Source organism: Falco peregrinus, chromosome 5, assembly GCF_023634155.1.
Source record: "Falco peregrinus isolate bFalPer1 chromosome 5, bFalPer1.pri, whole genome shotgun sequence".
Lineage (NCBI taxonomy): Eukaryota > Metazoa > Chordata > Aves > Falconiformes > Falconidae > Falco > Falco peregrinus.
The window spans coordinates 48,768,802-48,912,980 of NC_073725.1; the positions used below are offsets into that span (position 1 = coordinate 48,768,802).

General features: G+C 40.0%; 2 protein-coding genes and 1 long non-coding RNA gene across 9 annotated transcripts in view; 1 reads left to right on the plus strand and 2 right to left on the minus strand.

The window, feature by feature from the left end:
- Positions 1–1,415, minus strand: part of EPC1 (enhancer of polycomb homolog 1) — a 68,025-nt gene extending 66,610 nt beyond the window's left edge. Inside the window, exons 1-2 of one of the 2 annotated variants that reach the window (XM_027781772.2) lie at positions 1,256–1,415; positions 377–480 (exon numbers count right to left, since the gene is read on the minus strand). The gene's annotated coding sequence lies outside the window, so the exon portion shown is untranslated. Of the gene's footprint in view, positions 1–376; positions 556–1,255 lie in introns of those variants that run through there. The other variant, XM_027781773.2, reaches the window with a different exon arrangement.
- Positions 1,416–30,957: 29,542 nt separating this feature from the next.
- Positions 30,958–56,942, plus strand: LOC129784483 (uncharacterized). Of its 4 annotated transcripts, XR_008747270.1 has the most exons (7): positions 32,071–32,460; positions 40,810–40,966; positions 44,069–44,185; positions 48,152–49,220; positions 51,234–51,383; positions 52,745–52,857; positions 56,822–56,942. It is a non-coding gene; the product is annotated as an uncharacterized LOC129784483 (long non-coding RNA). The 4 variants fall into 4 exon arrangements; XR_008747269.1 differs by having other exon boundaries at positions 32,060–32,460; positions 44,069–49,220; XR_008747271.1 differs by lacking the exon at positions 48,152–49,220 and having other exon boundaries at positions 32,075–32,460.
- On the minus strand, positions 54,660–99,922 carry ITGB1 (integrin subunit beta 1). Of its 3 annotated transcripts, none has more exons than XM_055804399.1 (16): positions 99,706–99,922; positions 80,592–80,661; positions 80,268–80,353; positions 78,514–78,736; positions 76,287–76,457; positions 75,736–75,974; positions 74,212–74,367; positions 73,163–73,258; positions 72,168–72,257; positions 71,297–71,437; positions 70,962–71,164; positions 68,722–68,960; positions 67,062–67,284; positions 65,645–65,877; positions 63,449–63,615; positions 54,660–56,331 (listed from the first exon to the last, which is right to left on the minus strand). In XM_055804399.1, exons 1-16 carry the CDS (start codon positions 99,712–99,714, stop codon positions 56,266–56,268), a joined length of 2,412 nt encoding a protein of 803 aa, XP_055660374.1. In that variant the 5' UTR covers positions 99,715–99,922; the 3' UTR covers positions 54,660–56,265. The 3 variants fall into 3 exon arrangements, with proteins under 3 accessions (XP_055660374.1, XP_055660375.1, XP_027637446.1); XM_055804400.1 differs by lacking the exon at positions 99,706–99,922 and adding an exon at positions 90,994–91,012; XM_027781645.2 differs by lacking the exon at positions 99,706–99,922 and adding an exon at positions 83,300–83,317.
- Positions 99,923–144,179: the final 44,257 nt, after the last annotated feature.

Consider the following 144,179-nt stretch of genomic DNA (forward strand, 5'->3'; position numbering starts at 1 on the left):
AAGCTGCGTTATATTTATAAAGACAGTCATATATTTGGTTCTGGATCCGCTTATTACTCGGTAAAGAAACCCTCCAAACAAAAAGCCAGAACCAAAAAAACAAGTCCATCTGGAAAATATCCGAGTTCTTACAGCCTTAAATTGAGCTGAAATTGCTGTTAAGCTTCGCGTGAATAAAATTTTAAAGAGGAAACAAAACTGACTTCAGTAATTGTCGATACTAAGGAGACACTGTTGGGTGGGATACATGAGATCAAAGCTAAGAAAAATACAAGGCTACGTTTTGTTCATCAACACAAGGAAAACCCTCCACCGCACCAATACACGCCAAAAAGACCGCAGCAACAAATATTTTTGGTTAAAACCACAAACTTACCTTCGGAGAAGGCAGTCCTTGCAAAACAGCTGTAACAATATGGACCGCATCCTCGCGCTGCTACAGCCAGCCACCTCCATGCTGCAAAGGGCTCCCCGAACATCCTTAAAATATTTCGCAAACGCAAAAAGTGGTGAGACTTTTTTCTTCCTTTTTTTTTTGTTTTGTTTCTTTTTTTCTTTTCTCCCCCCCTCTCTTTTTTTCCTCCCCCCGCTCCCCGTCACCCCCGTCAGGATGGCCGGGCGAGGAAGGAGGCGGCTTCCCCCGGAGCCTGCGGGCGATGCCGGCGGGCGGCGGGCGCCGGGGCGGGGGAGCCCCCGCTGCCGCCGGGGTCACAACTTTGCCAGGGCCGCCGGCGGCTCGATGGGCTCCGCGGGCAGCGGCCCCGCCGCCCCCCCTCCCCGCTCCCCCCCGCCGCCGACCGCCGCCACCGCCGCCTGGAAAAATGCAGTGTGCCATTTTACACCCGCCTTTGAAACACACAGGACCAAAGTCTAGCGCTGGTTTTCGGTGACACTGCAAAACTACGGCTCGCTCCGCGCAACCCCTCGGCCTCATCCCTCCCTTCAGTGACAGAAGCCGCCTCTTGAGAATTAATAAAGAAAGACAGCTGGAGAAAATAATTCCGAGACTTTGCCGCTCTCCCTCCCCCCGCCCAGCCCCCACTCCTAACCCCGCAGCAAGTTTCTGCAGCCGAGCGCATCCCTCGGCCTCTCCCCGCGGCCCCGGGCGGCCCCGCAGCCCGGCCCGCCGGGGTCCGGCAGCCTCCCAGCATCTAGAAAAGCCAGTCATGCCTGAAACAAAATCCATGATTCCTGGAAAGTGGAGACTCTTGAATCCAAACAAATACTCAATGTACTTACAAATAGAAATACCTACCTTATGAAAGAACTAAATTAACACTAAATTCAACAGATACATCCGTTACGGCAGGAATAGTTTTTCCATAAATACTGTTTTAAAAACCCCTCCTTATACTGACTGACAGAATTCTACCATGCTGCCCACAAACAAAATGGCTGTGGCACTGAGTTTTTCGGTTCCTCCCACTGTGCCTCCCCCTGGCCTCCAGGAAGTGGTAGAAATCCAAAATAAAATCCGCACGAAAAGTACAATGCATCGCCTAAACTCCGTACGGCACCCCCAGACATCACGGCTAGTAAAGCAGATTTACCAACGTTGTACTTTCTCGAGGATTTTTATTGTTTTTTAAAGGGCATCAATCACTGGGAATTTACATCACTGTGTAATTTGAACTTCCTGCTTTACATATTTATAAGGTCTTTCACCTATCTTGGCAGGCTTTCAAATTAAGTGGGTTGGGAAATCTGATGCTGTGGCTCTAGTTTGTGAGCTGAGTCAGGTAGTCCCTGCTGGAGCAGTGCTGTGGAAAGACGGGCAAATTCGAACGCTTTCAGTGTTCAGGGCAAGATAAAACCACCCCCTAACATATTACAGTCTCCTAAGTGAGCATGTCTGAAAGGTCTTTCCCAACCTAAATGACTCTGTGAGTCTAAGTAGGCACAGAGTGGACACTGCAATGAGGATTCTTGGCGATAACTGACATTTAGGCCTCTTGCATAGAAGTACGCATTTCACAATATGTATTCTTTTGCACCTGTGGTTCACAAGTCTGCCTGAATTATGATTCCTGTGGAAATAATCTTGCATTTTCTCTTATTATGACCTTGTATAGTATTGCAGCTCTTTAACTTTCTTGACATTCATCTTAAAATGAATAGGAAAATATGGCATGTTTAAATTAAAGACGATCATAAAACTGTTAATATGTGGTCCTCTAGCTGAGCCACCACTCTTGCCAGGCAGAGGGATAGCTCCTCTTGCACGCTGCTTCATGGGCTCTGGGGCCTGATTCATTTCCCATGAGAGTCCTTTTACTGCCTTTAGTAGGAGTTACAATGGAGATAGGCTGTCAGACCTGCTGAGCCTGATCCAGTGCTATATTAAAAGACCTGAATTAATATTCCTATCCACTGCTATTCTAAACCTTTTTCAGAGGCAATGGAAAAAACAGTGAAGTTGGTGATTTTTTTCCTGAACCACCTCTTATTTCTAGGTCAAACAAACAACAACAAAAAAAAAACCAACCCAAAAAACAAACCTGCAAAGAACTCGGAGCAAATTTTGCGATTATTTTTATTTGTTTGTATTACACTGCTATCTAGCAGCCTTAATCCTGGACTATGATCACAATGATATACTGTATAGAAATATAGGAATATAGGGCGAAAAGATAATTCCTGCCCTGAAGAGCTCAAAAGTATAAAACAAAAGACAGCAGATGGCTACAGGCAGATGAGGGGAAAAGGAAACAATGAGACTGTATCGATCAGCTGGGAAGGCAGTTTGCAACACACCATCAGCCTAACTCGTTTCTGTGTATACATCACGGTGAAGAAGACATAAGGTGGGATTTGATGAAGGAAATTAATTGGCTTTGTGGCTGTTGAAAGAAAACTTCTCCAGCAAGAAGGATAGGATGGAAGATAGCACAAAGACATTTGTGTGAAAAAGGAGCAGATGTCTACAGAAGTTAATCAAATTGGCATTAATATTTTTTTATAATGACAGAAAATAGATAAGGGAAGCAGGCTATGAGAGCATTGAAAATACAGCTGCAAAGCTTATGTCTGATGTAGAAGAGACAATGAAAGGATCCAAAAGGCATAGTGACAGGGAAAAATCATAAACCAGGCCTGATAGCAGTTAACAAGCCCTAGAAAAAAAGATATACAGTAGTTCAAATTATATGGGCCTGAAGAGATGTAGCATGCTTTTTATAGGAATAAAAGTGTTATTCTTAACCATTAGTTTGAGGACTATGTGTCGGTTATCTGAACCTCTTTCCTAACTTGTATTTAGTGAATTCGTAAGTACTGCTCCTGATGGTAGTGTTTATTATGTGAACACCTGCTTGTTAAATGGTCACCTCAAACTTGTTAATACAAGTAGATAAGCATGCAGGAGGGTTGGGACCAAAATGTCCATGCACAATGGGAAGGTTGTTCCTCCTGTCACCTGATTTTTGAGAAGCCTTAGTCTCCCTGCAGTGTCCCATAGATTAAATGTTCATCACTATCTGCCTCCAACTAGCGCAGGTCTGACAGAGCCCTCATCTAAATGGTGGAGGGGGCAGAAATGGCCGGGCAGCTCTGTTTTAGGGCACAACTACACCCAGGATAGCAAACCACGCTTTAGAGAAGGGGTATGGTTTGCAGGCTCACACCTGTCTCAGTACATTCTTTGTTGTCTTATGTGGCTGTAGGTTTTCAATTTTTTTCTTTCTTTCCCACATTTAGTAGTGGCATTGCAGTAGTAGCAGGTGCATACTTGCACATTTTTTTTAATTCTTTTGCATGAAATACCATCCATATGATTGTATTTACTACAGCAACAATATGACATACTCTTAAGTGTGTTGGCTAGCTAAGTTGGGCTACACACTGCAAAGGGAATAACCTCAAATGAGCCAGGCCTTGGTGAAAGCCTGTGGAAATCTTATGGTGTGGCAAATGTGAAACAATTGAACGGGATTCTTTTGTTACAGGCAAAACTAAACTGAACTATCCCAACTTTTCTTCTAATGTAAAGCTTACTAGTTCTGTAGATGAGCTGATGTATAGCAGCATTTCAAGCCAGGGTCATTTTCTCTCATGTTTGATCTCATTATTGGTTTTAACTGAAAATAGTGTATATCAAGTGCTAAATGTTGAGAATTGAGATAGGGATTGAAATTAACCCTGTGGCTTTTTTTATCTGAATAAGTGTTCCAAGAAAAGCTGAACAATATGTTCTCATGCTTTAAGAACAACCCTCACTTGACTTGATGTCAAATTTCCCCAAATTTCTTATTGTTCAGAGTAATTCCAAAAAGCACCACCATCCATTCTGTGGTTTTTTTGTTTTTTTTTTTTAAGCTTTGTCCAGTGCTTGGTGTGAATGTTCATCTTGAGATTTTACTTAAAAACTGGGAAATAGAATATCTGTATGGGAGCAAAGAAACAAACTAGCTATATTTTGGGATTCAGACTAACACAAAAAAGTGGCTAAAAACTGTTAGCATTCAAATAACACCTTCTTACTCAAATTAGTGAAAGTACTTTTTACATTCTGCTTGCAGTAGAATTGCTTTTATTATTTTTTATCTTTCACTTTCATTAATCTTTATCTTGCTCATAAACATTTAACTGTACTGCCATATTTTCCAAGTAGGTCTCCGTTTATACACTTGTAATAAACAAATTACACTGATCTTTTGACAATCTTTTCTTGATGTCTTTAGGAAGGGCAAGTCCTATCATTAGGTAGATAGCAATAGTTGAAGGGTATCAAAGTACTTTTGCAACTGGTATGTAAATGATCATTTGTTTTCTTTTCATAAAAGTGGCATTGAATGTTTTTCAGTTGAAAGATCAACAAATACATTTTGCATATTTATTCAATAGATAATGTTTACATAGCTGCATAATTGCTCCTGCAGAATCTAAAAAACTGACTTGCTGTAATTTGGAAAATTCATAAATTATAGCATAAGAATGGATCATTGGTGTCTGATTGTGTTATAAAGGAGGACCAAGACCTCCCTAGCTTTCTTGTTTGATCCAGGTCAGGTATTTTTAAAAAGCATCCAGTCTAGACTGGAAGTGTATAGTGATAAAAAAGTCCACCGTGATCTTCCCTAAATTGTTACAGTAACTACTTGACTCACTTGAAGTTTAACTTTAAATCACAGACTTTGTAACTTATTAAACCTCTTCTTTCCATCTCTCTGTCCAAGTTCTGGTTTCGTTTGAATATATACAACTCACAAAAGGGTACTCTTTGTTATGGATATTATGTGATCATAGGGCATCTCCAGTTTATCAGCAATCTTCATGCTTCACGAATCATGGACATCAGAAACAGGTGCAATGTGCCAACAATAGCCACACTACTTGCCACACACTAAAGGAAGATACTTTCTGGTATTTTTTCTATATATCTTAACATTTCATTTGCTTTCTTGCTGCATTACCGTTACAGGTGTCCCTGTAATCCCAAAGTCCTCTACAGTTCCAGATTCAGCAAGAGTATGAACTCAGTTGTAAAAGCTTTAATATATCCATACTTAATGTATCCATTAAGCAAACCATCCCATTAATTTGTGTGTCCTTTGCATTAACCCATTTTCTGTCATACCTTCTCACTTATTCTGTCAGTAGGGCTTAACGCTCTCGGAATTTTGCTTTCACCTGTACACAGATATACATACTGCTCTGCTTATGCCCACCCTAATAAGCTGGTGCAAGTTGCCTTTTACTAATAACCCATTCATCACTATTTTCCTCTCATTCAAACTCTACAGTGTTGTGAGCATGAGGAAGGATTTTTTTCTTATTAATCTTACTTCAAGCAGTGTTTTTGTTTCAGACACCAAGCTGCACTGCTGAATTTTTTTCCTTGTACTGGGACTTCATCTTCAAATACTTTATGATTATATCAGATACATTTCAATTACAGTATTGTCATAGGTTGGTATGTCATTCATCCTTTGCACATCAGAAGTTCTGCCAGTGACAGTTCAGATGGTTTTAGGATGACATTCAGTGGCAAAAATTGTAAACAAAGAGCCAGGTCAGTATAGGTGGAAAAGCAATTAGTTACAAAAATGCATGGGAGTCTTCTGAAAATAAAAAACAGAAACAAACCTCCAAAACATCTGTTGCTGTTGGTTGCCAAGGTATATGCCACAGATCTCTGAGCATAGCTTTTTTCCCCCTGTTTGTGTTGTATCCTTTTATGATTTGAAAGTATCTGCTCAGATCTACTGTACAGGTTGGTCAACTCATAACCTACATATTTTTATTAATTAACAATCTTAATGAGTTTTCGATATTATCTTCTGTTGAATTGTTGTAGGAACCAAAACATGCCATCCTTTCAGAATTAAATTTATGTCCATATGAAAAGTCCTATAAGGTAATATACTTATTAAAAGAATATTTTAGCTACACCACATTGGCACAGATGTATTTTTAAAAATTCTGGTCTTTTAGTTGTCTATATGTAGTTGGTTGAAGATGTGGGAAAATACTGGGTGTGATTTCAGAACAAAGTCAGAAAAAAATGCTGGAAAAAAAAGCAGCTCACTGTGAAACCTTTCTTTTAACTTTGGCAACTGCTTGGTTGGGATTGTTCTGCATACTTTTCCTGTTATGCGCTGATATTTGAAACAAAATCACATCAGATTTTTGTGATCATGTGATGATCACAAAATGATCACAAAATGATGAATCAGTGAAAAATTATGATTTCAGGTGGAAGGTTATTAAATGCTTTTGAATCCAAACACTGGATCCTTATCTTTGTATTAAAATTGATGCTGAATAATAATCACTGCGATGTTTGCAAGCAGAATTAACTGTTAAAGCACCTTTTTCACTTGCTTGCATTCCTCTTTTATGTCCACGATGGTTCTAGTGGGAGCATTGTTCCCAGAGGGTAAGGTACACCTGTTGCTACTGCTGTTAAACAGTTTAGTCTGTCGTGCCAAAACAAAGGAACATGCAATTGATGCTTCTGCTTTATTAAATACATTCTGTTGTTTTCTCAGATTTTCTTCTGACAGTTAAGGGTATCCCTTATGGATTTTATTAGATGAACTACCATTGGAGAGCATCTTGCCATAAGTTTTATTATACCTAGGAAATTTCAGCAGAAATGCCATGGATTCAGATAAGGTGAATAATGGCTGCAGTCCATCTGTGTTCCGCTGACTTGCCTGCTGACTGGTTTATGTGTTCAGCAGATTTTATCTGTTCTTTTCCGAATTCACATTTGTCATTCAGAATAAAGGGCCACTGTTGAAAACATCTCAGAACCTTTCAGTCACTCATGGTGTTCACTTTTACTGCTGCTGCAAACAAATGCACCATCTGTATGGCAAAGGCAATGCTGTCACAAGTCAGTTTTCTTTTTTGCAGTGTTCTAATGCTGATGACATACCGAATGGAAGCCAGTTTAGTCAGCAAAAGCTTGATGAGCATAGGAAGAGCATATCGAGGGGAATTTAAGAAAAGCCTACAGCTGCAAACAGCTCTGAGGATATGTAGGTCTGAGATGACTGAACCAAAGTCCTCTACAGTTCCAGATTCAGCAAGACTACGAACTCAGGTGTAAAAGCTTTAATTTCTTCTCCTTGTTTCTTATTAAGTTTAGCCTATTTATAGATAATACTATTTAAATTTGGGTACCTTTCGCTGAGTAACTAGAATCAGACAGCATAAACTCTGGTCAGCAAGCTCAATGCCTTAATTGGTCAGCTCATCTGAAATTCCAGGATACAAATGATAAGGCATTAATTATTTTAAGATATCAGAATACAGTGGCTGCTTTTTCATACCATTATTAATTGCTGTTGGAAACCAAAGGACATCATATATGTCCATTATTATGATGTCCATCGTATTCTCAAATATGAAATTGCCTATTTGACACACCTGCTCTTCTGCTTATTACAGAATTATTATCAGTGTAATATTTCAAACCACTCAGGGACAAATACAATATTTATGACCTATTTTTTGCCTAATTTTTCTTAAATTCCTTCTTGTATCCCTAATATTCCTGATGAAATAGTCTTTGCTTTTTCACATCCCTGTCGATTTGCTGGACATTCTGACTTATAGTATATATTTATTGGCAGTTTCCCTATTTTTAAGTTCAAACAACGTGTTTGCTATTAGTCTTTTCATTAATGTTAGAAGAAGCTCTGAAAACTAAGCTGACCAAACTTAACTAGTTTGTTGATTATAAATGTAACCAATCAGCAAGAAAAAGTCTATGATAGTAGACGTACCATGTTGCAGGGATGCAGCCTTTTTATGTAATGGCTTGTGTATCTTATGTTATGCTGGTCCCAGTTTTGCCCTCCCTAGGTGTACTGCACTAATACATTAACTCTTGTGCTGCTCATGTGCAGTACAAAATGTGCCCCTTGCCCAGCTGCTTCCACTCATAGGGACCTAATCATAAGAGCATCTCTTAGCTAGGGGCTTAGAAGAGTCTTTCTCTTCTATCCAAAAAAATACTCTGTAGTTTCTGCAAAGAAAAAATACCAGACCAAAAGGAAACACTCTATAAGCTAGATCTAGTACATGTATTGCCAGCTAGATCACAATATCTTATTTACACAGTAAATATCCAAGAAGCATTGCCAGAACCCTTTTGGTCTGAGCAAAGATGAAGCATATGTGCAGCATCCAAAATCTAAGTGTTCCTCAGTGGTTTGTAAATGGCACATCTGCAAGTGATGAGCTCTACTTGTAACATTGATCATTAAACCTTACAGAAACGTGCTTCACAATCTGGTATAAGGCAGAAAAAAGCCTTTAGTTTTGCCTTACCCACTCAAGCCAACTTAAAAGAGGCATGCTATCAGTCCACAAATGTGAGAAAGGAGAACTTAACAGTTTATTAATATAAGCTTTATTTTCATAGCTGTTTGGTGCATCTCAGGTTCCTCTTAATTTTTAAAACTAGTATGAATTTTTTTTGTGATGATAGAACTTTACCTTTTACCTTACAAATAGCCACTAACATTTCTTCTTATTCAACTTTCCCTAAAATTATTTAACTTATAATTGATAAATATTTGAGAATCAAAATATGTATTTTTTAAGAATACACGATCTCTGAAAATGGCCTAATTAGTTGCGATTGAATGCTATTGAAACCTGGATGAGCCAGGATGTTCAGTTTGAAAAATTATATATTAGTCTCAACCATTCATAGTTTAGAAGTTTTTTGCAGCTATATTTGCTGCTTTATGACTAGATTTTTAAAGGGGAACAAATGACAAGATATTGACTGCCAGCAAAGGTGTCTATTCTAGTACATATTCATTAGGAACTGAAGCTCCTTGTATTGAAAACATTCCTATTTTTGTCATTCAACTCTTAAACTAAAATATTGAAACATAAATGTAAGTAGGTCTTCACTGCAACTGAATCTTTTATAGACGAGACCTGAGCATACACTGGAATATGTACCACGAGAAGGTCATGCAGCTGACTACTGTTCTGGCCAGGCAAAATGTGTACTCTACCTGCAGTCTGTCTCTTCAGTGACGGAGGGCCTAGCAAGCCCTATCAATAAGGAACTGACCAGTGATTTAGCATTTCCCCCAAGTTAGCATTAGGCAATAGCTGTCCTTCACTGTTCAATGTATTTCTGGGCTATGATATACTCCTAAATTTTTATTTCTGCTCCTTGACAGGTCTGTTTATTCTGACCTGACATGAGTCAGCTGTGTGCCACTGCAGCAAGAAAGGCAAATTGGATCCTGGGCTGTATTCACAGGGACATTACTGGCAGAGTCAGAGAGGTGATCATCCCACTCAGCACTTGTCAGGCCGCACCTGGAGTACTGTGTCCAGTTCTGGTCACTCCAATTCAAGAAACTTGTGTACAGATTGGAGATGGTCGAAAGAACGGCCACAAAGATGATCAAAGGGCTGGAGAACACGTCCTGTGAGGAAAGAGGAGTTTGATACTTTCTCCTTAGAGAAGAGAAGGCTCAGGGGGACCGCATCACAGTATTCCAGTATTTAAAGGGTGGCTACAAAGAAGGTGGAAGCTCTCACTTCGAAAGGAGCCACATGGAGGAGACAAGGGGAAATGGGTACAGTTGTACCAGAAGAGGTTTCATTTACAGTGAGAACAATCATTCACTGGAACGACCTCTCCAGGGATGTGGAAGAGTCCCCCGACCTCTCCAGGAATGTGGTAGAGTCCCCATCACTGTAGATAATCTCATCTAGGCTCCTTTTCCCATGAGAGGTTGGACCAGATGATCTTCTGACACCCCTTCCAACCTGGGCTATTCTATGATTTTATGTCATGCTCCACTGCTGTATTCTGTACTAGGGACTCCTTTCCTTCCTGACCTTTTGTCTTGCCATAGAGCACATTTTTATCTTATTCTTTAAACTAGTTCATCCACTGGTTTTTAATCCTGGATTACCTTTACTGTGATCCTGTCTCTATTCCTGACTCTAGCCTGGAAAAGCTACTTTAAGCTGGCCTGCACCAGTGTGCTCAGTGCACATGCAGAGGACTGATTACACCTCTCCAGTCCTCAGCTGAGTTCCATATTTATTTATCCCAGGAATCTTCCAGACCTTTTCCCATGGCAAAGGTACCCAGGCTATTTGGTACTCATTCCTCCATTTGCTATCCATCAGATGATGCATATGTCCCTCATCTCTCAAACAGTGCCTAACAGCCTTCTGTTGCCAGCCAGATTCTCTTGATGTTCACAGTCCTTCTCAGGGCTGTTGTGTGCCCTGCATGCTCTTGTATAAAGCTTTGCCATTCTTTTGATCATTTGTATGACTCTACTTTCCCTGACATGAGCTTCATTGCTCTTTTTCTCCCCATTCCACAGGCACTGCATGTCTTCTGTGCTTCCCCCATAAGAGTTTTATGTTTCTTACCATTTGCAACACTATGCCTGTACCATTTTTTCATCTGTTGAGAAGATAAGACTTAGAGCCTACTAGAATTTTAAAGCCGTATTTGGCAGATCAGCAGACCTGAAGTGTAGGATAATGTTACATTCAGAGCTTCAACTTATGGAGGGGGAAATAAATGGTAATGGTCTATTTCGGTCTGACTCTGAAGGATTCTCATTAGTTCTTGAATACGGAGATTGCAGCTCCCAAACAGTAACTAATGACATTCCCTAAATTGACAACATATTTTTTGGCCAGTCTTGATCCCATCTCCTCATTTGTGTAATGCAAGGGTAGGAGGATGAAAAGCAGATGTGACTATTGCCTACAGTAATCCTTGAAATAAAAGTATTTGAGGCTCACACAAACTAAACCCATGATTTTCCAGGCCCTGAATTTGTTGGAGCATGCCCCTGGGTATTGCACTTTCGTGATCCCTAGATGGCACAACAGCATAATAGCAACCTTTGTCAAACAGCTAGAGCTGAAGCTACTCCAGCTTTGTCTGAATCGGGCCTTAGCGGTCATAACCTCCATCGAGCTTGAGTCGCTCTGAGATCAGCTCAGAAAGAACTGAATCTTAATGTCTTTAGTTTGAAACATCTATTTTTTCCGTATTGTAGGTTTCCTCCAAGTTCCTTGTTTAAAAGGCCAAGTCTTATAATTCTTTTAAGTCCTGTTTTTTCACAGCTGCACCAAAACTTGAAGGAAAATTAGTTTATCTAAGGGACAAAATTTTCTTTGTGACTACTAGGTTTAATGGAAATTCAAAATAAACACAAAAATCGACCTTATAAAGCTTTTTGTGTAACTCAGATAAAGAGGCAAGGAACAGTGCTGGCAATCTAAGGAAAGGCCCAAGAACAGCAGCTTCCAAAATACCAAGACAAAAATAAAAATAAAAGGTATTTTGCAGTACTAGTTTTTGCGGTTTACTTTGGTTTAAAAAGTCTTCAACTAAATCTTGGTCATCTGATCACAGGAAATTGAAAAATAGCCCTGAAAATGGATCCCACACTAAGTTCCTGTCCATTCTGCTATAGATTCTTTAAATCAATAGCTCTGGGAAAAATAAACTAAAAATTCTTCCATGTCTGTAGGCATGTGCAAACATACAAAACAATCTCAAGCATCTACCTGGAGAATTTTTGCCAAAGAGTATCTCAAGTAACCGTTCTATTTAACTCAATTCTTTTTAAATGATAAGCAAGGCATTACGTATGTTTTAGACTGTTTTGTTGCCTAATAGCTTTAAAGTCATTATTCAGTTCTTCACGTGGTTTCACGTTGTCAATGACTGTATCTAGATAGTTGAGTAGTATCTGTACAAATTATTTTTAATATCTTGTAAAAAATTACAAAAATAATATCTACTTTATTGTAATTATATCATGTCTTACTAACCCAAAATAGCAATGAAACTTGCGATTGCTGAGTATGTCTTCTAACCTGAAATATAGTATTTTCTGGCCCAAATGCATACTTGGTATAATTAATAGGTTTCACACCATAAAATTCCCTTGAGCAAATTATTAAACATACACTAATTTTCCAGTCTTTTTTGGCAGCTAGCCATAACAAAAGGACCCTGTGGCTGAAGAACAAGAACTCTGGCTTTGGATTATGTCCCACCTTTTGCCAATTTCTTTTTTCCTGTTTTAGGTTCTTGTCCATCCATGCAGTACTGGCTTGGCACCAATACTAACTAAGCTGCTGAGGAACAGTTCAGTGTCTAGGACAGGTAGTGAGTGAGAGAACAGCCGGAGCACGAGAGCGTGGTCAAGCCTTCAGTACCAAAAAAGACTCCTGACTCAGATTGTAATGAAATCATATACCAGATCTTTTAATTCCAACATTGACTGGTGAAATTACACTCTTCAGAGTTATTTCTGTACTCTTTTGACACACATCACAGTAATTGCACATTTACTGAAGATGCTAGCAGTGCTGCAGCCCATATCCTGTGCAAGTATAGCCTGGTGCAATATGTGTGGACCACATATAGTCATCGTGGGTAACAGCTTTGAAATGTCCATTCCCCATCCCTGTTTTCACAGTGGTTGCTTTAATCCCTGCACCAAAGTATTGACCACTGAGTTGTAACTGGGCTGGAGCTTTCTCATTCTCTCAGATTCTAATGCGAGCCCTGATGTCCACTCTTCTGTATTTAGCAGCACATAGAAGCATTATTTCAAATGTGAATGCCAAAGAAAACTTCAATGGTAGCCATGTAGCTGTGTGGAAGTGCACAGTGATACCCAGGTCCATACTATAGTTACTTGATTTGAAAACAAATTATTAAAAACTAGTGAAGTACCTTTTGTGTATTTACCACACGGGATATCTAGGACCAATGCCAGAACACTTAATGTAGAGTGATAACTTCTGTTTAGTTAGAAGTACCCTGAGAATCAGCACTGTCTTTAGCCTCTACTGTTAGCCAACAAGTTACATGAATTAATGCAAGTAGAGGATGCAGCAGTTTTTATTTAGACATAAAAAAATAATGATGAAGCTGTGCACAAAAATATGAGGCAGTTTCACCATCATTTGTGTATCTTCATATTTGTTGTAAAGTATTAAAGTGAACTATGAACCAAGATAGTTCATATTTCTTGCAAGTACTTTGTAAGACCAGTAATACTTTTATGCAAAGTATTTCACAAGCACTATGAACTTGCAACTCAGGTGAACTCAATTATTTTACACAAGATAAAGCTGGGCTCCCACATGCTCTTTGTGCCTGCTTTTTATAAAGTTTTTGCATAGACCTTTATTTCAGGTAGACAAGACATTTGTCAGAGGGGATAGTTACAAATTATTCTGTCAGAACGAAAAAAAAAAGCAGCTTAGCTGAGTTTACTTGGGTTTAGTCTCATTTACTTTTCTGAGCCAGAATCCTTCTTCCCACTGTTAACACATTTTTCTCATTACTTAGTGGATATAATTTGATCCATCACTAGTTAACCTACTCACACTCCATTGAATTTCCTCATTTATCAAACAACACACCGAATAGGCTTGGGAGACTATGGACCCAACATAAAATCAATTTGACTTTATTACTACAGTATTAATAGCTTAACATCTTGAAAAGAAAGGAATGAACATATTTAAGTTTTCTTGCAAGAATTCCCCTGGGATTAAACAAAAAATGGAAGAAGCATCAGATACTTCGGAGTTTGCTTTTTTCAGTGAAGTGTTACTATTCAAAGGGTTGAAAATCTTAGGAATATTCTTTTTTTATGGGCCTTACCACCAATACTAAACCTGTTAATACTTCTTTGGAGGCATTAGATGAGATTAAATATTCTAGAAAACTTGATTGGTTTGGGTATAGTTTTACTATTGGAGCTCTAGTGACTTGTGAATTTGCCTATAAACTGAATTGTTCCCCCTTCCTAACACTTCAGATTAATAATGCTTGATAGTTCATTAACACTTCTATTCTGTGTACTTGCCTTAGATTTTAGGTGGATCCCTTTGCGTAAGTATATAAGATCCTAGTAATACATAAATTATATACTTATGTAATTAATGAAAGATTAATTGTATTTAAACTAAAAGTACTTCATGAGTTTTATACAGCATGCTAATGGTTTACAATTTCCATACCTTAAGTCAACACTTTTTTTAGTTCACATTCTTTGCAGCAATCTGTTCAGTGAATAATTAGGAAAATCTAGGGTCCTGCAGATCAAATTGGCACAATCCTACATTTCAATACACTGTTGATGCCTATTTTCTCATTGATACACTGACTTTGTTGATACACTTGGATGTAAAATTGCTAAGAATATACTTTTTTTCTCTGATGATACAATTTAAAAGAAAAAATCTTTAATATTCAGAAAAAAATACTAGTTTGTCAGCTCCTTTGCTGTCATCCAGACCAGTACAGACATGAAGGACCTCACTATTTTCTGATACACTTATCAAGAAGATCAAAGTTAAACTTAATAGTTTCATTGCAGTACATAAATGTGTTGAAGTATCATTACTAAATGCAAGATTATTCTTTTCTAAGCTTTCTTATATGCCTGTGCTTACAAAGGCCTTCTGTCTTGAAGTTGACTGATATTTGGACAGCATCTGATACATACTTCAAATCATTGATTCATAGTTGTACATGTTGCTTGCTGAATGAGCAACAGTATTTGCTACTTCTGAATTTCAGAAATGTTTTATTTCAGCAAAAGTTCCTTCCCATTCAGAATAATGCCATTTTGAGATAGCACTTGGAGTGAATAGTTTCTTTAAATACTTCTGTGGCCTTTCTCTTTACTCAATTAATACTGTCTTTTCATTCCTGTTACTTCAGCTCATCTCCATTACAGTAGGGTCCAGAATTCCTTTCCTTCTCTACAGCTCTTCCCATTAAAATTCTCATGGGGAAATCAAGTTTTTACAGTCATGTATTGCAGTCTGTCTCTAAATAATTTTTTGAACCTGCTGGCCGGTTTCAATCATATTTGGCAGAGGGAAAAACTGTATATATGTCAGTCTGTTTTTGTATGCATAATTCAAATTCACAAAACAATCAGAGTTTTGTGAGCTCCTAGAGTGATATGCGTGTATGTAAATATATTCAAGCCTTACAAATTCCATTAAAACAGAGAGACATCATATTAATACTCCCACTGAAGAAAATCTTTTAAAAAAATTAATGCACGAGAAAGTTGTACAGTGGAGACTTGGCTTCTGCCATGACCCTACTTTCAGAATTTTAAGTTTTTATTACTTAAATTGTACTTTTTTAACAAAGTGCCATCAGTTTCGGGGGATATCTTTTTTCTGGCTCCATCACCACATTAACAGTTCATTTGCCTTGTTGAGATCATATCCTGAGCTACCAAAGGGTTTGCATAAAATGGATGTTTTCTCATATGCACTTCATCCCATTTGTGGAAATGGAGAAATCAGTGAGAAGCCTAGTTGCATTACTTTAAGAAATACAATGTATTTTCTGTCAAAGCTAATATTACGTTTTCAACTAATTATAATTTTAAATAACAGAATAATAAATTAGAATTTAAACACATGTTGGAAAATAAGGCACCTCCATAAATCAGTAGCTCTGGGTGATTGGGAAAAGGACAGTTTTCACGGTATCAGTGAAATATTTTCTTCAGGGTGAAAACATAACAATTATGGAGTTATTGGAAACTGAAAAAAGCATAGGAATCTGGGCCACATGCAGATCAGTGAATGCTTTTGCTTGTTTATCTGGCATAGGCTTGCTGTGTTACTATCTCTTAGTAACGTAAGAAAGTGAGAAGAGCCAGAGAGTGAAATGAAATGTCAGGCTGCTGCTGCTAAAGACAGCAGATACCTGGGAGGAATATAGGAAACAGGTCAAGCATAGAGTGGCCCTTGCATTGGTATACATGCTTATCTTCTGACAGGTTGTGAGTCTGGTATTTCTGGAGCTTGTTTTCGCATCTGGTTTCACAGTGCTCATTAGCTACCAATGGATATACACTCCACAAATTTATGTAATAGTTTCTAAAGCCATCGATATTTTTAGTTTCTGTAATAGAAATGATTTCCAGTTTGACTTAATTTGTAAATGACTGATTTTCTAGCTTAGTGCTCTGTTTCTGTCATTTTAGAAATGACAAATAATAATTTCCAACACACATTCCAACTCCAGCTCCTAATTCTATACCTTTATTGTATCTGTCAGGGAAGAAGGATTCTGTTGTATTTTGGGAGAAACTACAAGCAAGTTCTTGGCTTGAAGTGAAGCAGTTCAATTCCTCTTGTTATCTTTGTCACCTTTCTCTACACCTCTTCCACTAATTTATTCTTTCTTAGGTAGTCAAGATGTGGCCATACCATCTATGCATACAGCAGGACAATGTTGTTCTCTTCTGAATTTTAGTTTTCTTCGCTTATTATCATTGCTTATTTTTATTTTCATATTACAATAATTTTTAACATTAATACTAACTAAGAGTTTGTTCTCTTTGAAGAACTAACCACAATAGCATCAAAATTTTCAGGAGAGGGGGGAGGAATTAATAGCAACTTAGAATCCATTTTTATATATATGCAATTGCATTTTGTTTTCCCAATGTGCATTATTTTACACTTACAGAAGTGATGGTCACTCCTCCCTAAGTATACCATATTTACCCACCTGTCCTTCAGTATTGCATCTGTAATAGTTTCTACCAATAGTTTTTACCATTAATTTTCCCAATATGGAGGTCAGTCTTGGTCGCTTAGAGTTCCCAGGATCATCTTGGGAGCCCTTACGGAAGGGTCATGTTTCTCACATTTAGTTTCCCTGGTACTGAGATTTTAGAACTATCAGGTCTAGTATTGTCACATTTTGGAGCAGTGACTTGGAATTTGGCAGCAGAAGCTCTCTGACACTAGTGATGTGAATTTGCTATTTTTATGACTGCCATCAAATTTTGGCCAAATAAGCCCTGGAAAAACAATTCCCATCTGTTCAGTAAATACTAATACATCTATCTTACCTATAAACTAGTCAATTTCATTGTTTTTACTTCTACATGCAAATGGTATGGTTTATAATTTTCAGAAAGATTGTAGCTATATGTAGAGTCCTCCATTGCCACACAGCTCCTATATATTAATTAGACTTTTATTCTGCTGCATCTTGTAGGTAGTGTGGTCATCGAACCCTTACAGCTGTTGCTATAGCCCTGTCTCCCTGCTAGCTAACAAAGAGGTAGCTTAGTTTGAGGACTCCAGAGCTCAGCAGAACATCTAAAATTTCTGTTATGGTACTGAAAGTTATTGTGGTGCTAAAACTAAGACTGTGGATAACGTCTGAGGCTTTCCTTGTTCAACCACTAACGTGGAGAACTACAGATGCAGTCTGACTAGAATACAAGTCTCCTGGGCAGCAGCATATTAAAGAAGACAAAGAGAACTTGCTTAGGAGGAGAAAACAAAAGTAGAATGGCTGAGGAAGAAGGAGACACCTCTGAGAGCCTGGAGTTAATCCCTGGAGCCAATGTGTGCATCTGCCATCATCAAATAGCTTTGGAAACAATGGAAAGATCTGTGACCTCTCTTCTGAGTTCTCTGTGTAGAAGTTACTGGGCAGTTGTCTGTGCTGCCAGTCTGAATGGTCCAGTATTGTTCAGACCCTGTGTGGGGTAAATGTATTTCCACATGATGAACTTTCTGGAGAGGCAGGGCAGAAAAGGTATGTATGCATCTTCCTATATTTTTTTTAATGTTTAAGAAGTTATGCTCCTATTAAAGTAAAAAAAAAACCCCAAACCCAAAACCCACCCCCAGCCCAACCCAAACCAAAAAGCAGCACAGAAGGCCCAATTTTAAAGGCATAATAAAGTTGCAAGTTTTTTATTCTAGAAAGTGCTATGTGTGCAATCTTCATTTGGAGAACTTTTTTAAGCATGATGAAGTATGGGCCTTCAATAGTGGTCACTTAGTACTTTTTTATATGATCACTGCTTCCTTCAGTGTATGAAACATGATCCTCGGTGAATGAAGTTGTCTCTGATTTTCCCACATAATTTGTTTTCAGAATATGCAAACTGAATGTGCCGTGAATGAGGCAGAAAAATGCCTCACAAAAAGAAAGGATTCAGGCAGCTGCACAATCCCCAAATACGATTGAATTTCTGTCTTCCTGTATTATCCTGTCCCAGTTACTCCAATAAAATACAGAAAAGTGGTGGAAGGTACAATTTGGAAATGTTACAATGTGCAGTGGGATTTGCCACTCGTATGTGTAGGTGAAGTCAGTGGGATCCCTGATCAGAACACACGAAGTGCTAACACCAGAAAAATCAAAGCTCACCTTGGTCTTTCCAAATAGGTTGACACTACTGACTTTGCTCTCTTTGTACTCCTGTATAAAATTACACCATCACCTCATCCATTATACCAAGTGTCCCTGAAAATTCATGAATTGATGTTTATAAAGTACTCACAGTGGTGACCTGTGTTGTAAAGGAAGAGGAAAAAGCCATAAGGAAATAATAATCTATTTCCAAAACATGATTTGAAAGTTGTGTAATGTATATCAACAATTTGAATGAAATTATCGATAGCTACTTGTTTGGGGATTCCCATTGTGTAAAGTGAAGATGTTTCAGGTACATGATAAATTATCATTTTTTTCCATGAGATCTTAAGGCATGTAAAGCACAAAGATGCAGGAATTGGTATGTGCAAACTTAGTTATGGCAGTTCCTAACCTGCAAGTACCTGACCACGCAACAATCAATATTTAAATACAGTTTATCTACAAGTTCAATACTTGTATTATAGTCTAGTCTAGTAATCTGCTCAGGATTACGCTCTTTGTTGTATTAATTATGAAATATGAATACCTAGTCCATGGGTTTTTACAAGATGTCTGGCAACTACCATTTTTAAAGTGAGTCATCACATTAATTTTTTAGCCTGGTGTCTTAGCCAAGATACGGTATAAGGATGACAGAATAGATAAACACGCAGTTGCAAAGGTTACATATTTTTTTTATTTTAAAATCATTAGCTACTCTTATTTGCTCTTGCTTTACCCAATTTATTGTGTAAATGCTACTCTGTTTTATTATGGACATTATGACAGGAATGGGGTTTCTGTTTGTTTATTCAGGGACGATTTCTCTCTCGCTGGAACTGAGCAGTCTTAATGAAAATGACATGTGCATGTCAAGGAGTGCTATTTAAATTTTCAGTTAATAAATTCATTGCACTATATTGTTGCATCTTAAGCTTCACCTTGAATTTATATTTCATTTAAGCAGGTTGGTTTCAATCAGAGAATTTCCCATGACAAAAATTCCCTTGTGCGCTTAGCATCCTCCCTTTCCTCCACATCTTAAAACAGAATTCTCTCTGGGGCTTTATGTATTTATTCGGGTTCTAGATATTGAAAAAACCCCTCCTTTTTCTCACAGGATGAGAAGTATATTCCCCTTTCCCCCATCTGAGAAGACCACTTCTGGTTTGTATCCAGTATTAATACACTGCCTGTTGCCTGGCTGAAAAGTGGTAGTATTTACATTAGAAGCAACATACAGTCGTGCTTTGATCATCGATTATTGTAATTAAAGCCTGAAGCTGCAGTAACAATAAGAACTTTAAATTACTCGGTAACTTTTTGACACCCTACATTATTAATTTCTTAATTGCCAGAAGCCCCCATGGCCCCACTGCTGCCTGAGTGCACAAGGTACAGGCAGCGCTGGACGCCCAGCCAGAGCTCCGTGAGGCCTGGGCGACCTGCATTTCGTGACACCACACGAACTAAACAAAAGTGCAGCAGCCATCAAGTATAATTTATTTTAGCTTTGCTTCGTTAAAAGCTGGTTTGTTGTACTAAATGAATAGGTGTATCCTCCGGGAAGGAGACCCCTTTTTCAGGTTCACTCCCCATCCGATGTAGCCTTGTGGTGCTTTCTGTCAGTGACGCCCTTTCTAGCCGTTACAGACGACGCGGGAGGCCGGGCTGAGGTGCGGGCGTGGAGGGGAGGGGCGGGCGCTGAGAGAGCGGGAGGGCGCTGAGGAGAGCGGGCGGGCGCTGAGGAGAGCGGGCGGGCGCTGAGAGAGCGGGCGGGAGGGCGCTGAGAGAGCGGGCGGGAGGGCGCTGAGGAGAGCGGGAGGGCGCTGAGAGAGCGGGGGGGGCGCTGAGGAGAGCGGGCGGGCGCTGAGGAGAGCGGGCGGGAGGGCGCTGAGAGAGCGGGCGGGAGGGCGCTGAGGAGAGCGGGAGGGCGCTGAGGAGAGCGGGAGGGCGCTGAGAGAGCGGGGGGGGGCGCTGAGGAGAGCGGGCGGGAGGGCGCTGAGAGAGCGGGAGGGAGCTGAGAGAGCGGGCGGGCGCTGAGGAGAGCGGGGGGGCGCTGAGAGAGCGGGCAGCTGCGAGGGGCGGCCGTCTCTTCCTCCTCTCCCCCCGGTTTTACCACTTCAGAAAAGACGATCATCCCGCGGCACTTCGTCTCTGTTCTTGTGGAACTGTGTATTGGTTTCTAATTTTTGACTTGGCTATGAAGATTTGTATGTATCCTGACATGTACCAGACACTTTTATTGTTGTCATAGTATTTCTTTTTTACATAGTGCTGTGGAAGATTTTGCTTTTAAACATGCTAAAAGTTATTTTGAGCCTACATAAAAAGTATACAGTATTCTGAATTCTGTGCTTTTTAAATACATACAAAAATGTTTTATGTTTTATTTTGGTTTTGTATTCAAATATTGCAGATATATTGCTGCTACAAAAACAGTAATACATACTCTTAAAAGTAAACACTAAATTTTGTTGCTTATCTGTTTTCTTTGTATTTTTGTGTTGTTTAAAAATAATACCACAGTGTCACACTGCTCACAATAATTTGATTTCTTTAATACTGTATCAAAGAGCTGGGTTTAATTTCTCAGCATAAATCTGACCAGGCAGTGGTGAAAAAGATAAAAAAGAGGTCAGTTTGTATTGTGTACATAATGAAATGTCCTTTTGTTAGATTATTCCCATTTAATCTCTATCTAAAGTTCCTGTACAATTCAGACTAAAAATATGCCAACTAATTGTAAGGATATGTACCAAATAGATCTCTTTCCATTAATTTTATAGGGAACCTTGAAAGTTAATTCATGTGACTAAATGTAGGTGTGGTTTCTAGTGGAGGTGGACTTCTGTGCACTGACTGTACTGGCTGAGTTTCTGTTGATGGAAAAGGAAGACCAGTGTCACTAGCTCAGGTGTAACTTGCCACGTGGACACCCACACTTAGCCAGCCTCATTTAGTTTGCCTCACATGGAGCACCAGTAGCTAGGTGGGGTGGCATGTGTTGGAGGACAGGTCTATGCGTTGCCATTGAACACAGTGGTCTTGGTACAACTTTTGGTTTAGGTTTGCTAGGAGGTGGAGATATGAGTCAGAATAAATGCTATATGTATGAATTTTGTACTCTTCCTCAGCTGTTTGCTGCTAGCTGTTATTGAAAACCTAGCATAGCAGTGTTTACATACAGTATAGCAGTTACAATCTCACTTTGGCCAGCTCAGTTGATTTGAAATCTTCTATTTATCTTCCTACTCCACTCTAAATTCTGTTACTTCCATTCCACTCCTTCCTATTCCATTACTTCCTATTCCACTTACTATTCTGGTCTAAATTCCTACCCCACTCTCACTGATATGTATTGTATTTTTTGTCCATGCAAATTGCACTTCAGAAGCAGTTTTTAATGGTAATGGCCTATAGCTTTTCACAGGTTGTTTTATTCAGGTGAGAAACTACACAGTGGCGTTAATGTTATCCTCCATCTTAGCCAAACAGGAAAAGCTTTGGAAAAGTAAGTTACTTTGCCTGTCTTCCTCATACCAGAAGTGAACCGGGATATCAGATGGTTCTGCATCATTTAGGGAGCCCTAAGGCAAGAGAAGAACATGCTGAGTGTTGCTAAGAAAAACGAGCTTGAAAGAATTAGGGTTTTCTCATTTGTGGGCAGTACATGCATGTACCCTGAAACTAATCTTCAGTATCTGAGCACTGCTTTTGTATTGATCTGGTGTACTGATATTAACTGGGTCTATTAGTGCAGTACGAGGCTATTCTTACTTGCTTGTTACCAGAAATAGGCAATATCACATTGACATTTTTCAGGGAATAAGAGAATTCACATAATTACCTGTCTTTCCCAGCCTCAATAGCATATGCAGAGATAAAAGTGTCTTAGTTTTCCACAGCCCCCAGGCACATCTGGGACAGCTTTGAATGAAAGTAAAGTAAAAAGGAAGAGTTTTGTCCCCAAATTGACAAAAGCTGCAGTTTACACTAATGGCATAGATTAGAAATAGTTCTGTTGTATTTGCCTGTGGAACTTTCAAGCTGCATTAAGCATTTCAGCCAGTTGCAGCACTTACCCTTATATACCTGTGGTGCACCTTGGCAATGGCAGGAAACAGCTACTGTTACTGAAGTGTGATTGGAATCACATCTGTCCTTCACCTGTTCTCCTTCCCTTCTTACATAGCTTTCATTAACTGATGTGTGGATGTAAGGTTTTGTTTATTTGAAACATCTGCATTGGGCAATTCTTGCAGCACAGAATGAAAAATGTTACTGGCTGTGTGAGTCTGCTTTACCAAAGCACTTCTGGCTTCTGGTACTCCTCCAGGAACTGCTTACACACTGAAAATATTAAGAAAATTATTGACCTTTCCTCAGATTTTTCTGTCTTCTCTCAAACCAATACTACTAAGTTATAATTTCATTGTGATTTTTTTTTTTTACAGAAAAATGTATTTCTGTTTCCCTAAACATAACATACACAATAACAAGAGATAACTTCTTTGTTTGTTTAAACTAGTGAGCTTTGCCCTTTTCTTTGATATCTAGCTTTCTGCCTTCAACACAAACTCTAAAATGACTATCCGAACCCTCACATTTTCAGTGAAGAGTAAGAACATTCTCCAGGTAGGTTAACGCAACTGAATCCTGACTATTGCAGCACAAATGAACTAGTAGGCTGTAACAAAGTTTTCACCGTCAGATTTTACTGTCCATGCTGTTTCTTCTTCCTCCAGAATCAGACCACACTGCTCCTCCTCCAACCAACCTCTCCCACAATCCTCAGGGCTATTTAACTACTTAGCAGGAACAAGCTACAGCTGCACATCATGTCAACCAACCCACTGCCTTTGAGGCAAAGCTACAGCTGCATATTATCAATGCTAATCAACCCACTGCCTTCATACCTCTACAATTCCCCCTTTTTCTTTTTAACCGAACAGGCTGCATTTATCATCCGCTGTAGGGCCCTTGGCAGGATATATGGAAAGGTTGTTCAGGTTGAGTTAAGAAGGCACAAAGCTGCGTTTGATTTAGGCTCCGCATCAGGGTCACCCAGATGTTGTGACTCCCCTCTCAAGGGTTCTATGGAACAGCTGGTATCTGATGTCCTCTTGTCAATTCTAGGATCTAAAACAGGCTTAACACACCTAGCGGGAAGCCAGTGCGGCCCTGCATCTGTGGAGACACAGGCATACCCTTGTCCCCAGGTAATTAAATCCCACGGGCCTGTCCATTTCCCCCTTTGTAGGTCTTGCATTAAGACCTTTGCTCGGATAGGAGGATCTCCTCCCTGCAAAGACAAGAAATGTGAGATAGTCACAGGACACTTTCCCAGCCGACACAGTCAAATAATGCAATGTATACACAGCTTTCCATAGACGAGCATGCGGAGTCTCAGAACCCATTCCCCCTTTTTGTTTTTCAAGAAGTAGCTTTAAAGTATGATGAATACGTTCCACAATGGCTTGGCCAGCTGGGGAATGCGGGATGCCAGTAACATGTTCCACCCCCTAAGAGGCAAGGAACTTGGCCACGTGTGCAGATGAATATGCTGGTCCACTGTCTGTCTTAAGATGCTTTGGAACCCTCAGAGCAGCCCAAGCCTGTTGAAGATGCGAAATGGTGTCCAGAGCCTTCTCCCCAGTATGGGCTGATGCCCATACAACTTTTGAGAAGGTATCAACAGAGACATGAACATACTGTAAGTGACCGAAAGAAGGCACACGTGTGACAGGAGTTTGCCACAGAACCAAGGACTGATATCCACGTGGATTGACCCCTCATAGAAATGTCAGTCCGGGACCCAATCACTGACACTCTGGACAAGTGGCGATGATGGATTTTGCATCTGCAAAAGATATTTTAAATTGATGGACCAGCGCCCGAGCCCCCTGATGAAAAAACTGATGAGACATGAGGGCCTGTCGTAACAGATCCGGCACTGGAGGGGTCCAAGCAGGACCTGCAAGAGCATCAGCACCGGCATTTCCTTCACAGATGAATCCTGGCAATCCAGTGTGACTGCAGACGTGCAGGATGTAATATCTATGTGTATGTTGGCTCACTATTACCCATAATGCTTTTAATAAAAAAGTAGTTATTCTGAATTTACCTCCTTAAGCAGCACGCAACCATGCATCGCGCAATATCCGCAACATAAGCAGAGTCTGTAACAATGTTTACAGCACATCGAGAAAACATTTTAAAGGCAACAATGACAGCACCAAGTTCAACCAATTGGGGTGATCCCTGTGTCAAGTGTATCAATTCTTGCCATTGCTTTCCATCATACCAAGTGACCACTGCCTTTCCTGATTTCCCAGAACCATCTGTAAAGACCGTAGGGCCTTGCACTGGGCTATCTGCTGCCAGTGGCTTTTGAAGTATTTGTATGTCTGAATAAGTCTGTAACAATTTATGACTGGGAAGATGATAGGATATTTGTCCCTTAAATCCTTCCAGAGCCAACTGAAAATGGTAAACTGTTTGCCAAACACCAGGTTCCATTGCATTCAATGGCAGTTATCAGGTAATTGGGATCTTGGCCTGTGAGCTGAATGCACCATGTATGTCCTTTGGTGATGATTTTTGATACTAGGTCAATCCGAGTGCTTACTGTCTTCCTTGGTTGTACAGGAAAGAAATAACCATTCCTAAGACATGTAGTGGATCTCGCCAGCACTCATTCCATTGACCCAACAATCCCATGGGATGATAGTTAGCAATGACAATATATACACTTACCAGAGTTTCTAAGTCCACATGGTGTACCCTTTTTTGTTGCAGACCATTGGCCATCCTCTCTACAGCTAAGCTGGCTTCTTTAGTTAGTGATCGGGGAAGACATTAAACCAGTGTCACCTTCAACAGATCAAAGAGTGGTTTCAATTGTTCTGTTGTAAGGCCCAAGTATGGCCTTACCCAATTTATGGTCCCTAATAATTTTTGCAAATCATTTAGGGTTCTGACACTTGGAGCTGGGTAGACTGCGGCTCAAGTGTTTGATCTAGCACTTTAACTCCTAAGTATTTCCACAGGGCTTGTTGTTGAATCTTTTCTGGTGCTATACGCAGCCCAAAGGTGGCCAACAACTGCTGTAAAACCGGATACGCTTGTTGAAATTCAGCCTTATTTGCAGCTGATACAAGAATATCACCTGTTGCAGCACTCTCCAAACCAGCCAGCTGCAACAAGGCTTTTACCACTCCATAGCAGGTTAACTTCAATAAGTAGTTAGCACACCTTGCCCCGGCAGGACCACCAATCCCCTACAAGGTCTCAAAGATCCATCTACTGTTCATGCTGTTTCTTCACACTCTTCAGGCCAGTCCCTCTGCTTCTTGCCTCTGCTGCCTTCGCCTTATCTCTCCTCCTCTAGGGCACTCTCTCTTCCCTTCTCTTCTTCCTGATCTCTCTTCATTGGCTGCTCCTCTTCCATACCCCTTAGAGCTATTTAACTACTTAGCAGGAACCAGCTGCAGCTGCACCTTAACCACATCAGCCAACCCTGAAGCCAGCCCACAGCTGTATATTATCTAATATTAATTAACCCAGCTTCATTCCTTTACAGTCATCCATATAATGATAACAATACACTTGTGGAAATTGTTTTTGTACAGGTGACAATGCCTTTGCTACATACCATTGACATATAGTAGGACTGTTTTTCATACTCTGTGGCAACACTGTCCATTGGTATCGCTTACAAGGAGTCATATTGTTTCTGCTAGGTATTGAAAAGGAAATTTACATTTATCAGCCACATGTAAAGGAATACTGAAAAAACAATCTTTTAAATCAGTTACCAAAATGTTCCAGTTTAGCAGGATCATCATCGGGGAAGACATGCCCGATTGCAGGGCTCCCATTGCCTCCCTCCCATCCATCATTTACTTTCCTTAAATCTTGTAACAAATGCCATTTGCCTGATTTCTTTTTTATCACAAACACAGGAGTATTCCAAGGACTATGGGAAGGTTCTAGGCATCCTTGTGCTAATTGTTCTTTGACTAATTTTGACTAATTTTTCCTCAGGAAGGGGCCACTGTTCCACCCAAACAGGGGTATCTGTCTTCCAAGTCAAAGGCAGAGTAGGTCTTTGTACGCCATCCATCACAGTAGCCCCTATTAAAAATCCTTCTGGGTACCAATGATAACTCCCCATTGTCCCAAAACATCCCATCCCTGCAAATTCAAGGGACATAAGCACATAGGGACAGGTTGCTGCTGCCTGGCCCTCAGGGTTTCAAACTTGCACCATATACAGACTTTGGACACTCTGTCACACCAACCACTCCCACTGACAGAGAACCTGCTGAACAGACAGACCAAGAGTGAGGCCAAATGAAGGCAGATATATTAGTTACATCTGCTCCCATGTCAATCAACCTGGTCACCCATATTGCAGGAGTCCCTTTGGCAAAGGTGATTTTACAGGTTAGAGTTGGTCAAGCATTTTATACACTCCGAGTGCAGAAAACTTGTGGTGTTCCTGTTAAACCAAAGCCTTCTTTGCCCTGGACTTTGTCAGGGACATAATTAACTTGCACCCAGAAAGGAAATAATTGTGCAATCCGGCTACTTTCAGGAATTGTCACAGGGTAGGGGTTCACATCATTGCTTGAATCTGACCCATATAATCAGCATCAACGACTCCTCTCACAGTGGCTATTATGGGTCGCAGGCTCTCCCATTTGTCTCTGCTACGTTGGGCACCAGCTGTCATAGCCAGAGTCCAACCCAGCTAGCCTCACATGGGGCACCAAGTGTTGCAGCGCAATCAAACTAGTAGGCTGCAACAAAGCTTTCACCTTCACTCAGATTTTACTGTCCATGCTGTTTCACCTTCCTCCAGAGATCAGACCACACTACTTTTCCTCCAGCCAACCTCTCCTGTAATCCTCAGGCCTATTTAACTATTTAGCAGGACCGAGCTACAGCTGCACATCATCCATGTCTATCAACCCGCTGCCTTCCAGGCAAGGCCCCAGCTGCATATTATCAATGCTAACCAACCCACTGCCTTCATTCCTCTACACCTGAGCATGTATTTTTTATTGCCCCCGTGGTAGCTGAGAACTGTCTTTTATATAGATGGATATAGAGGCCTAATTATTTCATGACTTGACCGTGAAAGAGTATAGTTGGCATATTTGTAACTTACACTGCATCTATTGTAATTGTCTTTTGAATCAAAGGCAGCCGACAATGGACATTGGCTACTTTCAGGTTAATATTTCACTTGCCAATAGCAAAAAATGCCACCTTTACAATTCACAGGCAATTTTTTGCAGTGTTTTTTTTTTTCTTCCATTGAAAAACTTCCTATCCTTTTATTGCTAGATCAACAGAAATTACTTTCACGTTTATATTTTTGAGTTTGAGCTAAAGAGCTCCTTTCATTTTGGTTACGCAGATGCAAAGATTTAGGAAAGGCATTTTTGTTAACAGCAGAACACTGGATGATCAAACCATAATAATGCCAGTTAAAGGAAATATGTGCCTTTAAATTATATTGGAAAAAAAAAAGATTAATTTGATTTGAACAATAATAATTTTATACTTGGGAAAATTCCCTGAAGTTCAGCAGAATTTCAGGAGTCTCTTTGTTGACCCAGTTAAAATGTGATGACCCAGATTACACAAGCCTTTGATTGATAATCAGTTTTGATCAGTGTTTTGTCAGAACATTTTATCATAACTGCTCTAAAAGCAATTATTGTGTGTTGCTTAATGTATCATTTTTAGCATTCTTCAGCAACAGCCTTGGATTCTTGTCCGCTAGCTTTTTACTAGAACAGCAAATTATATAGTAAATGTAATTATATGCTTATTCCTAGATCAACAATCAGATATGTTGAATGTCATGTGCAATTTTTATTTGCTGTAAATAAACTATTTGCCTGTAAACTAAATTATATTTTTTTAGAAATAACTATTTATCAATTGAGTCCTAATTAATAATTATATATATTTTCTGTATATGATTCTGTTCTTTAGCTTAGAGGGTCACATCAGGCTTCTGTCATCTTGTTTTCAGAGGTGCCACAAACTCCTCTGATTTGGCTCAGCTTTGGCCTGCAGTGATCCTGTTGTGGAGCCAGCTGGAATGAGCTGTGTCCAGCACAGAGCATATGCCTCTAGCAACACCTTGCAATTTATGCACAGTGCAAAGAGATTTTTCTCTTAATATAGTTACTAATTAATATTAACTTTCTTATAGATTATAAACAAAATGGAAAATATATATATAAAAAGTTTAAGTGGAACAAAAAGGGGCATTTGAAGACTCAGGTGTATATATAGTAACCTTTTGATAAACTAAAGATTTTAAAATTCATATTACTTAGAAGCTCTTGTGGAGCTTCTCCTGCAGCTATGAGACCTGAAAATGGTAGTGATTGCTATCTAAATTGTTTGGCTGTCAGTCTTCCTGCCAAATCAAGCTGATGGGCAACAGAAGAAAGAATGTTCTGTTTGTTCTGAATTATCATCAGCTTGTAAGTGATTGTTGTGATTCTGTTCTCAGCACACTTCTGCCGCTCCTGAAAAACTCTTGTAACTTCCCCCAGTAAGTAAAGGGTAACCTCAGCACAAATTTCCTGGCAGTTTCTTGCCTTGATATTGTCCTTTCACTGATAATGCTTTCACATTTGAAACGTGACCTTCTGCGCTTAGTTTTTACTTGTCGGCTAGTCCCTGTGGCCTTTTTTTTTAAAAAAAAAAAAAAAAAAAGATTAAAAATGGACCTGTTTTTTCCCCATTTCCAACCTCACATACAGCTATCTCTTTCCAGCCTAGTTCTCTCTCCACATACCCTGCCTGGCTGGTGGCAGGTAAGTATAGAAGCATTATAGAGGACTGTATGAAAAGTTTATTTGTAAAAAGGTTGTGAGGATTGTTAAAAACATAAGGTATGAAATGTTAAGAAGGAAAAACAAAAAAAGGGAGGAATTGTAGAAGAATGAAGCCGGGTTAATTAACATTGATAGTATATAGCTGTGAGCTTGTTTCAGGGGCAGTGGGTTGGCTGATGTGGATAAGGTGCAGCTGTGGCTGGTTCCTGCTAACTTGTTAAATAGTTGTAAGGGGTATGGAAAAGAAGCAGCTGATGAAGAAAGATCAGGAAGAAGCAGGAGAGTGCCCTGGAGGAGCAGAAGCAAAGAGAAGATGTAGTAAAGGCAAGAAGCAGGGTGGACTGGCTGAAGAGTGTGAAGAAACAGCATGAACAGTAGATGAACTGTTGAAACCTTGTAAGGAATTGGTGGCCATGCCAGGGCAAGGTGCAGGAGTTACTGAAGTTAACCTGCTGTGGCGTGGTAAAAGCCTTATTGCAGCTGGCTAGTTTGCTAGTGCTGTGATAGTTGGTGCCCTGTGTGAGGCTCGACCTCAGGACTTTCAGATTATGAGACTGAATTTAATGAGTGGTGACAGTAATAATGGCTGTGCTAAGGGACATTTGAAGTTTTGAACAGCGATGGCAGTTCAAACAGGTGGGGATAGCCTGCAATCCAGATCACATTGAGATATAGGTAGGAAGAGCCTGGGGATCTGGATCAGACACTGGTAAAGGTGAGCTGTTGAGATCAAAGAGAAGGAAGCCTAACTGCCATGGAGCTAGTAGACTGAGGGTAATGAGCAGTAGCGATGGAGTACACGGCCAGATATGGCAGCAGCCCGTGGTGGCGGTGGGTCCAGAGTGGGTCTGGCTAGACAGTGGTGATGGCTGTAGCAGGGGAAGGCATAGGAGCAGTGCGATGCCGTGGGCGGCTCCCGCCATTGCTGCTGCTGCTCGGCCTGGCAGTGTTCTTGCTGGTGTTTATATGCTTGTTGAAGGTGTCTCCAGTCATAGAAGAAATGAGCGACCACAAGGATGCAGAGAAGCTTGTTGGGACACAGAATAATGTATTAGTGCTGTATTCTAGGTCTGCTGCAGTTGAAAGCTCCTTCAGGTTACTGTCCAGTGTGACCCAGGAGGTGAAAGGAGAACATACTTTAAGCTCATTAGAACTTCTCTCTGAAGAAAACAAAATCCCAATTTCAAGAAAGCAGATGAGAAGAAAGGTGATCAGCCCCCAGAAGCTGAAAAGCCCAAGATAAAATTGAAGAAGGGGTATGTGTATGAGTTCAGAGACAAGTTATTTGGACTGTATGAAAACTTCATTTGTAAAAAGGTTGTGATGACTGTTAAAAACAGAAGACATGAAATGTTAAGAAGAAGAAAAAAAAAGGAAGGAATTGTAGAGGAATGAAGGCAGGTTAATTAACATTGATAATACACAGCTGTGGGCTGGCTTCAGGGCGGTGGGTTGGCTGATGTGGATAAGGTGCAGCTGTGGCTGGTCCCTGCTAAGTAGCTAAATAGCTCTAAGGGGTATGAAGGGTAGCCAACGAAGAGAGTCCTGGAAGAAGCAGAGGGAGGAGAAGGATGCAGCAGAGGGACTGGCCTGAAGAGTATGAAGGAACAGCACAAACAGTAGATGGACCTTTGAGACCTTGTGGGGGATTGGTGGCCCTGCTGGGGCAAGGCATGCTAACTACTTATTGAAGTTAACTTGGTATGTGATGGTAACAACCTTGTTGCAGCCAGCTGGTTTGCTAGTGTTGCGACAGGTAAGTAGGCAATCTCTCTTGTTTAGTCCTGCACACACATGCAGTGGAACGTCAGTACTGGTCAACTTACCAAAGCCATGCACTTAGCAAAGATCTGGAAATACTTTTTTGAGGTATGGTGAGTTATTCTTCCCTTTTCTACATTTTCTGTTTGACAGCTGTTACATGTGATGCTGCCGCCTCACATGTAGCGTTGAGTGAGCATGGTGAACAGATGGATCTGTAGTAGGCTGCTCTCCTTGGTGTTTGCTGTTCAACTACCCAGTATAACAGAGGTGTGCCTACATTCCCCAAGGCCAAGTGTGTGTGTCGATCTGCTTGTGATCAGTCTTCAGTAGACAGCAGACAATGTGGGCAACCCGAGTGGTGGTTAGTAGTACCGTTGCTGATAGCTACCTGTTCATGTTGCCCTATTCTGATTTTGCTCTGTGCATGCAGTACCTCTATGCGATCACTCGGATCATGCCCAGAATACTTCCATCTCCTGCCAGATGCTCAGAATGCTTCTTTTGCTCATCAAGTGTGCCCTCCAGGCAAACAACTGCCAAAGCCTCAGTGATTCCTCTGTCCTTGACTCTAAGGAAACGAGAAATTTGGGTCAGTCAAAGCTCTACTCATTGAGATTTTTGAAAGCCATAACTGAAGTTAGCAAGTAGAATATTGTTGTAAAGGCTTGCTGCTTATATTTTTCCTAGGAATTTGAGCCCTTCTTTCTGGTAACATGCATGTATTGTGAAGGTGGTACTTGAAATAATCTGCATTGTTAATAAGCATATGGACAGTCATTTGGAGAAAACCGATGTCTAGATATGTTGTCCACGTATATGCAGACAACCTTCATAATTTGCTTTCATGTAGCACTTTTTGACAATAAATAGTAATATTTTGCTCAAAGAAGGGAATCCTAAGGTAGGAATAAATGAAAAATGTGATGTGCTCCCCAATATACTATATATATCACACAGAGAATGAGGAAAAATGGATAATAGTATCTGATTCCTGCTGTGGTTAGGACATGTATAACTTTTTTCGCTTAGACATTCACTGTTTCATTGTAGACAGAAGCAGAACAGCTTGAATATGCTTCAGGTCCTGGTAAGTTCTTTCCAGGATCACTTCTCTTCCATGAGAAAAGTGTTTTCACACAGGTAGTGTGTCATCTCTTGTTCTAATTGGTGATTTTTTTAATGTAATTCTATATATATATCCTAAATATGCTTTTAATTAGCGTCATTTATGTTTATCATTGTGATTTATGTGCACAGCAGTATGCTTGTGTTACTTCTCTATAATAGCATAAATGGTTTTGCATAGGGAGCTTGTAAAGACACCATTCACTGTTGCTTGTTCTTTTTCTGTGGATGCGTTTTTCATTAGCATCCTCAATGTACGAACATAACAATGTTAAACTAGAAAATAGTCTATCTATGGCTTGTGTAGTATTTGAGTATCCTAAGAATACTAATTGAATGTTGCCACATTTCTGTGAAGTTGAAGACTATTATATTCACTTCACAGATGGGGAAACTGAGGCATAGAGAGCTTATGTGAATTACCTAAAGTCACTTAGCAGATCTAAGACAGTACAGGTCATTAATATAGGATTACTTCTAATCTCTGCAACAGCATAGCTGTTACTGTTACATGAAAATGGTTGTAGATTAGTGTCAGTGTATGTTCAGATATTAATCTCTACAGATCCATTTACCTACAAAACTGTTTCAAGCCAAATTTAAAATGCGTCTCTACTTCAGGCAAAGCTGTTGCTTTCTTTGCAGTAAAACCTAATCTAGATGTTTCAAAGTAAACTTGTTTGCCAAGGCATTGCTGTAATTAGTACATCTACACTATGATTTTCACTTACCAAAGGAGCATCGTATTGGATTTAAATACTTTTTTTAACTTATGTTTGCTCACTCTGAAACAATTACAAGGTGGGCTTAGATTCCAAAGGTACACATGAAAAAATCACAGTATCTGATAGATTGTTTTTACCTATCAAATCAATATTTGCAAGCAAGAGAGAAAAAATATCCTTGAGGAAGAGTTGGAAGAGCATTACAAGTACTGATTTAGGAAATATATTTTTGTGGATATATGTATTTTTTACTTTCCTATTATGTTGGGAAAAGGTTTGTAATGTCAGTTTTAGAAGAAAAATTAGTTATTCATGTCTATCTAAAAAGGTCTTTTCTCTGCACTTCATTATTCTCAGTAGTATGAAACACATCTTACTTAATTTTAAGAGCATTTGTTAACAGATTCTAAAAGAAACTTAACTGCCATTTCAGTTTATATCATTCCTGTGGTAATCTGGTATCCTTGAAAAATTATAACAATACCAGATGTTTCCAGGAAAGAAAAAAGGATTTTCCCCAAAATATCCTGCAGTCAGGTGTGAGTATGTCTGGGATAAGGCAATGAAAGAAATATCTGAGTTTTGGAAAGATGTAATTGAAGAAGGGAAATTAACCTTTATTTTCCTCTTAATTTGTCTTATTTTTGGCTTGTATTTCTTTTTTAATACATTTCTTACAAGGATCAACACTTTTTAAATTTGGGGAATGAAAAGGAGAAGTTCCTAGAGGGTGGTAATATCACTGTAGTAGACTTTTTTTTAGTCCCCTTTCAAAGAAAAGGGAAACCTAATATGAGATAAATCTCACTTAACGTTAGAGGTCAGTCACACAGACATTTGTATTTGAGCTGCTCTACTAAACTTTTTATAGTTAACAGATAAATCATTTATTAGAAAAGCCTGATTATCTGAACTGTTTCAAGTATTTGTTTTGGGGTAGAGATGAATGGTGTTCTAGAAATACTAATTTCTTTCCACTCACTAAAAGAACAAACAAATTTAATTGGAGACTAAGTCAAATGTAGACATGGAAGCTGGATGAGATTAATCTTACAGATTCTCTATAATCTTATACAAGATTGCAACTTGCCAATTAAAAATATAGGAACATTGAAAAATACGTCCTGTATACTGAAAACATTAACAAACTGCTAAAATATAGCAGCTTAAAAAAAAGGCAGGAAATGGAAGTTTGATCAGTCTGTCCCCTCTGTACTAAGTGCTATAAATATTACAATATAAATATTTTAAAAGAATTGCAAAATTATCTGCTGGAACATTAATTTGTCTTTCCTAGCTTTTATTTTGTAACTTGTAGAATTCTTTTTAGGGAAGGGGCTATATTTTAATGTATTAAGCGAGCTTTAACTTAAAAGTTGGGGATCTTTAAACTCTTGGGGAAATTTTTCAGTAACTTCTTATAAAAGCTTAATTCAACTCTTCTATATTCAGTTCATTGCTATTTGAAAAGCTTTGAATAATGGTTTAACTGCTTGTTATATATTACTTTTATGTTTAAAGATGCTTTGCTGTAGCTGCGCTACAGATATTAAAGTGCATATTTGACTTGAAGCTTAAGCAATCTTTAGATTTAAAGTACTTGAGAACATACTTCAATTGAAAAGGGCATAAGGAAGTATTTAAATACATTGAAGTAAACCCAAACAACAACATAATTTTAATGCCAATATCTTACAACAAGTACTTTAATAGGAAGCTACAAATGCTAACAAGCAACTTAAACTTAGCAAAATCTATTTGTATTCAATACACAAGTTGTTCAGGATACAAACATTAGTTACAAAAATGCAGAAGAGGATCGTATTGATGTTTTTAACACTGCTGTGAAAAAGATGCTGAAAATTCAGCTAAGAAAGGCCAAAAAAATAACTTAAAGTGAAGGCAATGGAGAAGGCTGTACAGTATTACTATCGAGTCTATTAATGAAGCTGATGAATTAGTAAAGAAATTGGCAGTAGTCAATCGAGGGAAACCAGCAATAAACAAAAGAAGTCCTGCAGAAATGGAAGAAACTGAAGAAGCTGCAGCACCATCTCAAAAGATCTTAAACTATGAAGAAAAGGATTAGCAGAGAGAAAGAAGTGTAATGGTTATGGGGTTTCAGCAAGCAAGTTAAAAGAAAAAGATCTCATTCAGGAGCAAGGGGAGTTGGATAAACCTAAGGAATTAGTTCTTACAATTGAAAAGACTCCAAGACTTGCAACTTGTCCATCTGAACACACAAATATGCAGTATTCTAAACATACTAGTGAGGCGCCAACATCACTGTTATTTGGTAAAATGCTGCAAAGGTCAACAGCAGCAAGAACAAACAGAAAATAAGTTTTTGTGTGTTCCTTTTTTTTTTTACATTTGTTTGTGGTATTTTAAGGCACGAGGAATTGATGGAAAATCCAACTATTTCCAGTTAAGATTTATTTTTCAGGAATAATCATTATAAATTGCAATATCACTATTAAGCATATTCATTATCCTTGGAGACCTGTCTGTTGGTTGATGGGCAGAAATAGCCCCGAACTGGAGGGGGAACACAGACATTATGCTCTTATCTGCTTGTGCAGAAGCCTGGGGTGCTTGTAATAACAGCAATACCCCACTGTGCAGAGATCCCATTCTGAAATTGTTGGCTCACATGAACCAGTCAGGCAGACTGAAGTGTTCCACACTTATAATATCATGTTTACCTTTGTTTATCCTTGGTGACTTTTCTACTTGCCTGTCAGTTAATTAAATTCCAGCTCAGTCTTGACCCTGAGGAAATTCAGGATTGAAATGAACTGTGAGCATGTTTCTCAGTGGGACGCAGGAACCAGACTTTAGGAAGGTCTGAATGTGACTGTTTTTCTGCATTTGACCCAAGTCTCACAGAGAAGTGGCCCATACAATGTAACTGGTGTTGGTAATGAATGCAGATTTGGACATTCTGAGGGTTTGGGAAATCACCAGATAGCCCACAGTGGTCTTGCCCCAGTTGGCACCACTGCCTGCTGGTGAAAGTCAAGGACTGTGGAAGCTTCATGGGATTTTCCTTCCCAGTGTGCAAGTATTCTCCCTATCCAAATTACACTTGCTGCTGAGTCATTTGAGATATAGCAAGCTATAATGAGTCTTCTGGGACTCAAAACCTCAGAACAGAAGGAAGCTTACTGTAGTGTTCATGACTCAGCCCAATGCCAGAAACTTAGGGTTAGGCCACTGGTAAGTATCTCTTCCTATTACTGCAGTTTTAGTAGCGCTGGTTCTTCCAGGATGTCCCTAACTGTCCTCATAGTAATGGCTTAGATGGCCCTTTCTGGAGGTTTAGTCTGGCCCAGAGGTAGGAGGTGATGAACTAGGACATGTACTCGTAAGTGAGCAACAGTCACCGAGGACACGTCAAGCAAAACCCCCTGGCATGAAGACTACTGGCATGTTCATGTGTTGTGCATGAGGCAAATGAGTGGTGAACGTGGTGCATATTTATGTGTATGGGGACAGGGTGTATTCCCTTTCCTAGGAAGTATGAACACAGCCAGCGTACTGTGAAGGATTCTAGTCTTAAATGTAGTCTCCTCAGTTGGCCCAGGGACCACAGTTTGTTCTTCACTGTGAATGACAAAGATAGTACCAATATAATTTAAATTACCATGGCCATGCTCTTACCGACTCTTTCATTACCAGTATGGCTTCATTTTAGGTAATACTCCAGTTAAAAAATATAATTTCTTTCAAAATTGTTCAGTGTTGCTAAGAAAAGTTATACTGGAAGCAGACTATTTTTTCTCAACTTTATCACATTTCTCCTTAAAACATCAAGAGAAGTTACTACCCAAGTTTTTAAATATACAAGAATTTCACCCAAACTAATCTCAGAAAGACAAGAGAAAACTGCTGCATCTGCATGCTAGTTCTTTGGCTTTTACGGGACTGATTCATACAATAATTTCAATCTCATGTATAAAGATGGATAAATGTTATTATCCACTTGCTGCAGATGAAATGTGATAAAAAGAGGTGATGATTTTGCCAGGATCTCATAGGTAGCACTTTAGGTTCTGCCAGGAAAGTACATTATGTCAGTATAATTTACAGCATCGCTAATGATTGTTCTGAGTTATGTCAGCATTCAGCAGCTCTTTTCTTTCTTCCATCTCTGAATAGAAAGCCTTGTATTTCAGTCATGTAAATTCTAAATCCATCCAGCTTTCTAGCAGGTTTCCCTCATAGTCTTGAAAAAAATAGTGCTTTTAAAGGAGAATGGGAGGACATACTTGTGCTTGTCGTTTTCTGAAGAGCAATCATACATTTCTAAGACTCCCTTTTTTTTTTTTTTTTGGCTAATACAGTTTCAAGAATCAACCATGATAACTCCCTTTGTTTTACAGTAAATAGAAACTCAGTACAGGAAAAACTGATCAAATTAGTCCAGCTACAGCAAGGAGGATGTATTTTTCTGGTGTTTTTTTAGTCGGAAGGAGCTAGATGGTAAGGTTTTTCAGTGTGCCTTGGAGACTAGTCAGAGTTCAGTGCAGTAGTAAAAAGCAGAACCAGCAAAGTTTTCTTTTTTTAAAATATAGGTCACTTCAGACCATAGCCTTACAAATCATTTGAGTAGTACAACTGAGAAGGCAGGGAACTGTGATGCGCCGGAGGGAATACTGGCTGGAAGTGTATGATATGCTAGAACTTTTGCAATCAGTTTTGATGCTAAATGAAATATATAAGTGAACCTCAGTCCAAATAACAATAAATAATTTTTAGAAGAAATAACTTTAAACTCTGAAGTACTTATTTTCCAAGATGTTGGTGGCCATAGTACCTGATAATTTATACTGCATTTCTTCCCTTCCGATCTTAAAGTCTGTTTTGTGAACTTAATATAGTAATAAAATATTTTGGAAGAAGACATGGAGGCAAATGAGGACAGAGTTTTTTTCAATTCCTTTATACACTGGACAGATTAATTTAGTATTTTTTTATTACTGGACTATGGCTGTGTCAGTGTTCTCTATCTGTTAACAATTAACACTGAGCAGAGCTTCATTCATTGTGAAAACTGTCTTGTTTGTAACCTGAACTGTAGCTGTTTAAACTTGGAGAAATTGATTGCAGTAGAAGGGATTCTTTTGTGCTCTTATCTGTCCTATTCTTATTTCAGTTTTGTCAAATTGCCGAAATTGTAAAATGTTTCACTTCAACATTTCTCATTGTTTAGGGGAATGAAAATACAAACATAAAGGAACTGAATCAAGATAAAAAGATGAACCAAAGTGTTTCTTATATTTCTAAAATAATCTATATGGCTCTTGGGTACTTCTATTTCCCACGTTGGAATATATTAATGAGTTTTGCTTCCCTAAACTATAGTGAAGCAGATAACCCTTTCATAAATTAAAGTTCAGCAGTTGAACACAACATGTTTGACTTTTGGGGACTTGTGCATCAAAAGACTTTCTGTCTTGGACATCAGTTCTTCTGCATGACAGTAGCACAAAGTAGCACAAGGAGTAGTGGAATGTATTTGAGTGTTATATTATTACATTACAGTATTTTGACTTGAGAGCAGTCTACAAGAATCTCGTGAGGCAAGCAAATAAAAACCTAACACAGAACTTGGAATATATAAGATTATCTTGTAAAAGTGTTAAAATATAATCAATAACATATTTTTGGAGTAAAATGCTTTCATGGATGCTAGCTATATGGAAATGATGAATATGATTCTAGAGGGTTTTATGGCAGCAGCCGTATGCTACAGCAAACCTCTAGCATCTCTGGTTTTCTTTGTACAGTGGGATACGACATACTCTCTCCAGCACTGCTGTATGAGAGGTCTCTTTTTTTGTCCAGCACTGCTCCCGTAGTTCAAAACACGCACCTTCTAAGTCCCCACACAAAGATTATATATATTCTGTAATTTTCAAGATATTAAAGATCTTTTTTTTAAATTATCAACTGTCAGCATTTCACTGGTTTGATATTTTTCAGTCTTGAAAAATTTGATGGAAAAAAGTGAAGATGGAACTTAATTTCTGTATTAGGTTCTGTGAATTTGGGGAGTAAATCAAAATGAGAAAAAAGGGGACTATTATTCCATCATGTGTTTAGAAATTAGTTTTAGTAAATTAAATAATTACTTCTGAGCTCTTTAAAAATAGCTCATTAATTTATAGTTTGAATGAGTTTATTCAGGACTTAGGTATGTTAAAATAAGAATATTTAACAATCGATTAATATTGTAATAGTACCAAAAAATATAAGGTAATGCTACTATTTTTCATTTTAGAATGTAACTTTGAAAACCATCTTACTTGAAGAAGAAAGTCTTCCATGGACTTTAAAAAGAAGTAGTGGATGTCAAAGGAAAACCTTAACATTTCTTTTGAGAGAAGGGTGTCTGATTGTAACTAGTACCATTGCACCAAGATTGCCAGAGACCTTGGAATACACTTCCCAAATCCAGTATTTTAATGGTACTGAGCAACATTTCTCTGGGAATTTGTTATACCAATGAACATATTTCTGATGGAGCTGATTATATGAAAATACATTCAGTCACGCTGACACGCAGAAAATGTGAATTTAAAATAACTGTTAAATATAATAGAAGATTAATATTTATGTGTATTAATGTGTTCTGCTATTTAAAAATTTTTGCTGCGTGGGGAATATTTACACAAGTAAAGCTTATATTTTTGCAACAGTTAACAGGTGAGGAGCCTATGCCACAAGTAGAGAATACCCATAATTTACCTAGATCTAGAAAAACAATAATGTAGGATCCCTGTAATAGAAATTACTATTTTCAAAGTGACTTCACAAAACATTATGGGCTATTTTCTGTAGCAGTCAGTTTCCCTTGAATAACTAGATCACGTTGTCTTATATCATCAATACTGGAACTTTCAGGGTTATTAGAAATAAGACACACCTGACCCGGGTGAGGTTTGTGATGCAATTGGTGAAATGACTGTCAGCCTTATGTGCTTATTGTTTATGCACTAAACCATATGGCAACATAAACAAATTTTTTAAATTCTACAAGTTAATGAAATCATCTTCTTTGATATTTAGCCAGGAGAACTGGAGTTCATCCATGTGTTTACAGTCTTTTTAGACAGAAAAGGACATTGTTCACTGCTGCACTGATATTTCCATATTGGCAACTAATTTACTTCTTAACCTTTTGCAAACTTGTTCATCCCTGTCCCCTCAGACTTCAGGTTTTGCTTCTGTAAAAAGAGATAATGATTCTGCTGTCTTCAGATACCTTTCCTTGGTTGTGTACCTATTCTCATCTTGCAAATAAGTTTGCTGCAAAGTAATAAAACTTAGTCTTGGTTTTAGGTAAATAAACAACAACAGAAATATGATATGTATTAATCCTTTTTTGATCTTCAGATTAGCAATAAACATAAACTTGAATGTGTTTTATACTAGTGTTGCTTCAGCTATTTTAAAGCTCCATTACATTAACAGGAGAGAGTGCAGGGGCTTTAATATAAATGATAATAAAAGTTGTAATATGTATTTATATATAAGATACTATCATCCAAAAATAATACTATTAAATATAAAAATAAATTAAATATAGAACATAGTTCAAAGTAAAATATGTTACTCTTTTTCTGTATCCTAGATTAAGGCCTATGTGTTTTCCTGAAGTAACTTTTTGCTTTTGTCACATTCCCAATGAGATAAAACTTCTCTTAAATGGTGAAAGACTTCCTTTAATAAGTCAAGTAAAATGCAACAGGCACCAACACTTTCACCAGCAAAACCTGACCTGAAAACTGGTAAGTGGAAAGCTAATTGTGTAGGGGCCTGGTAAGAGAACATTAAACATTTCCTGAGGATGTTGAGAGTTTGCCCTCAGTGAAGGTGGGTTTTTTTGGTTCCCCCCCGCGCCCCCCCCCCCCCCCCCCCCCCCCCCCCCCCCCCCCAGTCTTTACTGGAACTTGGCCAACTCCATAAAACCATAAGTTTGTGCCAGTTCCTCATCTATCTGTATAAAATGGCTAATAAAGATGATATAATAAAGGATGAGGTAAGGATATTCTACAGCAAAATCTAAAATCTTAATGTGGGGACAAAACTACTACATCCGTGCTATGCATGCGCTTTCCAAAATGGGCCAAAATGCTGGTACATATTCGTTGCTGAATGAAACTATGGAATGCACGTGCCTGCAGCAAGAAATGCAATAAAGTCTAATTCTGAAGAGTTACAGAAAGTTCACTTCACTCTTTTTAGAAAATACCACGTGCCAGTTTCTAGAGGAAAAGCATTGGGCATTATTTAGATGTTGTCTCTATTGAACGCCCTTTCTGAGTAGCTTTTATCGTTACGAAGACAACAGTTGAGCTTTTGCACAGCATGGCTGCTAAGCTGTCATTAGGTATAGAAGATGTGAAAGACAAAGAAGCTTTTGAAGATAATGAAATGGGTAGAAGTACTGGTAAATGCAGCATAAATGTAGAGATCTGTATTCTGTTATTTAGATCCCTGTTTATTTTACTCTAACACCTCATATTGAACTTATTCAAGAAGTGTTACTGCTTTAGCAACTCCCAGTCTCAAGATGAAGAAACAGATGTAAGTGAAAGTTACTGGAGACGCCATGAAACACAGAATTATTTTAAGAGGAACTTAAACGCACATAGGCTAAAAGACTTTACATTATTTGATATATAGATGACAGACTGTCAAACAAATAAACAAGACTGGGAATACTGGCAGAATGTACAAAATATAAATAAGCATAAAGCTTAACGAAAGAATATGTTATGACGGAACTGTAGAGCTGTACAGAAGAACAGGAAGAATATTTATCCACAAACCCATGAAGTTGTGCATGAGCTGGCAAGAAGCTCAGTACCGCTGTTGCTGGTGGTATTTCACTGCTGCTAATTGACTACTGTACATATCTGGCTAATTTAAAACTAGCACAGTTATTTCTTCAACTTGTTAATTAATTATAGTTTATCTAATATAAGATTTTTTTTTTTCAAGGTGTAGATTTACTACATCACATGGATGTCAAATGTGATGTCAAAGAGAACTGGAAGCTGGCGGAAGAATTCAGATGGGATGGTGTTGAGGCAAGGTTGTTATATGAGCAAACTGAAAGTGTATTTATAAGGAGGTTTATAACATTTTATAAGGATTGGAAGGAGGCCGCTTCTGTTTGGACAAATGGGAAGAAGATTTTGAGTAGAGCAGGATCCCAAAATGGCATGTGTGGCTTTTTTTATTAGGAGCAATGTGAAGGAAAACTTTGAAAGTGTCCTGAGATTATGCACCTGAGGATCCAGAAAGTTAGTTTTTGGAAAGAAAGATATTAGCTCTTTTCACAAGTTTAGTTGAAGCTGTTAAAACCTTGAAATGACATAACTAAAGAGAAGGACAGATGGAGAATATTACTAGAAGAACAATTAATGATGCTGAGCTTGTCTTGTTAGTCATCAGCAGAGAGACAGCTGAAGATGTGTCAGCTGATGAAATTGCTTGGAGAGAGAACATTAAGATGAGCAAAAGGCTATAAACACTGCTCTGGGGATGAGAGAGTGGGGAAAGAGTAAAAGGCTCACAAAGAGATGAACTGAAAGAACAGTCTTGAAAATAACTGGAGCAAAACAACCAATCTTCAAAGCCTAGCGAGTGTAAAATTCCAGGAAGGCAAAGAATGATCAATGGTATCAAAAACAGGAAGAAGGTAAAAAAGAAAGAAAAGATGGGAGAAGGAGAGTGAGATGATGTATGTCAGGGAGCGGCATGACTAGGCTGCTCCACGAGGGAAGGCCATCTAGGAGGTGATGATGACAACAACATGATTGGGGGTGGTATCTTCACTAAGGGCACAATCCCCCCGTAGCTGGGCCAGGCAAGCAGAGGGTTATTTTAATTAGGATCATATAACAGTATAGGTCACAAGAGAAGTCCAAAATGATGAGACATGATCTGAAGTCAAGTCAGCATGTCAGGGTCAGAAACAGGGGTGGTAAATGCAACCAGGTTCAGTCAACAGTCCAGTGACTGTCACTCAAATCTATAATGACAAGACAAGTCCAAAGTCAAGCCAGCAGGTCAAGATCAGCGAGGTTATGGCCAGGCAAAGTCATGCCTATAACATAGCTCTGGCAAGGGCCTGAAAGCTCCCACAGCTCCCAAGGCAAGGAGAAGAGACCCTCCTCTCACAACTTACTCACACAGCTCTTCTCACGGCAGTCTGCTCCCCAGGTTACCAAGCTGCATCAAACCAGAGCTGCCCTTGACCACAGGCAGCTGAGCCCCTGAGGGGGGCAACAAGTTGCACTCGGGAGCCAGGTGATTCATACTATTGTATGATTTACGGTGGACTCTGCTGCAGTTAATGAGAATTTTGTGACTGGTTCAATTAGGGTCAGGAAGCCACCCCCAGTCCTATGTCTGACCATAATTCCTTCCATTGTAACGTGCAAGATGGGAAAATAGGATATTATGACCTAGAGGCTGGAATGAGAATCACAGTTACACTGTGATACAAACAAGAAGATAATCTTTGTTTTGAAGAGCTTAGATCTAAGATATAACACGTTCAGGAGAGCAGGGTTAAGATAATAAAAATGCCACTGTTTTTCATTACCTATGCACTTTTTAATTTTTGTATTATTTAATGTGAGCAAAGGACAGCATTTTCTTTTCAAGGCTTAGCAATTTCTTTTAAAGATTACTCACATATAGGCTAATAATTTATTATATTGTGGATGTTGTTTCCAATATAAAGTAAATTTTAAGCTCAACATCAATCTAGTAAGATGCGGTTTTTAAAAGAAATATATGAATGTAGTTTTCCAACTAATATTTCAGTTGGAAAAAACTGATAGTTGGATAAATCTGATATTTTGTATCTGCTGCAGATACTAGACTAAATGAGCTACCAAATCAGAGAAGACTTCTTGCAATTTTGGAATCAAATCCGAAAGACCCGCAGGAAACGCTGGCTTTGGCAGCTAGCCAAGCAGGCAGCACTAATGGTAAGTACACAGCTGAAGTCTGATACTGTATTATTTATTCACTAACAGTTTTGTGTGTCTGTAGAGTAGAATCACTGAGACATGCATATCTTTCAGGTTTAACAGTACAGGACTAGCTTTTTATAATCATGGAAATTATTTTAGCAAATTTAAATGTTTAGAATTCCTTTGCTTGGGACTTAGGTAAAAAAAAGTAAGAAGGTGAAGGGAATATCTATTATTTGCATAGGTGAAAATGGTCATTGACTGAAGTTCTGACACTGGGGAGCTGTACTTTAGTTTGACTGAGTGCTACTTAGGCATTTTTAAAGACAAGATATTTGAAATAACTCATAAGTTAGGGGTATAATAGTTGAATGTGCATAAAAATATATTTCTAAGCTATGTCTGCAACACTAGATCATCACGATAATCGGAAAATTCTATCAAAGTTGTAAGTCTCAGCAGGCAGGAATTACTTGCTTTTATTCCTTCAGCTGTACAGAGAGCATGTGTTACATAACTGCATTATATCTTATGTGATAATACATAACAGTTTACAGAATGGTTTTGTCCTTCAGTTTACATACTTTTAAAACAACTGTGAGTAATTACCGTGTCTAATATTTAGTATAATGTATTTACTGTGAATATGCAAAAGCAGTTTTTCAACAATCAACACCGTAGCTTAAAATCTTCTATTATAAGAGCTTGTAAAACTTTACATTGAATACTCTATTATTTTCTATAGAGAGGAAGGGATATGAGCTAAAAATGGTTTTAGCTGCAAGTCTGGAAGTGAAATTGAAAGACCTGCAGCAAGTGGAGACTTCTGTGGCAAATCAGCTAAGCATATGTGGCTCAGAGGGTGAGGCCCTGTATGTACATTCATTTATATGTATAAAAATTCTGGCTTTGGTAGATAGTCCTAGGATGGATGCCTAAATATCTACTTTTAAAATGAAAATATTATTATAATTTGTGTCTGATTTGAAATGTGTTAGATGATTATGTTTCTTAGTCATAGAAGAAGCATGAGCTAATATTCTGAACTGATCTACACACTATAGAAGATAATTAGACTCAAGAGTCTTCTGCCCTATCAAGATAGGAAAACAAATCAGGAGACTGTAAATTCTTTTTTGATAGATCCCTCAATCTTTTTCTTCCCAATTCAGTACTTAATTAATAAACCTGAAATACAATAGTTAATGATCCAAATATGTATTTAAGTAATTTTAACATTAATCAAATTTACCATAAAGTTCATAATTAGGTTTTAAAATTTGATTTTGGGATGTTGCAGCCAAGTTCCTTGAAGATCTGTGTTCTAAAGCACAGAAGGCAGAGCTAATTTAGGTAGCCTTTTCTTCTGTGTTCCTTTTGCTGTAGCCATTGCTGTGTTATGCTCTTGTGGTTCTACTGAAGCTGCAGAATATTGCTTGTGGGCTGTATTCGTCTTCTCTATTCAGCTGCAGCTATCTTGTTTTTACAAGCCTCCAAAAAAACCAGTGTTATGGTTCAAGGTGTCAGCTGCAATGTGTTTTATATTTAAGTACAATTCTTAATAACTACCTGCATTGCTACGTGACTAGTGAAATTGTAATATATAAACTTACTACGGAAATTTGATGATAAAATATTGTAGTTGTAAGAAACCATTTTGGTATAAAATTGTGATAGACTTAAATTCTGAGAATATCTTTGGAAATGATTTAAACTTTGAAAGATTTTCTGAGAGCAGGAAAAACTTGGTTCAGAAAGTTTTTTGTACTAATTTCTATCAGATTTCCAGGTTTTATTAAACTCTAATGGAACTAATGGAATATTTCAGAAAATGGGAAAGAAATATTAAACTTGCAGATTGAAAATTTTGTACTACAAACGGCATAGTTAGTGTCCTAGTCTGCATATGCATTAGCTGATTGAAGGGTGTCTCATAAAGATACTGAATAAATGAGCTTGATCAAGGAGCTGTTTGGACAGTTAATATTAATTTATAGTAATCCTTGAAACAGTGAGAAATGTCCAGAAAGCTGTAATGGAGCTATTGTTGTGCTAGTGCTTTAAAAGGATATATGGGATACATCAGCTTAACATTGGATAGAATAATTTAGCAGGGCAATATTAATAGAAAACTAAGGGAAGGAAACATCACTGATGTCATTCATTATTGGTTTATGGAAGATAACATGCAAACTGACATTCTTTTTTGAGTGGTGTTGAAGTTACTCTATTTATTAATAGCAGTTATGGGGTTGGCATAGCTGAGATCTACAAGTCACTAGAGTTTTGCAGAAAGATGTTTTTGTCACAAAATCAGATAAATATGGAATTAACTGTTCTGTCAAATGTATTCCAGCTGAATACTTGTCAGCTTTGTGATGTGTTCTTTACCAATGTAAAATGAAAACAGGTTGTTACCTTAATTTTAATTTTCTACCTCAAAAGGAATTAATTGAGGAAATTCTGATGGCCAGCGTTATATAGAAGATTGAATTCTGTGCAAAAGTCAGACCTTACCTACTTTGGCACTTAAGATGTTTCATGAAGAACTGAGGTGCCTAAGCCAAAGACAGCAGCTCAGCAGAAGCTGAATGTGTTAAATTACCTTGTTATAGAGTATCATGCCTTCCTCGGTTTTCAACTGTCCAAAAGATTTCTAGGTTTCTGACTGCACAGTGATCCAGTTTCAAACAAGGAATGGGGTCCAATAAAACCCTGTTATTTGTTGGTATCCTTCAACTGCTGAACTGTGTTATACTTGCCCACACACAGGGAGGGCTCTGTGCTCTGGATCCTGTATGGATGAAGATGCTACTGAAAGGCAATAATCGACATAAAACTTTATTTTTACTATTTCTTATTTGCTGACTGCATATAATGCTTCAGACAGGAGCATAATCACATTTTAGTTTGGGGATTAAACTGATTGGCACTTGGTTCATTTCACTAAAACACCAGTTCTTATAGAAAGTTACATGTATTTGGATGCTTCCAAATTATAGGTGGTTTACAAAATCCCAGGGTCTATAAACTACATCTAAATGGCGAGATTTTCTGTTCTGGCAATCAAATTCACATGAAAGAACAGAATATGAAGGAGTGGACTGGCAGTGTTTTCCTAGTCATGTACTAGTACTGCTAAGTGCGAGCATATTTTTTTCTGATGTATTAGACTAAAGTGAAGTGTCTCGTTCTGCCAGGTCTCTCCTGCAACAGCTCCCAGAACTCTTGACATACACGGATTTCCTATTGCTGTTTGAGAGATTTATGGAAAAGCGGTCTAGGTTCTACATCAGTGGAGAGTCCTGAAATAAAAAGAATTTGTTACTCCCTGTTCTGGGTGGAATGATGTTTTGCTGTGCCTGTTAGAGCAACACAAAGTAGCAGGCCAGACAATCTTACTGAAATAAGTCTTTTTTTTTGAATCAGATTTTGAAATAGTAATGTAATTTACTTCTAATTATTGCTACAAAGTATTTCTCTTGTGATAGAAGAGAAAATGCAGGAGGTAACAGAAGAAAGCTTTTGCTTACCAACTTGGAATCAAACTGGAAAGGTCTGCAACAAGCTCAGGCACTTGCAGCTAGCCAATTTTGTGGCATGAATAGTAAATACAAAAAAATTATAAAGGTTTCTAACCTTTCTGGATCCGATTGAAGGTTTACATAATTCAGTGCCCTCTCTCCATCTGTGTTCAAAAGCAGATGTGTAGAGAAGAGTTTATCATTCTTCCCAGAATAATCTCCAATTTCAAGCTAAGCCATAGTTGCTATGTTCTGTAGCTAATATCCCATGATGAATTCTTTTTTGAATTTATCTATTAGTTTTAAATCCGTGGTATCCACAGCATGTCAAAGTATTCCACAACTTAATTGTGGGTTATGGGAAGAAGTACCTTATGTTTGTTTTGAGCATGAAACTACCTTTGTCCGATCACTCTGGTCTTCCCCTATTCACTTTCTCCATTGTCTCTCATGACAGGTCACTATGGTATCCTCACTAAGTTGTCTTTTCCAGGCTGAAAACCCCTTTGTATTTAATCATTCCCTGTACAGAAACTGGTATGCAACTTTTGTTATCTTTGTCATCCTCCTCAGTGTCTTTTCCAGTTTTATTGTATCTTTGCTGAGAAGGCTGAGACTGAAGTGATATTCAAGATTTAGTCACACCACTCTCTTTTTTTTTTTTTTTTTTTTTTGACAGTGTATTCTGTTTTGCTTTTTACTCTTTTTCTAGTAATCCCTAGTTATTCTGTATGTTTTGCTGAACTGTTCCTGAGCATTAAGGTGATGGTCTGTACGTTATTTCCTGAGTATACAACAGGTAGTTTGTCACAAACAGAACTTGTCACTGAATATATACAGGTATGGTTGATTTTTACCGTTTCCCTTGGTTTAAATGCATGAATGTGATTTTCTGAGGGGAGAGCAGTGGATGTTATCTTGACTTTAGTAAGGCTTTTGACACTGTTTCCCGTATCTTCATTGCAGACAAGGTGATGAAGTGTATGTTTGATAATTGGACAGTGAGGTGGATTGAAAACTGGCTGAAGGGCCAGGCTGAGAAGGTTGTGATCAGCAGCACAACGTCTAGTTGGAGGCCAATCACTGATGGCGTATCCCACGTTTGATATTGGGCCCTTTACAGTTTAACATCTTCTATAATGACCTGGATGATGGGTCAGAGTGCATCCTCAGCAAGTTTGCAGATGATACAAAACTGGCAGGAGCAGCTGGCACACCATGTGGTCGTGCTGCAATTCAGAGGGACCCAGGCAGACTGGCAACTGGGCAGAGAGGAGCCTCGTGACATTCGGTGAAGTGCCAAGACCTGCACCTGGGGAGGGATAACCCCAGGCAGCAGCACACACTGGGGTGCAACCATCTGGAAAGCAGCTCTGCAGAGGAGGACCTTGTTGGTCCTGGTGGACAGCAAGCCAGCTATGAGCCCCCATGGCAAAGGCGGCTAATGGTATCCTGTACTGCGTTGCGAGGAGTGTGGCCAGCAGGTCAAAGACTCTGTCAATGACATCTCTCAAATTAGAAAACTGGTAATTAATTCCTAAGCTGTGTTTTCTATCTTCTGTCTTTAATAGTTACGTGTTCTTTTGAAGATTTTCTTCACATGCCCTGGAAATTTCTTTAAGGGTCTTTGATGAAAAGCATTGCTGAAAGGCTTTGGAAATCCAGCTGTATGAAACGATCTCTCCTTGTCTGCATGTTACTGACTTCCTCAAAGAAGTCTAGATTTGTGAGAGATGACCTCCCTCTGTCTGTGTTGACTCTTCCACAATATGTCATGTGTCCACATATTAGAAACATCTGGATAACTCTTCTGTATTTATTTTTTTTTAACTCCCAGAGGGCCTCTTAAAAATTGAGACAGTATGTTAGCCATTTTCCATTCATATGGCAGTAAGATCCGGCACTCGACTTTGAGTTCCTTAAGCCTTCTTAAATGATTAACATTGACTCTTGGCAGTTTGCTGCTACTCCTTTTGTTGATTTATCTCTAAAATATTTTGTTGGCACTTCAGTTTGAATAATTTCACTGGTATTTGTCCCACGATGGGGAATTTCAGGTTGGATATCTCATGGAATATAGAAACAAAGAATGAGTTATATATTCTGTTATTTCTCTATTCCAATTGTCCTTATTATATCTCAGTGTCAGGTTTCTTGTTCCGATGTATTTATTAGTTTTTATGCCTTCTGTGAGGCACTAAATCCCCTTTAGCATACTTCTAATGTTTCTATTCTTTTTTATTTTCTTCATTTAAATGCAATTCAGCTTTTCCAAGGACATCTTTCTTTGATCAGCTTCTTTCACTGGCTGTTTACAGTCCTTCTGTTTGTGTGATCTTTCAAAAGTCTTTCTTGAACAGGTTCTGTGCTGCCCAAATAATTTGGTGCCTCCCTCCAAATATGTTTATAGCTACTCCTTTGAGTTTATTTTCTATAGTTTCCCTCTTTGAAATTAGGCACTAATGTAGCAGATGGTTTGGTTTTTATCAGTCTTGCAATTATAATCTCTTATCAGCTATCATCCGTTCAGAGTTCCTGATACATCTACTGTGGTATGTCAGCACCCTCATTAAAAACCCAGGAATTCTATCCCTCACCCCATCTTACTTCTTAGACTACCACTTGTTTAGAAGAATGGATGCATTTGATCTGCCTTGCCGTTTGCTGACGCCTTTTTTTTAATAAAGGACTCTGAAGTAGGCCTTGATTCTAGTCTGTGCTACTTACACAGAAAAAAACATGACTGGGTGACTGATTGTCCTTAGGGCTGTGCTTTGGTTAGGAAATACTTCTCGAACAAAATCTATGGCACTTCAGACACACACTTTTTGTTGTTGGTTTTTTTTTAACTTGTCTTTGCCCTGTGCTAACAGTAAAGGTAAATAAGAAAAAATACATAGTTCATTCATCTTCAGTTTTTTTAACAACATAGTCACTTTTTCTAATGAAATGCAATGATTTGATTAATCTATATTGAGTGTTCTGTATTGTCATGATAGTGTCGTCGAGGAAGTACAAACATTTCCATGTTCTGTATCCCAGTTTTCATTTTATAGAGCTTGTCTGTAATTATTTTTTTTTTTTTAAGATATACACAAATATCATCCACTTTCTATAAGAAAGCTCATATTGAGGTCATCGGGAAGGGATAAATTTTGATTGCTGAAAAGAAGAACATCTGAAGAGCTTGTGAAAGTTGAGAATAGGACAACAAACCAGTTAGTCACGGACAGATTCACTGGTAATTACAAAGTAACATAGTAAAAGGATATGAAAGCAAATGTGTAGATGGAAGAGCATGGGTGACTTAAGGAAAACAGACGGATTTCCCTTTCTTTCGTATGTGCTCCAGCTCCTCCTTGGCCTGTCTACCCTTCCTCTGTGCATGTCTTCCATACCTCAGGTGTTCCCCTGATCACTCGCATTCATTCCTTGCTCTGAAACTTTGCTTCTCCACAGTCACCCTGTTACACACTGGCCAGCACACCTTGCTGCCAGCAGCGCCGTGTACTAGTTCTGTTCTCTCCTTTGGTTCACAGTGTCCTCAGGAAGCAGAGAGCAAAAGAAAAAAACAGGCTGTGCTCAACAGATGTATTCTAAGCTGATTCATGATCCCTTTTATAGAGAAGAATCATCTATGCTTTCATCTGCATGTTGACTCATTCTTTGCAGTGAGACATCTTTAACTGGTAAGGAATATCTTGGTAAGAAGATGCAGCTTGGAACATTCAAATAGCAAAAAAAGATATGCATGTAAAAGAATATTCAAGTTTGCTGTGCAAGATGTTGATAATGGAAGTCTTACTCTTTAAATGACTTAAAAGTGAGATTAAATTTTAAGTGTGTATCAGTGTCTGCTTTGGAAATCCTAATTGAGTATGTAAAATTAGGCAAGGAACCAAGAGTGAGATTTCACATAGCAAAGAATCTACAATATCTTAATATTAATTAATTACTACAAAATCTTAAATCTCTTGTGGATAAAAATACTTGTTTTATGTTTTGTGTAATGGAGTGTTAACGCAAGGTGAGAAAGTTGGTACAGCTATCCTATGAAGAATAAACAAATACAATATTTATGATAATTTTCCATTGACAAGAGTATTTGACTTTTAGTTCTCTGTATTTTAGAAGCTATTTCTTACATTTATCTGTATGAATTTCATAGTTGACTGTTATGTTCTTTTAAAAAATTCTGCTTTCAAAATTAATTTAAAATTAATGATCAGCCCAAATGTCCTCAAGTTATTTAAAATTATACCCTACAGTGTTTTTTCTAGCCGCAATTTACCCCTTTTAATGAGATCGAGGCTAATGTATTTATTATCGTTAATGAGCATTCACTTTAGTTACTTTGCAGCGCTCTGTCTTCTGGTACTTGTGTTCAGTTGCTTATAAATATTTTCCTTCTGCTAGATAACTGCTTTGGCAGCAATTCTGATTTTTCAGAAAGAAGAACAGAAGTGCTTGGAAAACACCCTCTAAATAGTAGAGCTTCATAGCTAGAGCATACTCCTTCACTGCTTCTACTTGATCAATGCCAAAACTTCAGTAAATGAGTGTTTTACTTAAAAAAAGTTGGGGTCCCCCCCCTTCATGTTCTGTGCTTCTCTTAGAATAAAGTTGTATTTGTTATGGAAAAGAAAAAAATGGTCATATTGTGCAATTGTGCTGAAAAGGAAAGAAAAACATCAGAATCCCAAGGGAAGTATATATTTATCAGCCTAGCTTCCCTTCTGTGTAGGTGCTCAAGACTGCTAAGAGGCTGTTTCAGTTTGTGCTCTGGACTAGGCTTCAAGCAGCCTCACGGTAGTTTAAGGCAAGAGGCTGAACACACCGCAGTGAAGCTATTCATGGATGTTAAACTACGTGATTACAGAGAATTATTTTCTTTAGCTGACTTGTACTTTTGCTGTTATAGTTTCAATTCAGGAAAGAAACTTTGTTTTATTAACAACTGCCATAAAGAAATAATCAGGGAAATTGATGGATTAAGGATAACTAGACTATGGTTATATTCTGTATATTAACTGTAATTCTTTTAAAACAGATATACTATTGGGATCTTATACCTGGCTTGTGTGGGATCGGAGTCTTTTGAGTCTGTGCATCTGTTGGTATTTGTGTAAGAGTTCACTGCTTCACCAACTTGCAGAACTCAGGGTAAGTAGCTGAGGTCAGTATTTATAAGCCAGGAAGGATTCATAACTAATTCTGTTTTCCAGCACTTAAATTTTACCATCTTTGAACTACACCATCTCTCTTAGCTAGAGCATCCAATCCTGCTTTGAAGCAAATCATACATTCTGTGACACTTGTAGTATCTTGAATCTGATACTGTAGGATGCCAGCTGTTCTCTCTCATTTAAGCAACTGCTCGCTTAGAGATATTAAGCAGCTTCCATCTGGCTGGAAGTGGCTACTGGAAACCCAGTTTAAACAAGGGTTTGGAAAAAAAAAAAAAAAAAAAGCTCTCCTTAACAGGCCAGTTGAATTCAAAACCTTCAGGAACATCTCTGTGAAAAGCCACAAAAGCATTTTGAAACCAGACTCACTAAGGAAACTATAGAACATGTAACATAGATGAGTGGACAGAACCAGGTTAATGCACATGTAATTAAAAATATGCTGGATTCAGGACTGGTTATGCTGTATCGGGATCAGGGCTCCCAAAGGTCAGCATCCTGCCATGTGTGACATGAATTCCAGTTAGTTCAGGATTCCAGTGTTCTGTGCAGTCTGGGAAAGACTGATCTGAAAGGGACCGATACAATCTGAAACAGAAATTTGGGATTAATCTTTCTAGAATATTGAAAAACTAACAGCCATAAAATTCAGAAATTATCCTGTTTAAGCTGCCTTTTCTCTGATGAAGACAGTTTGCATGGACAAGCAATACAGAATGTGTTTAGGGAAATTTCTGAATCTTTTCTTATGGAGCAATTGAAAATCCTCAGCAGCGCTGGGGAATTGACCAAAGCAGTAGGAAGGGAGGCAAGTACTCAAGAGTCCAAAACAGAGTTGCCTCCTTCACGGCCACAGTCACGTTGCAGTTCTGTTAAGTCGGTATCAGAAGGAACAATGAACTGTACATACAGGTGCGGCTCTTACGGTTTCTTATGTTGTGATCGGGTTTGGCAGCATTCTCAGGCTGTTGTGGTTCCTCCAGTTGGAAAGGCAGTACAAGAAAGAGCATTCGTGATGCAAGGACTAATCCAGAGCAGTACTGCGGACTTTGTTATGAAGGACAGCAGGCTAAATTATTGCACAGCTTCTTCCCCTCTGTAAGCTTGCTCTCATTTGCACCAACTGCTGCTAGATCCCATAGCCCAAGAGCAGCAAGGCTGCAGCAGCTCAGTGTCCCCAGGCCCAGCCCGCAGTTACCTTCCTCCCAGCAAGCATGCGCAGACAGCCCCTGTCTCCCCGAACATGTACACAGTACCTACACGCACACAGAGATATGAACAGGAGCAAAGGCCTCCTCCCCTTTACCTTTCCAGCTGATCTGAATGAAGGTCCATCAGTGGGAAACAGACACCTCTACAGTGCCCACCAAGCCCGCAGCTGGGCTGACGCTCAGGGTATCCAGCAGCTGCCCCTGGATCTCCACGCTCCCGTGCTGCCCCCTGCATCTACCCAGCGGCTGCTGCACCACCCCCTTGCACACACACAGACCCCCACCCCACCCGACGGTGGGCCCTCCAGCAAGTGGCCTTAGACAAGCAAGTTCACCTCATAGCTGCCCCTTGGATCCCTTTGTCTCCGGTTGCTTCCCTCAGAGAGATGGAGAGCCCAGGCTCTCTGTCAATGCCCCCACCCCACCCCACCCCGGAAACCAGGCTCCTTCTGCCCTCAGATGAAGGTTAAAAGGGACTTTTGGAACAGATCCCCGTAGCTTCTCAGTATAACCTGATACACCAACAGTTAGAGAGAAAAAAAGAAAAGACTCATACAGATTCCATGAATATACTTCAGGAATGTATTTAATTACAAGGTGGGTTTGATAATCTATCCAGAACATTATACACTTAAAAAAATTTGGAAGACTTTATTTTGCTACAAAATGCAGTAATATTTCCAATTTGTTTTGTGTTGTGAAACAACATTAACCGAAGAGCCCTTTTGCTGGAACAGTTGTTGAACTATGTACTACTTTAGCACACGTGCCAACAAAAGCCTGGGGGCTTTACACCAGCGGGCAACGTACGTAACACGGAGCGCTGTGCTGCACCCTGGCCTTTGTGAATTTTATACAACAGCCAACATTTGTTACCCAAGCTCACTTCTGCTTAACTTTTCTCAGACTTGACCTAAAGGACATACTTGGCATTATTAAAATGTCTATTACCTCTTGCCCAAACAGACACAGTTCTCAGATTTTTGGATAGTATCAACTTCTATAAGATAAAGAGACGAGATTTAAGTATTTTAAGGTACTTTTATTTAATAAATAACTTCAGTAATAGCACTGTAAAAAGTGAACATCTGTTAAAATAAAAAGGCACTTAAAACAAGAATATGACTATGATGCAGTTTGAATGGTCAGAGGCAAATATACATGGCACATGTCAAGAATGATGTGCGACTCATGTCACATGACAAACTATGCAATCTTAGCTACAGGGTAAAGGCAAATTTACAGCTAAGACTGCTCAAAAAGAGAGAGAGAAAAAAGCTCATGTTGATACAAAAATATTACAAAAAGAATTGCAACCAAATATGTTAAAAAGATTAGAAGGGTGACAAAGCACCAGGCTTTAAACCAAGGAAACATTACAGAATAAAGACACAGTATCACGTAAGGCCCTTATGTGTTCTGAGGACGTCCTGGTAAGGTACTTATGCATGATACCGCCACCCAGGGCTTGAATTTACAAAGAAAAACCAAGCAAAGTTACCAGTCAGCAACTTCTTCAGTAATGGCACATGTTTTAAAGCTATTTTTCCCTTCTTAACATTCTTCTCAAACCCTTTCATTTTAACCATAACCTGGCAATAAGCAACTTACAAATTAAAAATAAGTATGCGCACACATTTCAGTCTTTTACACTGCTCGCTTCCAACTTACTCAACTTACCATATACTTAATCATAGGTCTAGCAAATAGAAGACTGATTAACCACCAGCTCCATGCTACATGAGTTTAATTATATCTGCAAACTCAAGCCCTGATTTCCCTGTAAAGCTAAAAAGTTTAATACTAAATGGCTAGGCAGAGCCCTCATGCTGATTGTTTTAACCATTTCCCTCCCAGTCATGCCACAGCAGTATCGCACCTTGCAGAAGACCTAGATTCACAGCATGGGAGTGGAAAAGGTCAAAAAGGCACCAAGTGACCTTAGCTGACTAGGCTACACAGTCTCAAGGTTTTTTTTTTTTTGTCAGACCTCTGGCACCGATTACTTTTATTTGAAAAAAAAAAAAAATATTACATATGGTATATTTTCACACAGGAAAACAAACCTATATGTAATGAATTAGTAAAATCACTGCAGTTTGCCCTAAATCTATTTTACTGTGACTACAAAATCGCTATGCTGCATACAGTGTGTGAAGTTATACAAGCAGTGTTCATTTTCCCTCATATTTAGGATTGACCACAGTTGTCACTGCACTCTTGTAAATAGGATTTTCACCCTAGAAAGAGAAAAATAATTGTATTAATATTTAAAGAGATGAAAAAAGCACTGTGTTTGTGAGAAGTGTAAAAGTAGCTTAAGAAATTACCCATTAATGTTTTGTTTGTACACACAAACAGCTTAAGTCAAACTAGTTTTCCCTCTAGCAACTTGAGCATGCTCACAGCTAATAAAGCAAAGGGTTAGGGCACGATCCTGTTCAGTTTACACCACAGATTTCCTTCACGGGAACTGAACCTTGTGTGGTCTGAACCATCAAATCAGGGGTCTGCAGCCCATGATACTTTTTTTTAAAGAACAGAATTGTAAACATTGTTTGAAACTGACCACGGAGCACATTCTGCTATAATAAACATTTAAACAGCTCATCTTGTATTATAATTTACTTATAAATTAACAAAGTGGAAAGGCTTGTACTATTCTGATAATACACATTGAATGTTTATACTGAACATTCAGTACTCATCATTCTCATTTTATTCCTGCAGGTTCACCCCCAAACCCCGTATATATAAAATACACATATAAAATGAAGAACCTTCTTCTGTACTGGTGCAAATGCTGTAATAAAAACATTTTTTCTACTGATACGAGAAATGACTACAGAACAACTGCTTACATCTCTCCTGTTGAGATTTGAAAAACTTTAAAGCTTATTTTAAGCTTCCTTTGTTCCCAGATTTTCTTTTATCTCAGTAAATCTTACTCCATTTATGGCATCTGTGCACATCTAAGATAAACAGCTTGAACTCAAAAATAGTATTTTATGCTATTATAATTAATATTGATACTATTAACATTAATTCAGAATTAATAGATACATCTTAGTAGGAAAAAAAGACTACCCACTAGGACTCTACCAATACAGCCTGGATCTGCAGTACCGTGCTCTTATCATGTGATGAACTTGAACATAAGTAAACCTAAATAAAATGTTGTTTACCAATATAAAGCTTTCCTGCGCACACACAAATAATTCCTGAGGAAATTCAGTACAGTGCAGATGTCAGCCTGAATGCAGTTCTGGCTAGAACTCTATCTGGCCTTCAATAGCAGTAAGTGAATCTCTCTCCCTTTGAAGTTCCCCCCAGTCTGAGATGGCCTATATAAACATCCTATATAACCATATTAATTTAATTCTACTTATTAAATTTCACAGCATTTAAAATTTTTCAGGTTAAACCGATTTTTTTTCTACAGTCAATTAAAGGAAAACTTCCCCCTAAACACACGAACACCAGGTGTGTCTGTTTTTAGCATCATAAACCTGGAAAATCAACCGCAAGTACCACAGAGCATGCCAAAAGGTGCCAAGGCAAGCAAGAAACCAACTTGGTGTGAGACTTCAGTCACAGTTCCTGGGAAATTTGGTTCCTTCTGTTTGCAAGACCTGGTACAGGGCAGGTAACTGGTCTACCCCAACAACAAGAGCTGCTGCTAAGGGAGACCATATTTAGCTGTCGTACTGCCTTTCTGTCACAGTCCCTTTCACAGAAAAAGGGTGTTTGTCCTTAAAGCCAGCTTCTCTACACGCAAAGAGCAGTGAGGCATGTCAATCCTGCCTAGACCCGGGAGGCTCCAGCTGAGTCTCCCAAGTCCAGCCAGAACCTGGATTGCTGGACAACGGAAGTCAAGGTTCTCTGTTCACTCTTCTCAAGATCTCAGTCAACGTCATCTGACTTGAGGTGAAGGAGGAACCAGGTGTCCATTGCTGGCTGCACTTCACAATTACATTTTTAACAGCAAAAGACTCTTTACCAGTTCCCAGGCAAACTTTGTCTTGATAAAAAGGTGTATCAGCTACTAGTTTGGAAAGGGATGGGGAGTTAAGGTTTTGTTGTTTTTTTTAAAATCATGGAAATACAGTGCGGTGGTTAGTTCTCAGCCAAATTAATCACTGCACAATTACTCCCTCTCCCAATCTTTTTAATAAAAAGCTTTGCAACAGAAAGACGTAAATGAAACTGGAAAAAGATCCAGGGATGAGGGGTTTAATCTGTAACTGAAGTATCTCGTTATGCCTCAGAGTTCTTAGCAACGTATGTTGTTTCCTTGACAAGCTTTAATGAAATAGAAATATAAATCAGTAAAGTTCATGATGCAAAGAGTCTGTAAACTTAACAGGCTGTATCACATTCAGACTAGAAGATACTGCATAGCTCTTCAATGGCGAGGCATTATGTAATATTTGCTATACTGTGCTTTTAACCTTCAATGTTTTACAAACCATACTGCCCCCAGCACATGCAGGGAGGTATATATTTACTTTTTTCTAGTTTGTAAAAGAGAGATAACTTCTGTCAGATAGTGTAGGAATTGGTCTAAAGGTTAGGACTATAACTTGGAAATTTACAGTGTGCTGCTCATACAATTAATTTGAACTTGGAATCATGATCAAAATGCAATTTTCATAAGTGTCAATTTTTCATGATAATGCTTTTTCTAGAGGAAATCAGAACTTTATATTTACATGCTCTTTATCTCACATAAGCCCTATTTACAAAGAAATTGAAATGCTGTACTGTCGCTCTTCGTACTTGTACTTTATGTTCCTAAGAGCTCTCAGAAGCACACAGTGGGTTTTATGTCTCTGAATAAGGTGCTTAACTAGGTGTCTCCCTGTGTCAGTGGAGCGTCTCATTTCCCATTACAAACAATGGAGATTTACTCCACGCACACATAACTATTCAGCTTAACCCAACCTTACGTTTCATCAGCTCAACAGCTCTTGAGGCTCTACTGCCTACAACTGCAACACAGGTGCCCAATGGATTTGCAATTCCTTCCCTGCTATCTCCTGTTAGGCAGGCAGCGACGGCCTGGCCTTCCCAGCCATGCTTGATCCCTGTGTCTCAGTCCTGGCTTGGCGAGGTCTTCTACAGATAGCTTATAGTTAAAACTAACGTGGAAGTAGTAAATAAATGTCCACTAGTCCAGTGACTCCCACCTCACTTAGGGCCCCTCAGAGCTGGCACATGGTATAAACTTTCAGAGATAAGCAGCATTCCAGATTTTTAACTGGCCACTAAAACATGGTATTCCAAACCTGCTGTCTTAGACATTACTACTGTTTTTAAATAAACCCATTTTCTTTACACCACTGCAGAGAATACACTGGTTTAAGCATGCAAAGTTAGGAAAAACATTTGCCACATGCCCCATAAATGGTAACACCATGCACACTTAAACCAAAATAAAAAGCAAAACCCAGTAACTATACACAAGACCTTGTGAAACACATTAAAATAAAGATGGAGGTATTTTTTAAAAGTACCTTCAAGCAGAGAATATGCTCTTGCAACAGTATTAATTTTCAACTAGACCGGGCTGTTCAGAAGGTAACAGTTCAGTCTAGTGTTGCATAAAGATGAACCATTATACAGGATGTTTGATTAACCTTCTTATTCCTTTTTTCTCCATGGACTTACTGTTTCAACAGTCACATAAACCCACTCTAAAGGTAGCTTAAGTCCTAAGTCACTGCAAGGAACTGCACTCTAGAATATTTAAACTCATCCACATACATTGCTCAAGAGCCGGTTCTTACTATTTTCAGCTTTCTTGAATATCCATCATCATTTTACAGTAATACAAAACGAGTCATCTGTCCACCTGTAATGCAGCAGTTGCATCAGAGGATGAAGCAGAGGCCAAGGTTAAGGGCAATGCAGAAGACTGAGGGCGTCACCTCCCAGACTGGACACTAGAGGAAAGCAGCCAGCCTGTTGTGAAGGAAATACTCTGACGGCACAAATCTAAACCAGACAGGCAGCGAAGACAGTAAGGCTCAACAGCGGCAAAAGGACACTACGATAGCAGCAACGCTGCAGGCCAAGGACGAACTGAGCTCAGCTCAACCCAGCTGGCTTGAGCACCAGCTGCGGGGAGGCTGTGGTGACAAGTCATTCACAACATCACAGACCAGGACTAGTGACGTATTTGGACACCGGGTCCATGACAAGCCTCGTGGTGCTGCAGTTTACTCACTGCAGTAACAAAGCCCACGAGCGTGTGAAGCTGCTGTGGGAGAGGGGGAAGGGTCAGACAAACTGCACACAGTTGATTTTATTGTATATGTATACACCTGGAGGGGACCTACTGCAGTGTAGTTTTCTTGTAATGGGATTTTAGATTCCTTTCTTGCCTTGGCAATACAAGACAACTCTTTCTTCACCTAAATGAAAGGTTATTTCAACAATCTAAAAACCCTAGAAAATCTTAAGTTATAGGAGAAAGGAGGATTTTCTTCTTTTACTTCCTGTGGGTCACCTATTCTGCCAGTACTGATCTCCTCCTTTTTGGAGGCCAATAAAGCTAAACACACCTCTCTCTCTTCCCAAAGTTCTGTTATTTCTATTAATATCAAAAACGATAAAGTAATGTTTAAAAAAAAAAATCACACTGTTTCATACTTTCAGTCTTTGCAGTGAGTGAAGCAAAAAGGCAGAAGTCAATCCTTCCATTTACACGAGAGGAATGCTTTCTGCAAGGAGTACGTTTTGAGGAGAAATGGCAGCACTAAGGACGTGAGATCCTGAAAAAGTCAGGGGGTAGAGAACACGAGCAAAGAATGGAAGTTACACGCTGTATGGTTTGTTAGATGCTTGCCCTGCATGCAACAGAAAGTACACAATTACGTGAATAGCAGAAGAGAAGGTAACGGGCTTAACCAGATGGATTATGTGGGATGTTAGAAAGGAACAAGAACCTCATTTCCTTCCCAATAATTGGCTCTGAGAGAAAAAAAAGGGAAAGGAGGTGAACATGGTGGGTGTGGCAAGCAGAATTAACATTTTTACAACCAGTTTTGGATATGCTGAGAAGTGGAACAGTTGCAGAGAAAAGGAAAGTATATTTCATCATATAGCTCAGAATGCTAGACAAAGTATTTGGATTTGTTGTCACAGCAAGGACAGATAAGAGCTTAAATACTCGTAACTCTTGCTTCCTCCTCTCATTTTGCCTTTACAAAATCTTTTGAGTACAACACAGAAAGGGAGACAGCAGGCAATAAAATTAGAGATACAGATCCTTCCCTTCCACTGGGTCCTGAAAAGTGCCCTTGGATAAAGTGATGTGCTGCCTTCCCTACTTCTTCATTCCCTTCCCTCTAATCTGATCTCTGTAGCTTTTATCTCTCAGCACTCTTCTGACATCCATTCCCCATATCATCCTCCCCTTCTCATCCTTCCCCAGCAGCTGGGGATCCCAGGGAAGGAGGGGAACACCTAAAACATTTAAGAAAGTGCAGCCTTAAAGTCGACAGAAGACACCTGTCCATCACTCCTGGTTTACTGACTCGCTCTTCTGGATACTGCTGTTTTCTCCTTGCGTGTTGGGTGTGAAGAGAACTGAAGTCAGCATTTCCAAATGGACATGAGGTGTGCCGGCAGAATTTAGGAGGGACTAAGAAACTGGGAAAAACTGCATCTAGACAGGACAAGAACATCTCCTCCTCTCACATGAACATTTTTTTCCATGGCGACACCCAAGCTAGCTGGGCTATAAGGACTGTGGATACTACCAGTTTCAATAGAAATAAGGATGGAAAAAATAAGAAGCGTATTCAATTATAAAACCAGTGGAATATATGCATTTCACACTTTAAGTACAGGCTAGTTATACACTAGGTTAATAAGCCAAAGCAGTTACAATGAAAAATCCATAAGGCTACTCTGAATGTTCCCAGTTATTCTAATAAAAACAGTGATATTTATAGGCTGGGATATCTTAGGAGTACCTAAACTAGCTTTGCAAACATATCAACTTTAAGCCGAGTGACTGCTGATTTGAGGAAACAGAAGGCAATCCCTTCCCTGAACATTGTCTCTCTCTACAATCCAAAGAGCTTCTTCAATCCTAACAGCTGTTCTATTCTATATCCACACATTTAGCTGCAAAACCAACCCAACTCCACCCCCCCCCCCCCCCCCCCCCAAATCACTTGCAGAATAGTTTAAGCCAGTATTGGTAGTATTAGTAAGTAGGCAATCTTGCTGTCAAAACAAGTTAAAATTTTTCAAGCTTCATTCTTTAAAACCCCAGAATCAAAGCAACAGTAAATAAAACTGAGCAAGACTCAAACTGTGATTAACTGACTGTGACACACAGTGAGTTTGAAGTGACATGCAAAGGGAAAAACAAAAGGAAGAAAATGAAAGAAGATACAAACTGAGACTTAGAGACCAGCTTTACGTCCATAGTTTGGATTCTTGAAATTGTTAATAGGGCTCTTGTATATTGGATTTTCTTGCTGAAGTAAAAGAAATGGTCAATGTCGAATAATTCAACAGGAAAAAAAAAAAAAAAAGAGAGAAGAACATTCTCAGCTATCACTGAAAAAAAAAAATTATACTATATATAAAGAAAAGTGTTAGTAGGGGTTTTTTCCCAGCATAGAATTAATTAGCTTTCTTAAATAAAACCAAAAAGCTTCCTAGGAGATTTATTTTAAAGTATTCTCTTACCAAGCATACGTGGGTATTAACTTCTACAGAACTGTAGTAAAGGGTTTTTGATGAGCAGATTCCTAAAATTTCCCAGAGGCAGCAACCCTATAGCCTATGTAAGCCTGTGGACCATAGGCTTGTTTTTCTTGCACACTCTTCTGTTGACAACGGGCTGGGAAGATTTCAACAAACCAGTACCAGCCATGATCCTGTGACCAGTAATTGAAATCTCCCAACTAAACCTGTAGGAGTATTTACAAGATCTCTTTCGCAAGCATAAATTCTTCTTCATTTTATACAAAAGTGACTCATCTTCTGATAAACATTTTTACAATATGTTGTAAAAAGTGCGGTAGAACTGCAAAGCTGAACTGTTCTGTCACCATCACATTTTCTCTCTGAAATTTTCTTTCAAGCTGGAGCTACTACTCACTTTTCTAACCCAGGAGGTACTTCCCAAAGAGGGCTGGGTTTGAGGTGGGTTGTTTTTTGGTTTTTTTTTTTGTAATGGTGGTAACATAGAACTTGTTTTAAAGTCAGCTTAAAATAAGGATATTTCTGCTCCTCCGTAAGCCACAAGGCAGAAATACAATCTGAAACATTTAAGATACATGAATAAAATTCTTCTTTCATAGCTTTTATACAGATAAAAGTCTCTTGACTTACCGTATCCCACTTGGCATTCATCTTCTCCTTTTCAAATTTAGCAAATTCTCTTCTGTCATGAATGATCATTAGTAGTTTCCAAATCAATAATAATGCAAGTCCAATAAGAACAATTCCAGCAACCACACCAGCTACGATGGGAATGATGTCAGGGCCACTGGGACATTCTAGGGAACAAAGCAAGGGAAGCATGACTTTACAAAATGGTAAAGGTGGTGCACATCCAGATGCTTTTAAAATTTTATTTTGTATTGAAGCCAGTATTTTGAGTATCAGAGAAATACCAATATTGTTGTCCTTTCAAATAAAGGAATTTCTGGCATGTACATCATGTAACATCCCAGCTTAATTTTATCCTTAGTACTGGAGTTAAATAACTAGCAGTTGCATTTTAAACACACTAGAGCTCCAAGTCAAAGATGGTGCTGGAGTGATTAAACCAGCTAGAGTACAGATGCAGATGAGCATAACAGTTCCCACATACTCTGTCAACAGCATTACAGAAAAAGGGTGTTCCTCATTTTACCTCAGATGACTTATTGTTAGTAGCCAATATACAGAGATAAGTAACAACTTTGCTTCTGAGACAGATTTTTCAGATATATATGTTTTTTTTAGGTTATTTCCTCATCTTTGGAATTGATCTCTGCTGAAATAGAACATTTTCTTTGGATAAAATTATCATGTACTTTCAAAATAAGCAAATTATGTATTTGAAAAGAGTAATATAGATGCAAAATGATTTACGGTGACTGACATAGAAATAATAATCCTCCAAAATAAACCCCAACTCTTCTATTAATATAAGATTCTCAATGATCACAAATTTAACAAAGGCTTTTGCAGAGCTCAATGCACAGACTGAAAAAGGTAGAAGCAAATCAATGCAATTCCTGTGCTGTCAATAGGAACACTGCTTCCCCCCAGTCTTGGCAGCGGCCTCTGCAGGAGTGAGGGAAGCGGGAAGGGACGCAACAGGAATTCCTCGGGGACCAGTAAGGAACAAGTGTCTGCTTCACCGAATACAACTCTACTGAACAGAGCTTGCTCCTTCAGCACCTGTATGGCACCAAATTAAGGTGCCTCCTGGCGTCTGAAGGCTTGATTGTGCTCTTAACGAAAACAACAGAAGCTCATCCACGAAGAAAAGGTCAGATGCCAAATGTGTATGGCATGTGTTACCGCATCTTAAAAGACGACAGGGCTCAAGGCCCTCCACTATACTTTGAACTACATTTTTACAGAATTTAAAACATTCTGACTTAAAGTGATATTTATTTCTAAGAGCCGCTAGCCACTGATCTGTACTATGTGATGATCACCCAAATGATCAGTTCTGAAAATTCCTTGAGTAGAATACAAGGCTAAACCTTTCAACACACACGTAAGGTGTGTATTTTGTGTCAGGCTTATAAAAAAAAATCACGAGACCACACACTGCTAATGTACAAGACCAGAATTTTTGCAGCGTTAGATGCAACATCCTGTGATTCCAACTAAAATACTTTTGGTAAATAAACAGTAAATTACTGATTGAGCTATAGAATTGTTCTCTCTTTTCTATCAGAAGACTGAACAAAATCAAGAACTGTTGACTATGAAGGACTAACTAAGCAAAAGCCTTTTTGGATCTATTCTCGAAGTTACCTCAGTTAAGTAAAAGTAAAATTTTATGCTGCCAGCATGAAATAATTTAAAGTTTGCAGCACAATACACAGTTTTGCGGTGGTGTTTTTTTTGCCTAAGTCTGGCCTCACATTATTCGGAAAAGGAAAAGAGAAAAGCAACAACCCCCTCCAGACATCATTGTTTCTAACCTGTAGCACAAGCCTGGTCAAAAAGAGTTATCAAAACTGAAGTATCTAGGACTTGCTATAGGACATGTAAAACAAGCCTGCGAAGTATGTCAAGTGGAAATACTTTAACAAATTTAAGTATCTGATTGACTTTTTGTTTTTAAAACACAAAACCTGCTTCTGTCAGCCTGAAGGTTAGAAAAAAATCTAGATCTAGAGAGACTTCGGGTTTTTAAAAGCCACTCAAGTTCCAGAGATCCACAGCTCTCACTCGGAACAGGTACCCATTTCCAAATGTATCTAATTCACACAAAACAACCAGTGCTACTTTGTGGTACACAACTGCATGAATTAACAATGAAGATGAAAGGAGAGCGAGTAGGCAACACCATGTTCATACCTGGGGTCTCTACCACGTGGACGTTGGCTTCACCATTGGAGTTGACAGAATATGTGAAGTAGAACCAGCAGTCGTCAACATCCTTCTCTTTACAATGTGACAATGGATCAGGCTGTCCAGGCTGCGGTAACTTGTCTCGACTTTCTACCCGTGTCATGTTGAAATGCATACATTCCTGAGAACATGTTTCCTTCTTTTCTCCCTTATCGAAAGCTCTGCATTGAACGCAGTCCCTGTGGAAGTATAAATCAGAAGCAATAATGTTTAATACGTTCAGAAAGGATTTCTAGCATTTAATCTGAAGAAACATAAAGGAGAGAGAAGCTAATCTTTTTGTCATAAAGGCCAGGAAAAAAATAAAGCAAGATATGGCTTTTTACTGGCTAGAACATTAATGCACCTTGTCATTAACAAAAGCCCCCTTTAATAAATTCCTCTTTCCCTGGATGACCCACAAGTTTCAAACACAGAAAGAAAAAAAAAAAAAAAAAGAAAAAAATGTACCTAAATCTCTAAAAGGAAATAAGGCTAAAACTTCTTTAACACCTCCACCTGAAAAAAGAATACTCTCAGGGAATGCAGTGTAGGAACAGAATATTTACAGTGAAACAGGATCTGAGATACAAGACAGATTAGAAAAAACAGATAGGTTTTACAGTAGGGTATCACTCCGAGTAGCTCATCAAAGCAGACTGAGCAGGATTTTTATACTGAAAAGACTGCACTGAGACCTGCATAAAAAAAACCCAGGAATCAGCCCAGCCACTAATCATAAATTTCAAAGTTTCTGTGCAGAAAACGCTTGTTTCTAAAAACTTGGATCTCCAAAGACAGGGATGCAAATTTCACTGGTCCACACAGTTCTAGTTTAGTTTTTGACTGTCAGGATAATCTGACTTTTTCAATAGTATCTTGGAATAAAAGTTTTAAGCAAAAAGCTTAGCTGAAGTTTTAAAGTATTCTAGAAATTGCACAGTATACATATATTTTTGTTACATTAATTTCAAAAGGTCAAGATGATGGGACTGTTCCCTCCAGCTCTGCAGAAGATTGGCTGTCAATAATTACACACAAAACGGGGGAAAGCTGTAACCTGCCCAAGTGAGTCTGAATGGTTAAAACTGATTCAGCATAACATACACGTTTGTATGCCTAATAAAAAATGGCAAAGAAAAAAACTTAAGAAATAATTAGCCTACCTGGAAGCAATCAAAATACTGTATTAATGTTTTTCTTGTTAATTTTTGATTCTCACCCAACAACTCTTACTGTCTAAAGGAATGATACAATATGCTTTCCCTATATTTCAGGGTAGAATAAAGCACAGTATCAAAGCCCTTGTTTTAAAAATTCTGCACACGTAAGTATCACAAACTCAAATCCACAGAAGCTAGGGCTCTGTTTTTTAGGTACTTACTTATGCTCTGCACAGACGCCAAGGCAAGTCTGACACATTTCACATGTAGGGCCTTGGAATTTGGGATCTGTACAGTTACAGGTGCCACACTCGCAGGTTCCTCTTCCATTGCAAATCTGCCCATTAGACGCCATACACGGAGAAGTATCCAAAGAACAATCACAGGCGCTGCCAGTGAAGTTGGGGAAACATTCGCATACTCTGCATTTGCAGATACCATTTCCTGTGCATTGAAAAGGTATTTCAGTGAAATGAAGTCTAAACATAAAACTAAACCTCTGACAGTAAGAAATAAATGTTCACCATCTCAGGATAAGATACAGGGAAGAGAAAACCCTACTGGAGAGATAAAGAATACACTAATGAATTAAAAGCTACAAAATAAATTTTACCTTCTTGAAAAACTTACAGGTGTTTCTCCCCTTTATAAACAGAACAACAGGACTAGGGAAAGCTGATCAAGAACAGCATAAATGTGATGGCCATATCTCCTGGGTGGAGAGCATCACAGCACTGCTTCAGGTCAGAATTTTATATGTATATAGATGCATTGATCACTCCTGTCTTCGTATCTATCTCTATGCAAATTTATAAAGTGAAACCTAAAAAGATGAGCAATGCACTTAGACTTCACAACACAGAAAAATGAAACACCTTTGGCTCCCCAGAACGTGACCATTCAGCTGCTGTACTTCTGACCTCACCCACCCAAACTTTATGCTCCTTATGCTCCTCACTCAGGAAACAACAGACCTGTATCTCCCGAAGGGAGATCTTTGGCTACACTATATTGAGAATAAAGCATTTAAGTCAATACTTATCGTCACCAGATATTCTGGAACGCTACCACCACTGCTCTTGTCCTTTGTGGAACTGGCGAGCAATAGTATATTCTGAGAAAATCAGATGAGGTGTTCTCATAATTCAGTTAAAAGTTTAGTGGTTTCTCTATTTTATTTTTGTATCACAATCAAAATTGAGGTGGTAGTTACACTCCTACCAGGTTACTTCCATGTGCAAAGCAGCCTAGGGAAGTTATAGGACAAAAATACATACAACAAAGTAATTTAAACACTGTCTGCTAAAGATTTTTCTAAATTGCTTTGGATTTTGGGAATTAAGTTCCATCAGTCTTGCTTCCTGCATTTAAACTGTTTTCCTGCATCTTGCCCATTCTAGTCTTCGCTTACCTTTTAGAATAGTCTCAAGACAGCACCTCCCTGGTATCCTGTCAAGTACCAGGTCAAGCCCTTACTATTACAAGTAAGCTGAGGTCATTATCTCTTTTGATTAACACGGTGGTTAAACTGAGCCAGCATAACATTATAATTTCAAGCCAGTTGTCTCAGCTTTCTTCACTATAACACCTGAGAGTAATTCCGTAATAAAAAGAAGTAGTCAACTTCACTTTACATCTTTCTTGGAGCTGTGATTCAAGGAAGGTAAAATGTGTATTAATACACTCTACGTTCATGATCACAGAGAGCTGTTTTATTAATAGGCAAGTGTTTTCAATCACTAAACCCACGGTTATTCTCATATCTGCTATCACGTGGCTATGACCTTTAAGCTAAGTATCACTACTCTACAGGGTTGAGTTGACAGACTTGTAAACTGCTGGGCAGTTTTGCCTGCAGAAAACTCTGAAGTAGTTTCTCACCTCCACAAATCAAACCATTTGATCGATCACAGTTGAAGTTATCACATTCACAATATTTGCCAGAATACACTTCATTGGTGTTTTCTCTTTTCTTGCATACACATTGTCCACAAATGCATTCTCCATTGTTACTGCATATTTCTGTACTGTTCTCTCTCCTGCAGTAAGCATCCATATCCTCACTATTTACTTCATCTGTACTACATTCACATAGTCTTCCAATACGTCCTTCATTACATCTGCAAGGTAAAGACACAACTAAAAATGTAAGCTTAATTAAGTCATACAATAAAGAGACTGCAAAAATAGCACAAAGAACAGGAGTAAAAGTGACTACTCTTCTCAAGGGATATTCCAAGTTAAACTTCAAATGAGATTTCTAGCTGACATCTATGTACCCGTTCTTGAAGCCGCTGGAGCAAATTAGACGAAGTTGCTCATATGCAGACTACTCGTTCCAGGTGGGAATCTGTGTCACCACCTCTAACTACATTGCCACATAACCACTATTAATCCCTCTCTCATGCGACAGACCAGTAATTATTGAGTGACTGTTCACTGTAGATGCTGTCATCTTTCATTGACAAGACTGCCCAAGAATAGCAATTAGGCAGGACAGTAGATGATCCTCAGAGCTGCTGATCTGAGATCTTTGGAAATCAGCACTTCTCATTATCAAAGTTAAAACATTGATGACCAAATGGGAGGTTGTTCTTGTTCCCAGCAGTGATTGACAACCTGTTGTAAGGTGACGATCAGAGACAATGGTTCTGTCAGGAAACTGCTACTGTCGCAAATGCAGAAGGCTGTTCTTACCCACAGGTCTGTTCAACCTCATCAGAAACTACAAGGACACCAGCAACAGTGATACCAAGTTTAAGTCTTTCTACACAAAGATGGGAAAAATCTATTCTCCTTATTTAAAGGGACCATCAAAAACTGACTGCAAAATGGCACAATGGACCACTAAACACTGGATACAAAGTGACTTACTCCTCAACTTACAGAATACTAGGCAGTTAGGGGACCACACCTCAGTATTTTAAACAACCTATTAACTACCAACAACAACTTCACCAGGCAGATGTTAGTCCATTCTACACCAGAAATCCTCTGAGTAAATCAGTATTTTTTGCTTCATTTTAAAAAAGTCACATATTAAACCATGAGGAATGAGAATTCTGCATTTCATTTCAGTCACAGTTCACTGGGCAGAAATCAATACTGCTTTCAAAAGTCCTGGATTTTATTTTCCTAGAGAAGATCTTAATTCCATTCTGCTCTTACCATTTTCCTCTCAAGGTTTCCAAGAAGAAACAGTTTTCATTTTTGCTGTAGAGTTGGGGTTTTTTTGGATTTTATTTTTTTTTTTTTGGGGGGGGGGGGGGGGGGGGGGGCGAGGGGCTTGAACCTTGACCTATTAGGTTGATCTTCAACCAGTCTCCACTGAAACCCCGAGATTTTGCTCTACTCTCATTGTGTGTCATGCCAGAAAATCCAATATAATTTAACTTAATTTTCAAATGTGTAATAAGGAATGCATGTGTAATATAATCGCTGTGACTGGCAATGATGGACATTTCAAAAGCAAAACTATACAAAAAAAATCACATATATTCTGAAAGATTTATAGATATAGGCAATTAGAAGAAACACTGTAATAAGACCCCAAAAGGTTAGAAATAAAGTAGGGAGAACAGACTGGGATGTCATCCAAAATAAAAAGGTGGTTCTTTCATGACTTTTTACTGTTTCCTGCTGTGAAACAATTGGTGCCCATATGGGTAGAAGCTCCTACCAAAAACCTAGAAAGCCTTTGAATTTCTTGAAATCAACAGATCTCACATTAGAAGGATATAATTAGATCAGTATGAATACTTGCAAAACCATCACGTTTTGTCCCATAAATCCATAATTTTGCCAAATTACATGGTCTTCAAAATTAAATGAAGAGAAAACGCAGAAAGACCTATACCCTTTAAAGTACTGGCTCAAGGCCAAACATGAATTCTGACTTATACAAAACTGCCAAACCAATGAGCAATACTATGAATTCCAGTCTAGGGATTATTTGCAGAGATAAGGCAGTATGTCAAAATATCCTAAAAGAAATAGGTCTGTAGCAGTAATTCTTGTCCTTTCACTAGAAAAAATTAGTAAGGCCAAGTAAACCCTAACTGAGGAAACAAAGGTCTTGCTCATATTTCTCTTCTGCAAAAATAAAATGCCTACTTATTTACCTGCAGGCACCACATTCGAATGTGCCATTTCCTTCGTGGCAGGCTGGACTGTTAGGCTCTCCTTCACTTTGACACTGACATTCACAGATGAACTGGAGATTAATTTCCACTTCTTCGGTGAATCCCAGTGGTTTAATTTTAATTGTTTCATTTTGTCCTTTCTTTGGGCATTCATTAGCTGTCACATTAATCTCAAAAATAACCTGCAAAGAAAAACAAATGGAGTGCCACATTACTAAAAGGAGTTTTGCCTTAACTGTTAAAAAAAAATACTGAGTGTTGGACACTTTAAATAAACCTTATATTTGAGTAGCAGCACATATAGTGTAAGTTACCTCATCTCCGATTGAAATGTTAGAACATTTCCTTCCATCTTCTTGTGTGCCATTCACTCCATTCTTGCAGAAAGACTTGTAACTGATTGTCACTCCTTTTGGTAGTTTACTGTTTTCCAGGATAACCTCTGATGAAAGGGACTAAAACAAGTTGTTAGCTAACTTTGAATTGAGTTGTACAAGCATTTTGCTGAAGAAAAGACTTTATACAACTGTGCACAGTCTAAGCACCAATCTTATGAGCACACTGAAATCGTGCAAGTTCCCACATGCCAAGGAACACCAGCCCAGGGCTGCCCATAGTCACGCTATGGTGACCCCTTCCTCAAGGCTGAACCCTGGTCAGGGCAGGTCTCCGCAGATGCTGGAGGCATTTGTTTGTCCAATGTACCCCAAAGGAGGAATCAGGCTCATTTACACAAACACAGCTATGACGAAAATATTTTGGGGCCAAACCCAGGGGTCCCTGAGGTTGATGTTGACATTGTCTTTGGGGTCAAGAGGCTGTAAAATGGCCCTTTTTGTTTCCACATGGGAGAAAGGCAAGAACTGAAGACACTGAAGAAACTTGTGGTTTTTTTGTTGTGGATTTTATTTTTTAAAAGGGAAAACACTGATGATAACTTCTTCTTTGTAATGTTGTTTTAAGTGGCTTTAAGAGTGTATCTTTCTCGTCATCTAACCTTCTATTGCCATAGTGTCTCAACGTCTAACGTGGTTTTACTGCAACGGCAGTGTATTTATAGTTTACTATATTAACTTCCTATTTCGTAGGAAAAACTAAAATCCATCTTGGAGTACCTGCCTGAAAAACTCATAGTAACTCAGAAGCAAGAAAACCTGATACAATCCAAATAAAATCTGAACTTACGTTGTATGCATCAATGATCAGCTGAATCACATTGCTGGAGTTTGAAGACAATGTTCCCACTGCTGATTTTGGTATTAGATTTTTCAATTCCTTTCAGTATTGACAAAAGTAGAAGGAAAATTACAGTTTTACTAACAAACAAAGTATAATTTGTACTATAAATATCTGTATGGTGATATAATGCTTTAGTGGATTAACCAGTTAAGATAAAGTACTTCAAAAAAGAAGGCTACAGCATTGACCCTCACGATTTTTGAGGTTATATGCAGCACAACACAAATATACAGCCTCTTCTTCTCCTTTGCACTTTCATGTTAAATTTAGTTTCTCTTGTACAAGTTAACCACATACAACATATCTTCAAGATCTTTAAGAACCAGGCTTCTAGCAGGTTCAAGATAGACAGATAAAATATGATTTCCAATGAAAAAGGAAAAACTTACAATTTCAATATTGTTTCAAATTTTTTAAAAAGTTTAAAAAAACCCCTATAACTCCACCTTGTTATGTTAAAAGAAGGAAAAATATCCATGCCTTTTACACAGTTATTTCCTATTTCACAATCACATCCAGTAGTTTAGTTGATTTTAAACATCAGGAATATAAATAGACCACGAAGGACAAAATATGTTCTTTCGTATGTGTGTCTCTTGATTCAGTGTCCACACCCAGCCTCATCTACTTTACTGTTAAAATGTTCAAGAAAATCAGCACTGCAAGTATGTTCTCTACTCCCTGCCTATGAAGTATAAAGAGAGGCAAGGAGGAGGGGCACCTTCTCCTTGGGAATTACACACAAACTCTGTATCAATCTGAACAAGCAAAAAAAGAATAATAATAAAAACACGAGTAGCAAAATATTACTTCTGTGATCACTTCCATAGCTATTTTAATTTCAAATCAAGCAATTTTAATGATTCCAGAGCAAACCTGAGTCAGTCTTAGTGCTTGATGGAAAAAAGTACAGAGACCAGAAACACGTCATCTATCTTTACCTTATAAACTGCCTGAAACTCTTCAGTAACTGCAAAGATTGTCTGAATATTGTTCTCACTAAGCTTCTGTACCAGATGAGCAATAGAGGGATAATCCTGTAAAAATTAAGCAAAAAATGCAATCCAAATTTGTAACACATTGCTAGAAAACGATCAGAAAGACTTTGACATCATAAATACAAACCACCTTTAGAAACGTATGTAAGACTTCTAACTAGCCAGCTTATGTCACAGTTCTAAAGCAAAACAACCTCTGAAGACAAACATGCCTTGAAAAGATTCCATATATGCCCCATGAAGGCAGGTGGTTTTTTCACATTAACATTACCATATTCCTTGCCATTTAAAGTCTCCAGGTTAAATCCTTAATCTCAATGTTCTCAGAAAATTACCTTTGGTAGTTTTCCATATTATTTGTTTCAGTGCAAACCACTAGCTTTTGCACTGTTTCATAAAGAAAAGGTGAAATAAAACTGAATTAATTTTAGGTTGTTATTGAACAATATTCATTTAACTTTAGGAATAGATGAATATGCAAACTTTGCAAAGTTTGAGTCTACCCCATCCAGTTAATGCTTTTCTTCTCACCTTTTCTCTGATCTACCTATCAATAAACCATGAAGGCAGTGTTTTTAAGCATACTTTTACCATAAACTTTGAACCGTATGATTTCAAGCAGTCTTAAAAAAACCTGGCCAAGCAGCTCTTTATTTTACAGTAGTAAACTACTTCTGAACACAAAGACTAGTGAAATGAACCACCAGTCTGCCAATGGACATGCAGTATTATTAATTATTACAAAGGTTAAAATCACAAACCAGAAATCATAGTGCGAAAGTTGCCATTTCTTGAAATTTTTCAGTTAAGACTGGATTAATTCTTGCACGTTTGCTTTAGTGAAGCTAAAATCACTTGATGTAATACAAAGGTAAGTGGGGGAAGTTCACAAAATGCAGAGGTCTGAAACTATACCAGATGACCTAATGAGCTTTTTTGAGCTTAAGCATCACAAAACATTAGTTTCTCTAGAAGATGATGTGAAGACTTACATAATAGTGGCTCATTGTGTACATATTATTTTCCAGATGACATTTCCCATCATTTGGTAAAACAATTCCACCAAGTTTACCATCTCCTGCAAAGTGAAATCCAGCATCCGTGGAAAACACTAGTAGTCTTGTAACATTTCTCCAGCCAATTTGTTCCTTGGGAAACAAACAAAGGCATTTTGGTATTTTTTACTGATTTCATTTATAGCATTGGGGACCAACACTTGAGAGCGAGAAACACAAGAAAAAGTAGACAGACTTAGGAGAAGCCATACTGCAAAAGTGTAACCTGAAATCACTGAAATCATGTGATTTACTCAAACCTTAAAAGCACTTGCATTTAATTAACTGTCTGCTCCAACACATCTGCTGCAGGTTTTTCAATAAAGGCAAGAAGAATTCTTTTTGACACATACTTTGGTCTCTCCAGTTCTCACTGGAGTATATGAAGAGCAACAGGATTTTAGCAATTGGGCACATCAATCCAGCTCTTTAATGCCAAATCCATTTCTATGTGACTACCACACAGCCAGAGCACGGAGGACAACGTTAGTATGTAGAGCGCTGCTGCACTCTTGAATTGGATAATTACAGCTTGCCCGGCATTAGGCTCCGAAGAATCATCAGGCTTTGCCAATCTACCCCAGATTTGCACCCAACATACTGCTTGCTAGAGGACTGCCTTTTTTCACTGTCATGTGACCATCCTGCCCCACAACTGCAGAGCCTAATTCTGTAACCTGCCCCTTCCTACTTTTATTATTTTTAAAAAAATTCTTCCGTCAAGCTAAAGCCCTAGTTAATTCAAGGAGAGAAGGCCATATAAAAATGACACATAAATAGCACCAAAAATAAACAACAAATAAATGCCAGAAAGCTTGTGATTAACACTGCAATTTTGCAATACGACTCCAGATTGTTTCAGAAAGTCCTGACTCCATTGATCAACAGCAAAAATAATACAGTAATAAAGCAATAAACTTGGATATCACTTTTTTGGGAGTCCATGTTTTACAGGTGCATAGAATGGTCTGCCAGACTATGGAAACACCAAAGAAGAATGCAGTGATCTAGATCAGATCTTCAAAAATAAACAAAAATCAGGTTTCGAACTACTGTGTGAGAAGCTAGTAGAAGTTACAATTCACCACACTATTCCGGAAAAATAACCACAAGGAGCACAAAAAGCTTTAAAATAAGTTGAGAGTACTTGCTTACTCAGGATTTCATACACTTTTGAGCAGAAATTGACTCTTCTAAAGCAGGCTTTACACACTTTGCCTTTGGAGGCACCTCTCTGCTGTGAACATGACCTCCCATTGCCACTAACACTTCCTGGTTTCATTCACTCACTAGAGGTCTCTATAAAAGTAGACAAACGCATGTATCCATGCAGTCTGCATAGCCTATCTTGTCTTGTTATCATGAGACAACATGTTCAAATGTCAGCCAACATAAAACACTAAGGCTGTATTCAAACAATTTAATCTAATAGAGCAATAAAGAAAACTAGTATACACTTACCCCACAAACTGCAACCTGCATTATTGCATCAAATCCACCTTCAGGAGAATCTAAATTTCCAGAAATGTGCTGTTTACCTACAAGTTCATTAAATTTATTGCCTTCACTGGTAAGGCTGAGCACATTTTTATAGCTAAATGGACTTGTACAGTTCTGGTCACCTGTACAAGGATTTCTGAGTTTGGCTGGTGTTGTACTTATATATGGCATCACAGTTTTCTCCACAAAAGAGCCAAAGCCTAAAAAAGAACAATAAAAACTCTGTAAGCTGGAGAATGGAAGTCTCATTTGTATTATGACACAACAGAATGCAAATACATTATAGCTGAACTGATGTCAGAAATAGCTCCCATACTTATTAATGTTCCAGTTTCTCCATCAACACCAGGTACTACTCTTATGTTCCTCAACAGGTTCCATGTATTAGAGTACCGGCCATAATAGTGCTAATTTACAAAAAAATTACTCTTCATACATAGTTATGTGGAAAACATCAGGAAGGAAAGTTTATTTTGTTTTAGCTTTTTTAAGAATAGGCAAATCTTTCTTACCAATTCGAAAGTCTGAAGTTATTTTTTCCATTTCTACCATCAGAGCTGTTCCAAGATTTTTCACATTCTCTAAATCATCTTTCATAGAATAGGAGAGGTCCATAAGATAATAAAGGTCAATGGGGTAGTCTTCAGCTCTCTTAAATTTTAATGAAAAGTTTTGGGGTTCCCCTGTTTCAGATATTAAACAACAAATACAAAATGTTAAAAATGTACAACTGCGCTGACAAGAAAAATGCCTTTTTAAAGAAAAGCTCTGAAATACTGATGGAGGTTTTGAACTAGAGGAGTGTGATGTTTTTTCTCCTGTTACTTGAAATGCTTAACATCAAATCACGATGAAAAAAATTTCAAGTATTTCTTTCAAATATCCAACCTCGTATTTCAAGGTATTTTTCTCCCCAAATACTCGCCTGCCTAAAATCAAGCCTCTCATAGTTGCTCCAATTTCTCATCTTCACACGTGCAATAATTTTAACAAGGTTCCTGTAAGATCTAATAGCACAAATTTTCAATATCTATTTGCATCCCAGCAGACTCCAAAATTCTCAGGTTTCAGTTCTAGCAAAAAAAAAAAAATCAACCAAAAAAACCCCCCAAAACCCAACCAAAAAAACCTCCAACCAACAAACCAAAACCCTACCACATTGTTTAAATAGGCTTATAAAAGAAAAAGTTGGTTCTGGATGGAACGTTTCAAGTTACTTTGCATGAAATACAGGCCGAGAGCACAGAAATGGCAGTAAGATAATGGCACGTTATTATTTGCTGCAAGTGTAAGACCAGATCCTTAGTTTTGCCAGCAGAAGCATTTATAGTCTTACTTTGATATTGAGAGTGCAAAACAAATACACCACTGCCACGACTTCCTGAAAATGGGAAAGTATTCTTTTCCGTATTATATATGAAAGGAGGAATAGAATTAGAAGTTCCTTCCCCCATCCTCCTCAGTCACTGAAGTTACAGGGTGATACTGCTGCTGCTTAAGTCTGCTTAATAATCAGCAAACACCTGCTTATATGTGAGCAAAATCAGAAAACTGGGGAAACCTTTAGCTAGGCAAAGTGAATAGTGTATGACACACAGCTGTGCAGCAGTCTTCATTAAAAAAAAGGGCCCAAAAAACCCTCAAAGACAAAAAAACCCCAACCACCAAATCCTAAAAGCTTTAGATTTTCCTTAGCTACTGTTTAAAAATGCCTGCACAGAAAGCAAGCACCCCTCTCTGCAAGCACACATTCCCTCAGAGAACTTATGACCAAGGTAAGTGCTTATAAACAGAGTAATAATCTTTTGGGTGATTAGGTTCTGATTGCCTAGGTCCCTCATATATCCTGATGGAGAAACTTCTGTGTCAACAAAGCAACAATAATTTGGTTTGAAGCTAAGAGGGTAACATTAGAAATAAATAGATGTAATACCAAAACTGCAAAATTCCTTTCCTTTCCTCCCATCGTGCTAAGTTTCTGCAGATCATCTTGCATTTATTACAGCAATCACCAAGCAGCTGATGCCACATACAGGCTCTTACTCCAGGTAAATACAAGGAAGCTGTTGAATGTGTCTGCAGTGCTTAGGAACTCGAAGGACAGTCTTCGTTATGCTCAAGTACTGTGTGAGCTACTAGCCCTGTTTCCCCAGCCCCCCGGCCCCATTTGAAAGAAACAAAGTTCTCTTTAAGGGCTGGAAATGGTGCACAACTACTTTGTTCTCATTCGTGCAGCCTTGTATCCACACCTTTAACCTCTGTAAGTATTTTACGTAGCAATCCAAAAATCTTGCTGCATAACAACAAAACCATTTAGTTCACTTCAGGCATGCAGACTTGAGGCAACAGCAGTACTTCCAGGAAAAGGAAATGCTCTCATAACTTCTCCTTTTTGCTCACTCCTCTATTTCCATTCTAAGAAGCCGCACTGTACAAAATCAACTACAAAATACTGAAAACAATAATTTTACCTTTCTGATATATGTATCAATCCATGCTGTATCTATTTTCTCCTAAGTTCTATTGGAAACAAGTGGTAATATCTAACCTTTTTATAAAATGACACAGTACTTGGAGTGTCTAAACACTTGGGGCTGACCTGAATAGCTCTCTTATGATTACCTAGTTACTTGAACAACAGTAGTTTCTGTAACAAAATGGTTACACATTGAAAACAAAAAATGCAGGTGACGCGGTGACAGAAAAATTGTCGCAAGACTAGAACGAAACTGTCCTTACCAACTCTCAGTTTCAGTAGTAATTTTTGTGGCTGGATCTGTGTAATGGCCTCTGGTTTCAGCTTCTCTGCAGCACCTATTTTACGGTTCGTTACTTCTCTATCTTCAAGCAACAGTTTGTCACCTCTGGGATTTTCTATATCTTCTGCAGGACAGCCTTTACTCTTTAGTGCTGCCAAGTCATCACATCGGGCAGATGTTGGTTCTCCTTCTTGCAAAAAGTCCTAGAACACACAGGCAAAAGAGTATCAAGTTTACACCTATATGCAATTTGTTATACTCTACCCATGATAACACTTATTACGATGACTCCATATTATTATTTTTTTTTAAGTCCAGTAACAAAACACACAGTCCTGAAATGCATTACATTATACTAAATACGTCAGTGACTACTATTTAGTCCAGGAGTCTGCATCTACTTATACTTATCCGTGTATAAGATGGACGCAAGATGAAACTACAACAAAAAAAAAACACCAATGTCACTTCTGACAGAAGGAGGACATCCTTTTAAAACCAGCTACTCTGAAAGTGACAGCAGGTGGAAAAAGCTCTCATCTCAATGTAGTCTTAATAATATGAACCTATTTGTACCGCCTACTTGGCAACTTACCTTCTCTTTCAACTTTAAAAGGCTTTAATTAAAGATTATGTAAGTGTACCTTGGTACTCCACAACAAAATAATAGCAATATGCTGACAGAGCAGGGGAAAGACAGATGACAACCCTTTCCTTCTGAGGAAATTAAATCCAAAAGTAAGATCCATAAGAAAAAACATGTAGCTTTGTTCTGAACAATAAGTTACCATTACCTCAAACCTCAAATATAAACAAAAAGGCTTCTAATTGAGAAATTTGGCAATTCTGTTTTACCCCCCCCCCAAAAATATGCATATACATAAAAATATCTTAAAGTTTGTCAGTTCTTGATGACTAGGACCTACAATGAATCTGACAGCTCAAGGCCAAATTTTAAAGTTAATCAGTTTAATTAAATGTTTAAAGTTTATAAGCTGGTTTGGGGGACATCAAATAGGTACTATATGGAAATAAATATACATTATCATCTTCTAGTGAGAAACAGGAAAATTTCCCAGTTTTCAATAACAAACCAAAGAAGAGCTGTAGAACACATTTTCTTCTGTTTCTAACCTGAAGACGAGACTTTGGCATGTAGTGATTAAGTCATACAATTTAAGATTATCTTACATTTTGTATTTACTTAATTCAATTTTTAATTACATAAGAAAGCACTCTCTTTCATCCTGTAACAAACCACCCACCCACCCACACCAATCTCCTAACCCCCAAGTCTACCAATAACAGAAAACTAAAATCTGAACATCTTTCTTTTATAAAAGAAAACCTTCAATCTCTTCCCCTACTCCACCTATGTCTGCCTAAAACTACCTCCTACTCTGATGTCACTGGAAGAATGTAATTAAGCATACACAGATTCCATGCTGGAATGATTTTTAATTAACTATGAGATAGCTTGTAGGGTCTGTATACACTTAAGATTTAGGAAAGGAGAAGTAAACACATTGTAAACAGCAATTATACTCAAATCGGGACATGAGAAAAAGTTGTAGTATCTAAATTTTTAAGTACAAGTAAGTATATCAAATTGAAGAGCGACATGAAACTATTATTAATGAAAACAAAAATGTCTATACATTTAAAGTATTTTTACTAGAATTTGAAGCCAAGGGGAAAAAAAACAAACCATAAAAGGAATTCTGCAATACTTACGTTTTTTTTACACCAACCACAGTTTGGTCCTGCTTGTATACATTCACCACATGATTTTGCGTTAGCTTTTATGCAGTCACTTCCACCTAGCAAAGAACACTATCAGTCAATTTATAAAAAGGTGCTAACCACAAAAGAGTTTTAATTTATTTCATTCTGGCTTTGTAAACTGAGTTGTAACTACAAACAGGTTATTAACATGAGATAGGATTGACACATTGCACTCCTCTAACAATGATATATTTATCAACATAAAAAACTGCTAAACGTATATAGTTGTTCTAAAGCAACATTAAACTACTGCAATGAAATCAAGTGACTTACCTTGCTGAGCAAATCCATTCCATATCAAGCAACAGAGGATACCAGCCCACGTGAGCAATTTTAAATTAGTCTGAAAAACAAAACCAGAAGCCCAAATTGTATGATTTATCACAAGTAAGTGAACAACAAAAAAAAGGTTACATGAAACTGCAGACATGTAACTGTGCTTCAAAGGAGACAAGTAACTAGAGGAGAAGCAAACAAATGATCTTATTTGTATCAGCTGGACAGTTTTGCTCTAGGACAACCGTGTTTGCGGGCTATACTGTATTTAGAAGACATCAGAGTAGCTTTAAATTGTTTTGAAATACTTTTATGCTAGGTAAACCAGGCAAACATTGCTCAGTCTGAGGGGGAAGAACCCAAACCAATCTTTTAACACCTTATTTATTTTTTTTTAAAAAAAGTTACACTCTGAAGCTTAGAGGGAGACTTCTAAATAACAATACCACAGAAATACAAGTCTGAAATGGAGCTTCTCTGTTCAAGTCTCTGTTTTAAGATAAACATCAAGGCCTTTTCCAAAATATTTTCCTTGCTATCTCCAAAGGGCATTTTACAGCCCAACTTGTCAGCTTATACTCCTAACTAGAAATTTCCTCTCACAATATACAATATAAAGCATCCTTGATATAAACTCAGCTCCTTTTCTTCTTTAGATAACAGAGAATTAATGGGTACCATCCTTAAGAAAGAAAAGACACTCTACCCTTTGATCAGTTCTATAAAGCTTAATGAAGGCCTGGCAAAAAAAAATACATACATACAAAGTATATAATATATATATATAAAGTATATATATATATATATAAAGTATATATATAATATATAAATGCTTTGATTTGAGACAAGATTTGAATGGTGATGAACCACAATTTAGGGTTACTGTCTTGTCATTTTCCTTAAATAGTGGCAAGACTTCATTTAGTACTCCAGAGCTAGGATTACATTCTAAAAATGTTTCAAATAGACCATTTTTAAATAAATTTTCTTCTATTTAATAGCAGGTAGTCACGTCAGGGTCAGTTGTCACATCCTTGAAATTTTGGTACTATTTTAAATTCCATTTCTCTTTTATTCATTATAAGAATTCTGAGGGCTTGGACCATGGCTGCCAATTTCCTTGGTCATCCTAAAATGTTATTGCTAATTAAAGCCTTTCCAGTCATCCTGGAAACATCAATATTCTTAATACTTTTTTGTTCTAAAAAATATCTTGAATGTAGCCAAAGAAAAGCAAATTTGGCAGAGTCTTTTAAAATGAGCATGTCATTTTCCAAAAGAAGTACTATTCTAGAAGACATAACATAAATTAGCAGCAAAGTGAGCTACACTTAAACTAGCACCACAGCTGAGCTTTGGTTTTCTCACGCTGATTTAGGGTCATTCATAACTGTTACTTTGCACATCCAGGCAGACCTAACGGAGGAGGGATAGCTGCTCTAAAATCTGGTGGAGAACATTTCAAACAGAAGCCAACCACTTGCTAACAAACTGTATTCAACAACATTAGATGGTATTAGATGGTTCATATTTTTCTAATAAATTATTTTGGCCCACTCTTCACCAGATGCTGTAGCCAGAGGACCAGGAAGAGTTTAGACATAGGAGAATTAAGATAATTTGCTGTGGAATTATTTTGCTAGATGTTACACATAAGAAATCACTGATAAAAAAGCCGAAGAAAAATTGGACTGTAAATTATACCTTAACTTCTTTTATTTTGATATTTTATTGTAATATATATTACAATGAGCATTACTTATTGCACACATCTAACTCCAGTTTTCCCCTCTTGCCCACTGCTGCAGAGGTGATCAGTCCTTCATTTGCAAAAAACCTCTCTCTCATGAACACTCTTTTATTAAGTCCCCTCTCTAAACAATCATCTAAATCAAACCTGTGCAGCCATGAACCCTGATCAGAGGGGAACCACAACCCAACAGATGTGAGTAGGTGGAAGACAAATGAATGAACTGAATCAAGGTTAGCGAGAGCGAGCTGTTACACTGTGTAGCATAGCTGTGTAGGAGCACACCTATCGGACAAGGAGTCTGGAAGGGAAAGCCTTACTACGTTCTCAGCTTCTAGGTTCTTTCTTCTCTGTTTTATGGTATGTATGTTCTATCTTTAGCAAACCTTACTTCCCTCAAGTGAAAGGATATTTTGTTACTTGAAAAGCAGTTTTGCTTTGGGTACAGCCCAGAACGGGGTGGGCTTTTCAGTAAGAAAAAACTTAAGCTGCTGGCATCGGTTTAGTACTGTCTTTTCTGTTAGCCAAAACGAGAAAATTATAAACAGTTCACCTTTTTAGGGCAGACTAGCAGCGGATGCAGAGCAAGCCCATGCAGACCATATAAATAAGTCAGCAAAGATGTGACACAGTGCTAAAACTATGATTAAGATCACTTGGAAGAGAAATGTTCCTGTGGAAACGCATCCGCATGATGGATGTCGTTCTGGGCACAGACTCCCCGTAAAGTTAACAAGGAAAACGTCCTCTTCCATATATGGCTGCGGCAATGGCTCTCCCGGAGCAAGCTGCCTGCCTTCCGACACACACTAGCTCGCTTCCTTTACCTCCACTGCTTCATAGCGTTTCCATCTGCTGAGTTTTGGAAAATCTCCAGTACAGATTTGCTAATTTCCATTAAATTCTGGTTATTCTTTAATGCAAGCAAAGCAATGTACATCCTCAGCCTCCATACCTCCTCCTAGCCACTGCAACAGCCTGGTCACAACAGTGTCAAACACGTTCTCCTGCAGTCACTGGGCAGTACTGTGGATTGCCCTGTTAGAGATTTTTCTGTTAAGGGAATACACCAAAACAAATAATGCTTAACTACACTGAACAGTCAAAGGAAGCTTTAGGAAATCATTGGTAGAGCTGGAACTAAACCCTGTGTCAGTGTTCAACCACAGATGACGGGAACAGAAAAGAAGCCATTGTTACAAGAAATAAATGACATTTTTGGTGCAGCATTTACGTACTTCCTATTATACTTGTTCTCCCCATTTTAATTAAAACCTTGAAAAATATCCCCGAAATAATCCTCCTAAAAGTGATCCTTCTGCCCTCCAAAAAAACCCCAAACTAAACCGGTTCAAAGCTTACAAAAGGTAAGCTTGCCAAGAACTGAAATCTCTTTAACTGTATCATCAGTTGGATCCTTCTTAAAAGGCTGAAAATGGTATGCTGTTGAAAAACTTATTTTGAAATTATTTCTGCACATTTGTGAGCTGTGCTCTATTTTTGTTACATATTTTAGGAAGACAAACAGACATAAGCTTGAACGTTTGGACTCGTCATTTTCCAAGTTTTTTTGCTGTCTCTACAAACTGTAATGCTTGAAGAGAATTTTTTCTTCATAAAACCAGCTTTGATGGAAACCTCTGGAGCTTCTAATTTGAAATGAGACACTCATTAAGTGACAATAGGAAAAAGGAAGGATTATTTCTCCATAATGAGACTAACTTTGAATTTGCATATCAAGTATTTGGCACCTTTGTAGTCTGCTAATCATCAAGATATTTAGAAATTAAGCTTACAATTCCACAGCACTAAAGCTTTTTAAAACTTTTTAAATTTATTTATTCCAACAGCAACAGCACCTCTGCAGAAAATTAACTGGGCAAATGGGATCAAGAAAAAAGCGTAAATTACAGAAAAATTAATTCCTTTGAAATGACATATTGAAGGCTGTGCTGATCTCCTCTCATCACCTAGCTCAGTGTTTCACCCCACCTGATGCAGGCTGCCATTTATACTGACAGTAAGAACGTTAACAACAAGCCGTTAGGCCACTGCAGTATTATTCCACTCAGACAAGCAGCTCCTCATCTGACCCTGTACTCCAGCATCCACCAAGGCAATGCCAAGCAAAGGAAAACACTACAACGACATCTGCCCCTACTGCGTACTGAAGCATGCCTTGCTGCAAAGCTTTCTACTGAAATACTTAACAGTGCTTCAGACCACAGGGGAAATGAATATACAGTAAGAGTCAAGTTATCGTGCAGAAGTCACCTTTCTGAAGCAATAACCAGACAGCCTACTTATTCACATCTCGATACACCACTCTAATTACCCTTACAAACCCAGAAATGACTAAGCAACTCGTACTTTTGGACTAATGTTTGTGCTTCCTGCAGACTGACACCTTTTCATCAGCTGTGTTTCCATGGGTTTAAAGCTTGATTCAGAAACGCTGTATGGAATTGATCCCTCCTAGACCAGAGATCATGTTTACAGCCACTTTCATCTAGCGTAAGGATGGTAAAGTCACTCGAGAGAGCTGTCCCCCCTCCTCGTTGATTATTCACCCTTGTTAATCAGCCTCCTGGCCGATTATTCATACTACTTTCCTTTCTGACCAGTGCTAGCATTAGTGCAGCCACTGAGGAGTGCTGGAGCAAGGAAAAGATCTGGTGGCTGAAACACTAATCCAACAAAGAAAGTGGCTAGTTTAGGCCATCTTGGGTACAAACGTGCTTGTCCTGGCATGGCAGAGGTAGTGAGATGGGGATGGAGAAAATAAGAGAACTGGGTGAAAAAAAGCAAAGGATACAGTCTGTGGCTGGACCACACTGGTCACAAGTCAGCCTCCACCTCCAGCCATCAAAGTTCTGGTTAAAAAAAGAGCACGAATAGACATGTTTCTAAAATAAGCAGAATTAAATAGCCTCTGGAGACACCCATTACAGGACTTGATGGCTACCCTGCTAAAAAAGTTCCTTCTTCTCTCACTCCAGATGGTTTACTGGCTTTAGCTGGGGGCCACACTTTCCAGTGTGTCTTTTACAGACTGGTAAAATTAATCCCATTCACATTTCTGGTCTTCTGACTTTGCAGCACCCCAATCCAAATGGAAATGTTTGAAGTAAGCCTGCCTTCAACAGCCCATCTACCTGCAAGCCTACCAACAGCATGATTCATCAAGACCACGATGTTCTTTCTCTCCCAGCAACTTTGCAGACATTAATGGAGTGGATTTTGAACTGCTTGCAGCAATATGGAAAGAATGGGACATTAACCCAGATTAATGTGCAAAATAAGAAATTCTTTAGCACTGAAACAGCTTTTACACAAAAAATTAATCACATCAAGACTCTTAGTCAAATTGCGTCCTGAAAAAGCTTTAAGGCATAACCACTTCAGCTTACTGGGACACTACAGAATGAAAGAATCAGCAGTATTTCACATTGGACTTCATTTCTCTCTGTCAGTTATTACCTGTAAGTTAGTGGAATAAAACAAGCATAGTCACCAAAAACTCACGATAAGCACTTCCATAACAGCTCTGTTTTAGTGGGGCATCGTATGTTAAAATAATATATAATAAACCCGTTAGGACATAAATTTTAATTATAATTAGAGTTAAAATCTACAGGAAACCAGCTTTCTGCTCAAGTTAGGGATACCAGCTCCTGCAGGATCGTTATCTGACACCATCTATCACAATTAGTGTATGTCACTAGTTATTTCAGAAGATCCCCCTGCAGGGCTGAAAGTCCAAAAAAGATGAGAATACACATTTCTGCATGCTAGAACCACGGGGAAATATATCACAATTCTGCAGATTCTGCATGGAAACTACCTGCTCCCCTCCTACGCTTAGTAAGGCAGACAAACATACACAGTGACTCAACTGGTTTGTTAAGACTCTCAGTTATACTGTGTTACTACCCATAGTTTATTCATACTTACAGCTCTAAAAGATTCCTCAAGAGATCAAGTCATGTAAAATTCACCAAAAAGGACTGGATTCAATAGGAAAAAAAATCAGTAAGCATTAGGTTCTAAAATCAACTTGTGGGTATGAAACCACTACCGGAAATCCAGCATGGGCACCTGAATCATATCGCCTCTTCAGCTGAATACATGAAAATGTTCATGTCCAAGTACCAGCAGGCTGAGGCCACAGCTCACAAGAACATATTTGGGAAGCTGCTCATGGTATTGGCTTGTTTTCCCAGAGTATGGGGTGTTTGTTAGTTTATATAGGACACAGCTGCTTCCAGACAGAACACCTAAACGCACAAGCACTCGCAGTTTGACCATATTATTCCTTTGTACCTGGATGTCACAGGAGCCCTCAACTTACTGACAGTTCTAAACAATGGAACAAAAAGCAATTAGGTATTTTTCTGAAATGTATTTTTTGCTCTTCATTTGAATTACTGAGTAGAAACAAATCTGCCCAAGTTAGATGCCTGGCTGCAGGGAAGGAGATTTTTCTTGATAGAACTCATAGACTTCCTCTACAATCAGAAAAATAGAGGTACCAATTTCAGAACAACTGCAGATGATCAAGTTTTCTGATATTTGACATCTCTCCACCTTGAGAAAGGTAAAATGTGGTAGATCCAGCTGTGATACAGTTTGCATGACAGAAGGTGGTAATGGTTCCCAGATACTTTACAGCACTGAGGCATACCCAGGAAGTCAGGTAACTGGGCTCCAGTCCCTCCTCAGCCCCAAAGGGTTTGAATTCACGTTTCCTGGGAACATTCTATCATCCTATATGATATACTGGTAAGAGCCTCTCTACCACTCTAATTAAACCAAGATGTGCTATGCAACGAAGAATGCAAGGCACAGAGACAGAGAATGAGCTGGTAAGAGTTTTAATCCTTGTTTATCTACTGAAACACTCAGATGGTGGGAGGTAGAAGAAAGATCTAAGTGGGGTTCAACAACCTGTTCCCTGTAACATATATATAGTTTTTACAGCATATTGCTAATTGATAGAAGTAAAAAGTCTTGAGACCATGATTCAGAGTATGAGCTTTATTTCTTTCTCCCAAATGCCCTAACCTGTAGGAATGTGAAGGGAAACAGATGTATGTTCACACTCAGACAAGAAGAGAGCCTCGACTGCAAACCTCCTGTATCATGCATGAGTACTGTGACTAGTACACACTGAGCTGAAATCTCTAATTGCAGGCCTACTAATCTGAACTACATGGCCTTCTCTATAGACTTAAAGAAGTTGAAGTGAATACGTATCCTCCAACAAGCAACTGAAGGCAGCCAGGGAGCTGCTGGTAAAGCAAGGAGAGACCTACTGAATTTAGACCTCTATGGAACATAGCAAACCTATTTAGGCAGGATAGAATACATGCCATATTTTATTTAATGTATTACTACACATTTTTTCATTAGCAAAATCCATTGATATTTTCACTTAATGACAAACAAACTTCTGCAACTGGCTGCAAGCCTAAATTACACCCATCACAAGCAAAACCAAGTTGCATAGTAAATTGTAAAGAACACTAGCGCTGCTAAAGCCTACTCAATTTGTCCTTTTATAACATCTTTCTTTTTCAGAAGTCACACAAGTCCAGATTTCATGCCGACAATAGTGACAAAGTAAAATGAGAGAAGATGCTCAGCGACAATGAGAAGATGCTGCAACTGACAAAGAGCCTTCACCTGTCAAGTCAGCAAACCCCAAGCCCACCCCTGATCTCTTCCCTTTGTTCTAATGTCTTTCAGAGAGCAATGTGGTGCAGGCAGGACTAACATTGGTTAGTCAGCACCAGTTTTGAAGGAAGGATCTTTTTCCAGTAGTCTACATACATACCACCATGCACAGAAGGTTTGTATTTCATGACTAGACCTCCTTAGTACTACCATACCATCAGTAATTTTTAATTTAAGAATACCTTGCTGTATTAACCATCCTTGTCCCTAGCTTGGTCCTAATGTGGACAAAGAGACTTTTTGTACAATGTTTTCTCGACCTGTTGGATTATAATTTGAAGCTAAGATTCCACAGTTTAGGAGTTACTTTGGAAATACTCATGAGAATATTATTTTTTCCACACAGGTTTATTTAGATATTTTTACCAGGCAATTATCCACAGACTGCAATTTATAGAGTAAACTCTGACAACTGTATTTTGGAAAACTAACAACCAGGTGTATTGTGCTTAATGTTCAACATTAAATTAGGAGAAAAATACAACCCTGCATATTCTCAAGCAGAGCTTGCAGAGGCCTGCAGCTACATCTAATTAAAACACCAGCAATATGCTTTTACTGTTTATTACCTACGGCTTATACTTAGTTTCAACTAAACATTTGCATCTTTTCCTCAAAAGCCAGTTTGTAACTACTTCTTGCTACTCTACACCTCTCAAACTATTGTGCTTACTAAAGAACAGAACAAAAAAAGCAGAATACCTCACCACCACACACCTGTGCTCCTCTCTCACCAAGAAATCCCATGTCAGTGCGTCCTGCCCACAGAAAGCTGGGATTCCTACAAGGACATTATGAAGCTCCTTGAATTTTAAGCAGGGACAAAATAATGAGATCTATTCATGAGCTGCTTATGCTAGCATGAAAGCACACCACAAATACAACACCTCTCTAAGGCTAAACAGCTACCATCCCAAGCCCACAGCCGATACTGTGGTTAAAACTATTTTCTCTACCTACAGCAGCTTCAATACATGTGCAACTTGAAAGCCTCCTCTCTAAGGATAAATATATAATGAAGACATGTAAGTATTAAGAACCAACACCCCTAATTTTTTCCCCTTAAAACTGTCACTGACAAAAAAACCATTTTCCATACTTTTGCAAACAGAAGTTGCCAGTAGTTCAAGTCCATCACAGCCTTACTCAAAGCACGTTGTCTCCAAGAATTTGTAAAAATTCTCACTGTACACAATCTCACTGTTATCAGCAGACATTTTTCCACAACAAATATTTCAGGGGTTTCATTATTACAAGCACCTCTTTACACAATTGTGATAAAAACAGAGAAAAAAAAATCTCTGTTGTTCCATCACTTTTCAAATGCTTTTAGATCCATCAGTCATTTTTTCCAAAATAATTTAATTTCTCCTCTTGCTTAAGTATGACACTTCTTTTTGGTGGTGGAGAGCGTGAATTGAGTATTTCACTTGTTTACATAGGTCTTGCTAGTCTACAAGACTTTTTGGCTAAGTTTAGCATTTCCATCTCAGACAGATTACAATTAGGAATGCCACGTAATGATTTAAGCCATTCTAGTAGAAAACATGGGTGTCTGTTCCTTGTGGTAGTATTAAATTCCCACACACTCTGCACTACTTACTACTCACATAAAGAGACTATTTAATTTTGTGCAACTTAAACCTCACATTCATCCACACAGGGGGAAATGAAAAGTTTAGTTAAACATATAAATATAGCTCTTACACAGCTGACTGTAACTGATGCTTCTGAGGCCGTACTGCCTTAGTAATATCCACAACTGTCACATCATCTGGCTAAATTTATGTTAATCCAAGCTTTTATTTTAAAGGAAAAGCAGAACAGAGACATTCTTAGTAAAAAGCTAGAGAACTTCAGCTAATACAATGTCTTGCTTATCTCTTTCTTTAAGAGAAAAGTTGCAAATGTCTCGCTGGCTGTTGCTGCAGGTACTGCAGGAAGCCAGAAGCTGGCACACCGCAAAGGGCAAACTCAGCGGAAACTGTCATTACATGGCAGTGTTCACCCACCAGTAGCTATCATTAACACTCAGGGTAGTTTCAGCAACCAAAACCAAGATGAAAGCTAACTGCTGCTAAAAGGAACAGCAGTGCTACAACATATTCTGCCCCCCTCCCCCCCCCCCCCCCCCCAAAAAAAAAAAAGTAACCTCTGCCCCTGCACTCGTACTTGTAGACCTCCCCTGCCACCATCCTGAGCCAGTTTCCCTGGCTGGGCTGACAGAGGGGTACCTTGAGTAATCCCTCTCCCCTCGACACTGAAACCTGCTTTCTGAGCCTCAGCGAACTGAACCAGAGCTCCACGTGGACAGAGGAGTGCTCAAGAAACAACCTCTATAGAGTGGCAGGTGGCTGTCAGAGTGACTGACCTCCGAAATTACACCAGGCTCTTTGAGTACTGCTAAACCAACCTAATGCAAGTTTTTTAAAAGATTCAGGATTCTAACACAATTTAAAATGAGACTTGTACTGAAACAACTCTCATCCTCAACATACTTTCAACACTGGGTAAGCGGTCAGGAAAACGATCACGCAGAGCTAATAAAAACCTGGTCATCCCACAGAACTACGTACAGCCTTAAGAATCTGTATCTCTCTACGATTTATTTAATAAATATTTAATTTTACATATGCCCATTATATGCATTTTAAGATATATATAAAACTAGTACAATTATTAATTCAATGGCAATGATAACTGGCTAGGTATAAGCACACAGTGAAACAAACAGTGGACTTGATGCAGATTGTAATCCTGAAGTCTCAGCACTTACAAAAAGCTCACCAACCTCAGGAAAAAAATTATTTCAACCTTAAAAAAATGTCTTTTTTTATTATTGTTTTTTAAAAAACAGACCCATCTAGAGAAAACAGTCCTTATTTGAACAACCTGCCTACTTTTGCTACGTACGTTTGCTGCTTTCCACAGGAGGATTTGAAGCCTGGAGTCCACAGGCTGCTTCTAAAAGGACTGCAAGAGATAATAAAAATATGATGTTTCTTAAAGTAGCTAAGGAGATCTACCAGTTTGCCACTACTGAACAGAGACAGCTCAGCTTCTCCAGGCCCTAGAATTCCCCGCTTTGCACACCTTTCATCTATTTGATGCCAACTGCAGACAATACTTTCATCTCTCAACGCGACAGCAGAACAAGTGAAGCACTCCTTGCTGAGTTATTTCTCACCTGGTCTAGCAACCTAAGATAAGATTACTCAAATCAGAAAAGCACTGAAGCATGCATGAGCAGATGCTGTGAGGTTCTGCAGCAGTTTACGCCAACTTATCTCTGGACAACCACAGTCCCACACTCATCTGTCTAGGAGCTGCACATTTTCCTTTCTTCCCCTTGATCTGAAGCATGTTGTTAGTAACATGTGGTCACCCGGTTGAAACAGCTGATCTAGCTGAAAATTAATTTTTTGCCAAGGTATTTTTCAACCAGATCAGCTACCTCAATGACTTACTGTACAGCCTCATGACTTCCACTGCTGACACAAGGAGGATGGCAAGACTGCACAAGTACAGGCAGGAGGGACAGCTAAGACCTACGTTGGTATAAATTGCTGCAGTCGTGTTCCTATGTAAATAAAACACATTTTTAGTTAAATTCATGGTTCAAGGGCCACTGGAAAATTTTCAAAGTAAGAAATTCAGGTTAATTTGAAAATCAATTGTCTACAACAGAGTTTTAAATTAATGCTGAGTGAGGTTTGGTTGTTTTTGGTTTGTTTTTTTTTAAAAAAACAACTCTGCAGAGATGCAGTATTAAAATTGCTTCCAGCTACAAGCCAATGTTAATCACATTAAATACAGGCATCATTCATTTAGAAAGTGAAAGTGCATTTTGAATTATACACCAAAAAGAACCAGTAACTGGAAGCTTTTTTATCACGACCTAAACACTCTCCAGATTGGTCAGCTAGCAGTGATAAAAATGCTGGCAGCAATCTTACACACTACAGTTACTCTTTAATGCTAAAATTGAATTTTTCACTGAAACTGCTAGTATCGGCAACATGGCTATGTAGCATTTTAGTCTACCCTTTGAAAAGTTATGTAAACAACATCTGCAGTAGAAGGAGATAACATACATAGAAAAAAATGTTTACCATTGTTTATCAATTTTATGATGCTATTTAAACAACCTATAGCTGGTACATATAGTATGTTCTTCCAAAAAAGGAAATTTGCTGTTTCCTTTTTTACATACAAGCCCACACCCAGGAAAAATTACACTGAAATTCTTGGTCACTTATTTCTCACACAGACTGGTATTTGCATAGAAGTGACAAAAACAGCACAAAAAAAGTTATTCCTTATTTTTCAATTGTACAGTAAAAGCAAAGAACAAATGTTATCCCCTAAAATGTTACACTTACAGATGTTTTGGAAACGCATGTAGGTTACATTCACACACACCTGAAACACAGATTTTTCACCTATTCTGACAAAAAACGAGCACACTGACATTTTGAAAACCATCAAGCCTTATATTTTATGCAGATGGGCTTCAGTATGCCTTTCCACATCAGGCCAAACTAGCTAGCCCCAGAAACCGAGCACGTTAACATACACAAAATACAACCTTGCAAAACCTTCTCTGAGGTTCCTTTTGTGGTAATTCCTGACTTTATCCTATGCCTGCTAATTTCCTAATACACCAGAAAATATAACATCAGTGTAATAAGAAAAAACAACAGCCAGAACACACCAGCAGCACATAATCAACCTTGCTTACTCTAGCCAATATTGTGGATGATGCTAGCAAAAATTTCCTCATTTCTCCTTTTTACTATCAGAAGGGGGAGCATTTCACTTGCTGACTGGACAAGCACAAAGTCTTCAGCCACTCCACTATCAAAGATAAGGTAATAATAATGAGAGGTCAAATGCAAAATTTAATCCCAATTTAATGATAAACTACTACTAAAATGTGTAATTTTTTGATCCCGGGGAGAATGTTTTTTATTTAACATCAAGAAGGTTACATTCTTTTGTACTTATCTCCACTTCAGAAACAGGCCTTCCTTTTAGCTGTACTCATCTTCACACAAAACCTTTTTACCTAAGATCTGGAAAACCAGACAGCTGAGGGTCTAGGCCGAGCTTGGATGTTGTCCAATTTAATACTTGAGCAACTGAATCTGCAGAGGGTGCTGGCCAAGCTACTAGAATGCCAGGTCCTTCAAATGACCTATGGTCCCCGATACGCTCCTGACACTCCAGTTACCCCACAATTCAATGGGAGAGTTCTGTTTTATGGCAGTGCAAGGCCACAGATCGTTCCCCGTGCGTCCTGCCAGCCTACAAAGACACGGAACAGATGAGGACAGGTCAAACTGCTTCGTAGCCAGCTGCACAAGAGGCAGACACGACTCTCTGTGCCAATGTGCAAGGCTAGCACCATGTTAAGACACACTAAACTGCAATTCCACCAAAGAAAATTAACAAACCTTAGAACGACAGCTTGTCTTCCTTTTTCCTTTGAAAAGGGAACAGCTCCTGCATCTTTACGTCAATAATTACTTCAAGGTTATGCCAAACCAGACATCCCAGTGTAAGGTCTGTTTTTTCAAAACCACAACCTCAGGGACGAAGTACACGTTAACATCTAAGATACTACCTTTGATTCACAGCATCACCATTTCCTAAGTGAAATACCGACTCTTTCTAAATTAATCTAACACAATTATTTTTCTTGTCTTTTAAATAACCACAAATCAGTCATCTTTACATGAAGTTCAGTGTTTCAGTTTAGCCCAATATATAATTATTCTTTTTCATTCTACCACAAAGGCCAAGAAAAGAAGAAAGCTTTCACTTTTTGCGTTCACCTTCCACATCAAAAGTGCCTTTACTTGCACAGCTCTAAAGGTTAAAATTTTGTTAATAGCCATAACAGAAAATTAACTACATGTGAGTTACTTGTATGTGGCATATATACTACACATAAATTTATAGTTTGATACAATAAGAATCCATATAAACAATGGCTCTCCTTCCTGCTTATACACTAGAATGTTCCAAGAGCAGAACTTAAAAAAAAGCTAAGTCAAAACTAGGACTAAACTGAGCATAGGTGATCTTGCAGAAAACACAAATTCAAAATAAATGAACTGTAAATATTATGTTGATCTTTTGGGGTGAGAAAATACTGGCACTAGATATTGTGTATGTTACAGTTTATGAGCATTTTAAGAAGAATCTACACTTAAACGGTCTTACAAATTAGAAGTGTAAAGATGTCTATAAACAGAAAACTAATGATTTGTTGGCAGAACGTGAGAACTGCATTAATTTATCAAAGATATGCAAGGCGTTCTTCTGTGGGAGAAAGGAAAAAGGATGGTGAAAAAACACTAGTATCTTCTTAGATCTTACTAGCCGTAACAACAAAGTTAAGATTCCAGCCTCGCAAAGCTTCCCCCTCTAATAAAAACCACAAGAATACTGATGATATTTTGCTGCTGCTGTTGGAAAAGAAAGAAAGCGCATGAAACTGCTTTTAAGACAGAAAGCATTATTTCATAACCCTTTTTGCAGATGACTGTAAAGAGAAATTGAGAAAGATAAGAGACAAAAATGTCGCTCTTAAAGAGCCTTTTACTTAGTGACACTCCAAAGAGGTTTACAGGTCAGGTACGAATCTTTTATTAACTTTCCCAAAAGAAAACATTTTTTATTATAGTCTCATGAGGCTACTTTTCCTACCACGTGCTTGGTTATATGCAGATTTTATACTTAATTAGTGACTTTACCATCTATGTGAGCATCTTCAATCTATTAATGGGAGAATACAATAGCCTAGGCAGTCTACTAACCACTCTGAATAGTCTAAGAATACAAAAGTAAAAGAACGAGCTTATTACAAAAGTACAGGATGCTTAATAACAACATTCTGCTAAGAAGAGCACCCTTAGTACTGAAAACGACAACTGTACTATTTAGTGATGCATATGAGGTGCCCAGTGTCTCATTTTCCATTCACAGGAATCAGAATTTTCATTGTCTCTGGATGACATTCCCAATGGAAGCTATTTGGCAAGCCTACACATGCCTTAAGCTGGGCTAGAAACTCATACAGTCTGTTATGAACACAGCTAAAGCACATGACAATTTCTTACAATGAAACTACGCACTTTTTTACTGGTACTTACACTACTAATCCACATGGTGGGAGAGAAGAAAGTTTAGAGAAAGGTGTCATCATAAATTTATCCTGACTTACAGTTTTAACAGTTTAGGTTACTGGGCCACACCTATGCAGGACAAATTAAAAGAAAAGAAAAAAAAAAAACCCACGTAGAATTTGTCTTCCCATTTGTGGGTTAACACCAAAATTATGTACTCAGCTACCCAAGAAACTCCATAACCACGACAACTGACAGATACCGGTCAATATTGTGGTCCACTGTGGTTACTGCAAGGCAAGTAACATCATCCTTTTCAGAAAGTTGGCAACAGAATACACAACAGAACAGAGCAACACAGAACAAGGAGGAACTACACACGAAAAAAGGAGATGGTATTGGCCACCATAGATGACAACATTATTCAGCATTTAAACTAACCAACAGATTCTGATTTTTTGACACAAAAGGAGCCTTAAATCAGACCGAGATATTGCCAGTGTGTCCAGGAGACAGAGCCACAGAATTTGTTCATCTGTTCACAATTCTGTGACACTCTTGAAAAACAAAAAAACATCCTTTTCAGAAACAACAGCTAACCCCCCCTACACCAAAAACTCATTTTTCTGTAAGGCTCAGAGATGCACGTGTTTGTATAAAAAAAACCAACAACCCATGCACGCACACACAAAAGCAGAAACCTAAAAAATCTCAAGTCATCTAACCAGCAATGTCAAAACTGCTGATGGGAACGCTAACACTAGTTAAGTACCTTCAAAGCAAAGCAAGCAGAGCAAGTGGAAACAATCTGTAGAATCAGCAATATAAAGAGAGATGGGGCATGAGAGGTAGGAAAACATAGGCTTAACTCAGAGTTTGCTACTGCTGGGAGATGGGAAATTTTCTACAGGGCACAGAACGCAGCAGATGACTTAAAAATCTAGTCATAGGGGAATAGTACAAATACTGGCAAGTACTTTTTAATGACACTTCCAAAATAAATGTAACTACATATTGCCTTAATTACATTTTTAAGGATTATTTAATTTATGTAATTGCTTTATGAACTCTACCAATAGATCCCCAGAAGCTTAAAAAAGAAAGAAAAAAAAAAAGGTACTTCCAACAAGGATTCCCTTTCAGAGGGGCTAACTGCAGCTCCTAAGAATCAAAAAGCTGCCAAGGGGATTGGTCACCCCCCAAAAAAAAAGTTGGAATAAATAAATCACTTGAAGTTCCAGAAAAGCAATTGAGGGCAGAATAGGCTCCACTGCTGCCAAGCCTGGATTCCCTCTTTTCTGGATCTGTCTAATGTCTCTTCCAAGTGCCATGCAAGGAGGCATGAGCAATCTTAAAGCTAGCTAGCTTGTCACTGTTAATTCTGATTAGGAAAATCCCTGACTGCTTTAACTTCAGTTTTGCAATGTCTCACTGATTATAATAGTCTCTCTCACATGAAATGGGTACAAAATGTATTTGGAAAGGAATGGGGAGGAAGAGGAGGTTGAGTACACCAGTTACCAGCAATGCTCCATCCAGACTCTACTCTTCCCCCAAAAAACCCACTCCCCATGCCATGTGGTGGGTCCAACTAACAGAGAACAGAAGGTAGTGCAGCTCACGCATCCACCTCCCTACGTGCAACAGTGACATGAGCAAAGGCCACAGCAGGCATCACAAGCAGGTCTGCACTGAAGCAGCCCAGGTCCCCTGGCCCCCAGGCAGGAGAGGAACAGCAGGAACTCTGCATGTCTGTCCACTAGAAGGAAAGGGAGCGGGGATGGAGCCTGTTTCAGAACTACACCTTCTGACGACAGCTTACAAGACAGTCCCATCAAGAGGAGATACTTCAACAGCCTGTTTAACAACAGTCTTGCCACAATCAGAACCATTTCTGAAGGCCAGTAACCAAGAGCCACGGACAGCCAGGAAGCCTGCAGTAGGCTGATCAGAGGGCTGGAAGAACCACAAGCTAAGTATGCATCACATCACTTGGCTAAATCAAGACTGGGTGGAAAGGTAGGCATGACAACTATTTGCAAACAACTGAAGAGCATTCATACCAGTGGCAGCAAGGGAATTATATTCAGGGTAACAGAGAACACAGCACATGCCCACCCCATGTTTGCATCACTCTTCCTGAGCTAGCCTTTCTGCTACCCAAGTGATCTACCTCCCAAGCTGCTTGCTATATCATATGAGCTCTTTTCAAAACTGCATCATAGTGGAGCTACCCTGAGAGGTATAGGGAGGATGGTTAAGAGCAGAGGAATGAAATCATGAATCAGGAAGAGAGAACAGCAGGAAAAGTTTCCGGACAGTTTGTTTTCAGCTGTGGGAATCACATCCCAAAGGAAGTGGTAGAAGATTAACCACTTGAGTCACTTAAGACATAACACTAAAATTCTGCACTCACATCAGAAACTCACATCCCTCCAAATCAGTCCTTCACAAGGGTGGGCATAACTAGGAACATGATGCAGACTGGATGACTGAATGTACAGAGCAGAATGAGCTCCCTGGCCGCACACAAAAAGAACACCAGATTTTTAAGTGCTGACACTTCATTTTGAAGTAAGTCTGGTTCATTCATCAACGTGGCTGGCAAACAGATACCTTAATCAAAGTTGGAGCTCATAAGTGCTGTTAAGATTTCATTCTGCATGCCTGTCAGGTTTGTACCTTTCAGCTGAAACATCTTTGAAAAGGACTAAAGTTGAAGGTGTTAACATCCAAAACTTGTCTTGTCTTGCCTACCCATTGCCAATGGCGCACTGTTTCTGCAGCCCTTACAAATATAGCCTTAGGCAGGCTTGCAAAATGCTACTTAACCATTTGCCAGAGGCAAGTGATATTTTGTGACAGAGAATGAATCATCAGTTTCATCACTGGGATGGATGTGGACAATGAATGTCTTCACTGCTTTTAAAGTCTTGTTTAATATAGTCCAATTTACATCTTTCTAGTAGTAAATTATTTCTTAAAAAAAAAAGAAAGCTTCTACCAAGTCATTTCATAATAGAAAACAGATTTTTCTCACCCTACCATCACTTACCAAATGATTAATGTGCCAGGAGTATGGATTATCTAAATCTGTTTTCACATACATAAAGCCCTGCTCCATTTCAACAGCTAAGCGCACATGCAGCATTAGTCACAAGCGGTTCCACTAATCTGAATGGAGACAAGCCTTATTTCTAAGGTTTGTGTGTCTTGGCATGAACCGGACTGTAGCACCTATGGCAAACCTACCAGAAAAATCAACATTTTCACCTAACAGGTATGTGCACATGTGTTGGCATGAATGGACTGTTGTATTATACCAAGGACAAATGCAGAAGGAACCAAGAACACTGTTCACCTTTCTTTTCTTGAAGAAAAAAATAGTCACAAAGGCTACCTGATGAGTCTAACAGGCAGGCAGACACTTATTCCATAAGATAAAGACATTTGACATGGGCTAAACAGTGAGTCAGAAAATTTCCTACCACTTCATGTTTCCTTCCAACCATCGGTATAGGAAGTTAGTAACAGGAGACAAAACACTGTGCTCCCACTGCTGTAAGTTATTTCAAAAATATCCACGTGAAAACAGATTGCATACAGAGGCCTCACATTCCTGCTTGCACCCCGACACAAGCTTATAACAAGTTATAACGGCTCAGAGGCACAAATACGAATGCATCGAGCAGTCAGAACGCGGCACTACGGTCATTCAAACAGTGCACACATCCCGCTCTTAATGGTTACTTTTCGCAGAGATGTGCGGGTCGAAAGACTGGATACTCACGGTCCTACACCGCCTCGCTCCGCAGCGTTTCACCCCGGTAACTCTCCCCTCCCCGCGCCCGCCCCCGCGGAGGACAAGCCTGCCCCGAGGCCCCGGCCCCGACGCCGGCCCGGGCGCTGAGGGGGACCGCCCGCCCTCTCACGCACTCCCCGGGAAGCCGCCCGAAACTTTACCCCGTCTAGTGCTGCCGCTTCCCGGGCACCTCCGGGCGGGAGGCCGCGGGCGGCTCCGAGCGGGGCAGCGGTACGGGCTCCCACCCTGGCTGCGAGGGCAGGGTCGGGGCGGCCCGGCCGCGGGCGGACAAAGGCCCGGCCGGCCCCCGCGGGGACGGGAGGCCCCAGGCCGCCGTCCCGCCGCCACGGGAAGCCGCAGGCTGGGCCCGACACCTTCCAGCCCGCAGCGCCGGCCCGGGACGCGCACACCGCCCCGGGGCGGGCACGGGGAGGCGAGGCACCCCCCCTCCCCCCGTGACGGGCGCGGAGGGACCCGCGCCCCGGGGCGGCGGTGGCTGGCGGGTGCTGCCGGCGGTTCCCCTTGCGGGCGGGCGGCGGGAAGCCGCGCTCGGCGCCCTCTGCGCCGCACCGGCCGCCGGAGCCCGCCCGGATACCGGCGGGCGCGCCCGAGACGAGGCGCCCCGGGCCGGGCGGGCACCGCTCAGCCCGCTCCCGGCCGGCTCCCACCCCCGCCCCGTCCGCCCGCTACCTCGGCCATGGCCGCGGCGCGCCTGGCTCCTGGCAGGGGGCGCGCTCCGGCCCGCCTGACTGACTGAGGCTCCCCCTGTGCCCCGGCGTCCTGGGCGCGGGCTGGGCTGGGCGCGGCGGGACGGGACGGCCGGCCTCGCTGCTCGCTCCCCGTCCGGCTGCCCGCCGCCTCAGCCTCCGAGCTGCTGAGGGGAGCCCGGTGCGGCGGGGGAGGGGAGGGGGAGGGGAGGGGAAGGTCCGCGCTTGGCCGCGCTTTCCCCGCCCCGGAAACACATTCCTCCCCGCTGCCGTCAAGCCCGGGCGGGGGAGGCGCTCTCCGGCGCGGCGGGACCGGCGGGGAGGGCACAGCTCTCCATGCCTGAGGCGGGGCTCGTCCCCTGCCTGTCCTGCACCCGCTGCGTGGCGGCTGCCAGCGCCTTATTTGGTGGGTTTCGTTGGCGCCCCGGCTGCCTGACCCCGCTCCGCAGCCCCCGGCGCGCCCGCGGTTCGGGCAGCGGGGACCGGGCTGCCCGCGCCGCCCTCGGCGCTGCCCGACAGGCTGCTCGTCCCCGGCGCTTCCTGCCGGGGCTGCGCCGTGCCCGGCCCCTGCGCTGCGTGGGGGCAGCGGGGCGGCTGGGGGGCGGTGGGCCGCCCGGCCCTCCCGGTGGCAACGGTGTCCAAAAGCGGTGGAAGCCGGTCAGTGATGGACGAGCTTGGCACGGCGCTGACACCGGCCGAGCTAGAAAGTGGAACTCCTTAAGTCCCTTGGCAAGAGCCTGCTGCTCTTCGGCGACGGCCCTTAGCGTTTTTCAGGGCTTCTAAGAGTAGGTTTTTGGACGACCTATTGTTAAAAAAAAACCCAACTGAAACAAAACCACATAAAATGTGGCATTGGACACTGTTTTGGAGGTAAGAAGTGATGGAAATGCAAGCTACGGGCTCACAGCCGTAGAAGCTGTGCCGTTCTGCGTGACCACTGCCGCCGCTGTCAGTTCTCATTCTGGTACGATTAAGCTGCAAACTGATAATAAGTTTTATCGCTTTTCCCCTGCTTTGTTTCTAGCTGCGCTTTAAAATGAAAAATCAACAACGTTTCTGCCTTCCTGGCGCACAGGCTGTGATTCAGCCCTGTGCTCCATTTGGGCAGTGTGGTTGTTTGGGATCTAGTTTATTAACAGAGCTGCCTTAGCAGAAGCTTTTAATTCTGGTACAACTCTCAACTGTAAAACTTCTAGTGGTGTTAGAAAATAAGATGGAAATGATAGACGGCTGCTCCAAGCAGCTTCATCAGAAGCAAGCACTGGGGAAATGAAGTGGAAGAGAAATAACTTTGATGATTAGAGGTAAGGAAGCCAGAGACCATGTGTTTCAACAGGTAGATTAGTATAGAATACTAATACTGCCAGGAACAGGGAAGGAAGCTGCCATAACCCCAGAGTTTTAAAACTGTGGAAATGTATGCCATGCAAAATAAAAGCAAATGCTGGAGGGATAGTGATCTGCCAAAAATGTAAGAAATCGAAGTACTGGGGGAGAAAAATTACTTTTAGCCAAGGTGTTCTTCTCTGCTTCCTTATTGCTGGGGAAAAAAAGCACGTTTTGCCAGAATATGCAAACAGTGAGCAGAAATCCGTTATGGTGTACTGCAAACAAGTGGTGGCAAAAATGTGCCTCAGACTGCTGGGACTATGAGGAGTACTACCCAATGCTCAGCTCAGACATCTGTGTGTCAAGTTGCCAGTTGCTGGCTGTGCCTTGTGATAGGAAATTGGCAGGAAAAAAGTCTCCCAAATGGCTGAAAAAAAATCTCGGAATTATTTGGCTGCTTTCTGGACTCCTTTGGAGAACACAGATGTGTATGAATGCCATTTGTTATTTTCCAACACTTCTGAAGTACTAAAGATGTCAGCAAAAAGTGCTAGAGGTGTCTGAGCCAGCAGACACAATTGCAGATGATGTAAAAATATTTAATGTAGCATCTCCATATTGCAGTATGCATGACATCTGGGAGAGTGAGTGAACATTTTGTATGGAAGGGCTAAAGAAAAGACTTTCATGGCTTGAGCGGGCAGCTATGAAGCATGTGGGTCACTGAGTTCGAGTACCATTTCTGGGAGTCCACATTCTTGCATCTTACAGAAAATAGGTGAGAAAGTGTGACACTGGAGGCAGGAGTGTGGCTTGATACTGCGGCTTGATACTGCTGGATTTGCTTTTGTGTTTTGTATTGCTTTTTTTTTTTTTTTTTCCCCTGTGATTTTGAGAGATTGTGGTCTTTGTTATAGGATTTGGATATAAGTTCTCAACTCTGTCTTCTCCAAGTACTTGCATGTGTCAAGCCCATATAGGAACTGGAAAATATCAAATTATAATACTTCAGTTAGTTTAACTTAATTGTATTTAATTGACCTAATTACATTAAATGATCACATTTTTCCTGATTTTTTATGTGTATGTAATACTTCGGTTATATTTAGAAGACAATACAGACTGTCATTTGGTAGTGATGTCTTTTGTTTTATATGTAACATATGCTCATTTTCTGTGAACAATGTAAGAAATAAGTTTCTGTGCTGTAGAATATACCATCACAGGGCAGCTGGCTAAGTGATGCCTGCAGATATTAGCAGAAATAGTAAAATACTTTGTTTTATGATTATTTGTGTGTTGTATTATTGAAAAATTTAACACAAGTCATCAGAAACATAAATATTTAGTATTTCAGTTATTGCTTTAAAAGTGTTTACAGTATATTTGGCAAATTACTTAGTAGGTACAGCTGATTTCATTACATGACATTATCTTTTATACCTACCAGAGTTTTGCTTTAAAAGCCCCTTGAGATTGTGTTTTCATTCTCTCTAGCTATCTTTTATAAGCCATTGGCAAAAGAGGGGCCAGGTATCAAAGAGAATTGGTTGGTGGAACACCAGTGGTGTGTAGGTCACAGTCTGAGAATCTTTGGCTCATTGTCAGTGAGTCATTTTATATATATAATATAAATATATAATTAGCAGCATGACCCGGTTGTGTTGTGGAGGAATCAATCTGCAGCTACAGCTTGCCTTGCAGATACAGTTTTTATTACAACTTTTACAGAAACACCCAGGAATCCCAAACCAGGTTTTGGTGTATCCGGTATTGCATGTGTCAAGAGGCCAGCTTTGTAAGTCAGGGGTGTTCAGCTGCAGCTCGAGGGCTGGGGGTGAGCATCCCTGCAGAAGGCAACTGTGCTGCGGTCCCTCCCGGTGCCTGGCTGGTGACCTCAGGGGTGAGCGGTCATCAGTGTCCCTCAGAGATCACTGCCTCCTACGAAACAGGAGCTGATTGCAGGAGAAGCTGCAGCAGCTCCTACCAGGTTATCAGGGTGTTTCTTTGGCTGCAGTCTCCCAGTCGCCACGTGTTGCTGCCAAGCCACTGAGCTCTTGGTTACCAAAGTCCACACAGCCGGGGGGGCTGTCACCCTGTTACCCACCATCTCCGACTCCACTCTTGAAACTGGCAAAGGGTTTAAGGGAGATACTTTCTCCTTAATACTGGGGCCAGAGTGAGGAGTGCCATGGTTTGCACATTAGCCCCCCATCAGAGCATCCTGCTGGGCAGCTTCATCATCTCACCACTCACAAACACAATCTTTCCCCTTTACTTCTTCATATTGTACTAGATATCTCATCCGCCTCTGTCTCAGGAAGTGTTAATGTGTCTGTACTGCTATTTCCCAACACACTTTGTTGCTAAGAGTGGACTGCTTTCCCCCCCTCTTCTTTCTTCCCCTGCCTTTTCAAAATGCTCCTGCCCTACCTAAGATTTTTCTTTCCAAACTAAAGAAAACCAAATCATAAACCTGAGGTGAAAAATCATAGTCTAAATACAAAAGACAAATAAAAGGTGGGAGAGAAAATAGAAAGCCAAAATAATTTTCCTAAGGATAGCAATGGAGCCAGACACAGAAGGCAGGTCTCCTGGGACTGCAGCAGCCTGCGGCCGCCTGGGCTGCACTGGCTGCCCGAGCGCGGGGTTTGCCTGGCCTGGCCCCAGAGCAGAGCAGCAGCTGCCACCGCCGTGTGGCTCCAGCAGTGGCTGTGCAGCTGCTGAGGGGCACAGCGGGCACCAAGGCCTCGCTGGCAGCTTGCTGGGCTCTGCCTTTGAGCATAGAGGATGAAGCAGATGTTACACATGGATGCAAGATTAATACAGAAAGTATTATTAGGACATAGGGTCACTTAGCACAGGAAGTGATGGTGCTAAACCGTTGTGGTAATTGCTTTTGATAACAGCCTCTGTTTGTCTCCTCTTCTCACAAACAGTGAGGAACACTTCTCATGGAAGCAGGCGGTGAGCAGACCTGGCAGCTTGTCAGCCACGTACAATGTGCCCATTATATGGAGTGGTACATGTACATCGCAGCAAGGTTCTCCTGCCCCACACAAGGACTGGAGTGAGTCACAGATACGTCCAGCCAGAATATGGCAATAGATTGTAGTCTGTGGGCAAAGGTTTGCTCTGCAAGATTGTCCGCCTGCCAGGCATTGAATGACCTGCTATACTTGCCTCCTGTTCATGGGAGCAAGGTTAGGCACTTAGCTGCAATCAGCCTGAGACATTTAACACCTGGTTTATTATCAGCGCTTAGATCACTACTTTGTTCAGTCAACAGTCCTGTGTCTAGCATTAGCCTAAAAAGGTCAGAGTCCACCAAGCCTTTCCTTCAGCTCACTAGTGTTTAAAAAGGAACTTGTCCCTTTCAGGCTGTCAGGCAAGGAGAAAGGAGAGGTCAGCCAGAGGATGTGGACCTTCTGGGTGGACTGGCCCATGCCATCCATTCAGGGGCACTGAGAAAGCTGTTAGGGTGAAGGGGGTGAAGAGCAGCTTTTGTTATAGCTGCACTGTGCCTTGTGGTCCTTCTGTCTTCCTTTGAATCTTTTTCTGCATTTACTTCACCTGCAAAGCTTCTCTGTCCTCTTTTTGTGCAATAGTTTGTGTAAGGTAAACTGTTGCTGTTATAGTTCCATGTTTACCCTGCTGCCATTAGCATACACATTCCTTCTTTGTCATGTGTTTCTTTCACAACTGTTTCGTGGGACTCCTATGTCACTGTTAAGACTGTTTGTTTTATGCAGAAATTCTCTAAGATATTTTGACTCTCAGTAGGCGAGGCAGGAATCCTTTTTCATCCTTAGGCATGAAGCACAGGTTCCTCCTGTGTTCCCTAGTAAGGAAGTGAGCAGGAGTTAAGTGAGGAGAATAAAGTCTTTGAGATTTATGTTCACAGGAAACCCTTATGATCACGATAACATAGGGCGGAGAACTCCTACACCAGCTCCTTACGTTGCTTGAACTAAAGCATGTTTTCTAGAGAACGTGATTAAAAAACTTCAGGCTTGAAGATATTTTACTGTTTAATTACCCAAGAAAAGATGCCTATGGAGCATTAGAAATATCTCCACAGGATGATAATTCTGAATGTACAATAACTTTCTGAGATTCAGCAGTTAGTTAGTTCTTACCATGTGCTGCTTTGATTCTGTGAGGCTCTGAGATCACGTGCTTACATATTCCATTCCCTCCTTCTCAGGGGATTCCCACTGCTTAGACAAGAAGCTCATGCTCATTTGGGGGAAAAATGAATTCCACTGCCACCAAAGAAGTGTGCAAGGCGGGTTGTGAGAGCTTTCCTTTGCAGAATTCTTCTGCCCCCGTTTTACTGTGAGGGACATGCTGCAACATTTTAAGCTCAATACAGTCGTTATTACTGTATGAAATTACTGAAATTTAGACTTCTCTAGGGCAGAGGAGGGATAGGAGTGAGAGAGGAGGATTTTAATATCATCTGCTCCAGAAAAAGTAGGAGAGGGGAACAACCGACTAGCAGTAAGAGTCTGTGTCGTGAGAACAGGAGTAAGGACAGATTTTATGTTCATTGGTGTATAGGGGAAAGAAGAGCTATGTGGAAACCACCATATCTTGGCCAAGACTAGAAGGCAAGAAACAGGACAGAGTCTGAAGGAAATGATTCATCTGGGAAAGGAGATTTGGGCAAATAGAATCACTATTGTATAAGGTGGTTGGCTGTTCCAATAGAAAATAAATGGCAAAAACGGCAGAACAATGTTTTTATAATACTATTTCTGTCAATTAGAAGGGAGTCCTATACTGAGATAGTTCTGAAACCTCCAGTGTATCCTGCCCATTCCTACATACCTGGACTTACTCTCATGATCATGGTTCTTAACATTGTCTCACTGACTCATTTTTTTTATTTCCTAGTCATATCTAAAACGCTGTGGCAATGATGATGTTTGGATGAAGTTGCCTGTAATTTACAGCCAAAATCTCTCAGTTGCTCAATGATACCCATATATTGTCTTCTTTCTAGCAAAAGCATCATAACTTTTCTTATTCTGAAGAGGTTACATCTGGATGTTAATAGCAGTTTTGCTTAAGTGTTGATTTATCCCACTACCTTGTCATGTAAGCAGAGGTTAATACAAAGCAATTCCAACTTTCTGTTGTGCTATTCACCCGGCTTTTCTGCCCTTCGTTATGACTCTGCCAGCACTTGCAGTATTTTGCAACAGTAAACTGTATAACTTGCAGGACTCAACAAGAGAAGAATTCAGTATCCCAGTCTGCAGGTACAGGCTCTTAAACGAAATACATCATTAATTAAATCCTAGATGTGAAACTACAGTAAAAAGTGTTGCAGTTTGCTAGTAACCTCAGCAGTAGGATATTCTAGCCACAGCTGACATTGTAACTGTTACAAAGTTCCATTCTTGGTGCAAGAAACCAGCAAGGAGCAAAAATGATGTTGTTGAACTAATACATAGTAGAAAGATTGACAAGGAATTTTTAGAAAAGCTCAAAAAGAACAAGGTGGAACATCGCAAGGAGGTGAGTTTTTCAGTCTAGTTCATGTTAAAAAATATTTTGAAGTTACAATGAGTGTAATACACATGTAGGCTGTGCTGGATGTCCCATTGCTCAGGTGGTGGAAAGACATTTGGCTTTCAGCCTTCTGCTTCGCAGCTTACTCAGCATCTGTGGTATTTTCTGTAACCACATACTTGAATATTTGGCATTGCCTTTCTGTGTAGCTGAGATTTAGCTAAAATTAAACTGTCTTCCAACTAGTAAATGTGAATCTTAATTGTCTTTGCTTGGCTAGTACCTTTATCACAGAAAAAACTTGTTCCCTAAAACCCCCTCCTTTTAAGCTTTTCTTTACGAAAACATCATGGAAGATTAACACTTTATTTTAAATTCAATCACTTTCTTTTACTATTTGTCAAATATCAAAGGAGAAATGTTTTACTGGTATAAATATTTATTTGTGCACTATAAAACTATTTTCCAAAGAGTCTCCAAGAGCAGATCTGTTGTACTCAGGCCACTGGATTGTAAACTTGGCAAAGACCTAGGAGCAGATCTTTGCCTCTGCTGGTTTCCACAGCTCCACTGGACCCACAGCTATTGACAGTTTGACAAAGAACATCAGCTGATGATCCATCCTATGAGCGGACAGCACCAAACTTTCGTGGGATCTATCTCAGCCAGAGGCAGCTAATTAGTTTCTGGGCTGATATCAGTCAGTGGACAGAGTGATTCATGCTGCCTGAAGATAAATGCCTGAAGAGTCTCATATCTCTCTCCATTGACTGTAATAATCAGTTTGTACTTGGCAGCTAACTTTTCATTGGCAATATTAAGTGCAACGAACCCTCCCTACCTTTTATTCCATAACTACAAATACTGGGACTCTTCTGAGTACTGGAAGAAGTGTGTGTGCGTGCCCAGCGTAAGCGCTTACAGGAGGTTGTGTGCTGTCTACTCAGTAGATTACAGACTGTTGGCCACGTCCTGAAGGTTTATAAACTTCTTACTCAGTTCTTACTCGGCAGTGCTTTCTGTGAAGCATTTCCACTTAGTCACTGGCTATTCAGAACGAATGATTGATCAGGAACATTCCTTTAATATAAGTCAGTCTTATAATGTTTAAACACAAATATGACTTCTACCAGCCAAGATATTATACATACTGGGAGCGGGAGGGACACAAACAGCTGGAAGCATTCCTTGTTTACTGAATCCATATTGCCGTAGTCTTCTTTGCACAGTCAGAGAATTGCTGTGCAGAAGGAACAGTTCACAAAGAGTTTAAAATTGTTTGACCTTAAGAGCACATGATTTGACCTTCATTTTATGCCTTGACTTCAGTCCCGTTTGGACTAAAAATAAAGAGACAAAAATGTTAAGTATGCTGGCATTTTATTTATTCCACTAATTTCATTGCTAGCTTATAGTAGAGAATGCCTTCCCACCAAATACTTCTTCCATATTTCAGAGACTTCTTTCATGCTGCTGAGAGTTGTATTTTCTGACTGTGACAGCACCGTAAAAGTACACTGAACTGACTCAGGCTGACTCATGGTTGGGGTAGATGATGCCTACAGCTCAGCTGATTCTGGATAGCAGCAGCACAGGTTATTTATACAAAATGTTTAAGACTCTCAAGTGACTTTAATTTTATACCAGGCAGCCCTTGGGTGTTTCTGTAACTAGTCTATTACACCTTGTCCTTTTTAGTGGAGCTAAAGTGAATACAAGTGGTGTATTATTTGTGTGCCCGCTTTTTTAATTTTTGTTGGGAGAAGACAGGACTGAAGTGAAAATGAAGGTTGTTGTTCTTGTTATCTGGATATTTTAATTTCAGTCATAGTCTTAGGAGCAGCCTTGACTTCCAAGTGCAAACAGGAACTTGATTCACCTGTGGGAAAAGGTCCAGACTTGCTTGTGTCACTTTACCTGCAACAGAAGGTTTGTCCTTTGCTCTGATTCAGTTGTTGGAGTAAAACCAAATGACACAGCACTGATAAATCCACATACTGAGCTTGTTGTATCACCTTACTTTCTTTTTCTTCCTGGACTTATTGTCTTAAGAGCACCGTGGTAATTCTGGAAATAGTTTTTTCCTGGAATACAGAAAAGTGAGCTAATTTAACAGAATCCTTTTTACTAGGTCATTTTTGTCATTTTGTCTTTTTGTATATTTTTTTAATCACCTGGTAAAAGAAATGCTCAGTTATGAGATAATTACATAGTTTTGGCACTGAAGAATAGTTATTTGTTATAGTTTGATTCTGCAGTATTCTGAAATTTTATTTAGTCTTTTAATCACTGGAGGAGGAAGTATGACGGATAGACTAGTGCAAGAAGCAAAATAGTGCTTAGGCACCAATTTAGACATAATTTATGTTGAGAAGGAAATCCCAGGGCAGTTGTATTAAATGATCTGCTACATGACAGAGGAGGTTTCATCCACCACACTACGCAATATGTAGTTAATTTCATGTAAGAGTGCATTGACTGGCTTGTCACAGCATGTGGTATTTGAAGTTTAATATCCCAAGCTTATATCCAGTGATAATGTCCTCCCAATGGCAAAGAGCACTTTCCTGGTTGAGGAAGAAATGTGAATTCTTAAGTCTGGCTCCTTAAATTTTAGATGTCACCCCCTGTCAGCTTCCTTTCTTTCCAGTACTAGTAAATAAAAGACAAAATTTTCTAGTTTTAAATTTCTTGAAGTGAGGGAATAAAGGTAGAGTAATTATTGTGTAAGTGGAATCTAAACCTTGATCTTTTTATGTCTGTACATATAGGTACATGCTTATAGAAACATCTGTATGTGTGTACGTATATAATTTATAAAGATTTTCAAGTTTTCTGCTCTCATGCTCTTCTAGGAAGCAACCAGTTTCTCTTCTGCATTAAAAAAAAGCTTGTTTTTCAAGCTGTATCAGTGGTAACTGTCTATATTTTCTGGTTTTATTATTGATCCAGAACATTTATATAACTCACCTAAATGAAACAGCTATTTAAAGGATTTCTTAAAACTTCATAGGCTAAACCTTATGGGCTAAATTCAGGACAAAAATAGTTCTTTTGGTTTCTTTAGCAGTATTACAACATTCTCAGAGAAGAGTGACGTGTCTCATATCAGCATTTAAGTTCCTGTGTTTCATACCCCACCAGTGTTCCTGTTAGTTCTAGAAATAGGTAGGATTTGTCACACTGGATTTTGGATAGATAATTGCTTTAACTGATGCGACCGTTTGGCCCTCAGTTGCCATCACTACTCATGATTTTTCTAGCAAAAACATGAACCTTAATGGACACCTGAGTTTGTGAGAAATGAGTGAAGCCTGTTCTGCTGTTTGTATCCTTACAGTTTTTTTGCTTTTTAAATGAGCTGTGGTAACATTTCAATTTGATATCAACATATACTGTCTAACTAAATTGTTCTTCCCTTCTCCCGTGGGGTGTTTGGGCAGCAGCACACAGCCTGTTTATGGTTGCTGCACCCTATTTCTGACAGTGTGAAGGATGATGCTGTGCTGCTGGCATAGCGCAGCGGTCCAGCGCTTATGCTGTTTTCCTCATATTAGCCCCCCGGTTTGAGTTATTCAGCGAGGAAATGTCCCATGATGACTGCCAAAGCTTTTTGTTTCACAACCCTTTCTCTACTCCTAGTGCCTCGTGTCCCCACGCCAGGTCAGACTCCACACAAACCCTCGTCCCAGGCTGCCGGCTGTCAGCCTCGGTCTGTCCCTGGCTGCCCGAAGCATTGTGCTCCCGCTTGAGTGCTCTCCCAGCTGCTCAGCTACTGCAGTCTTTTTGGCTACTGGTGCAGATGGCCAAATCTTGTGTCTCGATGTCTCCTCTCATGCTGCCCCATCCCCTGTTCAACCTCTGGCTTTGGACAAGGCTTTCAGAGCACTGGACAGAAGCAGCTGGAACTAAAGCTCCCTAGTTCGAGATATATTCTTCTGTAAAAAATATTCCTCAGGCAACCAAAAATATTAATCTCTTGTCTCTTTCCACATTTGCTGGAAATCCCCTAAACACTCTGGGGACACACATACGTATACCTGTTTCTAGTGATGGGATGAAAAATCTTTTGTGCTTCCATATTAAATGGGTCTCAAAAATGAACAAATAGTGCAGAAATATAATTTGGCCATATAAAGTAGAAATATTGCATATATAGTATGTCTTAACAGACTACCATTGGTTTGAAATTATTGTACAAACATGCAAATTGGGTAATCCAAAAGAAAAACCTAGCCGCCTGATATCTGTGGACTGCTTATTCTGCTATTCCACCATCCTTTGAAAATTATTTTTTTGAAAACACTTTTGCAGGCTGGCTGGCTCTTTTCCTGGAAAATAGCTTCTGAATAAATAATAGGGCTTGGTGGAAACTCCATGGAAATGGGGGTGTGTCAGAATCAGCTGTTTCCAGCTGTTGTCCTTCTCCACACCTTTAGTGGAACCACTGATTCTATTAAAGTGTAAATCCAGCAGTTTTCTTGCTGACAGACTTACAGATCTTTCCCTTCACATTTCTACTGTGCGAGGATTTTGATTAGGTCCTTTACAAGTCCATGAACTTTACCCAGAAGAGATGACTATCAGAAATTACCAGTTTGGTTGTAATAGTTTAGTAAACCCATTTAGTCTGAAGTCTTTGGCCTCACAGGCTGACTTAAATTGCAATACTGAAAAGGGAAATTAGTCAAAATCAGGTATGGTTTTGGGTTTGCAAGATATCCTGAGCAACTGTTTTTGCAAATGCTGGGCTCATTTTCTTCTGAGCTGCCAAATCTAGAGTTCCCTGCGAGGTTTTGTGTCTTAGCCAAAGTATATTTTTGATATAATAGCAGTATAAAGAACAAAAATGGAAAATGCAGAGATTATAGAACAATTAAATTTCATGTAAGGAAACTGATTTTTTTTCTAATACCTTAAATAACTATGTTGTGTTATATTTTGTTTTAAGTTTCTATTTTAATAGTACAGAACTAGCTTCTTATTTTTTTATGTTACTCACTTGTACAGACAGTGAAAGAAAACAGCACCCTAAAGGTCCTGGCAGAGACTTCTGAAGGTAGAAACTGTACAATAGGTGTGGTGTGCTTTTCCTCTGGGTAATAATTCTGCAAGGCAGGGCAGCATTGCTTCGTGTGGGATTGTCTCATTTTAACACTGAGTGGTTATGGTATTTTTTTCTACAAAAGGTTGCCAAAAGAGTTTAAAAATTGGATTTCATTAAAACAAGTCAGAATTCTTCACAACAAATAATTTGAAAAAAAGAGGTAGCAAATTTTTAAAATTACAAAGAATTTAAAATACTTAACGTTTAGTATACAGAGACACTAATCCAGAGTAGGGAAAAGCATGGCTGTCAGTAGGCTGTCCTCCTGTCTCTTGTTTTCCTGGGCAGGAAGAAAGGAAAAATGTTCCTCCCATAGTTTTCTTAAAATGGAATTAGTGCCAGCAGATCTGAACTCTAGTATTCATCACTGTACTAAACTGAGGCCAGTAGTGGAGAGATGCATCAACTGAGTTCACTGCAAATGATTAAAAAGAAGACTTTCCATTTGCAGTGCATCTACCTAAATAAAAAAAAAAAATATGCTTCCTCCCCCCCCCCAGCTTAGTCTGAAAACATTTTGATAAGTGAGAGGTTGCTGGACCTGCCTGTCTCCCAGCTCAGAGCTGTACCTAACCACAGGGCTGTAAAGCTCTGCTGCCTCCGGTGTTGTCCAGCCCACATCCACTGGGCTTCCTCAGAAACCCTGGCTTTGGCAAAGGCCAGGCAAATAAAAGCTATTCATATAGAATATTTGGAATTTCACATTCAACAATGCAGTTTTTTTGACGAAACTGGATTGCAGAAGTAATCTTCTAATTAGCTTTAGCTTAAATTGCTTTGCTTTTGCTATGGCACCAAACACAAAGATAGGACATCTTATCTTTCAATGTGACCTTGGGCTAATTTTAGCTTAAATAACAATTAGAATAGAGCTTGTAAGCAGAGTTTTGCTTTTCTGCCCCTTCATAAAAATTGTGATGCAGGTATTGGCTCGCAGAGCTTGCCAGCATTCTTTCCCTGGTGGCAGTAGGAGCTGGAATTGTGACCCTGGGCGACATGGCTCCGAAGCAGGACTTCTGGGGCAGTAGCAGTCTCTGCTTGCTCTGGTTCTTCCTGAGGCTATTGATCATTGCTGGAGACACAGCAATAGATTAAGAGGCTGTGGTATAATCATTCTTACATTTTTTGGTGTACAAGGACAAAGCTCTGTTAAAGCATCTTCTGCTGTCGAGCAATAATATATTCCCTCTTCCTGCAGATTTTCTTCCAAATACATTTTCTGCTGCTTTACTAGGACATCAGCTGATTTTGCAGCCTTTGCCTCTGAGGATATTTGACAGATTTCTCTCTTCTGCCTTTTTTTGGTAAAATTTTTAGGTGCTTAATCTTTGTAACAGATTTCTGTCCCTCTGCTGAGTTTTTGTTACAATCTAGGTCAGAAAATTAAACAATCTAAATATGCAGACTTTGGCTGGAAATGGAGGAAGGAGGATTAATGTCTACAAGTATTCAAAGGGCACTGACTTCCACGAGGGAGAGGAATTTTCTAGGAGTATCCAAGAGCTTCTACCAGAATCAAGAATAACTAAAATAGAGCAGAAATGTATTTTTGGACAAGTACAAGGAAAAAATTTCCCAGGCATACTGCTTTGTAGGAGAGACTCCAGAAATAAACCCCTTGTGCCTCATCATTTACAGAGTCCTCTGGAATACTCCAGGTGGAAGCATCAAGTAGAGGGATGGAAAAGATGACCCAAGAGTCCTGACTGAGATTCTCTAAGAAGAAACAGATTTGTTATTGCTGTCATTTATGTGATGGCAATCTACAGACAAAAAATAAGATTAAAAGGAAGGCACCATGCATGCCCTGAGAGAATTACAGCCTAAGGACCTGGTCCTGCAGCTGCATCTGTAGAGATGAACCCTGGAAACAGCATGATGGAAATCCAGAGCCTGGAGGGCTCTGCAAAGCTTAAGATCTGGCTGCAGATTAAGGCCTGCATGAAGAGAGCCAGCTTCAGCTTGTATCCACCAAGTGTGTAGGTAGCACAGTCCTGGGTGTTCGGGGAGTTTATCTGGAGCATTGGGAGACTTCATTGCAGATGGAAAACACCCGTCAGCTTCAACTGTCCCATTTGATGCCTTTGTCCTGTTCTAAATGGTGACAGAGATACTACCTTGCACACTTTTCTTTAAATACTGGTGAAAGAGAGAGGCAGGGAGCAGTTTTGAAGAGTGCTTACCAGCCCAGGATTCAGTACACAGGTTGCTAGTGCATGTTCAGACATCCTTATGTGCTGCTAGAACGGACTTGTCCGCCTGACTAACCTGATCTGTGAGTAGAGGAGAAACTGCCCTTCCCCTTAGTTTTTTTGAGTAACTTGCCTGAAAAAGGTTGGCTCTTGGAAATGTTTGTGGCTTGGCCTCCCATCCCAGTCCCTTTCTAGGAAAATGAGAAACCTTCTCAAACCGGATGATTACAGGACAGTGCAAAACAAGCCCCAAACCTATGTTTGCTGTCTTGTTATGGGTGTTATGTACAGAAGCTGTACACAAAACTGCTTGGGGGCACACTACTTTAGTTTTGGACATTTACTTTCTCATATACAGACAGTCTAGGATTTCTATTTTTAAAAAATATAATTGGAATATCTCAACCCCATAACTTATTCAGGGAACATATTTGAAGTTATATGAAGTCTGCACTGTTGAGATGAAGATGTGAGATCAGTAGCAATTTCTGTCCTGCTTTCTAAGACAGTCTTACATGAATTGTGGTACAACTAACTATTCCATTTTTTCATTGAGGGATCAGAAATGCACACAGTGTTGGAGATGCAGCCACACCATAAAGCTACCTGTTTGTAAGATGTGAAATTGTGTCGTATGAAGCTTTCTTAAGACCTGCACTCACCGCTGTATTCCTTAGTTCCTCATTAAATTCGCCTTAGAACCTCTGCATGCAGAGGGATAGTTTTTCTTATGTTTAGCTGCCAATATAGCATCAGTGTTTGGAGGATTTGTCTGCATTATATGACACTGCCAACTCAGCTAGATTTTGGAGAAATTACATGTTTTAATTTTCTTACTAATAATGGATATTAAAGTGTTTTATTTTTTTCATTCCATGGACCAGTATTCAGAAATTATGGGAAGCAGCAGAGACTCCCTTTTGCTTCTACTTCACTGTTCACCACTCTACTAATTCTTTCCTTATTCACGTCCTTTCTTTTGTATATCCATACACTTCAATGTATACCTGCCTTTTCTGTTTCCATACCTTCTCCTCTCTTTCTGTCATGCTTCCTGTTCTGTTTCTTCTTCCACACCATCTCCACACCATCTGTTCAGTTCAATGCATTTTCCCAGCCTGAGTGGAAAAATACTTTGAAAATCCTGAAGGAGGCTTCAGCAGGAAATGAGGGTGCAGAAACGAAGAGGAAGCTCTTACTCATGAAATGGTGTCGTGCTGGCGGCAAGAGGGGAAAAACAGTGCTGAAGGGAGAAAGAATGTGCATGCTTAAAATCCAGCCTAGTTTTTGCCTCACTGAACTGAGGACTTTGGCCTTAATCCATAATGTTAATGAACAGGAGAAACATAAACACCATAAAGCTAAGCTACACCAAGAAGGACATATCTAATATGCTTGTTTTTGAAAGACATCCAGAAGGAACCTTTGAACTGAAGTTTACTCCAGTAAACAAGACAAAAAAATGGGTTTTGAGAATGAATTGTGAGAGCAAATATTTCTGCTTAATTTTTACATTCCAGAAATAACACAACCCTTCCTAAATTAGTGTAATTTTCATTTTAAAAAGGTACTGTATATCCCTCTTCTAAATCTTTAATAAATACTTTAAATAAGACTTATAACAGTTTTCCTGCTGGGCATGTACTCTTCTCCCTCCCAGCACTGAATTATTTTGTTCAGAATTATTTTAGATTTCATCACCAGCTACTCTGAGTGTGCCTGTGTTTCAGTGACTGCTGAAACTAGTGTTAAATGGAAAATGATCTGAGCTGCCTTCCGACTGAAATTAGCTTGGTTACTGATAGCTCTGCAGCAATGGTCAAATGAAACATAGAATGGTTTGCAGGACACGCCTAGGAAGGCTCTGTGGTTAACTGGAGTTGGGCTCTGTGGTGTCATAGTTTTATGTTCCTTGTAATATCTGAAGTAGATGGGGAAGAGTTAGTTCATGCATATCAGCATATTAGCCAAAAATACGGCAGAAAATACAGTCGAGATGTATGTGGGGTTTCTTCGAGCCAACTTGCACCCACCATTTAAGATATCATAGTCACTGTTACAAGCACTTCCTAAAATCAAGTTATTGCAGACTACATCTATGAAATTGTTCTCATTTTTATAAGGAACAGTGTCTTTGTTTGTCAGATGTGATATTTTCTTAGAACCCCTCTCTTCTATTGTCTAGACACTAATACCTGTTAGCTTGTATTAGCAGAGCAAATTTTCTCTAATTTGAAATTCAGAGCGGACAATCTGTCAGTATTTCTTTTTTATCCTTAAAAAGAGAAAAATTACTATTTTGCTTAGCTTTTGAGTCTGAAAGATTCTCTCATACACTAAGTTCAACTCTGTTCTGAATTCCCTCATTTCTCCCCAGACAGTATTGATTACACGAAATGGCCAAACAGAAGACCTATATACCTCTCACCAATCTTGGAGGACTTCATGTTCGTGCAGCCATAATATCACATTTAATGGGTCTGTGGGTATGCCAATGAAAGGGATTCATAATGTGAGGATAGAACAAAGATACTGTAATTCTTTACTCAGCAGTGCTTTGTGCTCAAACAACCGACCTGATGGAGCACTGAAAGAACTTCTTTCACACACTTGTCCCCCATTGTGTTCTGCAGGGGCCTTCGCAGCATTAGAAGTGTGTGACACAATCCCTGCTTTGTGGCAGTCCTCCTAACACCACGTTGGGTCCGAAGTAGCTGAAATACTGAGTCTGTTACAGTGAAAGAGGCTCTTTATTCATCGACTGTAAAGCCATAAGGGATCCTTGAGATCATCTAGTTTATCTCCTGCATAACACAAGCTTTGCATAAATGCCTGTTTGAATAAAGCATATCATTCAGAGAGCTTTTCACTCCTTGCTTGAAAGCCCCAACTGATGGGGAATCCACCACAGCTTTTCCATGTTCTTTACTAGTTTGCCAGTTTACAGCCTAGATCACATTGCTGCTGTTTCCAATCTGTTCTTGTTTCCTCTGGACTGTGACCAAGTCACGTTTTTTACTTTTTCTTGTACAGTAGAAAGAACAAAATATAGAGTAGAATAATAGGATATGTCGAGAGAAAATGTTAGCAAAAATATTAACATTTAATTTCTGTGTAGTGTTATTAAAAATATGCTACTGAGGTCATAACCAAGTTTCCAGAATTACTGTAGAATGTTAGTGAAAAGTATTTAGGTGTGTATATGTTAGAGGCAGGTAGACCCCAAAGGCATTTTGAGACAGGCTGGTAGGCATCTGACTCTCAGATCTCAATGCCTTTGTAAAGGAATGGCTGTTTGTTATTTCACTTATTCCTATCTGTCCAGTAGAATTGGAACAGGTCAACATCACATAGAGCTACTGTATAACTCGGAAAGCGGTAGAGCTGGATGGGCATTCAGCTGGTCTCAAGCACAGGGTCCCTGCCCCTGAAGTTGCTTCTCACTCTCAGTCCTTGTGCTTGGGACAGGTGTGTTCGATCATTCCCACACTGTTAGGAAGCTTGCAATCACTCTTCATTAATTTGCTGATATTAAGTTCCCATGTGATGTTGTTAAAAATCTGTTTCTGAAGAACTGAAGACTTTATGAGGCAAATTTGTAGTATGGTGTGGAGATGAAAGAAACACAGAAATGAATATGTAGATAGCTTAACTTGCTAATATCTTGCATGAATTCTTTTGGATAAATAACAAATCCAATAAAATTGCCATTCATTTCAAGCAACATAGAATTAGCAACTACAGTTCCAAGTAACATAAAAATTTATGACTCTCTACGAAAGATGGGAGAACTGTTTACATATACTTAGCTCCTTTCCATCCCTTAATTATATGCAGCTGTTACAGGAAATTGTCAACACACACACACACAACTTTGCAATAGTATTTTTGGAAATGTATTTCCAGTAAGCCAGAATATGGATTTACATAGTACTATAACTTTTTCATTGGTTTTCTTACTACGACATCCTTGAAACAGATATTACTTAACTCAAACTGGCAGCAATCTTTGGTAGGAATTTAATTCAAAACCAAAAAGTAAGATATCAATAATTACTATTACATGTCCCTTAAAAATCCCATGAATTTATCTGTGCTCCTTCCTCCTCTTTTTTACCTAATGCCAGAGAACTTTCTAGGTTAATGATACTTGCAGGCATAAATTCTTCTCTCGAGGCATATACTTTTCCATCTCAGACTGGTCCCTGCAACTCTGTGGAAACATGCCTTATTATATGAAACAAAGAGGAGAAGCAGGGGAGAGATGTCCAAGATCCTGTTTTTTTAGGATTGCCATCCTGAAGGGCTGGAATACCGTAAGGTTCAGCCAGTTACTAAGAATCACAGAATTACAGAACAGTCAGGGCTGGAAGGGACCTCTGGAGATCATCTAGTCCAACCCTGCTGCTAAAGCAGGGTCACCTAGAGCACCTTGCACAGGATGGCATCCAGGTGGGTTTGGGATGTTTCCAGAGAAGGAACACAACCTCTCTGGGCAGCCTATTCCAGTGCTCTGGCACCCTCAAGGTAAGGAAGGTTTTCTTTCCATTCAGATGGAACTTCCTGTGTGCCTGTTCCCCCTTATTCTGTCACTGGGCACCACTGAAAAGAGTATGGCCCCATCCTTTCGAAATCTGTCCTTAAGATATTTATATGCATTGTCAACATCCCCTCTCAGTCTTCTCTCCTCCAGGCTAAACCAGCCCAGCTCTCTCAGCCTTTTCCCATTAGGGACACGCTCCAATCCCCTCATCATCTTTGCAGCCCTCTGCTGTACCCTCCCCAGCAGTTCCCTGTCTCTCTTGTACTGGGGAGCCCAGAACCGGACACAGCACTCCAGATGCGGCCTCACCAGGGCACAGCAGAGGGGGGATCACCTCCCTCGACCTGCTGGCCACGTTGCCCCTAATGCCCCCCAGGGTACCACTGGCCTTCTCGGCCCCACGGGCACACTGCTGGCTGACGGGCACCTTGGTGTCCAACAGGGCTGCCAGGCCCTTCCCCGCAGAGCTGCCTTCCAGCAGGTCAGCCCCAGCCTGCGCTGGTGCGTGGGGTTACTGCTCCCCACCTGCAGGACCCTACACCTGCCCTTGTTGAACTTCAGGAGGTTCCTCTCTGCCCAGCTCTCTGGCCTGCCCGGGTCTCGCTGAATGGCAGCGCAGCCTCTGGGCTACCAGCCACTCCTCCCAGTTTTGTATCATCAGCAACCTTGCTGAGGGCACACTCTGCCCCTTCATCCTGATCACTGATAAAAAAGTTGAACAAGACTGGACTCAGTACTGGCCCCTGGGGAACACCACTAGTTACAGACCTCCAGCTGGACTCTGCACTGTTGATCACAACCCTCTGAGTTCTGCCATCCAGCCAGTTCTCAGCCCGCCTCTCTGTCCACTCATCTAAGCCACACTTCCTGAGCTTACCTATGAGGATGTTGTGGGAGACAGTGTCAAAAGCCTTGCTGAGGTCGAGGTAGACAACATCCACTGCTCTGCCCTCATCACTAAGTATTTGCCCTTGGTGAATCCAAGTTGACTACTCCTGATAACCTTTTCCTCCACTTGCTTAGAGAAGACCTCCAGGATGGGCTGTTCCATCACCTTTCCAGGGACGGAGGTAAGACTGACTGCCCCATTGTTTCCTGGGTCCTCCTTCCTGCCCTTTTTGAAGACTGGAGTGACATTGGCTTTCCTCCAATCCTCAGGCACCTCTCCTGTTCTCCATGATGTTTCAAAGATGATGGAGAATGGCTTAGCAACAACATCTGCCAGCTCCCGCAGCACTCAGAGGTGCATCCCATCGGGGCCCATGGATTTGTGGGTGTCATGTTTGCCTAAATGAGCTCTACCCTGACTTCCTTGACCAAGGGAAAGTCTTCCTTTCTCTAGGCTTGCTCTCTTACCTCCAGAGTCTGGGATTCCTGGGGGCTGGCCTTAGCAGTAAAGACTGAAGGAAAGCAGGCATTCCTTCTTTGTAACTCTGGCTGCTCTGTATCTTTCATCACCAGGGCACCCACCTCATTCAGCAGCTGGCCCATGTTTTTCCTAGTCTTCCTTTTGCTACTAATGTACTTGAAGAAGCCCTTCTTGTTGTCCTTGACATACCTTGCCAGATTTAATTCCAAATGGACCTTAGCCCTCCTCATTGCACCTCTGCATACTCTGACAGCGTTCCTATATTCCTGCCAAGTGGCTCATCCCTTTTTCCATATTCTGTAAACTTCCTTCTTCTGCTTGAGTTTTGCCAGAAGCCTCTTGCTCATCCACACAGGTCTTTCACCCCCTTTGCTTGATTTCTTACTCATAGGGATGCACCAGTCTTGAGCTTGGAGGAAGAGATGCTTGAATTTTAATCAGCTCTCTTGGACTCCCCTACCTTCTAGAGCCCTAATTCATGGGTTTCCTCTAGGCAGGTCCTTGAAGAGGCCAGAGTTAATGCTCCTGAAGTCCAAGTTTGTAATCCTACTTGTTACCCTGCTTCCTCCATGCAGGGTCCTGAACTCCACCGTCTCATGGTCGCTGCAGCCAAGGCTGCCCTCAGCCTTCACATCCCCAGTCAGTCCTTCTTTGTTCGTTAGTACAAGGTCCAGCAGGACACCTCACCTCAGTGGCTCCTCCACCGCCTGTGTCAAAAACTTATTGTCAATGCTCTGCAGGAGCCTCCTGGGGTGTGTGTGCCTAGTTGTGTTGTCTTCCCAGCAGCTATCAGGGAGGCTGAAATCCCCCATGAGAACCAGGGCCTGTGATCACAAGGCTACTTCAGGCTGTCTGTAGGAGGCCTTGTCGACGTCCTCTTCCTGATCAGGCAGCCTGTAGTAAGCACCCATAGCAGTGTCCCCCATGTTGGCCTGCCCCTTAATCCTTACCCATAAACTCACAACTCGTTCTGCATCCACCCCTAGGCAGACCTCAATACTTCCCAGTTGCTCTCTCACATAAAGAGCACCTCCAGCACCTCGCCTTGCTGGCCTGTCTCTTCTGGAAAGTACATCTCCATCCCTGATAGTATTCCAGCCATGCGAGCTGTCCCACCATGTCTCTGCAATCGCAATGAGATCACAGCCCTGTGACCGCACACAGGTCTCTAATTCTTCCTGTTTATTCCTCATCCTGTGTGTGTTGGCGTGCAAGCATTTCAGAGAGGTAGTCAAGCATGCAGGTTTCCCAGGAGGGGTGAGAGGGTCCACCATAGCCACACACACCCTTGAGGTGGTTGGCTTACTGGTTCTCATCTTGGGAGGTAGCTAAGGTAAATTTGTTGCTGCTCTGATTGGGCTGGCTTATTCCCCAGTTGGATATGATGGTGTAAGCACTGCCTTTTTGGATGCTCCCCCTCTCCCTGCCCTGAGTCCTTCAGTTCAAAGCCTGCCTCACCAAGTTGGCCAGCCTGCTGCTAAATATTCCCTTGCCTCTTCCAGACAGGTGACTCCCATCCTTCCTTAACAGGCTATAGTCATCAAAGAATGTCACGTTGTCATAAAAGCCAAAACCCTCATGACAATACCAGTCACAACGCCAGAAGCTGATTTACATTATACATCTATTTCTGGCTGCACCCTTTCCTCTAACTGGTAAAACGGAAGAAAAGATAACCTGGGCACCAATATTTTTCACTTGCACCCCAGGGCTTTATAGTCTTCCTTGATTCTGCTCAGGGTCTGGCTTGCGGTGTCACTCATGCACACATGAAAGAGTAGCAGTGGATAGTAGCCTGTGCTCTTGACAAGTTGTGGCACCCTCTTGGCAACATCTTGGAGCTTAGCTCCCAGAAGGCAGCACATCTCTGTTGACTCCCTGCCAGGCTGGCAGATGGGCACCTCAGTGCCCCTTAACAGAGAGTCACCCACTATGAGCACTTCTTTTTACAGTATCCACTGTGTGCTGCTGGTACAGTTTCTCCTAGCAGACCTTGCCTGTGGGTGTCTACATCTGTTAAAGTTTCCTATCTGGTTTTGGTTGTGATGTTGGAGGGTGGAAACTGAATCAGAGTCCTGCTTTTGTGGGTCGCCAGGGTCCAAGGTGTCCTCTACAGGAGTGTGGTTCTGAAATCACTCATCTGTCTCCATCTTGGGTCCTCTAATGCTGCACAGCCTTTTAACTGTTTCTTGCAACTTGGCCACCTGATGTGACAGGTCACCAGTCTGGTGTGTAAGTGCCTTATGGAGGTGCTTACCTTTCTCCAGAAGGGTCCAGGCACTCGCTGCAACCTACAGCCTGTACTGAAGTCTTCCTTGCCAGTTCTGTCTGGGTAGAAGCATCAGACATCTCAGGGGCTTTCTCTGTAGAATTTATTCTTGACACAAACCAGAGTAAGTTAAAACCAAATAAAACTACTTATTGACACAGTTGGAAACAGGCAACATGAAATGCAAAACATGCAAAAAAACATGAACGGAAATGAAAGTAAAAAACACCCCAAATACTCATCTCTGCCAGGGACTCTGGTTAGCACTGAAGGTCCTTTCTCCCTGGATGAGTCATCTCTCAACCTGGCGGGTACTTTATGCTGGTTGGTCTTGAGTACAGCTTGAGGTTGCTTTCGCAGGAGAGTCCCCTCCAAGGGGCCACTAGATCTCCTTCTGGCCCACTTCTGAGGACAAGAAGAGGAATGAATCATTCACAGTCAAGCCTCCCTTCCCCCCCGCCCCTACATCAGCTAGTTTTTATTGATACAAGCAAGGAAGTATTTACACCCTTCTTCCAGTAAACTGTCTTCCTGATTAAGTGAGTTTAGGATTGGACTTCTATCAGGTAATCATGGACAAGGTTCTGTTTTCCAAAGAAGCCATGCCAATTACTAGCAGTTCACAGGAAGTTGAAAGTTCACATCTTTTCAGTTAAATCAACCTCACCCATGCTCAGAAGTTACACCACTTCATGCTGATGTGATGAATCTGTCAAGTGGCACCAGGAAGTGACTGCTCCAATGTTTTGGAAATGAAGTGTGAAGACTCCTGTAAAAGTTTTCCTTGTTATATACTGTGTTTTTATGAACAACAGAAGGTAAAGGATTCTTTTGACATAAAGAATGTGTATTAGCTGTTTCCCCCCCCCGCCCCCCAAATTAAAACAGACCCATGCTAAGCACTGATACAATAAAGCATAAGAAGTTGTAATAGCAAAATGTATCTGTTTCCCTGGGTTTTTGGATCTCTTAGGACAAGGAAAAAATACTTACTGGTATATAAAGAGTGGAAGTGAATACTTGATTTTACTTACAAAGTGAAACACAGATCCTTTAACAGAATACATGTGATAGGTTGCTATATCACTTGAATCTTGTCCCAGCAGTTGTCTTTTGAGTTGTAGAGGTTGCTGAGCCAAGTGGGCTTTACTTTGTGTACCGCTCTGTTATTTTCTATTGTACTGAAATGACAGTATTCTCTTGCTTCTCAACAAGCCACTAAGTAAAATCTGTGTTTACTTTCTGAAGCTGCCAATTTAGGCAGAGTTATAAATAGAAAAATAATTCTGATGGAGGAAGCGGGGTGAGGTTTTATTGGAAAGGTTATCTTCCCAGTGGGTTTTTATAGTGTACTTAGACTCATGTTTTGCACTCAGCCCTTCAGTCACATTCCAGGCTGATGCTTTGAAACCAATTTTTGGTTCCTGAACCAAAAAAAGAAGTGATACGGCGGTTGTTGTGTGCCATCTAGTGTTCCTTATATGAAGCAGTCTTTCTGAGAAGGATTGCCGTGGGACGAGTGTCCCACACATCCTGCATTCCTAAGGCCTTTTCAGTCTTGCCTCCTGTGCAAAACACTAGCAAGGTGTGAAGCCTCGGTGCCCTCTCTGTGCTGCTGGCACCAGGGCTGGGAAAGAGAAGGAAGACAGGGAACGGTGGGAGGGAAGAGCACCGGAACAGTTCTTTCAGATTATAAATAGATACCACGGTTTAAAAAGTCACCTCTGGGTTGCACTAGAATATAGCCAAGATCACATCAGTGCTGTGACAGCCCCTGAAGAACAGAAATTTGGCTTAAAGCAAATTAACTGAATGTGCTGCGGCTGGATATAGGGTAAGTCTGAATATAGGTTCAGCGTAGTTCAGATCTTGTTTTGGTACTGCACGGGCCTTGTGTCCAGGGGCCCTGCAGGAGATACCATCCTCACAACGAGAAGAGTGGTCTACATACTTCGACTTTATAAAGTATTCTGGTTTAATATGTCTCACTGCCAGTATGCCTGTTTTTATCGATCCAAAAATAACTAAACTGAATACCTTCAGATGGGTGTCACAGCTAGTAAGAGACTAATTTTAAACGGTGTAAACAAAATAAAGCTGGAAGAGCTGAGAAACTTGCAGGGAATGCAGTAACACCGAGGTGGTTTGAACTTCACCAAGGTTATAAAGAAAAGTCCTTGAAAATTCAGAAAATTGAATCCACATGGCTGAAGTCGCAGGCATCTAAGCCTTGGAGATCATCATGTAACTCTGGCACTGCTTATGCGAGTTTTGTGGATGACCACAGGGCAAGCATTTGAAAAAGTACATTGTTCTGTGTGTTAATGAGGAATTGAGGTGTTGAGAAAGGGAACATGAAATGGAACTGAAAAAACCTGAATTAAAGAAAGAAAATACTGCTGGGTGTGGGGAGGCAAGGAAGCAGACCTGAGCAACAAGTCTAAGTTCAAGCTGGATTTTGACAGGTCATATTTTCATCAGGCCCCTTTGTTCCAGTTTAGGTAATTATAAATTATTTTGGAGACGTAAGCCTTTCCAAAGAAAAGTCAGCATAAGCAAATATAGCTAAACAATGTAGAAAGAAAGACTGAACGGGTAACTCATTTTCTGGGTATTCTATGTTTGTAGGTAAAGTTCACAATGAAAATGCTTGTTATTGAAGTGATTATTATTATCAAAAAAGAAGTGGTTCAAGAACAGCAATTGATAGAATCACTGAGAAATAACTGAACTGCCTGACATTAAGAGTGTATGATAACCTTATTTTTGGGATCCTTCAGAAGTCCAGGGCAATCCACTGTGTGCATGCAAAGAATCCGTTATACTTAACAAAACTCATAACTGAAAATAATTGTGGTGATAACCACAAGTGAGAATGTTTCAGATTTAGAAGCTATCCTCACAGGCAGCACACAGCCCCAAACAGGCAATTTTGCACCTTCAAAGTAATAACATCTTTTAATTCAGTTGCTTTTTGGCCTCTACAACCTCTGCTGATCCTCTTTTTAATATTTTAGTACCTTTTTCTCCCAGTACTTACCTCTTTCAGTAGTTAAAGTAAAAAGTTAAACAGGCTTTGCAAAAATTGATTTAAAAAATCAATGCACTCAAACTAGCCCAAGATATATCTCTTGTAGACAGAAGGGTAAGCATCTGCCTCCTTTTCCTAATCACTTGTGCATTCTTTAGATTTAAATCAAAATCCTATTAGAAATTCAGGATGCTTTTTCTCTGAAACATAACTTCTCTAAATCATGAGCTATGTCTCTGACTTTTCCAATTAGTTTGTTATTGACCAGAATAGCTAGTCATAGATTCATGTGTAATCCCTGGTCCCCTTCGCTGCTTCATGATCCATCGGGTGAGTCACTGGTTAGTAATTTCTCCTCTGGAATTCAGAGGAAAACCTGGGGAGGGGTTATTCCTAAAAGGGCTCCAGATGGATAGGTGATCATCATTAAGTCTGTGCAAAAGGTGGGAGTTTTCATTGTCACATCCTGTGGATTTTGATTGAAAAATGGAAGTAAAAGACAGCAGAGAATACCAGCAAACCCAACAGTCAGGATAGTGTATGAAGGACATAGCTATACATTGACACTGTTACCCAGAGGCTGTCCCCAATATCAAAAGGAAATTGTGAACTCTGTGTGTAGATTTCCCCAATCTATCACACTATGTATTCCCTTTTCCTTTTTTTGATGTGTGTGTGTATGGTATGCACAATACAACTAACAGCTGATGGGGCTGGGCACATCCTCCTATACAATGTTAATAATGGGGAAAAAATAAACATTGCACACAGCAGCATAAAATGATAAAGCAGCCAGTTTCCTAAATGAAAGATGAGATAAAGCTTGGGTCTGTAACTCAGGAAACACATCAGCATTTTCATCACACGCAGCCTGGAATGCTGGCTATAAACAATAGGCTGGCAACACAAGGGGAGGAAAGGGGAGAATTACTTAGTCTAAACAATTTATCTAAGAAAGTTTAATGAGCTACTTCTGTGTTTCAGTACAAAGATGGGGTTGTAGCTCAAATGAGCAGGTTCTTTAAGGCAGCGTTTAGAGGGTTGTTAGCAGTGGTGGAAGGGAGAATGCTGAGAGGGTTGTGCCGAGGAATTCTGTTGTCACTTTGAAGAGAGGTGCTGCTCCATCCTGGGACAGGAGGGGAAGGGTGAATGTCTGTGAGGCTATTTACCCTTTTCTCTGACCTTCCACATTGCTTGGTCTCATCATCCTTCATTTCCTATTTTATTCTGTCCAGCTCTGAAGATGCTTCCACAGAAGAGAATGTTAAAATTGAGAACATTTCCAAGGAAAGCAGCACCGAACCTCTCAGGATAAGTTATGGCCAGACACATTTGTGTGAGAAACAAGTTTCTCTTTTGGACAAAGCTACATAGAAGAAACCACATGATAAAGATTTTCTGAGCTCTGTAATATGAAGCTGGACAAAGGCTGCCCAGAGTCTCATTTTTTGAAACTTCTGTCATGTTAGAGCTTGGCAGCCTTCATCTTGGAATGGGACCCCACCATGGCAGCCCCAGTAACAAAATGCAAGGCCATGCCCCAAAGTCTGCAGCAGCAGTGGTGGGGCACAGTAAAGGGATATACAACCAACCAGCGAGCAAGAGCAGATTGGCTTAGATGGCAGCTGGCGCCCTTTGCCCGTCAGCAGGATTTAATTTGGAGAGAGATAACAGGCCTGGAGCAGACAGGTAGATCTATGAACTGATGGTGAAAAAGATGAACTGGGTCTTGCAGGTGAGTCTGTCAAGGATTACCACGGCTTCCTGGGCTTCATTGTCCTTGAGATTGAGCCTTCACAGTGAGGACCAGGAGGCAGAAATCAACAGTAAACACAGTGTAGTTGCTATGGCAATCTTGGGGGCATATCAAAGACACCCTGACAACCCTCTGTGTTACAAAAGCTGGGTCAGTAAGGCTCCTGTCCATCTGATTCAATAGGAACCTGCCTCCTCCAGGCATCAGAGGGTGGGGGGAGGTGTTTACTCCCCGGTGTAAAGTTAGGGCACCCTCATGCCCAAGCTGAAGCCTGGTACAGCTCTGGCATCAGAGAGTGGGGGGAGGTGTTTACTCCCCGGTGTAAAGTTAGGGCACCCTCATGCCCAAGCTGAAGCCTGGTACAGCTCTGCTTTGAAAGTTTTCAGGCTATATAAATGGAGATGTCTTGATTCCCCGTCTTTCCTCCTTGGAAGGCTGGTCTCATTTCTGAGTGCCTATCAGGGGAGCTGGAGAAAAATCACAACGATGACAATATTTGAATAGCTGGCAACCTTCCCATGCTTTCAAATGGCTTTTAAAACATAATGCTCTCGATGCACATATTGCTAGGTAACACTGAGGCTGAAACTTCAATTTCAAGGTAATTAAGTTATCTGTTCCTCACCATCAGGATTTCACTAACAAGGGCTAAGAGGTCCTGAGAACTAGAGATCAAAGTAGAACAATTAATTGCAATTCTGGAAATTCTTGGAGTTCTGTGCATATTTACATACTTGCTATATACCAACTATTTGTTTTAAGGAAGTGGAGTCTGGAATGGAAACAATGGGTCTGAAGTCCTCATAAAATTGCCAGAAAGTCAATGGTGTCATGCCAATTCACAGGACCAGGCTAGGTAGTGTGAAAAATATCAGGAAACTGTGAGGAAGCTGAAGGAGTAAAGAGCTTTCCACCTGGCCTTTCACAGACGCCTGCAAAGCTGCCCTATGCCTCCACGGGCAGCAGCCTCTTGCCTGCAGGAAAACCGAGTGCGGCTGTCCTCATCCCGCCTGGAGACTTCACGCACATTCTGCTGGCTTCTCTGGGGGATGTCCACAGGTTGCATGTATGCCCTTAAACTGACTTACTGGAGGATTCAAGCCCTTTCTTTAAGTATCTTTAGGGGAGATTTAAATAATAATTCTTTGGAGATGAAATAATGGCAAATATCTCAGAAACGGAAAAGGGAGGCCAAGATTTAGATCTCAACCTTGCCTTTGGAGTAAGTTCTACTATGTAGGACATAAATAAAGATCCTCTCAGTGTATAACACTATGATCCTTCGAAAGAGGAAAACCATCTTGCCAGGGCAAGAATTCTCATATCGACAATATTGAGTGTTTCAACAGAAAAGTATTGATGAAGTGAAAGCCAAGAGCATTAAGGATGCTGAAGCCTATTTTCCCCTGCTTTTAGAAGCAGCATGAGTTGGTAAAAAGAGACACTTTGTACCAAACTTTTTCTGGCTCTAAATATCTTAGGAAATATTTTCTAGCTTGTAAGGAGACTTCGTATTTTGGGACAAAAGCTTTGCCAAGGAAAAAACCCAAGAAAGTATAGAATTATGTTTTAATTTGGAAGGTTGTGATTATTTTGCCAGATGGCAGGACTTTTTATTGTGCTGTAGGATAGGCTAAACAGCAAATACGGGAATAGCAGAATATGGCTTACAAATTAAGTGTTATAGAAATCTATCAACTCAAAGCTGGTTAAAAGTTTTAATAAAAGTATGATTATCATCTCAAGAAGTAACTGATGACCTGATTTAGATTTCAGTGCGTGCTGAATGTGTAATTCTGACCAGATGACATTAAAGATGGAAGTGCTTTTAGCATATGTAGCATACAGAAATATTTCACCAACATTCTTCTCCTTAAAAAAATCCCCAAAGAACAGTTCCGTCTTCTCCTGCCTCTCCACCAGCCCTCCCGAGGCCCCATTCTCACCACGCACACTCCCACATAAGAATTTGTAGCAAGATGTCACAACCACTGTTACTCTGCCCCAGTGTGAGAGTTTTCTATGAAAAAATAATTAAAGCCATATATTGTCAGTGTGGTCTAATGGAGCTTGTGATTGTTCTCAGTTGAGCTTAATGAGATAGTAAACAATACTTTTGCCTAAATGCAAAGGGGAAAAAGCAACAGAAAGACTTTAAAAAAATTAAGAGAACTTTTAGAATAGAAACAAGTAAGATGTATAGCTTCATTCCACAAAGGGTCAACATCATGAGCCAAGTGGGGTTTTTTCCTCCCAGGTAATTAAGCTGAATTAATTTTGGGGGATTATTCAGCTCCAGGGACTTTTATGTGGTATTAGGCCGGATTCTGATCACCTGCCATCATGATTTAGGCAGTGAAAAACCCTGTGAGTGAGTGTTTGGTCTTGGTGGGGGGAATTCAGGCTGCTGAAATTAGGTGCATGGGTTTCTGCAACCACTGCAGAAACAGAGTGTTCCTGAAGACTTATGTAGAATATGTAAATGAAGTGCTTTTTCCATTGTTTAAATAGGGAGCTTAGTGTTTTATGTAGGTTGATGTAAGGCTCCTGCATGTGGAACAAAGTGCTCTGAGACTAGCCAACATCAAACACTACATATTTGGATATATTTGATGGTGAAGAGATGCCTAATGGTTGGCTACATCTGGAGTTGGGGTCTTGATGATTTGGAATTATTGAGTACATTGTTTTCCTGAGGGTAGGTGCCCAATTGCTGAGGATGTGATGGCATTTGCTTACCTTGGCGCTCCTCAGGATGCTGCTCAGAAGCCAGGCATTTCACTAAGAAACATCTACCACTTCCCAGGCTAGAAAATATTTTGGGGCCAAGCCCAGGAGTCCTTGAGGTGGATTTAGATATTGTCTTTGGGGCCAAGAGGTTGCAAAATGGGCCTTTCCTCTTCCACATGGAAGGAAGGCAGAGAACTGAAGGTGCTGAAGAAAGTGCATTGTTGTTTGTTTTTTTTTTTTTTTTCTAGAAAGGGAAACACAGCTGATAGCATTTCCTTTGTAATTTGTGTTTAAGTGGCTTTAAGTGTGTCTTTCTTGTCATCTAACCTCTTATTGCCATACTGTCTGAATGTCTAACGTGAAATTACTGTAATGGCTGCATATTTGTGGTTAAGTTTAGTTTTTAATGGCTCATATTAAAAGGCCTTAGACTGTCACTAAGCTGGGATGTGTGTGAACAAAACCAGCAGGATTTTTCTAGTAATGGTGTGTGGTACTGAAGGGCTGAGAAAAAAAACCCAAAAAACTGTAATGATTTGGTTTTTTGTGTGCCAACTTTAACAGAGAGGAGTTGAAATGATGTGGGAGAAAGGACAAAGGAAATGACATTAAGTTAAAGCCAGTTTTCAACAGATTAAATTTACATTCAACTTTTTGGAGATTTCTGTAATTTGTATTGTGAGGAGGAGTCTGTTTCTATGGCAGATCTCTACTGTAAGTCTACCTGTGGATACTTAATTGTATGTGAATATTTTAATAGGAAAACACACTATATGCCTAAACCAGATCAAAGAAGATTCATGCAACTCTCCCATATAATTTACAGGAAAAGCCTGTGAAAAGAAAGCCTTTCTTGCTTTTCCTGCTTCTAAGTGGCTGAAATGCATGTCTTTCTTGCCCGTTTTATTCAGAATATTTATGGATATGTTTACTTATTAATGAAGTTTCTTAGAAGCCAACATAAGACCTACTTCCATTCTCCAAACCACTTACAGTAAGTATATCAACTTTCTGGATCTGTTGCTTGCTTGAAGACTGAGTTCCAGGAAAAGATGTGTGGGTGTTAGCAGGGACTGAGTGGGGAGAAGTATTTCTTTAATTTGCATAAAGCAATGATTTCTCCAAAAAACGTTGGGCTTGAAAGATGGATACCACAGCTCTCCATATACTCCCAGGCCTCTCCAGGGCCTCTTTCTGTAGTATGGGAGGTAGTGGTGTGTCAGACCGTGTTTCATGGGACGCTTGTGGCATGTGGAGCAGGAGGACTAAGGCATCTCCGTGTCAGCCAGCAGGGATCCTTGCAGTGTGGGGCTCCCCTGATCAGCCCATCACATCCTACATGAATCCACAGCCATCCACATGTGGCCCATGTGGCCGCAGGGCTGGAGAGAGCATACGAGATTGTTCTGAATGAACTGTGAAGAAAATGTCTAAATGTGATGTTTCTGCTTTGCTCTGGCAGAACAGGTGAGTGTGCTGTGAAACTGAGGATGTTGTGAGTGCTGGTTCACAAGCTACTGTGTATGTGATGCAGTGCAATTAAACAGACCTCGGTGTTTTTGAATTAATGCTGAAATTTTCAGAATATTCTAGGGAATTTGAATAACTAGCCCCAAAGCGCTCATGAGAGAGTTTTCTATGCTTTTCCTCCCAGAACAAATAGAAAATGTTCTTATTTTCTGTGTTCTCATTATACACAGAAGTAAACCCCTTTAGAGCTGGTGAGTGTGGCGATGAGCTTTCATTCCAGGGAAGCATAAACTACAGATGAGCTCCTTTGGGGCACTAGATAACTGAAACATATAAACAGTATACAGGCACACTGAGTGAAAACTGAACTTCGTGGCTCACATAATTTCCACAGGAATAAGCATGGGGGCTAGGGCTTTAGTGGGAAAGAAAACATCATGGAAACAAAGAGAGGGAAAAAAGCCACAGAGGAAAAACAGAGTATGGTGTAGGAAAAATAGCTGATGGAAAGCTTTCCAAGCAGAGAGTTGGCTGAAAGGAGGTTTGGAGCTGTGACAGAAGAACGTAATTCCTTTTTGACTCTTTTTCTGTTCAGGAAGACAGGCAGTTATATATTATTTCTAAATAAGGAGGCTTGCATCATAGGAATACTTTATTTTCCCCTTAGAAAAGAAGAAAAAAAAATCCATGTAAGACTCCAGTTTGGCTCAAATAATTTAGGTCAAATAGATAAAAAATATTTATCAAGGCTTTGCTACTTGTGTCTTTACAGTGTGCCCTTGCTGGGGTTTATCAATGCCAAGAGCATGTTATAATTCTAGAAGAAGGGAGGCAAGGGAGCCCTAATAAATAAGTTACAGGGAAATTTATGCTTCCAGCCACCTGCTACCCAGTCAACTGTGTTAATGCCTGGCAAAATCGAAGTCCCTGTGAGATTTCCTGTCTCCTGAATATTAGTTTCCCCTGTAGTAGGTAGATACCTCTCTAATGGGTTTCTGGCCACCTGCAGACCTGTCCAGCTGGGTAAATTGCATTGCATGGTAATGAACCTGCTTAAGCAGCCAGGAGGAAAGTTGAGTCAAAATTATTTCCATAATGGGGGAAATCCCCCCCCTCCCCCAATTAAAATATTAAGTATCAAATAGAACCATTAGAAAACTGAAAACACTTAATAGTAGCTTGCTTTTTTGTCCCATCTTAAATGGTAATGAATGTGGCCAACGATACCTATTGCAGGTCAGGACATACTAAGTTGTGTGATCTGTGTAGTGAGACATATGGGGACATTGCAGGCATTATCTGGACATGCTGTTTGTATATTTTATTAAAATAAGTTTTCTAGACATTTGTTATGCACCTGGAGCCTAATGTATTCATAGTTAATAAATTCTAATGGATATATAAATGTGCAAAGGAGGCAAGGTCAGTGAGAAGGTAGATGTGCCCTATAAATAGCACACTCCAGAGACTTTTGTCGATGAGATGACAAATTTCACCCTCCTTTCCTTTTCACCCTCCTCCCTCTAAAAATAACTCTCATGGGAAAAGTAGCAGGGGGATTCAATGGATATGTGACTTATGGAAACATCAAGGAGGGATGGAAAGGATAATAACCTAGTTTTTCACATTGCAATGTGACTTGTCACAGAAAATGAAGTGGCAAACCCTGATAGAAAAGGAGATTTTCCCAGCATGGCAAAGGTGACAGGCAGGGACAGCCATCTCTAACCATAACAATTTAGAAGGTGTTGTCCTTTCTGGAAAACCCCAGCCCTCTGGGTGAGGAGGTGAATAGCCCAGCCTCACAGGCTAGCTCCTGCACACAAGCAGCGAGGAAATCTTGACTGCCAAGTATAACCTAGAAGGATATATTCCTGCCTTGTATTTTTCTACTGCAATTTATTATTGCAGATCTCTGTTTTAATCAGTGTATTACAAAATGAAATGATCCTTATCTTTCATCCCTATCTGTATAGTAATAAACTTATTCACTATTACCAGGTAGACACTGGGTACTGTAATTGTGGTCATTACAAATGCTGGATTTCTCCCAGATTACCACACGCTGTAGGCATGGTTACAAGTTGATCCCCCCAAAGCCTGTAGGGTAGTGTCCATTTGTCTGCAAATGCATGCTGTAAGCTGGTAAGTTTGACTATCTGTTTGACTGGACAAACTGGATTGTCTGACTGGAGAGGAAGAGAGTTTTCCACGGTCTGGATCTGGACAGCACTTCATTTGTGTTGAAATGCCTCACTGGGGCTGGGATGCTCACAGCTCCCATGGCTCTCCTAGCAGCTAAGATTTTAGGGTGTCTCTGGATAGCAGAGATGCCCTGTGAGATGGAAAGGATGTTATGTTTGCAGAGGGGAAGCTATTTTGCAACTTTTTCCATAATCATAAGAAAGCGAGAAAAAAGGTCAGAACTATGAGCTCTCCTGAACCTCCTGTGCAGCAAGATCACCTTATGACCACAGTAAATACCTGCCTCTTCTGTGTGTTATGTCATTGCATTGGAGCTTTTGCATTTGAATTTGGCTCTGGTTGAGTAAATATTGTGATTCTGTCTGGGCTTGCCATCCGTCTAGCTTCTTTTGAGTTTTTGAATGAACCTCTGTGTTAAGGCATTGCTCACTGGGCACATACTCCTGAATGCCAGAATGAAACAGTCAGCAGTTAGTGATAGCAATTACAAACAAAATCCATGCTAACTGTGGCTTTGAAAGTTAAAATATAGCAGCTTTTGCTACCATTTCTGAGTCTCTGCTCCTTTTGTGATCTTCCTACAGCTACATGAAATGTGGTTAATTAACCTGCCATCACCTTCTTTTATGTGAATCCGTAGTCACACTATCTACTTACTATGCTGAAGTTTTCCAGTGATGTATGTTCCTCCCTGTGCTGACATTTTATTTAACCTCTTCATAATCTACTATGTTAATTCAGCTTTGCGTGATTTTTTTTTTTTCTTGTATGCTGGTATTTCTAGTGCTCCTGGTCTTTCTATTAATTTTGAAGTAGATAACCTACATTACTGTAAGGTGACCCAAATGGTCATTCTTTCAGTTTGATTCCTAGCCCTGGTCTGGACTTGGCTATGCTTTTGTAGAAGGTTAGGCTTCTCTGTCTTTGCAGAATATACCTTACAATGGGAGCTCACTAATTAGCATTTTTTGGTTAGATAGTTAGTTTGTCTGTTATCTTAATTTTTAAAGGTAAAGGAAAACTACAAAAGGAGAAAATTTGCATTTAATAAAGAAGCTATGAAAAACTGAAGCTTGAAAATGTCCTGTAGTTTGAGGCAGCCTTAGGATAGTGAAATTAATAAGTAAAATTTAGATAAAATGGAGAAAGATAGCTACCACTGCAATGCAGTGAAATGGAATTAAGGAGTCTGAGTGATTCTTTCTTGTAAAGGTCAACATCATCGACTGAATTTTTGTGAACCTAATAAATTCTAAGATATGCTATAAATAGGAGCATCTCAAGGGCAATACTTAAGTCATTCAATTGAAAAATGGGACTAAATAAATAGTAAAATGATAATGAGAAATGGCAAATCAAGTTAAAATGGTACCTTTAGACCTGGCTTTCTTGATAATACAATTTTAAAATGTTACCAAATCAATTCTTATTTATAATGCATTTTGGAAAGAGATTAACTGACTTTGGATACAAACCAGGTTTCTACACAGGTTTTCAATAACACCAACACTATATGTACTTGACTGTTTTTAAAGACTGCACTACAATGAAAATCTGTATTTACATATTTGCAATTTGATTCATATTTTAACCTGTAAATTCAATGTTTTGTGAGAAAAGCGACCAGTGTTTTACTCTGTTACACTCACTACAGAACTACAACATTTTATCTCAAATTTCACTGATAAAAGTACAATTTATTAGTAAGGAGGATAATTAGTCAACAGGCTTGTAATAAATTTTGTCAAGCTATTTTTTTTAGATCAAGAATTCAGGAGATTCCAATAGATTATCTCTGTAGGAAATCAAATTAGATGTTCACAGTGGTCCATTCCCGCTTTAAACTACATTCATAGCTTTATAGCAAGTACCTCACAATTGTATATTCATATGTAATTTTTATTTTTATATAATGAATCAGGTTTCAGAAGAAGAATGTAGTCAGTGCTCAGCATCCAAAAATGTTCTGTTCCCAGCTCTGTCCTGACTGTAAAAGCTCCTTGTGTGCTTTGTCCTGACTGTAAAAACTTCACTGTCCTGAGAGAATGTCACAGTTCAGAGATCAAGTTTGTCTTTGATGTAGTTGGGGCTTGATCAAATGATCGTGTTGTCAGGAGATGAGAAGGAGCTGGAGAAGGGATGTGAGCTGGTGACTGTTCTCTGCATCGATGTAGAGGAGACGGCTGCCTCCTGGCCTGGCTGGCTCCTCTCTGTGTTCTGCCTCCCATGGAGGACGCGCTAGTTCTGCCAGCCAGCCAGCCACACGCTACCCTCCAGCAAAACAAAGGCTTTGAGCTGGTGAGATGGAGAGTGAAAATTTGAACAAATGGTGGCAGCCCTAGGCCTGTAGATGAATGTTTTCCGAAGTGGTCTCTAGTAACAGTTTAGGTAATATTTAGCCACTTTCCTGAGCTACTGCTCACTGAACAGAGCGGTGAATTACAGCACCCAGATCGTCCCTGTAAACTGCACTGTCATATTAAGCTACATCAGAAGTAGTACAGGAACCTGTGGACATACTCTTCTGTATCTAGTACACTTTTTTTTGGTTTTGAGGTCTCTTTCATTCCCCTGCCCCTCAGATATAATATACTTCCAAATTAATGTGTTTTGACTACAGCTTCAGCCTTCTCCCACTTGTATTTTGCCTGCTGGGAGCACATGCAACAGATCAAGGTAAAGCAATAACAGGAAAGCATCCGAGCATAGATGCACAATAGCCAGAGGCACTCACATAGAGCAAGTGGTAAGGTCATCGAGAAGTCACAAGGAGGGCAGAACCTGAAAGAAAAAGGGACCAAAACAGGATACTTACACAGAAATAATGCTGATAGCATCTTCATCTGGTGTTCAAGGCACTCTGCCCCCTAACAAACAAGAGCAGCATGACTCGATGCATAGGAAATAAAGGATAAAAGAGCAGCAGGTAATGCAGCACTGTGGCCCTGGGTGTCTGTAATTCCTGCCTAGCAGAAGCCAGGGTGGTGATGGATAGCTACTCGCGCAGGCCAAAAGGATGCAGTATCCCAGCAGCTGTGCAAGGTGCAGCACAACGCCTGAGAGCACTGTAGGGAACAGCTGGTGTGGCTGTGGGTGTTGCAGGAGTAAAGAACCAGGACCAGCAGCTGGCAAGTAACGAGCCAGGTGAAGAGCTGTTCCTGCAGCAAACCGCACCAGTTAAGCTGGCTCTTGTTCCTCACTCTGGAAACCTTTATTCAAATATATTTGACCTAATGTTGTGAGTGAATTGTACTTGCTTTCCGTCTACTGAAGGTCATATGAGGTGAACCAATGATCCTTTGGGATCTTCAGCTCTGTGAAATGAAGTCAAGGGTGACTGAAACAGCAAAAAAAGTGGAGTAAGTTGTTAGACATTAACCTTGGTAGGCATGGTAGGCAGCTGCCTACACAGGTGCTTGCTCACCCCAGTGCCCCCAGCAACATGGGAGGAGAGCATCAGAAGGAAGAAGGTGAGAAAACTCACACACCGTGATGCAGGCGTACAACCAGACCCCAGGTACCTCCAGACCCCAGTGGAGTTTGCCTGTTATATACATCTTGCAAAACAGAAAAGAAACCACTAAGAAATGGTCTTTTTCACTTTTGTAAAGCATTAGGAAAACTTGTGGATTTCTTTCAACATCTTTAGGACGGTTTGCAATGAGATACTCTAAAGAAGAAACTAAATACTCAAACTACTCGCTTTTGGCATGTATCAAGGAATCTAACAGTCAGAGCTGTGCTCTATAATTATGGTATCCAAGACAGATGAACCGAAATAGTTTTTGTATAGATTTCTGAAAGATCAATATTTCTGCTGCTTTTTTAAGCCTGTCTTATGACATAGATAGATACATTGCTGGAAAAGTTGTGTATTTGGCTGCTGCAGATGTGGGAGAACTTCTGACAGGTTCCCTGAAGATACTGAAAGAAACAGAGGTTTCATTATATTCTTTGACATGTAGGAGTTTAAGATGTTACCTATAAATGTAGCATACTAGTTTCTTTTATAAAAGCGGTCTAGTTTTTGGAGGAAAAATAATCCTTTAAGTGTTAAGTCTTTGGATACCTGAACTTGTAACACATAATTTGAAGGGGTATGTGTAATGGTGAGTGATTTCTTTTCTCTCTCACAAACCCCAGGAGCAATAGAAGTGAAGGTCATCATGGCTATAATGAAGACCTGCTCTTATTTCTGAGACCTGCTATTACTGACATATTTTCTTGGGCTCTGAATTTTAACAACAAACTAAAATGCAGTTTGAATGGCACTGTTCTTTTTCCCTCATAGGCGGAATACAGAAGACCAGAAAACAATGTCAGGAAACCCTTGCATTTATTTTTAGACTTATTCGTTAACAGTTTTGCCTCTTCCCTTCCAGACAGACTCCTGTTGAAGTCGATGACTAAGGATTATAAGGCCTGTCCTTTTCTTGTGTGTTTTGCTTTTGGTGGAACTGAAGGCTCGGTGAAGTTCAACAGTTCAGTGAAGCAAATAGCAACCCCTTCCCCAAAAGGGTAATGCAAGCGCTCACACGAAACTGTGATTGTGATTAAAACAGAAAAGTGGTAGCTGGAAAGAATCTAAATGTACATTTCTTCCTGTCACTGTGCGGTTTTTGCACTTACCAGCCGGCAGTTTCATGCACACTCTAAATCCAGCCGTGTGCCCTGAGGCCAAAAGAGGCAGTCTCGCCTTTCCTCTATGCTCCTAGCCCTGCTCTCTCCCTTGGGCAGGCATTATCTGATCTGCCTGAAAATTTACCTTACCAAAAAAAGCACAAAACTGAAAGTAGAGTTGTGGTCTGGCTGACCATATAGTTGCATAAGCGGTAACGACAGTGCCAGCAATGGGGTGGGAACATGCACCCAGGGATGCTGGGATGGCAGGATAATGCTTTCTTGGGGGCTACATACCCTTCAGGGGGCTTAAACCATTTGTGAAAGTACATCCTGAAATATATAGTCAGGTAGAGAGACTTAGGAGTTGGTGATGTGAATTACTGGTGAGGTGAGTAGTGGAAGAGCATAGCCCCACAGGAATTCAAGAGTAGATGCCAATTAAAGGACCAAAGAGCAAAGATTCAAATTAGGTGATGATACTTGAAACAGAGAATTATTAGAATGGTGAGGTGTTAATATATGCAGCTGGAAGAGAACTTTAGAGAAGTAAAGGTGAAGTAAAAATAATTAAAATTCTATTTAATGAGGGAAGCAGGAAAGCAGGTTAGCACTGTTTGCTCTCCAAGGAAATGAGAAGCAAGATAAATGAGAGTGAATAAGAAGGTAAAAAAGCAAAAAAACAGTTAATGGGGGAAAACCAAAAATCCCTAATTTGTTTTCTTTGTCTAATGGTATTATAAAAAGAAATAAGAAAAATATAATTATGACATTAGGGGAGTTTCATATTCCTTGATGATGCATCAGTCTTAGTTCCAGCAGTATTTGATCATCTGGATAGCTATCAGTAGGTAGATCCTTTGTCAAAATTATTCAGGTTTAAGCAAGCAAGATTTAAAAAGCTGTTCTATAGAGGCTTATCTGTAGTGGAGGTAAAATTTGCTTTCTCTGGCTGTGTAGTACCGTATTTCTGCCAATATGTTGTGGAAAAGCATCTGGCTTATTCTTGCTCACAGAGAAGGACACAACAGTGTATTGTATTGTATGGTGAACTACTGACTTGAGCATCTGTTACAGTTAGCGAGGAATTTATTGATATATTAATATCAACACCATATGGCATTTAGAGAGTTCCTTGGTCTTAAAGTTACTGGTGTTTTTATGGGGCTGGTCAAATGTAACCAGCGAGTCCTTCCAATTGTGCAAGCGTTACAATCTTCTGTATGCACGAGGAGGGTGAGAGCCCTGAGGAAATGCCAATGGCATGGAGGGAGGCAGTGCCAGAACTGGGAAAGAACTGGGAACAGAAAGAAAAGCTTTCGATTTCCTGGCTACGGTGTTTTGTATTAACCAGCTACCTTTCTTGGGAAAATAATGACAGAGATAACTGGGAGGTACAAACAGCAAAATCAGCGCACTCTGATAAATTTCAAGTTACAAGCATGAGAAGCCAGTAGGAGAAATGTCAGGGGGGGCCAAGTGCTCAGCTGTTTGCACAACGTTTCTCAGAAGAGTATAAAATCCTTCTTTGCAGACACACAGAGGGGCTCACATGGCTACAGACACTCTTCTGTAGCTCGTCCCTGTGCTCCTAATAGCTCCTCACACCCTGGAGTCTCATATCTGAATACCACCTGAAGAAGGCATCTTATTCATCAGAGGAGACCATGAGTTTCAAGGACTGTCTGGCAATATGCTTGGCCACAGACAGTGTAATACAGTTGTTGATGTATGCATGAGATTGTTCAGTATAAATCTTTAGAATGTGCATCTGGTTTTTTCCACAGGCTAAGTAGCTGTCCTTATCTCCTAAGCACCAGAAGGCTCTGCAGTTCAGACTTCCAGCAACATGGGCTGACAGTTCTGCTTGCCAGCTGGGGAGCAAAGCAGGAGCATGGCAGCCTTTACAAGGACAAGTCCTTTCTGTTTTATTCCACAAGTTTCTGTGGAGGTGGCTGGTTGTCTTTTCCACACTCGTGGCAGCTGGCCCTGGTGCAGAGGCCACTCCCAGGCTAAGTCTGATGTCTTCAGAGGAGACCTTTGATGCTTCTAGGCAAACAGCATACATGTACCTGAAAGGTGGTCATCTACATTGATCTGTTTGTCCATTAAGAACCAGTGTGTGGGAGGAGGGAGAATAATTAACATGAAACTCATGAGGCACTTTACTTGAGCTCTGCATTTATATTTATCTGGTGGTTTCCTGTCGGTGTGTTATCTCATGCCTTTAGGGAGGACAGAGACCAGCACAACATACTCCTAGCCCTCTTAGCTTCAATAGTGTCATAAAGAATTTATAATTTGCATGTTTTAAAATACAATTAAAGATCCAATTTGATCTATGGCCTATCTAGAATCACTATGTCTGCAACAGAATAGCCTTATTAATATATTATTAATATTAATTAAGGTAGGTTAACAAAGAAACAGTTTAGGTGTTTAGGTGAGCCTGAAGAAGCAGAATGCTTGCGAAGAGAAATTTATTATTGTCTTTCCTGATAAAAGGGCTTGTCGGGTGTGAACACATCTTGTCACACAGAAACACAAGTTAACAAACAACAGCTATATACACACATGCACATATATATATACATATGTACAGATAGGTGTGAACATTTTCAGAGATCTTAGAAGAAAAATCTGCAGTGTAACTTCCTGTTTAGAAGTAAGAGAACTAAGAGACTATCAGACAAATATTTTCAGTTTAAAAAGCCCCCAAAGAGTATCAAAATAGAATAAGATGTTTTATAATTTCAGACAAAATTTGCAGGAAATATTAGGCCATATTAGTAATGTGAATTGCACTGTGTACAATTACGTTATAATGTTGGCACACTGATGCCTTCCTATAATTTTAGCTGAGGTCTTAAATTTGGATCTCCTTGATTTTAATCCTACAGGAGGATTTCCTACTCCTTATAGCTGATAACTGAATTTGTCTTGTTAGATTAAATAACCTTTACTGTGTTCAGAAAAAGGTAGTGAGAGAGCGTTGACAGCTTGAAGATAAGATGGTTGTCTCTGTGTACAGTTCTACAGCTGCTGAAAGTCCATGATTCTGCTAGTGATAAAGCAAAGACTTTTTGATTTCAAATGTGTATGTGCTGTAAAGGGTATGCTGTTATTGCATATGGGGCATGTTACAGAGCTGAACTAGTTTGTCTTCAATCTTTTGCTGTTACGGCTCTGGATAATATTTTTATAAGGTAGACTGTGCCACCTGACTGTGAGAGGTTTCATCTCTTGTCCTCTGAAACTGCTAATGTTAGCATTTCTCAGAGACACAGAATACCAGACTAGATGGAAAAACAGCAACAGCCAGGTCAGATCGGCCTATAAACTTTGCAAAATACAGTAGGAATATTTTTAGACAAGCTTCAGCACAGCTTTCACAAGTGCACCCATAATACTGTGTGACAAAAATTAGGCTTGATTGCAGTTTCTATTTGTCGTGACACAGTTTTTCATGTGAAATTTTTTTCAGATGTGGAGAATGATGAACATAGAATAATGTTCACTTCAAAATAAGTTTGCCAGGGAGAGAGGGAGGTTGTTTCCAGGTCTGCACCCTTGTGAAGCATGACTTCTTTTGTGCTCCATTTGGGACAGCGAAGTTCATCCCATGAGCCGTCAGCAGTTCTCTGCCTTTCCTATGTCTCTTTCCATGCTCCTGGTGGTTCTCTTAAATGTCCAATGGACACTGAATCATCTTCTTATTGAATCTGGCTTCCATGCACACTTCTTGCATGTTCCTGTTAATGCATTTATTGGCCTTTGGAGGCTAAAAGAGATGCAAGTAGCACATACAGCTTTTGGCTGTAAATTTTTCTATTTTGGCTCTGTCTAGAGCAGGGTTCAAATGTTTGAGCTTGCACTGAATCAACTTAGTATTTACTGGTAATAAAAAAAGTAAAACAGGACCTCTAATCTCATTGTGCTGACTTGATTGGTTTAAACAATCAAGAGGCTTGTTTTTAATGAACACTTTTTGATGCTTTTCTGAGTCTTCAGGTGCAAATTCTTTGACTTTCCCAGGGTTTCTTCTCTGCAAAGACGGCTGGAAATGTCCCTGTGTAATGTCTGGAGTCCAGCAGCTGAACTCCTGGGAGAAATGCCAAATGTACGGTGCATGGTAAAATTGTGAATTGGAAATACTACTAACTAGGCCAATCTAATTAATATCTCCTAAACCCAAGAGTTTACAAAATGCAGCATGTAATTAGAAGTAATACTGGTCCTTTGAAATCCTGGCCTTGAGAGGCGGGGATGTTATGTGGTACAACTACAAACCAGGATTGTGATCATTAACAATATTCCTAAAAGAAAAGACAAGGCGGTGAATAGAAAGGACCAGGCTTAGGAGTCTTTGATGGTGGTGGGTAGAAGTGCCTAACGGTCAGGAGTCCTCGAGTCTTGTGGCTGTGTTCAATGAGTTATGCAAACCGAGTGTGGGAGCCAGTATGAGGCAGCGGTTTCTGCGTGTCTTGAGCCCCTCTTTTACTACTTAAGCTATGAACCTTCAGCCTGAAAAATATACGTCCCGGTTTACAGGGAACCTGTGCGCTTTGACTTTATCATCTGGAAGGTGCAATAGGTATTGCTGGCAGGAATCTGTGGCATCCTTCATAGCTTCAGTATGATTTAATGGAGGCAGAGATTCCTTCTTGGACTGCACAGGCTTAGGCTACAAATATTTGAGGGGCAGCAAACTGGGTCAAGATTTTCCTTTTCAGGGAGAAATCCTGTTGGTAGGATAATTCAAAGTGGAAATCACTGGCGCAATGATATTTTCTTTTTGACATCTCTTAGCACATAGCCTGCACTTGGCTTCAGTTTCCTTGAAATGGCACGGTAATAAACTATGCACAGGAAAGCCCTATCTTAGGCTGTCTCTGCTGCAGCATCCTCTGTTTCTAGGATGCATGGAAAATACAAAAAGATGCAAATGACCATGAGCTTTTTCTCCTCTCTTAGTCCTTGTGTTTTCCACACCAGATCGCCTCAGTTCAAAGACCTCCTGCCTGTCTGGTCTAAAAGGGGAGCTTTGCCATTAACTTTCCCCGTGCAGTTGCTTGGCAACACAAGGTAAAGATCTAAACAAAAGGACAAAGAAAAATGATTTAGTTCATAAAACAGCCTGAACAGCTTTGGAGGTAGTTGCTTGGTAGTAGGCTTTCTGTGGTTTGGCTTAGGCTACAAAATTTTGCTCACAAAACAGCGTGACACCCTCAGTTATCACTGGTATGCTGAAACCCCCCCCCCTTGCTGCAGACACACATATGTCTACAGAAAAGAGTGTTTCCTGGCTTGGCTCTTGCTCTTTGGGGAGGAGGTGTGAATAGATCAACAGGAAAATGCATCTTGTTGGCATATGTTACCCCCACCCTGGGGGCTCTGACAGAAGAGTCCTCAGCTACTCTGCGCAGAGTCGCACCCCAAACATGTCTGCTGCAACCCCTCATGTCCCCACTCCTCTCATCTCTGGCCAGGAGAAAACATCGGGGGCCAACTCATTCATGTCAAGGATGCTGTCCCCAGTGCCAGGTGACATGTCCCATTATGTACCGTGGTGGCAACTGGCACTTCCACTCAGTGCTGGAATGAGATGCAAGTCCTCACAAGGCACGTAATGTATGCGCTATTGGTGCCAAAGTGGAGCCTATCTCTTGTAAAATGGCTTTGATACATCAATAAATGGAGCTAGCTGACAAAAATTCCTTAAGAATGAACTATCATTTCAAAGCCAATATTTTTTTAGAGTGCTGAAGGTACAAGGAGCCCTAATGACTAACAGAGGATCGTTATGTATGCAGGTGAAAAAGAAAGATGACAAGGATTTTAAATCAATCTATCACATTATGCATTTACCTGCCAGCAGTGAGTTTTTCACCCCTTTCATTTTACAGTGCCAAATACCACAGATTCAGGCTGGTAAGCAGAGCATTTGGGGGCAGAATTTACATTAAAAATGAACCTTTTACATAAATTATGACCTCTTTTGTTTCCCTGCTGACTGATGCACTTTAGCTGTCACATGCCCATTGTAGAGGGACTATTCTTTCCCTGATGTGTGCCTGTAATTCTCATTAACATCAAGGCGACTTACAAGTACTCATTTGGGAAAGACAGAACCCAAAGTGCCTCTAAATGCTTATGACAGGGGTGCCCAGATTGCCAGGTCCTGCAAACTGCAATCCAAAATTTTCATCTGGCTGAGAGACTCTCCTTCCTCTGAGTTCCCCTCAGCCACCCTGTGAGTCCCACTGCCCTAACCCAGGCCTGCCCCCAGACCCTGCTGCAATCCCCCCCACGCCTC

What these genes read in the sequence shown, in the direction of transcription:
- ITGB1 (XM_055804399.1), bottom strand. An exon ending in ACTACTGAAACTGAGAGTTG is followed by an intron (nt 76,458 to 78,513) that starts GTAAGGACAGTT and finishes TATCTGAAACAG; the next exon opens with GGGAACCCCAAAACTTTTCA. An exon ending in AGTTTCAGGCAGTTTATAAG is followed by an intron (nt 72,258 to 73,162) that starts GTAAAGATAGAT and finishes CAATACTGAAAG; the next exon opens with GAATTGAAAAATCTAATACC.